Consider the following 101238-nt stretch of genomic DNA (forward strand, 5'->3'; position numbering starts at 1 on the left):
ATTAATAAACCATCATTAACAGCAGTATTAAACTCTAGTCATCATGAGTTCATATCGTCTTAACTTGTTTAAGATTTGAATAGTAGCTAGCAACATAGACATAAAGAATATTTGGATAGGTTTGAAGGGATGTTGGAAGGGTTATTGAGACAACTCATGAGCACTGATTAAAAAGCAGATGAAATTAATAAGAAAGTCAACATCTTGAGGGTTACAGAGCTAATGAAAATGGAGCATATGTTCTCTTCTTACATGCAAGAATCCAAGAACATGATTAAAGAAGCACAGAGAGAAAATGGGTAGACCCAATACAAAATAAAAATATTGCTGCCATGTGATTGGTAGCTTCAGTTACGTGAGTGAATTTTCATTTGATGCGTAATAAATATTGTATTGTGCATGGCATCGACCTATTATGATGCATGTTTAGTGCAAAATTTAATTTAAAATCCGATAACGTAAACATTCAGCATGATTGATTGATTGAGGATAATAATATAGGAACATCAATTGTCTGTTTTGTGCATTACACGCACGTCACAGGAGAAGAGAGGTTTAGAATAATGGGCTAAAAACGTTCCAGAGCCTTCTAAAACATATATAATTAACTCTTAATCAAAACATTAATTTGACCTGGCAGAGGGGAACGTCTAAACTCTAAAACCAATCTGGTTCTCTTTCTAGATATTCATTTTCCACCTCATAATAATAATAATAATAATAATAATAATAATAATAATAATAATAATAGTAATAGGAATATTACTATTTTAGTTCCCGTAATTTCAAGAGAAAGACCCGGGAAGTAATTTAGTGAGACAAGACAACACATTCAAGGTCTTTAACAATCACTCCTCTTCAGAAAACTAATTCACAAGAAATATTTAGCTTCCCAAAATTTGAAATTGTAAGTTTTGTTTCTGGTTTATCTTTTAAAATATAATACTTTCAGAAATGTTTCTAGAGAATATATGTTTATAATTTGTCATAAAAACATTACAAAGAAGGACAAACATTAATCTTTGAATTATAGAAAACTTCATAAATATTCCTTAAAGTACTTTTAAATGATGAAACTAAAGTAGGTACTTCCAAAAAATCTAAGTTTTCAGAATTATAACTTCCGTATAAGAGAATAACCGATACCGAACGCCGTGTAAATGTGCCTTGGCTATAACTTCTTGCATGCCAAAAATTTCAAACGCCCCTTTTTCATTCGGAAAAGATTAACTGAAACGTAGTTTTAGATTCGTGCTTGCCGATTACGGAATGAAAGAGGAGTGTTAGGTCAAGTTTTTGAGGAGCAGCAAAAAATCCTCGATAAGTTTTTGGAGTCCAGAAGTTTCCCTAGTTTCTCCATTGGTCGATCATATTGCACTGTAATGTAGTTCAAGAAAAGTTCATCAACGGAGAAATGCCGTGGTTTAATTTACTCCAAATTGAACTGTCACAGAGCAGAAAATCCACATACAACAAACATGCGAATGAAACCATTTTTAAGGGTTTTATTTACAGCAACGCCACTGTAAATTTTGACGTCTCAGCACAATATTACACACAAACATGAAGATGATGTTGGTCACACGTCATGGAGTGAACCAGTAACAGCTTGAGTTGTGAACACAAACTCAGAAAAAGAGATCACATTATGGTGCAACGGCTCTTTTCTTCAGTTGGCTGTGAGTTCACTTGCTGGAACCTGCTGGACTCAGATGGGTTGTATGTGAATTCCGAAGTATCAAGTCCATACTGAATAACCACAGTACTAGTGTTAGACAGAAAAACCAAATACATCACCATAATCATCTAACAGATCTAATAATAATGTGTGCGCGAGAATATGTATTTTTCAATTATATATTCCAAGAACAAACGATAATAGACAGTTGAGAATCTAAAAACATAACTCGACAGGACGATGCTATTTCAATGTTTCAATATTCTTATGAAAATGGAATAATAATACAAACAGGAAACTCAATAAAACTAAAATGGCAATCACATTCATAAACAAGAACAAGCTATCATCTACATCTATATATATGTGAGTGTGAGTGTGTGTGTGTGTGTTAGATAAAGTCAAAGTCAGAGATAAAGATTTCACCTTCTCCCGCATCCGTGTACTCCATGCATCATTTCTGCTTGGACGTTGGTCAATAGTCCCAGCAACTGGTAACCCTGTTACTGGGGCTGGTGCTGGTCTGTTGAGTAATGGCTGCCTTGGATTAATGAACTCCTCATCACTATCATAACTTGCAGGCTTATTTACAGCCCTAACAATAAGGGCTAACAAGAAAAGTAGGGCCTGTAATTTAATACACATTCCTTTAGATAATACATAAAGAAATTCCTACCCAACTTTATGTCCCGCAAACATAACAACGGGCACATTGCCCCACACACATGTATAAAGCTTTCATTACTATGGACCCCTCCTTTTCCTTCTAGTGCTATGTAAATGGGGATTCGATGAGATATTCAATCAGGTACTCAAGTACACTTGGAAAGTAAAACTAATATTATATTATATCTATACAAACAATGTATGGTTTCTCAAAGGCCTTTATCTGAGTTACAAATTTGTTAGCTGACTTATTAGATAGCTTGTTGGACCATAGACTAGTTAGTTAGATGTACCTAGTAGTCTTAAGTTCATAACCTAAGTCGTCAATTGTTGACTTGCGTAAGAAGTTTTAACTCATTTGTGAACAAAGTTTTACAATTGTGAGAAAAATTCTCTCTGGTTTTAAGAACAACACTTAATTCTTATCTTTGAATTTTCTAGTTCGAAGGGACTAGTTTTCCTGAACTAATCAATCACTATGGATAATAGCATTGATCTCCATTTCTAGATTTCATTCCACTTTTTAACTTTTCTTTTTCTACAATTTTCTTCAAATTTCATCATAAAATATAACGTGAGAGGCTGAATTTGATTCATCAAATGGGCTTTACATGATGGATCATATTCAACATCTCACATTCAGCATCCTCATCAAGAGTTAAATTATTCTCCATCGATTATGGGCCCAAGCTAAATAAAATCCTGTATAAAATGGATGGCTTGGAATCCTAGAAACAATTATCTGCCTTCCGTGGGTACAGGCATAAAGACAAAAGACTGCAAACAATACGGCTTTCTTTCAAATGCCAATCATACAACTTCTTGCTTACCTCAAAGATAACAATTCCAAGAGCAACCCATCTCACAATATTCCAATTCTCACTCAGAAATTCATATATCGCATCAAAATCTCCAGTTTTGTCTGTTGGGATTTCCTGAATGAAATATAATTATAAATGACAAATACAACTTTAATATCTGTCACAAATTACCTGACTATTTACTTACTTCTTTCCAGTTTTTGTCGAAGAATATAAAGGCTGCACATCCCAGCTCTACCAAGATCAATAATACCACCAGAATTGAATACTGTGTTGAATTAAGAAACTCAACAACAGATCCTTAGATTAGCACAGACCAATGCATTTAACTGTACATATACACCGGGAGAGAGGAGCAGACACTTAAAGTAATGTTTTCTTTGCATGAGTGGAAATTTAAGAGATCATGGAATATTTTTATAATATAGCATGAGATGCTGTAAAAGGATACACAGCTCAGGCAGCATCCATTCCGTGTTGCAGCTCCAATACAACCAAAACAAGAAATGAGAAAGAGAACTACTCCAGTACCAATAAATAAAAGAATAAACCTGCCGAACATGAAATGAAGAATTAGAGTGAGATTCGTCTTTGTCAACTTCAAAAGTAATTATGTGTTGTGTGAGTGTACTAACTGTACTATAAGCTTAAAATGGAACAGTTTCTTATATAGATGTAACATATCATATCAGTCACGACTGAAGAATGAACAAAAAGTAAAGCATTGGGATCACAGAGCTCCATAAACATACAATAATAATAATGGTTGAAGAAAACCAATGAACAAATACTATATGTGGTATTCTATGGTTGATTTTCTTTTTATCGAACAAAAACAATTAGTCAGTAAACATTCTTTCTTAATCAATGGCAAGAATAATCAACGGTGGACCAATCACACCAACAAATGAAGATGCTTAGCCTTAAATTTTACTTTCTTAAACTCTAATTATTTCATAACCACAACTCCGATTGACCAAACATTCCAAAAGTTCCACCTTGCATCTCACTAAACATGACCAAAATCAAACATAACTATATAGCAGCACAAACCTAAAACTAGAGGCTGTACCCAGGAATATAATTATGAGGTTGATTCTAACTCCAAAGCGCTGTTATCTTCAGCGTAAAGTACTGAATGCATTTGACCCATAATTTTTCAGAGCAACTCAGAATTGTTTCTTAACATGACTATGCATTTCATACAATACTGATTACTACATTGTTACGAGCCATTAAAGTAAATTTCCCCCAACACGGGGGAAAAAGCTTTGTCAGAACCCACGGCAAATTAGAAAACAGATAGCAAAAATGCAACCAAAAGTGAAACCTTTAGCAAGTCAAGAATCAACATATTTGGATATGCCCCAAAACAAAAAAAGTGGCGAGAGTGCAGAACTCATACCAAGCACTGGGCAGGTTATCAAAAAAATCGTCGGATAGAGAGACAGTCATAAGCACGGGCCGACCAAGTTGAATCAGGGCAGAATCATCACTGACAGGAGAAGTCGTCAGAGTGTCGCCATCTGAAGCTTTAGAGAATTCAACAAAAAGATAGATTCCATAGCCCACTATGGCAAGACCAGTGAGGCTCAATATGAAGTTCAAAAGCTTCAAAAGGCACTCCCAGCATCCCCTACATGCCATCCTCTACCTATAACGGTACTTCAATCCCTCCACCGCAGTTCACAAAAAGAGAACAACAATGCCCTATATATATTTTCAGCAGACAGGCACTTCCCTACAGTATCAAGTAACAAATAAATAAAAACTATCACATCAACTATACCACCTTCAGTTCAATTACAATTTTAAGAAATATGATAGCTTCAACTTGTCTGTTTACTCTTTACTGTCAAAAACTAATAACAACAATGATTTAAGCTCTGTTTGGAAAAAAGTTGAGAACGAGTTTTCTGGAATTCTGATTCACGTTCCTGAATTTAAAAGCACAAAATGAAGGAAGAATTTGTTACTTTGGAGTTAAAAGTACTTCTGGAAGTCCCGAACCGATGTTCACAATCCTCTGATGTACAAAAGACATAATCTCTCAAACAAAAAGAGAAGCCGTATACGTAAATTATACAAATAATAAATGCAAATTTCTATCCCTAATTCCTTTTATATGTAAAAAAAAAAAAAGTGTTGCTGTGTTCAGCCCTATTCGCAGTGAAGTGTAACTGAGAAAATTAACAAGACCTTCGGCAATTCAGTAACTAAAACTACACAAATTAGGAGAAGTGAAGAATGAGTCTAAGGTGCAAGAACTTACAGAATAAATCGACGATTTCGAGTTGCAAGTTGCGAAGCGTGCTTTCCAAATTGAAGTTAGAAGGAGACTCAGAGAAGAAAACAGTGATAAAGACACAGAAAAAGGCGACAAATCACAAATTGCCACTCTGGCATAGGCAGGATCGTCTACAGCGTCCATAAAAATGTACACGATCTCCACCTTTCATTTTACAGCAAAATAATTAATAAATAGTCGTTAAAAATTATGAACCATTAGATCACTATGAACCACCAGTCTCCCTTGGTACTTGTTTGTTATTTGGGATAAAATAAGAAGATTAAAACTCTGTTTTCTAAAATTAATAAAGCGACAAAATAATTTCTAGAACTTTGTATTATAATTGTATTAATTATTGAAATTCTAGAAGTTGGTTAAGAAAATTAAAGTTTAAATTTTAAATTTTGCCTAACTTTCAAATATTCACAGAATATGTAAAAAAATATATTTAGCAAATTTGACTTTAAACTAAAATATTAAACCTGACAGGTTGGTGTGGTGGTGGTTAGGCCAATCGGGGAAGAGTGTTAGTTTTCACTTTGTGCGAACCTGTGACGCCGATTCTCATAAATAAATGATATTAGTATTTGACTTAGTGGATTTTAAAAAATTACAGGAAAATAAAACTTTACAGATTAAAATTATGCACGTTTTAATTCTAAATTGCATTTAATCTCTTAAAAAATTCTAAAAATGTTTAAGGTATTTCAACTATTGGCTTTTATCTTTTCACAATTACCAAACCGACAATGTCATTTTAATTGTTCATTTGTATATAAAAATACACCATACATTTTATTAATGCGCTTCTTAATTGTACTCACAATTTGCCAAATGTGTGATTATATTTACTTGAAAATTATTTAAGTTATGATGATAAATACATTTATGAAATATTTTTTATTTTAAACATGTTACTTTACTCATTTAATTATATTAAATTGTTTATACATCTTTAAACACGCAAAGTTAATAGTTTTTTACAAGACACCGTAGATCTTAGATATTTAATAAATAAATTTATATAAGTTATACAATTTTAAATTTAAAATAAACATATCATCATTAACAATAGCTTTTATAGAAAAACAAGCCGTGTTAATTAGGTTGTAGGAATCAAATTAAGTCAATAAGAACGTTTTCTCTGTTTGGTTTCAGAATGAAATAAAGAAAAAAAAATCAAATAGAAAGAAGGGAAATAAAAGATAAATAAGAAAGAAAGAAAATGCTTTATATGGATGAAAAGAAATGAGAAATAAAATACTCACAAGAATTTGTCTCCACTTATATGAATGAATAGAAAAAATACAAGTAAATTATATAAAACTATTTTTATATTAATTAAAATTATTTTCTTTATTCTTTTCTACAAAATATTATTCATTATTATCATTATTTAATTTTTTACACTGCAAAAAATATTATTAATTTTTAACCAACATTCATAAGCATTATCCATCCACCAACGCTCCTTCATAAATTTCCATCAAAACAATCAGAAAATACTGAAAACCACTCTTAATTTTTTTCCTCCCAAATAAATCAAAACAAAGATGGGGTTAGGGCAAGTGATGAGCAGAGACCACTAATATGAGCATCTAATGGCTTCACTACTCCACCTAATCTTTATGAACACAAGCAATGCCACTGTAAATTTCGATGTCTCAGCACAACATAACACACTAACATGAAAATGATCTTGGCCATGTCATGGAGTGATGTGAACAAAAAACTCAGCAAAAAAAGATCACATTATAGTGCAGCGGCTCTTTTCTTCAGTTGTCTGTGGGTTTACTTGCTGGAACCTGCTCGACTCAGATGGATTGTATGTAAATTCCGAAGTATCAAGCCCATACTGAATCACAACAGTAACGATGTTAGACATTAAATAACACATGCAGTGATAATAGAGTGGGTGCTACTCTGCGTTATGAATAATAATAATAATAATAATAATAATAATAATAGTAATTCTACACTGATCTTTTTTGAAACATGTTCTATGCTAGAAGGTGTCCTGTTTTGAACCATGTGTGACATCGGAAAAAAATTAGATGATTTCACCTATAGCTAAACCTTCAAGACAAGAATTAGACAGAATGACCTACATTAGAAACTCCATAAAGTGTCTCATGAAAATTAGACACAATGTTATTCAATGATTAAATATTATACTGAAAATTGAATGACATTTTAATCTAGAAATTCATTCTACTTAAAATGCTCAGCAAATTCGTATTGCAGAGGAGACTATCACATATATGGACAGTCAAAACTAGAAGTTAGCTGAAGTTCACGTCATCGTTTAAATAAAATTGTGCATTTATCTTTTAATCTTGATGAGTCTAATTAGACCTTATAATCAAGTATTCCAACCTAAATAACTTCTTTATATATGGGACCGTGTTTGCACGTGTGTGCCCATATATGTATGTAAAAACATCCTGTGCAAAGATCATATCTATTGGCTTAGTTAAGATCTCAAACGAGGACCTAGAACAAGAGCCAAATATGCGTGATTGTATGAGAAAATGTTTGGTAACCATGACGGTAAAAATCCCGGTTTGCACCAGACAAATCTCAAGTATGTTACTATCCAGCACAGACCATGAGCACTCAAGTGTATACGAATACCATTTAAAACATAAAGACAATAAAATGCATAACAATATTAGCAAAAAGAAAAGAGATTGCACCTTCTCCCTCATCCTCGCACTCCATGCATCATTTCTGCTCGAACGTTGGTCAATTGTCCCAGAAGCTGGTACTCCTATTGCCGGGCTTGGTGCTTGTCTATTGAGCAATGGCTGCCGCACTTGCTGCCTTGGATTAATGAACTCCTCATCACTGTCATAATCTGCTGGTCTATTTGCAGCCCTGACAATAAGGGCTAACAGGAAAAGAAAGGCCTGCAAAATTTTAGGATAAGAACCCTAACCGAAATTTATCTTCCAGAAAAATAGTAATGGGCACATTACATCAAACACACATATATATAAAGCTTACATTACTATAAGCTACCCCCTCCGCTTCTGGTGGTAGATAAGTGGGCATTCGATGAAACATTTTCAATAAGGTACTCAAGTAAATTTGAGATATAAAAGTAATATTACATTATATCACAACAGAAAAATGCAGGTGTCTCAGTGGCACATCATTTAAAAAAACTCCTGAATTTCAAAGTTGATCGCTACCTTGCATTTCAACGTTCTCAGTCCTTGATATTTTCTCACGTTATCTCTTCCAGGTTTCTCTTTTTCATTGAAACATCTAATATAGCACAACTACAACTACTTTTCGTTTCTTTTGGGTCAAGAAATTAAGTCCCCAAGTATACTTCTCTAATTCTATTTCTCATCAATAAAGAAGCATGACAAAAAAGTTGGCTAATGAGTACTGGGCCAGACCTTAAAAGCCCAGTTTTCCAAGAAATGGGAAATAGGGGGCAGGCGAATCCTATTGTTGATGATGATAGACGTGTGATTACCATGAAATTATTAGCAGCAACGTGGCAATAATCAATTCATTTCCCATATCTTCTGGTATCTAGATGTTTCTATATAAAAAAAAAAAAGTGTTTTTCTGCATCAACTTTTCAAGCATTCTCAAACTGTTATTTTCCCAATCAAAAATAGGTGCTGTACAAAATGGATAGCTTGATTATAATCCTGGAGACTATTATCTGTGGTCTGTGGGTACAAGCACAGAATCACATGACAGCAAAACAATATGGTTTTCCCTCAAATGTCAATCACACAACTTCTTGCTTACCTAAAAGATAACCATATTATTACTTGCTTACCTCAAAGATAACAATTCCAAGAGCAACCCATTTCACAATATGCCAATTCTCACTCAGAAATTCATATATCGCATCAAAATCTCCAGTTTTGTCTGTCGGAATTTCCTGAATAAAATATATTATAAGATGACAAATACATTTTTAACTTCAGATTACAAATTACCAGAGACAATTTAACTTACTTCTTTCCAGTTTTTGTCAAAGAACATAAAGCCTGCGCATCCCAGCTCTATCAAGATCAATAATACCACCAAAATGGAATACTTTGTTCGGTTAAGTAAATCAATAACAAATCCTTTGATTAGGAAATCAAACACCCTCGGAGAGAAGAGCAGAAACATAAAGTCATGATTTTGTTTTTTGTATATAGAGAAAATTTATGAGACCATGACATAATTTTTACAGTAGCATGAGACATTGGAATAGGATACACAGCTCAGGCAGCACCCATTCCGTGTTGCAGCTCCAATACATCCAAAACAAGAAATAAGAAAGAGAACTACTCCAGTACCAATAAATAAGTAAATAAACCTGCAAACATGATATAAAGAATTAGTGAGATATCTCTTCAACTTCAAAATTAGTTTTATGTGTTATGTATGTGTGTACTAACTGTATTATGACCAGAAAGAGATATTTTATTATATATATGTAAAATATTTAAATATCCTTACAGAAGAAAAAGGAAAAATTAAATGCGATATTTTATTGGTGATTTTCTTTTTCTAACACAAATACGTAAGTTGGTAAAAAAACACTACAAAAAAAAAAGTTAATTCAAATTCATATTCTGTTCACCAATCTAGAAAGCGCATAAAGAATAATCAATGGTGGACCAATTACACCACAGAATGAAGCTTCAACAATTTCAGATTCAAAAGTCCACCTCGTAAATCTCACTAAATGTGCTCAAAATCAAATATAATGATATAGCAGTACACACCTAAAACTAGAGGTGACGCCCTAGAAATCTAATTCAGAAGTTGATTCCAACTCTAAAGCCCTATCATCTATGGCATGTCGTACCAAAAGCATTTGACGCATAATTTTTTTAAAGCAATTTAGAATTGTTTTTTAACTTAACGATGCAATTCATTCAATACTGGTTATTACATGGTCAAATGTCACTAAAGAAGTTTCCCCCCAACCCCTGACATGAATGAAATCTGTAGCAAAACTAGATAACAGATAACAAATTGAGGCAACAAAGTATAACAAAAAACAATAACTTTATTGAGTCGAGAACAAACATAAATAAAGGTATTTGGCCGAAAAAGTAGCAAGAAGAGAGCAACAAACACACATACCAAGCCCTGGGCAAGTTATCAAAAAAGCTGTTAGATAATGACACAGCCATGATTATGGGCCGGCCAAGTTGAAGCAGAGCAGAATCATCACTGACAGGAGAAATTTCCGGAGTGTCATCATTTGAAGCTTTAGAGAATTCAACAAAAAGATAGATTCCATAGCCCACTATGGCCAGACCAGTGAGGCTCAATATGAAGTTCAATAGCTTCAAAAGGCACTCCCAGCATCCCCTACATGCCATTCTCTACCTATAACTGTACTTTAGTCCCTCCTCAACCACAATTCAAAAAGGGAATCAATGCCCTATATAAATTTTCTGCAGAAACACAGACATTTCTCTACAGTATCAGTTAAGAAATAAATATAATTATTGCACAAACTATAACAGCAGCAGTTCAATTAGAATTTTAAGAGATACGCGAACTTCACCTTGTCCATTATACTTGCTCTCTCAAAAAGACAGAAACTAACAACAATAACTTAAGCTATGTTAGGATAAAATTGTGAACATGATTTTGGGAATTCTAATACACGTTCCTGAATTCCAGAGCAGGAAGAAACTGTTACTTTGAAGGTAAAAGTATATTTGAGCTCCCGAGCTGATGTTCACAACTTCAATTACTAAGAGCTTAAAACTAAATTTTGTGTTGCAAAGCAATACTTTCTCCCCTTTTCATTATGTGCATTGGAATTCAGAGACGCAACGAATTCTGCACAAATATTTTTTCAGTTTTATCCAAACATAGACCTAATCGATTGATTCCCAAAAACATAAAAGCATTTCTAAATAAGGGAAGCGATAATAAATGCAAAATTATATTCCAAATTCCGTTTTAAAAAAAAAGGTGATGTTGCTTAGAATGTAATTGAGCCCCATTCGCATTAATTTGCAACTAATGAAATTAATAAGAACTTCAGCGATTCATTAAACGAGAAATAAACAAAGAAAGAAACGACGAGAAGAGATGAGAGGGTCTAAGCTACAAGAACTTACGGAGGAAACCGACGATTTTGAATTGCAAATTGCGCAGGTTAGCTTTCCAAAATTGAAATTGAAATCATCAGCCACAGAGAAGAAAAGAGAAAAAAAAAAAGACAGAAAAAGTGACAAAGCACAAAATGCCACTCTGGCAATGGCAGATAATCATCTACAGCATCCATAAAATTGTACACGATCCCTACCTTTAATTTATGAACAAAAATAATTAATAAATAGTGTGAAAAAATTCAGACCATTGGATTCGTTTAAACGGCGGATTCGCTTCACCTGGTGGTTGTTCAACCATACCCCAAATTGCGGTGCGTTAAATGACATGTTTGCCCTTCTGTTCGTCCTCCAAGTCCTACTCTCTAGTACACTGTTGCAACAATTCCAAATTTAACATTTTAACGTTTTTAAATTACTTATTTTATTTTGGATAATCATTTTTAGATGACTATTAATTCACGTGCACTTAAAATCGTTCATTTTTACTAAATAATATTTCTAGTATTTCCCATGGCCTGTAATGAATACTAACAATGATTCAATTAATAGTGACTTAGTCAGCATTTATGATTATTTTTGTTTTAGCTGGATTTGAAAGTCACTTTTGCATACTATAGAAGCCTATCAACTCCTAAACTTAAAGTTATTCATCATTTAAATCAATTATGTATGTTTTGTTAATTTTAAGGGTTTAAGTTGAGCTTTTTGCTGGTAGTTTTTACCTACCTTTTTACACTATTGGGGTTCTTTAGTATTAAAACCCTTTAAAAGTGGGGATAGTGTTGAAAAGCCTTTAACACACGTGTAAGAACATAATACATTAAATGCCATAATTGTGTGTATTCTTACAACTTGATTGTGCTTTTAGAAACTCAAACCTGATTTCATTATGACCTAACAAATTATGTGCTTTTTTAGCCTCTATCAAAGGACTAAAAGCTTGGCATTTTTATAAAATGAAGTGGTTAAAAAACTAAAGAAAGAATAAATATATATTTAAGCTTGGATTTTGTATGTAATTATCTTAATTACAATATTTTGACTACTCCATATGCAACACCCATCAATTATCTTCAACATTTAGAGGAAAATATTTCATATTTATAATAATTCCATTTGATTTGAGCGAGATTTTTTTTTTATAATCCATATCTCTGGTCTTTAAACATATTGTGAAGATGAAATTTTGGTGGATAATAATACTCAAAAAATTAGCATACATATATGTGGAGCAACCAAGCACATAGAGTTGAGGGTATGTTGTGGACAATAGGAGTTATTTGGATTTGTAGAGATACACAGTAACGGAGTAACTTGTGTGTAGAATACTTCATTGTTCTCCTGGGACTTAATGTGTACTGAATTTACCTTCATAAAGTCCACATACATCACCATTAAAGTTGCTAAAAAGTATTCATGTTTTTTCTTTTATTTGAGATGATTTTAGTCTCGTTGGTCATTCTCCAACCAAAAGAGTGAGCAAATAGTTTTTATTTTTGTGTGTCTCTGTTGCTTAATCAACGAGAAGTGCGGAGTGTTCCCACTACTTGAAGAAAGAAGGGAGAAATATTTTGGTGAGACAACAGAGCCACCTAATCCATGAACACAAGTAACACCACTGTAAATTTTGATGTCTCAGCACAATATTCCACACTAACATGAAGACTACGTATAAAAAAAACATGAATATATGATGTTGGTCATGTCATGGTATGATCCAGCACAGCACGAGTTCTGAACATAAACTCAAAAGAAATCACATTATGGTGCAACGGCTCTTTTCTTCAGTTGGCTGTGGGTTTACTTGCTGGAACCTGCTCGACTCAGATGGGTTGTACGTAAATTCCGAAGTATCGAGTCCATACTGAAAAACAACAGTAATAATGTTAGGACAGTAAAACCACACACAGCACCTAATCACCTGACAGAGCTAACAAGAAAGTTAGAAACGGAAAGACTAACTGAATAATAAATCTAAAAACACTGATTGCTAACGGACAGAGTTTATTGAATTATGCCCAATGCAAAAAAGGTGTCCTGTTTTGTGTGACATTAGAAAGAATATTAGATGTAATTTAGGTTTAGCCAATCCTTCAAGACAATGAATTCAACAGAATGATCCAGATTGAAAACTTTAGAGTCTATAATGAACTTCTATAACAAATCCAATTCAATATTCTTCCGAAAATGGAATAATAATCAGTAAAGTCATTAAATTTAAAACGATCAACAAATACGTAGACCAGAAGTTAGGTGATGACCACGTAACCACTTATGTAAATACTGTCCAATCACACATTGCCTTCATCTATCATAAAAAATACTGTCCAGTCACCGGTTAATCAGTGCCACAAGGCTCACTTTCTATGTGTCCAGAATGCTCTATAATTTCTTACAATAATCAACTATTCTCACCTAACTACTCCTTTATGTGTGTGTGCCTGTATGTATAAATAAACATTCTTTGTAAAGATTCTATCTATTGGCTTAGTTTAGACCTTAACCAAGGAAGGCATAAGTCAAAGCCAAATATATGTGTTTGTATCTCGAAAACATTAAATAACCACAAGGCTAAAAAAGCTGCATAGCACCGGACACACACAGCACAGGTGTCGTACTGTGCACCAATCCAGGAGCACTCAAGTTTGTACACATAACTGTCAGGACAAAAGGCCTCCAAAAACTGCTTAACAGTATTAGATAAATTCAATTTAGGAGAAAAAGATTGCACCTTCTCCCTCATCCGTGCGCTCCATGCATCACTTCTGCTTGAACGCGGGTCAATTGTCCCAGTAACTGGTACCCCTGTTGTTGGGCCCGCTGTTGGTCTGTTGAGCAATGGCTGCCGCACTTGCTGTCTTGGATTAATAAATTCCTCATCACTATCATAATCTGCTGGCCGATTTGCAGCCCTAACAATGAGGGCTAACAGGAAAAGAAGGACCTGAAATGTCATACACATTTCTTAGATAAATATATGATGAATCTTATCCAATTTTTTATGTCGACAATGTTAGAGACCCAAAAGGTATAAGAATAAACAGGGAAAATGATATATATATATATATATATATATATATATATATATATATATATATATATAATATTACTGTATTCTCCTCCTTTGCATCATCATAGACCATTAAGGTGACCATATTGGTATCACTGCAATCTCTCTCTTCTTCCTCCACGAGCATCACTCACAACTGCCTATTCAGGCATTAATGGTAAGGTCCACCAAAGGTGTAGCATAACAATGGATACATTACATCATAGACATGTATAAAACTTTCACTAGTATAGGCACATCCCTCTTCTTTTGGTGCTAGGTAAGTGGGGATATGATAAGACTTTTTCCATAAGGTACTCAAATACATTTGAGAAATAGAACTAATATTATATTATATCTCAAGACAAAGTAAGGCTTCTCACCACACAAGAACATTGTTTCCGAAATTCCTAAATTTCAAACTTGATTGTTACTAAGCTAGCATATTTCAAACTTCTTTGTCCTTGACCTTTTCTCAATTTGTCTCTTTTGGGCTTCACTTTCTAAACTAAATATTTAATACCAATTATTATTAAACGGTACTTTTATTATCTTGGTTCAAGAAATGAAGTCCACTGGTATACCCCTATAATGTCATTTCTTAACAATCAAGAAGCATCACAAAAAAGTTGGCTAACAAGTCGCTGGATCTTAAAATCTAGTATCCAAGCAAGGGGAGGTAGGGGCAGGGCAATCCTAATCTCGGTGATGTCTCGCATTTTACTACCATGAATCTATTAGCAGGATGGTGGTAATAATTGATTCATCTTCCTTGCTTCTATGTATCTAGATGTTTCTATCAATAAAAAGCAGTGTATTCTCCTTATCAAGAATTCAATCATTCTCAATCTGTTATTGGCTCAATCATACAATGGATAACTTGCTTATAATCCTAGAAACTATTATCTGTGGCCCATTAGGACAAGCACAAAGATACAAGACGGCAAAACAATAGAGGAATGTCAATCATACAACTTCTTGCTTACCTGAAAGATGCCAATTCCGAGGGCAACCCATCTCACAATATTCCAATTGTCACTAAGAAATCCATATATTTCATCAAAATCTCCTGTTTTATCTTTCGGAATTTCCTGAATAGAACATATTATAAATGAGAAATGCATCTTTAATTTCAGATTAGAAGTTACCCGACAATTTTACTTACTTCTTTCCAGTTTTTGTCAAAGAATATAAAGGCTGCACATCCCAGCTCTATCAAGATCAACAATGCCACCAAAATTGAATACTTTGTTCACTTAAGGAAATTAATAACAAATCCTTTGATTGGTACAGGCTAATGCATGTACATATGTACACACAAATACACTAGGAGAGAAGAGCAAAAGCTTAAAATCGTGTTTTCTTTGTATATTAGTGGAAATCTATTATATCATGAAATATTTTTAACCGTAGCATAAGACATTCTAATAGGATACACAGCTCAGGCAGCATCCATTCCTTGTTGCAGCTCCAATACATCCAAAACAAGAAATAAGAAAGAGAACTACTCCCACACCAATAAATAAGAAAATAAACCTGCAGAATATCAAATAAAGAATTAGTGTGAGATTGTTCTTTGTCAATTTCAAAAAAAAAAACATATTTGTTGTGTGTATACTAACTGTACTACGAAACAAAAAATGGAGCAGTTTATAATATAAATAAATGTAAAATGTAAAATATCAGTGATTACTCAAGAATGAATAAAATAAGAGAACAACAGGACAAAATACCTTTGGTATTTTATTGGTCATTTTCTTTTTCTCACATAAATACATTGTTCAGTAAAAAAACACTACACCAGAAAAAATATTAGTCAATTCAAATTTGCATTCTGTGCACCATTCTAGAAAGTGCATAAAGTTGATTATAAGTTTTTTTTCTTGATCAGTGACGAGAATAATCAATTATGGACTAATTACATAATTGGATGAAGGTCCAACAATGTTTTAACCATGAGGCCATGATTTATCGGCCACAAAAGTTCACCTTGAAAATCAATCTAAACGTACTCAAAATAAAACATAATGATATAGCAGTACACAACTAAAACTAGGGGCTGCACTAGAATGAAATTGAGAGGTTGGTCCTAACTTGGAAGCCCTGTCATCTCTGGCATAGTGCTGAATGCATTTGATCCAATGTTTTTCCATAGCAAATGGGTTTTTAACTCAACACTGCAATTCATTCAATACTTATTATTACATGGTTACGATCATTAAATCAAACTCCCACCCTGGAAAAAAAAAACCCATCATCATGAATGTAATCTATGGCCAAACTACATAACAGATAGCAGATTGATGCAGCAAGTTGTATCCAAAACAAAACCTTCAGCATGTCAAGAATAAACGTAAGTCAATGTATATGCCCCAAAAGTGGCGAGAAGAGGGTAGCACACATACCAAGCCCTAGGCAAGTTATCAAGAAAGCTGTCTGATAGAGACACGGCCATAAGCATGGGGCGGCCTAGTTGAATCAGAGCAGAATCATCACTGACAGGAGAAATATCTGGACTGTTATCATCTGAAGCTTTAGAGAATTCAACAAAAAGATAGATTCCATAGCCCACTATGGCAAGACCAGTGAGGCTCAATATGAAGTTCAAAAGCTTCAAAAGGCACTCCCAGCATCCCCTACATGCCATCCTCTACCTATAACGGTACTTCAGGACCTGTGCCCTATATATATTTTCTGCAGAAACATATAGCCACTTCCCGATAGTATCAGATAAGAAATAAAATAAAACTACCACATCAATTATAACGCCTGCAGTTCAATTAAAATTTTAAGAGCTAACTTAAACTGATATTCACAACTTAATGCATGTTTGAATTTCAGTAAGGAGAGGTTAAAAGTACTTTTACTTCCGAAGGTATAATTTCTACCTTCTTCGTTCAGAGTATTGAAATTCAGAATTATCAACTGAAATTCGCAAAATTATTTTTTCAACCTTCATCCAAAACATAGTCTTAATAGTTAATTTGCAAAAGACAGAAAAACATTTCCAAAACGAAAAAGGAAGCGATATGCCCCAATTATATAAAGAAGAAACGCAATTTTATCCCTAATTCCCTTTGCTATAAAAATGGTGATATTTTGCTCAGGTTGCAATCGAACCCTATTCGCATCAAAGTACAACTACAAAAATTAACAAGGGAGAACTTCTGCGATTGCTTAAACGAGAAATAAACTACGAGAAGAGATGAGAGGGTATAAGCTGCGAGAACTTACAGAAGAAATGGACGATTATGAATTGCGAAATCCGAATTCAAATTAAGTTATTCACAGGGAAGAGAAGAGATGAGAAAAGAAGACGGAAAAAAAATCACAGAACACAAAATGCCACTCTGGCATTGGCTGGATCCTCTGCAGCGTCCATAAAATTGTAGAAGATCTCTGCCTTTAATTTTACGTAGACAATAATTAAGAAATTCCTGTAAAGATATTAACCGTTGGATCCTTTTGATTCGCTTTGGGTTTCGTTATTATGCAACCAACACCCGAAATTGCGGGTGTGGACATCTATTTAAATGACATGTTTGCCCTTCTACTTCTACACTATGGATGGATCACTATAAACAGAGTTTTAATTTTATAATCAAAATAATTAAAAATAAAAGTCTTTTGTAAACATAGAAAAAGCCTGTCTTTCATAATTTTAAGAATTTCGTTTAAAAGAAAAATAATAATTATATGTTTCTTATATTTTATGGAACTCTTCATAACGATCTTTTCCGATTTACACTATTGTCTATGACAAAAAAAGGATGCACGTGGTCTATTTTTAAAAATATTCTTTTAATTTGAATAAGCACATTCTATTAGAAACATTATTTTAATTTGAATAAGCACATTCTTTTAATGCTGAAACCAGCACGTGTTCCACCATTCCTTTTCACTCCTCACAGTTCTTTTATAGGTTTAGTTTCATCGTTATTAAAATAAAATATTCATTTCTTTTATAGTTTAAAGTCCAGTTTAAGGGTCTAAAGATAGATTTGAGAAAGAGTGTGAAGATGAATTTGTATGAATTTGAGTGGATAAATATGTGTTTCTTTTAATGGATTTAAAGGATAAAATGAGTGGATTTGGAAATAAATTGTATGAAAGTTAGTAAGAGATTTTAACGATGTGATAGATAAAATAATTTATAAAAATAGATAAAATTAGAAAGTTACCAAAATACCCTTAATGAAAAAAGAAAATGATTTTATAATTTGATGTTATAAAAATAATTTGAAATAATTAATATGAATTAAAAAAATAAAATTATATGAAATTTAAAAATATTATTAATTATTATATATATATATATATATATTAATTATTACTATATATATATATATATAATATATTATGAAATAAATTAGATAAAATTACTAAATTTTAAAAATAATTATTTAATAAATTTTAATTACAAATTATAAAAGATTATATTACATTAAATTATTATTTTTATAATAATAATTATTATTTAAAAGTTTAATTAATAATTTATATTATTACTATTAATTATTATATATATTAATTTTATTATTTATTATTATATTTAATTACTATATATCATTTATTATATATATATATATATATTTATTTATTTATATATATATATATATATTGATAATAACTATTATTATTATACATATATTAGTAATTATTATAAATATATATTATTAATTTTAATAATTATTATATATATATATTATTTTATATATATATATATATAATAATAATAATAATAATATATAATTATTAAATAGTATATTTATATAAATATATGAAGTACTTTAAGAAAAGAATATTTATTATTATAAATATTTGATGTATTATGAAAAAAATAGAAAATATAAGATGATGAGAGAGCAAGGTTAAATTTGTAAAAAATTCTTATACTATTGCAAATCTTTGCATTTTATGAAGATGAAAATTTGATCTGATTCCGCAAATCCGTCTGCTTATTCGCTCTTAAATCATTAAAAAGAAACGCAACCAATTTTGTTATCCGTCTGTGCAAATCAATAGATCGTTAACATCCACTTAAACGAACATGCATAAGTCAGTAAGATATTGAGATATTGTAAGTTATTATTGTTTCTCGTAAAAAAAGACAAAGAATTCTCCAATGAGACCTTAACTTATAATTTATGACGCATAAAACTTCAATTTAGATGTACAGGTATTTATGATCGTGAAGGAATAAAATATCTAATTTATAAATAAATCGTATTTTTATAATAATTATAATTTATAATTTTTATGTTAATATATATATATATATATATATATATATATGATTTTAATTTAGATATAAACAATAGCAATAATATATTTAATTTATTTTTAAAAATTATTGTATATTTTTAACATACATATCTCACATATCATATCATATTATTTCACATATCATATTATATTATTTTCGATTATTTTCAAAATAAACATATCTTATTATTGGAAATATTTCAAGTGTGAGTCAAAAGTCTCACTTTGAATATAATAACAAAGTTAATCATTATATAAGAATAAAAACCTATAACATCATTGCCTTAAGGTTTTTGGATAAAAGTAATGTCAAAACATTATATGTGTTAGATCAATGTTATATATATAACCACAATCTCTCAAATAACTATAACCCATATGATTGATTGTATAAAAAGGCCACCAGCAGAGTGGCTAACCACATAATAAACAAAGTTAAACACTATATAAAAATAAAAGCCCATAACACCATTGACTTAAGGTTTTTAGGTACAAGTGGTATCAAATACCTTATATTAAGATTTTGAGATAAAAATGATGTCAAATGTACCAATGTTATATATATATATATATATATATATATATATATATATAATATAAAATCATAATCTCTCAATAATTATAACCACATATAAAAAAAATAAACCCAACACATATGCGTGTCCTGTCCAATATAGATATCGTATTTGTGTATTATAACTTATAAAGTTTGGTTCAAGTCCTCTAAAATTACTCAGAAAATAAAATTTCATGTCATATTTAAAACATTTATGTATTATTGGTTATATCAAAATAAACCTCTTTTAAAGAAAGTGATGAGTTTATGCAGCTTAATTTGGAATTGTTTCCGAAAGGTTAAAATGAAAAACTGAGCAAAAAACCAGAAGGATGGCCCCAGCCAAAATTGAGCTGCACAAACTGAATTCTATGAACTAAAAGCTGAAATAGCTGACTGAACAAATTGAATTGGGAAAGAACAAGTTAGCATCCACCAAAGCCTGGACTCATCTTTATTCACAACATTATCCTAACTACCGTTTTCCATTATTATTACTATTATTATTATACACCTCAACTAGGCCCATCTCAACAGCACCAAGACACCCCAAATCCTGATATGAAATTCTACATGGACCCCAAAATGGTCACTTTCAACCCCCCAAAATCATCATCAACTATTTTGAGCCTCAGCATTTTGTGCAAAGCTTCAACAAATGGAGCCATAAACTGCTGAGTGCTGTTTTTGAATATTTTAGTTTTTGTGTTTTGGCAAGTGGGATGAATAGGATCAATGCATTGTCCATTTGAGCTGCATTATGGTGTTGTATGACCAGACCTGACATCACACACCATATCAGCAGCTTAATAAGAGACAGCATGTGTACGGTGGGGACCACAGGTGGTCCTTGTGGTCCCAACTTCCAGCCATATCTACCACTGTGGTTGCAACCTGAAGGGAATTTTGAGAAACAAAATAACTACAAGACTCAACAGGGAGTTGATATGTGAGTGGTTGGGCAGCCCCATCATCATCATCATCATCAAAGCCACTACTCTGTGGGACCCAGTGGTGGGGTCAATGGTACACGTCAGCAGGGTTTTGGAGCAGAAGAACCCTTGTTGCCAAGAGGGATGCTAGATATGCCTTGTTTGGAGAGCTCAGCCAACACACTATCTGTGGAAGGTGCTTTGAGTCCTAAGGGCAATGGTAGCCATGGCTTGTTAATTGCTTCTTTCACAACCTTGTCTACCACCTCCTCTGCCTGCATGCATGCATGCATGCATGGAACAACACACTGTATCAGGAACATTTCATTGTACGTTCACAACTCAAAACATCAGACAAGTGAGCAGCAACCATGTCATTGAGCACTAGAACAACATTGGTCCAAATCAAATCCAATACATGCATGATCAGACACAGTTTTTTTTTCAACTAGAGATGACTTTGTGGGAGGAAAGTATTGCATTACCGGATGATGCTCAAAGGAACTACGTGGCATGATGAATCTATAATCCACTGGTTTAGGAGTCTGCAATCCAGGTATATTCTGCAGTTTCATGAGAATATCTCATTAGCATCACTTTGACAGATAATTTAACTACTATAAAGGGTAAAATATTAAGCACATGTGGCTATATTACATAAACAAGTAGCACTGAAATGGAGTCAAATTAAGTGATTGAAGCTTACTTGATTGAAGTGAAAACCAGGAGCTTGAGGAGGTGGAAACAATGGGCATCCCCAAGCATCCACATGCATCTGAAACATCAAGTCACCAAATATCACACTGCATAACATACCACAAAAGCATATTTGATGATATGAAATAACATATATTCTGCTTTTATTCCAAATAAAAAGATTACCCCTGGATAAGGCTTCCAGTTCCAACTTTCTGTAGGATGCCACAAGGGGTATGCAGGAGGCCCCCAAATCTGCACACCAGCTGTTTGACTTCCTGGTTGTCCCCACATAGGATATATAGGACCTGGAGAAAGGGTTTGAGTAGAATGATAGGGAGGGTAGGCCATGATTGGTCTTTGCAGATAAAAGCTCCTCTGCATTGCATCTCTTTGATTATGCCATTTTCGATCTTCTTCCCCAGGTGCACTCTGTCTCTTGTGCATTCTATATTTCTGTTCAACATAAAGTTGTTACTTGATCTTACCACATGCTTTTTCTTTACTACCAGAAAGATTTTGAATGTAAAATAGTCATTTTTTGTTGCAGCATTGGGATAGAAACCATTGCCAGAAGTAAAATAAGAACCTGAAGATGGCTTGCCACATTGTGCCTTGTCAAACCTTCCACTTTCATTATCTCCAATATTCTAGATGGAATGGCTTGATCAATACCTAGTTGTTCAACAGCCTTTACAAATTTTTTATGCAGCTCGGGCGTCCAGTCTACCTGAATCCAAAATCATGTACAATAACTGTTTTCAGATAATCATACAAGGATATCATTTGCACAACCTTAAAAAGTGTTACGAAGAAAAATAAGGTTAAGCAACAAACAACACAAGATTTACTAAGACTCTCTCCGACAACAAATCCAAGTGTTTCAAGTGAAATATCCGTTCATGGACAAGATGTAGTTGAAATATTTAACAAGTTCAATAACTGGTATTTTCGAGTTCAATAATTACTATTGATATGTAGATCAGCAGTTACAAATCCAAGCTCCACAATTTTGTGCTAAACAGGCCAACACATTCTACTTAAAACAGTACACAAGGAATAGAGGTGATGATAAGAGCCACGCCATGCAATTCTATCAAGCTATTTCAGTAGGAAATCTCATTGGAAGTGTACCTTCTAAGATTGACAGCCATGGAGCAGTTAATATTTGACAATGTCTGGTATAATGTTTTCTTTAATAATTTAAAGCATGCAGTTAAAAACATAGACAGGTTAAACAAAATTTTGAAATAATTTGTAGTTACATGTGCCAAGCTAGTGCCATTGATATAAACTACATGAGCAAGTGTAAGAAAATGTTAAAGGGCAAGAATGAAGAGCAGAGTATTATTGGTGTTAATGTTAATGATTCAGCTTACTTTCATCTTCTTCCTGTTAGCTTTAATCTCACATGAATCATTAAGAACTTCCATCTTTTTTGGAGATGTATGACCATCTGCATTGCTGAGAAACTTTTCATTATGTAGATTCAGTGAAACAGCTCTCTCGCCCTTGGAACCATTGGCAAAATCCTCTTCCTCCTTAATCAGAGTCTCCTCAGGTTCAGTTGGTTGAGGAGAACTTTCAGCATTCAAATTTTCACATGAAGTTTCGACTGATTTGCATTCCCCATCATGTTCTCCACTTTCTTTTTCTGTTGAAAAATTAGTCTGCTCATGGCAATCTCCATCATCCAATGACCGTGTTCCATGTTTCAATTGTGGGGTTGAAGGAGCCGGATATTTATCACAAACAGATTGCTCATTGTTATCATCATCAAACCTGGACACATTCTCTAAATCAATCGACATTGTCCTTTTATGAGTTTTATCTTGTTCATCATTGCCTGTTTGAAGCTGCAGCACTGATTCTACAGATTCTTTCACAGGTTTTAGTGATTCAGACAGACCATTCGCCCCAGAATTAAAGGCCTGCATGAAATTCAACTGCATTAAAAACTACATCATTCATTTTATTGTCACAAAGATGTCATCGTAATGTTGCCAATACCGACAAACCTTGTGAACAACATGCTGCCAAATATTTTTGAGCTTGTCCTCAGAGAGTGGTTTATTGAGAAACTCAACGGCACCAAGCTTCAAAAGAAGAAAATATATCACAGATCAAAGCGGTACGCATCAACAATCATGAGTGTACAATATAATCAAATATTAATCCACATATACTTTACTAAGGATAAATAAACCAAAATCTTACCGCAATGCACTTCATCGTGGTGTTCAGGCACTGGTTCTTTGAAACCACTGCATTGAAAATTGTAAGTAATAAGTATCACTGGTTAGAAAATTTATAACAAGCACAAGATAGCCCTAAAGAAAACTTTGTTCTCATATTTCCCATGTCATGCTTCCTTGTAGATCCTTCATCCATTAAATTGTTAAAAGCATGAAAAAAAGTAGTCATTTTATAAAACCAAAGCAAGCAACAATCACAACACAAACAAAAGAGGAAATAGAGATTACATAAAAAGAAAATACAAGTACTACTAATTTCTATTACTCTAATAAGTGACAATTAAAATAGGTTTTGCAAGAAACAATAATTTTCGTTCTTTTAGGAATTAAATTTGAGTTGACCTGCAGACTAGACAGTTGACTGTAAACACCATGATAATGAAATTGTTGATGATAAAAAATACAAGAAATTAATTCAGGCTTGCATTTGTGCTTACTAATGGTAGGCAAGTCCTTTGCATTTTCAAGAAATTTGAAACCTCCAAGGCTGCTGCTTGTACTCACCTACAATTCAAATTGATGCCGGTGGTTACAGGTCACCACATAACAATGTAAAAAAGATCAATTACAAGTTTAAGATGTAGACATTGCAAAAGTGAGATAAACAGTGCCAAGATATTATTAGAGAAAAATGTACAAGGTGATAAAATGTTCATCTATTATCTGCATTTCACAAGGTGATAAATTATGTTTTGAATCACCTAACCTTATGCAAGAGAACTACCAACTTTTCCATATTCACCTCATTATAAACTAGCACACTAGACAGCATCCTTCTTTTGTTTACTTTTTGTTCAAATTTCAAAACTATAGCATAGTGATTTATCGCTTATACTGAAACTAAAAGTTTATTACCTCCACTATGGCAACATGGAAGCCTTGAGGACTAGTTGAGATTGCTGACAAAGCTTCATTCTCGTCATAGAAGGTAGAAACTGCACAGAAATTCTGAGGTTTACTTAACAAATTGAAGGAATAACAATAATGTACAGGAGACAAGGAAGGGTGTGGTAGTGGATGAAAAGAATGGTTTGAATTTAATTATATGCCAGTCAAAGTATAATTAGGTTGGTGTCAACTGATTCATATTCTCAGAAATTAGAAGCCCATCAAAATCCAAATGCACCACCAAAAATAGAATAGATTCATTAGTCCATAAAGTCAGATAACAGAGCATTCCTTTATCCAAAATACCTTTAGAATTTGGACCACTTCCAGCTTTCAAAACGCTTAGGAGCATATAGCCTAAAGCGCAAATGAAAACTTTTGCACCTTAATAAACCATCTAGAGCAGTACCACATATGCTAACAGCAAGCATAAAAAAAGAAGGGCAAAATCTAGACACATTTCAAACCTTCAATGAAATAAAATCCCATTCCACAATTTCCCAAAGAACCAAATAAGGGTTATCTCTAAAGCAGTGCCACTTTACAAGATGCCATTCTATACAAAATGGGGGACCAACTTTACCCACTAATTAAGGAAAGTGAGATTAGCTATGCCAAAGTTTCAAGAAGATGAGAAGTGAAACATACCAAAAAACAAAAAATAAAGGGATCCAAAAAGTCTCACCATTATACTCCATGGCCTCAAGTTGTTCTCCTATCTCAGCAGCAGAACTTCTATCTCCGTCAAGTACAAGAACCCTGAGTCCCTTTGGAAAATCTTTCCATCCTTGTAAATCATTGGCAGTGCAAACCATAACTGGTTTGGCACCATCACTCGGCTCCCTACTGATGTAATAGATCAATGTTGACTTCGAACATAGAATCCCTTCTGCAAGATCCATGAGATCACAAGCTTGAATTTGTTTCACAGAGCACAGAGAAGCAAAGAAAAAAGAGAAGCAAAAACTCCACACAAGCTTGAATTTGCTCAAATGGTAAAAAGCTTTCAAAATGTGGAATGCTAACAACACATCTAAACTAAAGTCAGAAGTAAAACCATATCAGAGAGTTCAGTTTGAGAATCACAAGCTCTGATCGCTCGTGAAACAACTCTTAATTAAAAAAACAGAAGATTCGTACTCATTCTCCAGCACATTTCCTCCAGAAAAGAAAGAAAATAAAAAGATTTACTTCATACCATAAACTGTAAAGATCTCATTTGCAAATGAAATGAAACCTTCACAGAACAGCAAACGGACAAAGACACAGGCAAGATCTCCAACTATCATAGCAGAACATGACAAGAAACCGGGCCAGACAGCAACACAAAACCGTGAACCAACCCAGAAAAGAAGTAAACAAAACAACCTAAAGTGGAAAACATGCCATGCCATGCACATATTATAATCTAAAAAGGCAAAGAGAAAGAAAAACAAAACCAAACCAAACCAAACCAAAACAGCTGAATTCTCCAATAATGAACACATGAACCAAGGGAGAATCAACATGCACAGTGAAAGTGGTTCTTTTCCAAGGCTTTTCCTTTTTTTTTCTACTACCTTGGCTGAAAGGAAAATGCCCCACCAACTCCTCTATCCAAAGTTGTGTTCTTTCTCCTCCTATTTCATCGAAGACAAAGAAAGCAAATAGAAAGAGGACAAGTTGAGGGAAGAGAAGAGAAGTGAGTAAGGAGGTTTAACTACGGTCGTTGAAGGGTGTCTGTGTGAATACTGAACAGTTGCCATCGATCCTTAACAACCACATAATATGCAGAAAAAAAGTCCATCAACTATTCTGCCACAATTTCAAGGCTCGTATTCCAAATCTACCCTCAATTTTTTTGCCACTTCTTACGTCAAAATCTTACCTTCAATTTTCTATAATTTGAGTTCCAAATAAATACATTGTCTTCCACTGTGTAAAGTTTGAAACTTTTTTTACTTTACCATGGATCTCAGTGTTTTTATTTATCTCAGAAGCAAAAACACTGTGTTCCTGTACCATGATTTTTTGTCTGTTTACTTCTTTCTTTCTGTCTTGAACCATTATGACATAATCATAATCATACATTTCTTCATTTTCTTGTTTCAGCTATTGGTGCAACAGATTTTACTGACAGATAAAAATCGTTGAAAATTCTACTTAAATTGAATGATCATTTTTTTTCTTGCGGTTTCAATACATATTTACCTTAAAACATAAAAAGAAATACCAAACTATGGTATAAGTTCATAAATCGATAAATAAAGCACTTTCAGGATACACTGCAATTGGTATGTACCACAGTTTATCATTATTAATGTGCACCTACAATTAGAAATTGCTGAAAAATATACGAAAGGGCAATGTTCCTTATCTGGTAACAATGCTAAACAGGGAGGTGGATAAGAATGTTAATTTTTCTGGCACTGACAAAAGAGCTTTTAAGTCAAATGGTATCAAAATTTATTGCATAGAGAAAAACAACACATAGATTACTCTAAGTTAAAAATCTTGGTAGATATGTTAACCAAATGACAATACGGTAAAATGTCAAATTTCATAGGTTATGGATAGAAAGAAAAAAAAAAAACTCAAAAATGCAAAATGTAGAAGTCAAGTTTTGTCCATAAAAATTAGTTGTTGTTTAATTCTGAATCTATCATCTTCCTTTGTGAAACTTCAAAGTTAGGTGAATTTAGTATGCAAGTTTCTTATTAAGTTATTGATTTGCATTAAAGATATGTTTTTCATTTTCTTTTATTTGACATTTTTTTCCAAATTTTTATGCAAAACTAATCCACAATTATTACGAAAATAAGTTAACTCAATAATATTTAAGTAAAATGTTTTCTAGTCCATATATGGAAATGGCATTTAGTTGTAAAAAATATTAATTCAAATAAAATATTGAAGGCTTTTTATTTTCAATTGAAGTACAACATCTATAATGTACACCGTTTCAGGTAATATCGATGAAGAACTTTTGAACAAATTCAAAATTATATATTTTTGTTCACATAATATATATATATATATATATATATATATATATATATATATATATTAGTTGAAAGATAATTATGTTGGATGTAAGATCATTTGATTTGATTTTTTTATTTTTTGGGTTAAAAGTCCAAAAGGGTACTATTAATTATGAGGATTACACAACATTTAATTTGCAATCACATTGATCTAAAGTGTGTTGATTACCAACTCCAAAAAGGTGCAAAAGAGAATATTTTTGCCTGCGCAAAGTGTCTCCTAAAAGACAATAATAGCTAATTACTTTTTACTAAATCAATGAAACAATAATTGCAAAAACAAAATTGACATGACTTTTGACCTTCCTTAATAGTGTTTTGCTATCATTTTTGTCCATGTGATTCATGCATGATGTACAATTTTAGAGTGAGTTTCCTTTGCAAAAATACCACCAAACATGTAAGAAATTTTGAAGTTGGTACAATAAGATAAGTTTTTTGGATTAATAATTCATATAATATTTTAAATAATAAAGTTTGATAACTTATTTTTCTAGGGTATATTTATCATTTTTAAAATTTGTAATTGTGTCTTTTTTTTCTCTAAGAATATAACAATTTAAATTGTTCTAACCAGTTAAGGTAAGAAAACTGAATGTGTTTTCTCAATTTGACTAAATAAAACAAAATTGCTAGTGTTTAAGAAAAAAGAAATGCACCATTAAAAGATTAAAAAATAGTAAGAAAATAAAGCAACTTAAATTTAGGAGAACCAAAAGTAAATAAGCAATTATAAAGAATAAAGATGCATGCATATATTTAAATTGGAAATTGGATGTTTGAACAATACAAATATATATATAATTCATGCTATAAAAAATGATACATCCAAATCGATTATTTCTAGTCATCGAATCAATTTGTGTCCTTTTGTATATTTCTTTTCATACCATTATATCATAACATTGGTAAAATCTTTAGTTAGATATGGTTTGAGTATTATTTAGTATTTAGGGTATATATCTATCCATCTTTTTCAATAATTAAGAAGTGGGGTAAGTAAATATAAAATCTTTTATGGAATATTTTATGTAAATTGCTGTGTTTACAATCTTGGTAATGAAATTTTAGAAAAAGGACATTTTAGTAATTGAATAATTGGTACTTGCTAAGTTGCTTAAACATGTGTATGAAGTTAGATTGTTAATTACATTGTAAGGTAGTTGTAGGTAGTAATCAAATGCACTGGATTCCACTCCACTTATTATTATAGCAACCACTCACAACTTTTTAATTGTATTGTAAATCAAGTTTTATAAAACAAAATATTGTAGCAATGTTAGTTTAAATATTTTAATATTAAACTCGTTTAATTAAATTAACTGAAATCCCATTTAACATTTTTTAATATCTCTAACTCAATGAAGTATTTTAAAATCAATGTTCAAAACTGGTTTGAATTCTTGGAAGTCTCACATTGACTAGAGATAAAACAATTTTATAATATATAAGTGAGGTGCAAACTAGAGCTGTCAAAATAGGTGGAAATCCGCAATCCAACCAGGCTCATCACGAGTTCGGGTTGGGTTGAAATTTTTTTACAAATTTTAATACAGGTTGATTTTTGACCCGGCTCATCAAGAACTCGGTTCAACCGGGTTGAACACATGGTGAGTCGGATTGACTCACCAACCCGCAGATAAAGGGTCACACAAGTATTTTTTGTTAAGTTGGACTTTGAATTTGAATCATGTTAGGTTGTCTTTTTTTAGCCAAAACATAGATAATTTGTATTTTTGTGAGTTGGTTTCTATTTGGATTGTATTAAAGTTTATTTAGATTTTAATTAGAATTATAATTTAGTTTTGACTCAAAAAAAATTGTATTTTTTTAATTAAGTGAGCCCATGAGCCAACCCGTTTAACCCACCAACCTGCGGTGGGTCGGGTTGGAAGTTTTTTGGCTCACTAATAAATGAGTCGGGTTAGGTTGACTCACTAAGTGATCAACTCGTAGTGGTCGAGCCAGATGGGACCGAATTACCCGTTTTGACAGCTCTAATACAAATCTCACCTTATAAGTCGATTTTATGGAATTGAATTGGGCTTAAAGCCTTCTTCTATCATTAACATTTTTTTTTAACTTTGTGTGTGAATTATTATATCATGACAAATATTGTCATTTTTTTTTTTCGTTGTGTGAAGTAACATTTGATTGTACGATAATTTTTTGGTGAGAGTTGAGAAAAGTTGCAACGTGTTCATGATTCATGTTACAAAGTCATGACAATTTAGTCACATGCACTTGTCAGTGTCACAACTACCTACAAGAAAACCAGAAGAAAAAAGATTCATAAATGGTGAAAAATTACTTAGGGTATTTCAAAATATGTTACTTCTGGTGAACAGTTTTCTGAATTCTCAAAATATATACTTTTGAAGACAATACCATGACAGCAAAAACACTTTGTTAGAAAGTGTTTTATTCAGCAAACAAAACCATCGCCCACAGTTTGTAAGGGTGCATGAAAACAAAGTGCTTGGATTGTTCTGTAGTCGTTGGTTTTCTTTTTATCTTGTAGGTAGTGGAAGTCCTACAAAACTAAATCATACCTTAGATCTTTGTCTCCACATCCTCTTCTCACTCTTCAACATTGTCAATGCCTCAATCATTTTCACTGTTTTCAAATCCCAGATGTTCAAGGAGCATTTGCAAGACACCCACAATTCAAAATAATGCCTAATTAAGGTACTTGTCCTATCACATATATTTGGTTCGATGTCAACAATGACGGATTTAAGACTCTAAGTCAGTGGAAACGATATACTTAGGAGTCAAAATACAATCATACAAGACATTAGACATTGACATTATTTTCAATTTAAAACTTTAAAACAATCAGTTTATGTGTCTTAATCTTTATAATGTTTTTCTTTTTTATTTTTATCTAATGTGGGATTCTGTCACACATGTAAATTCCTAACAATATACACGTAGGTCTGTCGGTGTTATCAGTGACGCGGATTGAAGACTCTAAATTAGTAGGACAATATGTTGAGGAATAAAAAATATAATCACATAAGATATTAATATCATTTTTAACTTATAATTTTAAGATAATAAATTTATGAGTCTTAGTCGATGAGTGAATTATACCGTGTGTGAACGTGTTATGCTTAATCACATATTCAACTTGTGTAATTGAGTAAAAGAACCTTTTTTGTTTGGTTGATTTTACTGTCACATCATTACCTTCCTGCTTTTCATTGTGCTCATAATTTCCATCTTCTTTTTGCCACTTTGCTTGAGAACCACATTTCATTTGTCATTTCCAACCTCAGATTTTTTTTAATCTTGTGTTTGGTTCCAAATTTGTTTGTTTCTATTAGGAAATAATCGCACGGATCAAACCTTTCATTATTGGCACAATACTCATCATGTCGATGATGTTAGAAAAATCATATAAAATCAGTCTAGTTTGGGTATTGAATTGATGATTCATAACAGATACAATTAAGATGTTTCTGTGAATGGAAGTGATACAAGTATAACACATAATATGCATAGTATGATTTTGAACCCTTAAAGTTAGATTCAATATCCAGTGGAAATGAAATGGTCACGACATAAAACATTTTTAACTTTTTATTACAGTTTTTTTAGAAATAATAGTAAATCATTTTTTATCAAGAGAAAGAAATACCAAAATAAAAATTTCATTTAATTAATTTACTTTCATCCACGGCACTGATAAAATGATGAAAGAAGTGCCAAAAGTCAATACATGATCACTTGTATCTAATCTAATAATAAATAATAACTAGCCAAATTACACTTTAGCATTAGAACTTGTGAAGTTTTTATTACTATTGAACATTTTTATTTTTTATTTAATGTGGGATTTTCATGAGTTGTTTGCTTTATATTTTATTATCTTATCTCTTAGTTGCTATATATGGCATTAATGATTTTTGTTGCTGATTTAATTTGCAGAACATATTTTTATGTATAATGTTGAAAGACACCTTAATTTTGGGACTATTCAAAATAGTTAAATTTGAAAGTGACAGTAATAAAGAGCTCAAAGAAAAAACGTGACCGGAGAGTGGTAGTAGTGTGAATGGACTTAATGAATCAAAAGGTTGAGGTGCGTGGCAAAATTAATAAACACAAAAAGGAAAAGCAAAAGAAAAAAAAATCGCCCACCGTGGGGCTCGAACCCACGACCACAAGGTTAAGAGCCTTGCGCTCTACCAACTGAGCTAGACGGGCTTATGTTTATTTTATTTGTAGTCTTTTATTCGTTCTAGCTTAACCTTTCACAATTTATTATATTATACTCAAAAACCGTTTGCTTAAATTCTTTAAGAAACTTTTGCGTCAGTCATTAGTATTGTAAAGAAGCATACCAATTCTTTGTTGAAAAAATAGGCTTGGCTTAAAAAAAATTATACTTTATTTAATTTAATATACACGTTTCATTACATAAGTATACTTAATGCAACACTTCTTTAATATTACTCTATAATATTTAAACAATAACAAACGAAAGAAAAGTGAAAGGTGTTTAAAATACCCAGTTAACATTTTTTGGTAGAATAGTAAAACGTGTAGAAGAATAATGTAGTTAATAGTAGACTGTTTTATTGGTGTTGTACAAATATTATAGTATTTTTAATCTCTTTTTTGAAACTAACCGTGGTTAAAAATTAAGAGAGAAAACCTCTTTGAATTACTAGTTGATTACAGAGAAACAAATATAAGAATAAGAGTGGAAAGGAGGGTACAAATATTCCAAGGTTATCTCATTTTTAATGATAGAAGACTTAAAATTATTAAGTTAGAGTAGCCTGAAAGGAGTGCAAAATTTGTTAAAAGTATAATAACAAAACATCTTAAATAGTATTGATTGTATTTCTGTAATAAGTTAAATAAAAAAAATATATGTAGATAATAAAATGAATGATTGGGCTTATATAAATTTAATGAGTCCGTGATGTACATCTAAGTTACACTAATTTTAATGTTTTAAGATACATAAAAAAAAATACTTTAAAATATCAAAATCAGAGTAACTTGAATGACAGAAAAACCATTAAAGAAGCCAAATTCAAAATTAAGACGCAGATGGTATATGCAATCTCTAGTCACATAGTAGCAGATTCATATGCCTTAACCCTACAACAATATCATATCATCCCTCTAGTTATATGCTTTAATATATTGAATTGTCTTTCCAAAAAAAAAAAACAAAAATGCGTTCTAAAATCTAGTTAGCATAGCTACATTAGTAGTTTGTTAGCCGTCAACTGGATATATAAAGGAGTTTGAAGGACTCCATGTTCCTACCTAAGCTATAAGCACGTTTCATAATAAGCATGCATGAATCAACACTTGTTTTGGTAAATGCTTGATAAGAAATGCAGGTCACACTAACAACCGATGCGGCATATATTGCCCTCTGCTGCTGTAAACATAGACAAGATAAGCTTTACCCAGCTTTCTTTGTATGAAGAAGGTAACACAAGACTTCAGGGAAAACTCGAGTTTAGGCCATCATAATTTACTACAAGGGAAAGTACTAGTCACTGTTACGAGGTGTCTTCAAATCAAAAGAGTGGTTCCACAGGCTCTACAACAAATCAATTTTACTTCATCAGGAAACAAGCATGATTCTGAGTCAGATATTAGTAAGACAACCACTGACCTGTTTTCACTTCAGAGTGTTGCTGGTGATTCAGATCCATGCTTTCGTTGACCCTTGTTTTGCTTGCGTCTCTTCTTCTTTTCATCTTTGAGACGCTCAAAGAGCCTTCAACTGTAGAATATGAGGTAAAAAAAAGTATAAACCACTTGAAATACTTGATACAAGGAACAAGAATGTTGGCTGAAAAGCTTGACTGGCAGCAATTCATCAGAATTTTATCAGTTTATAAATTGTTTGCGTTACTGAACGGAATATATTTCATGATATTGCCAGCACACCCGTGTACCTTGCCATTCCCATACCACTTTTGATTCACCCTTCACCAACTTTGGATAGCAATCTATTCGCGAATCTTCTTGAACCAATTCTTCTACCTGTGATCCCAACAAAGTTATTACAAGATCAATCATTCGTTTAGTTAATTTAAAAACCCATTGACATTTAACTTTAATTACAGGACAAAAGTGATTTCATCAACAGCACTCTCAAAAATAGTTGGGGTGAAAGATTCATCAATCAGTAAGTCGGATGAAAGAAAAAAAGAAAGGATAACAAATTTTGCTGATTTACAAGGACATGTCCTAAGAAAGTATGATTTGTTTTTATGAAATCTTCAAGAATGGCATATATACAAAGTCATTTAAAATTCATCTTATGTTACAAATCAATAGGCATCTGAATTGTATCAAATCGTAAGGTTTGAATCGTGAGTAATAAGATTCTAATAAATTATGATGCAGTCAGCTAATCCAGACAAAATGGATTAGCTTGTTCTGCTTGGGTATTACTTTAAAATAGGGTAATCAAGTGGAATGGCTTTCAAGATAGCTCCGAACTACCTTTCTCCATAATAAAGGGTTCTTCCGTTCTCTTGGCAAAAGCAGGTGATCACGTAACCTAGAAGCAACAAACCAGGGTTCACATTCACCATTTGCATTCTTTGACGTCAATGCATTCTCTTCAAGTATTTCGCAGACCTAAAACATCAGTAACAAAGAAATTTTAAACTGATATAGAATTAGAATAATGATGCAATTAGTCATTCAGTCAAAAAAACCTGTGCACAACAGATATAGATGTAATTGTAGTTAACGGGAGCCAAGAGTCACATTTTTTATATATTTATTTGAAAAACACATTCAATTGATTTAACCATCTGAGTATCAGTCTACTGCATTGATCAGAACCTCAGTTTATCCAAACTCCTCTACAAAAACTAGGGAGTATGAATATTTCGGCACTCATCTTTACCTACAGAACTATAATATATCAAATTGGGGCATTTGAACCTTATGATCGCTGTACACAGAACTACCTTCTAAACATATGTATTATTTTATGAACTCAACTAACATAAGCATTCTATCACATATATTTGTGAGCTGTGTGTGTATGAATGTATATGTATACTCACTCTTAATCAAAGGCATCACCAATCGTTACTTAAAATCACACTTGATGAACTAACGGGTGAAATAATCAATGAAACATGTAATAATCCCTTTTTTGTGTGTCCCACTATACCTTATCATAAAGCTCTTCAACTCTTCTTGACATGGATAGTTTCCGTTGAACACTCCAGAACAAAGCTGTGCATCCAACAAGCTGTTAAATCTCAACACAATCAACATGTTTACTTATGCATGCAGAAATATATGCATTAAAGTATGTCTTTAGGAAATCGATACCATGGCACAAATGGGCAAAACAACTAAAATATGCTGGGAGATCCACTGACGAATACAGCAAGTATATGGCTTGTAATGCACTGCCTGCAGATCTGGACACTTAAACTCCTTCATCCTGTATGAGACATAACCCGTATGTGACATCCTAAGCAGAAGTTTTAACATATAAGGAAATACGCAACTAACAGCCACTGTTGACTTGATTAAAATGGAACGGAGATGATATACCCATGAGAGTTGTTCAATCTCGTCTCCAATAATTTCTCCATTGTTTCAACTGCCCTTTGTTTTGTATAATTATGAAGAGCGTTGTCCACTTTGACATTTTCCACGGGCTCAAAATAATTCCACAAAACATCCTCACGAACCTGAGATGATACAAAAGGGAAGTTGAAATCAGAAGCATTAAGAACAGCTCGAACAGTAATGTATACAGCCAAACATAAATAAATACAAGTAAACTGCAAAATCAAAAGGTTAAAATAAAAATGAGATAACAAACCCAAATTGGTCCGGTTCCACTGCACAAAAATTGAGCATATCCCTCACACAGGTGATGTTCCACTCTCTCCACCTGTGGTCAAGGGCCAATCAGAAAGATATAAACAAAATGCAAAAGAACAAGGAAAAATATAATAGACTGTATATAGTTCCATGAAACAGTAAGCCACTACTTAAATCAAAATAAAGAGACATACAATCTTTCGAGCCGATTCGCTAATATCTCCATCCTCTAGACACAAGTTCCCATGTCTTTGGTAACCCTGAAGACATTCCAACTTTCCATCGTTGCATTCTCCATTACTGGGACAAGGTTCACAAACATCTGAAACAATTCCCGGTTAGTAGAAACCTCACGAGATCCATATAGCTTGCAAAATCCTACACATTGAGACTACAAAATTTGATTGATAATACAAGGCCCCAGAGAATGAACTCCCAAAAAAATAATTAGAGGTAATATGAAGCAGACAAACATTGATGAAAGCTTGAATTAGAAAGTAATCTGCATCCTACCAAAAATAAATAAAAGAACAAAACAATGTATAACAACAAGAATCAAATTCACATAACAACTGAACACCCATGCGAAAAACGGAAATCAGACGAATATGTTCATTATTGTTAGCAACAACTATCAACTGCACTATCCTTATAGTATTCAGCCCTGAGAAGAAGGCTGTCCTACTCTAATTTTCCTTTTCCTTTTTAGCGGCATTCATTCCCTCTCTCTAATACGCATTCTTCTTTATCAGAGAAAAGAAAAACCGCACAATTCAAATAAACAAAATAGGGAAAAAGAAATAAAATAAAATCATCCAGAAAATACACGAAGACAAGGCATGTGTAAATTCATCATTCAGTAGCACAGGAAATCTACAAAATCAGAGTTAAATTCAACCACCAAAAACCAGTGGCTTGTTGAATTGCAACGTTAGTTGAAGAAGATGAACAAAACATAAGGTCCAACATTAAATTAACCACCAAATGAATAACTCAACACACAGAACAGAATCATATGAAATGCATGAAAACCACGGCACATAAAAAAAAATGAAAGAGAGAGAGAGAGAGAGGGAGAAACCGGGAGAGTAATCGGGGGAGTCAAAATTTGTGTCGCAAAAGGGTTTGGAAGGGGGATGAAGGAGAGAAGTAAATAGTAGATTGCAGGTCCATGCAACTAGCGACGCGAGTGCGAGCACGAGAACCAATCTCGGTAAGTCGTGTTTGGATGGTAACAAATTCTGAGGGGGGTCTCTTCCCATCAACGATTTCGCATCAATTCCTAAACTATCTGGAATCGAATCAGACAAACACTCCCTTCGCCGATTCTGCTTCATATTTTCAAACACATCATAACTCAAAAGAAAACTTTCTACTCCTTCTTCACTCTTTCTTTCCACAAGGAAAACAAAAAAAAAAAAAACTCCTAAAATATTGAGTGTTAAACCTTAAATACTGTATTAGTCTTAATCTAAACTTTAGTATACACAAATGTTTTCGTTCTCATATTAACAAAAGTATCAAATTTCAAATAGTTATTTACGATAATTACAATGGTAGTAATAAAATAATTCGTTCAAACTTAATAAGTGTTCTAAAAGACTAATTTTAAAAATTACTTATTTAAAAAGTAAATGAGATTTTTGTCTTAAAAATTATAAACTGTTTAACTTTAACGTAAACATATATATATATATATATATATATAATAAATTTACTAAATTATATTTTTTAAAATTAAAATAGTCATTTCGACTCAATATTTTTATATAACATTTACTTGTACACAAATATATCTCAAACAATTAAGAGAAGTAAGCCTAATGTAGTTTATTGCTGTTAAAATAATAAGATTTTTTTTTTTCGTGTGTAAGTCTCTAAAAATGAGAAATACAGGACAAAAGTTTTAAAATTAAGGAGAATGTCCCTTTATTTATTGTTTTAGTTAGGTTAAATGTATTTTATTATATTTTTATTCAAGTGGTTAAATGTTTGATATTTCTTGCGTGATCTTAAATGTGAATTAAATTATATTAAGAGAGACTAATTTCTTACAATAGCACGCTGGAAATGATTATTTTGTTTTTTAAATTTTATTATGTTTTCTTATATGTAAGTATTTTAAAGATTTTAGTTAAATTATACATAAATCATTAACATATATATTTTTTTCTTATGTATTGTCTTCTTCACTTTATTGTCTTTTTCAAGTTTATGATTAGCATGACATTTTTTTTCTCTCACAAACATATGATTAGTAAGATTTACTACTCTATGTTGTTAAATCACGGGTTGTCATGTTTTCACATTGTTCCAAATAACATTTCATTAATAGTTTAAAAGTGATGGATTATAATATTCAGATGATGAGTCTGAAATATATTTGTATTTATTATGAAAATAAAAGTATATATCTTTATTACATAATTGTATTATCCAAAAATTCAAGTTTATGGTCATGTTATTCTATATTACTTTAAATTTTCCAAGTAAATGAGCCTAACGTAATTAGTTGAATTGGTACATGAGTTGTTATAAATTTATTTGCATCTATTATATACCTAGGGAAAAAAGGAAATGTAACAATTTATTTTAAAATACTTTCAATTGTATTAATACAAAAAGTATTCATATCACATGTAAAAGTAGATTCTCTCTTCTTTTCTTCTATTAAACTTTCGAGTAGAATTATTATCTCATTTGAAATTATAACTTGGGTCAAGTTTTTTTCTTTTTTAAGTGTGATGGTCTTTGAAAAACTACTACAAGAATTAGTTAGAGGTTAAGGCAAACTATTTTACAAACTACTAAATTATTTGGTATAAGTAAATAAAGTTTAGAAAACTATATATGTTACCACATTAATATTTTGGTTTCATCAACAATAATATAATACTTGGAAATTTGTAAGAAAACATGTTTAGTTAAATATTTTGATTTTTCTTAAATATCAATAACTATACCAAACTCTTTAAAAGCTTATTAAACTTTTAACAATTAATTTTGTTAATGATAAATACTATTATATACAAAGAATTCAGTGTTTCAGTGTGCATTTTTTTTTCATTTTTTTTAAAACCAAAATAATTATTTTAACAATTTAACCTTTTAGTGGCTGTTTTGTTTTTTAATTTAGGCTTAAATACCTTTTTGTCCTCATTTTCGTAGTGTTTGTTGCGAATGATCTTTATTTTCACAGAATGTTTAAAATGTTCTTCATTTCTACCGAATGTTTAAAATGGTCTTCATTTTCGCAATTGCAATTCATGTTTTATTTGGTCCTTTTCTTAACGCTGTTTAAATCATTAACGGAGTACTGTACATGTAGCACGATCTGTATTAGGATGTATTACGTGTACTGGTACAGGTGGCTTAATTAGATATTTGGGGATAAATAAGTGAGTTAGGATTTTGGTAGGGAATGTTTGGACAGTTGATGAGTTTTGGCGATCTTGTTCCTCCATTTCTAATTGGTATTGCTGCAATCTTCTTCTTCCTGCAATCCCATTATGAATTTAACTTATTCCAGACTTACATACCTATATAATGGGATTGCAGGAAGAAGAAGATTACAGCAATACCAATTGGGAATGGAGGAACAAGATTGTCAAAACTCACCAACTGCCCAAACATTTCCTACCAAAACCCTATCTCACTTATTTATCCTCAAATATCTAATTAAGCCACCTGTACAGTACACATAACACATCCTAATACACCATTATAAACATTCGATATAAGAATGAGGATGAGGACCATTTTAAACATTATGTGAGAATGAGGATCATCCACAACAAACCCCCAAATGAAAATGAGGACAAAAAGATATTTAAGCCTTTAATTTAATTATTTTAATTATTTTTTTTCTATTATGATTGGACCGTTGATTCCTACATACCCGAGATGGTGTGGGTTTCTGGTAGTTTCAAAATGCAAAATTAAAATCCGATTAAGATTGAGGTTCAGCGACAGCGTTCCAGGACACAATCGAAATCACAGGTACCAATTTTCTTTGCAATTCTTGCGTCAATTTAAACTTTGTCCGTGTTTGTTTCGGACCCTATCTACCCACACTATTCGTTGCTCTAATCGAATTTTTCCATCTCATATCGTATATTATCAGGAAAATTACCATTTTTTTAACACTTAATCTTTGGGACGAGCTTTTTGTTCTTGATTTTTGTCCAATTCATTTGCTCGTTCGATTAAATTTATCATTTCTTTTTATGACATGGCGAGAGTTTCTGCTGGGTTTTTAGTTGTTGATGTCTGTGGTTTACTGGAGTATTGTATGAATGTGTAGTAAATACATTTATTCCCTTACTTCATCCGATTAATCAAATTGGGGATAGTGGTGTTTTGAATTGTTTTGAATTGATTATGGAAACACTGCCATGATGGCAACTGGAAACATATGCAATATTGTGTACGCTTTAGTTCGAGCCTTTTAGGTCAATTGATCATTTTATTTTAGGTCTGAATTTCTAAGATATGGTTAGGATTGTAAAAGTATGTCGAAAGGGTATTGGATTTTTAAATAGGGGGTGATCTCTTGGGATATAGATTGTGGTAGAATAAATTGTGTTTCTTATACAAATTGGGATTGCAACATGTGAATTTATTGTGATGCTGTAAAGACAAACTCTTGAGTGTGTGTTTGGTGAAAGTTTAAAAATTGATTACGGTTAAAACTGATTTTGATGTGAAGTAGTTTATGTTTGGATGCTTTTATTCTATAAACCAGCTTGAAGTAAAACTCTGTCAACACAAAAAGCTAGTAGTATTTCAATGGATTTTGAATGTTTGAAAGCGAATTCATACATGCGCTGAATATAGATTGTCACTTTTTGTTTAACTCCATCTCATTTATCATGTATTGATTGAAGTTGCTCATTCATTAATACTTTGTTTTGATCTAATGCTCTTGTAGCCTGGTGCTAATGATTTATTTTTTCTTTCCCTATAACATGAGGAGGTGACTTGGAGATGTCAGACATACCAGGATATTTGCGTACCTGTTTGAACACAGGGAAGCTTCTTTCATTGGCAATATTGGTCTCTGGGGGAATCGTCTTGCAAATTTTGGTTAGTATTACCTTTTCAATTTTTATTTATACGTGCAGAAATAGACTTATTGATAAAAATGCCACTTTTACTTATGTTTGTGATTTGTGTTTTGTGTCAGGCATGTGTCTTGTATAATAATTGGTGGCCGATGCTAAGTGGTGAGATAAAAAAGCAAATTTGAAATTTGATTTCACTGTAGTATATGTTCATTCTTTTTACTGATTGAATTTGTTATGTGACCATGGTTGTTTTTTCTTGCAGTGTTAACATATGTGCTTCTACCAATGCCTTTGCTGTTCTTTGCGGGGTCTAATGACTCTATATTCTCGGAATCTGATAATAGGTGAACTCTTGTGTTTGAGTAAAATTAATCATTAAACTTTTATTGTACAACTTGTTAACTGATTGAAGTTGATTAGAATTTTTTATCCAAAAAGAAACTCAAGATGGTGGATTAATCATTTAATTTTTTGTTTTGTGAATGATGAAGCAGCTGGGTGAATTTTACCAAGTTCTTGACCGGAGCCTCAACCGTGGGAGGCATTGCCATTCCAAGCATATTGAAGCATGCAGGGGTTATTGGTTGGGGAGCCTTTGCAATGGAACTTTCTTCCTACTTCGTCTTTGGAATGACTGTAATATGTTACCTTTGGATGAGTGATGAAGATGAATACAGTATCCTCTGATACCAGATTTGCTTCATCATTGTAAAAATGAATTTGTTCCTTTCATGCGCTATTGCTTTCTCGCATCTGTGACTTTCACTACAGTATATTTGCTTTCAACCATGATTTGTTGACTCCCCCAATGAGTGTTTATTGTCTGTTAAGAAATGAGACTGCTTTGGTCTATTTTCTTATTGTGTTAACTATGTGTGGTTTTCATTATAGAACAGTGATACTTTAATCCACTTTTTTTGACTCACTTTTAATTTACTACTTCAATTACTATTAAATCATCACATCACTAAAAAGAATCAAAATAAATGATCTAACGGTAATTATAATACTACGTTAAAAAATAGGTAAAAAAAGATGAGTTCAAATATCATTTTTCTTTCGATATATTACTTCGTAAAAGTTATTTTTCTAAGATACTCTCAAAATCATTTCTGAACGTAAATAAGTTCTTATCTTTACATTCTTAGTCATTTCCATCAAAATATAGAGGAAAAGAGATTCGCAGCGCTTACAATATCCGCATTTCAATTTACATCGAATTCTCGTAACCTTAAACAAAACCGAAATATGCAATATCATTCAAAATCGTGTTTGTGATTACAAATACAACGTCGATGACATTCGTATTAACGTTTGCTTATCATATAATTTTAGTCTGTCAGTCTCCAGAAGTCGTTGGCGAATGGTAATATTCAACAAGCACAAAAGCAGTGTTTCAAACGCAGCAGAAAATGAGTAAATTAAAATTTAGTGAATGAATCACTGCATAACAAGTTCTGAGGAAACTGGTGTCTATGAACGCCATGACCTATCAGAGGAACGTGGTCACTGCAATATCCTCCCACAAAAAGCATCTTCCACATAACACGACCTAACTCCATTGGGACTTTTTGATTACAAAAATGGGGACGAATAATTCACGAACCTCAGAACATAACATGCATCCATCATCAATGTTACCAAATTGACAAAACGAAAAGAAAAGAGAGATAAAATGGGGAGAATTTCGCTTAAAGTAACTCGAACGTGTTTTTAGAGCAAAAAATAGATAAAATTGAATCCATGGCACAAGTAGAAGATAGAGATGAAATCAGAAAACTACGCGAAACTGAGGCGCGTTGGACTGAATCGCCGGGAGGATCTCCCAGCGGCAGGGCTCGAGGTCTTCGGATACGGGGCAGTAGCCGGCGAGTGTGACCTTGTCGTTGGAAGCGGCGACGGAGCCGAACTCGAAAACCGACAGGGTGGCGTTGGGTGGTCGGGGAACCTCAACGGCGCCGTTCATGCCTGGGGCCTCAGCGAGGGGTTTTGTTGTGTCTGCGGCGTTGGATTTGGAAATTGAGGAGGATGGTTTTGGTTGGGAATTGTCTTGGGGTTTATTCTCCTTCCGCCACCACAGTAAACCCATGCTTTGTTTTTGGCTAAGGTTGTCTTCTTTTCCTCTTCTGCTGTCTTATGTTATGCCTTCTCTTGCTCTCGCAACCTTACTAGGGATTGCACCGTTTCATTATGTAACGCATACGTCTCCTTTTACCTCACTCAAATTACTTAATTGTCCTTTCATTAACATTCTGCTGAGCAATCTTAAAAATATAAATTATTTTTGGGTTAAATAATTTTTTGTTCCGTAAAAATTGGAATTAGTCTCTGTTTAAAATTTTGATCCAATTTAGTTTCTTAACTTTAAAATTGTGTGAATTTAGTCATTTTAAACGAATTTTGTTAAGTTTATTTGGCGTTTCAAATGTGTTTTATTATAATTTTTTAACTAACATTTAAGCAAAAATATGTCAAACAGTGTAAACAACTCAAATGCTATCCTAAAATGTATTTGAAACCTTAACCAAACTTAATAAAATTTGCTTAAAATGACAAAATTCATTCAGTTTTAAAGTTGGAAAACTAAATTGGACCAATGTTTCAAAAATGAATTAATTTCAATTTTTACTAAAAGTTGAGGGACTAAAAACATATTTAATCATTTATTATTATTAGATATTTTCTTAAGATGTTCTTTTGTGTTAAGCTCATATGAAACATGGACCTAAGGCTAACTAGGGACAAACTAATTCAAATTTTTGGGTTGAATTTATCGCTACATATTTATGTTATACCACAATTTGAAGTGTATTTATTTTCTTGATTTTGTTTGTGTTTTTTAGGCTTAATTAGACTTTTCGTCCTCTACTTTATATGCGAGGTTCATTTTGGTCCTCTTTTTTTTTCGGGGTTCAATTTAGTCCCCCAATTTGTTAAAACAGTTTAAAATGGCCCCTTCCGTTAGTTTTACTTAAACGGCGTCAGAATAGTGCCATTGTGTCTATTTGGAACAGGGACGTGGCAAGTTCTGAGAACCTTGTCATCAATGTGGTGTAATGAGGTGGCAAAGAAGGTTATTTATGGAGATAGAAGTGTTCATTTGCCCTAATTTAGTTGTCTTCTTCGTCGTGCTGAAGTTCAGCTTCATTTGGCAAGCATCTGCCCTAATTGCGAGTGATGTCTAGGGGCCATTCTTCTTCATCTTGCTCTTGTAACTCGTGGGGTATGCAAAATCCAAGGTTATCTAATCATGGTGGTGGTGTTTTGTCTCACGGTGGAGCGCCCATATGCAACTGTGGAGAAGTTGCCGTGTTACGAACAGCTCGAACTACTAAAAATGGTGGAAAGCAATTTTGGGGTTGTCCTAATTACAAGGTTAGATCCATCACCCTTTTTCTGTGATTCGATGATCAATAATTGTTTGCAACTAACATGAAGGTTGTTTCGTGTTGTGGATGTTGTCAATAACAGAGGGGAAGTGAAGCTTTCATTGGTTGTAATTACTTTAAATGGTGTTCGGAAGATGCTGCTGATGAAAGGGATAACACTATTATAAGGCAAATAAGGAAGATATTTATTCTGGAAAAAGAACTTAAGGGATCCAGAATGTTTGTTAATGTTTTACTAGGGATAGTGGGTTTATTAGTTGTAGTGAACATCATTGTGTTGTCACGATTGATGAAAAGTGTGTGATTAAATCTGTATCCGGTGGTGTTGAAATCTGTATTGGGTGTATCAGTTTGTGTATTGGGGGTATCAGTTAGTGTTTTTCTTTTTACTGTGTTGAAATATGTAATTGGAAAGCTCAATTGTTGTATGACTTAGTTAATTAATGAAAAATTGCTGTTAAAGAAATCTGAGTTTGGTATCCTACTTACAAGCATTACAAACATTCAATAACGACAATTCAATAACGACAATTTTTCAATCATAAGCCAATATTATAGAAACACATAATTGTACTTGCTGTTACAACACAAAAGACATCCAATAGTGTTTTGGACTTTTGAACTTACAATGTAAAACATGTAAATTAAAAGTGGACAAAACATACTTGTCTTAGAAATCTAAAAGCTGCATAATATTCTTGACTTAGAAATGTAAAAGCTGCATAATACATCAAAGCTCCAAAACAAATCGTGCAGCATACAAAAAAGCATAAGTAATCCTCATGGCTTCCACACACGTCCTCTCCTATGCTGCAGTTTCTGCCTTCTATTGGGTATGGTTGGACGAGGAATTGGAAGGTGGCATGGGTGTGGGTGCTGTGATGACTGTGGTGGCTGCTGTGATGACTGAGTTGGTTCAGTCATAAGTGTTGGTGGTGGCTGTTGTGATGACTGAGTTGGTTGAGTCATAGGTGTTGGTGGTGGTGGCTGAGTTGGTGGTGTTGGTTCAGTTGGTGGTGTTGGCTGACTTCCTGCTGCTGTTGCAGTTGGTGGTGTTGTTTCAGTTGATGGTGTTGGCTGAGTCGATGGTGTTGGCTGACTTGGTGGTGCTGGTTGAGGTTGTTGGGGACAAATTTTTCGATTATGACCAACTTCTTTGCATATGCTACATTTTTTAGTCATGCCATGTTTTGTAATCTGCTTCCCATTCTTGTTCATCTCCCAAGCTTCAAGTCTTCTTTTCTTTTTGGGTCTTCCAGGTAGAATTCGTTTAGGAGGGGGCAATACATCTGGAAATTCTGTTTCAGTCCACATTTGCTGCCCATTACAAGGGTATATGATGGAATTGTAGGTCTCTTCATAGGTTGAGATTCTGAACCAATGAAGGAGAAAATCTTCTTCACTTAAGTTCAAAAACTTAATTGCAGCCACTGCATGACAGCAAGGTATCCCTGTTAGACTCCACTTCCTGCAGGTGCAATGCTTGCTGTCTATGTTCACCACAAATTTCTCCCCAGTAAATGATTTGTGCCTAACCTCAAACATCTGATTTGCTGACCAGCTGTGTATGACAATTCAATACAGGTTTAAATCAGAAATGAGGCAATGGTGGCTAAATCAAAATGAGTGTGCAACAAATTAAATGTACCTGGGAATCCAATTCGTGGAATTTTTTGTTTCAATGTCCAATCTTGTCTTGATTCTTGGACATATTGAGTTTTTGAATGATTTTGCCTTTGATCGATTCTCAGCCCATCTTTGCATCATATAAAGACGTATTTCCTCCATCATGGACACTATTGGCTTGCTCCTTGCTTGTACAATTACGCTGTTGAATGCCTCGCTCATGTTATTGACGAGTGTGTCACACAAAGGTCTGGGGATGAACCTTGACTTTGACCAATACCTGTAGAAGTGCCACACAGAAATCATTAATGCTTCACAATTAGTTTCAGCATAGTTGAGTAAAGTTACCTAGGGGGTATTCCTAACAGATGTTTGAAAGCATCGTTGTTAACTTCTTTCATCCTCTTCATGACTTTCTCCCATTGTTGTGGATATGTGCTGTGAGCTGCTTCCCACATTAAAGCTTTCAGATTCTTTCCCGGGAATTTCTTCCTGAAGTTTGCATATAAATGCCTCATGCAGAACCTTTGGTCAGCCCCAGGCAAAAGAGATTGAATGGCTGGTAACAAACCCTGCATAATACAATTAAATCAATTAAGGCAGACCACCAATTATATCAGCAGTAAATGGACATAACAAAACTGTGCAAAAATAGTATCCATACCTTTTGCTGGTCTGACATGAATGTGTAGGCTGCACAGATATCTGGTCCCCCAAGATCATCAATTAACAACTCCAAAAACCATGTCCATGTGTCCTTATTTTCCACTTCAACCACGGCACAGGCAATTGGTAGCATTTGGTCATTGGCATCCCTTCCAACAGCAGTAAGAAGTTCACCCCCATACTTATGTTTCAGAAAACATCCATCTAAACCAATGAAAGGGCAACATGAAATCATACTATCTTTACAAGCCTTTAAACACATGTAGAACCTGCTGAAATATTTTTCGCCTTCATTTCCTTCCACTTTGACCTTTGCTGTAGAACCAGGATTAGAACGAAGAATCTCATGTGCATAATCATAGATTCTACTAAACTGTTCTACAAATGACCCATCAACTTGCTCAACAGCTAGTGTTTTTGCTCTACGAGCCATGGACTTTGTCACAGCAATATTCCACTTCCTAGTAACTTTATTGCGAATATCAATGGCCCTCAAACTTGGGTTGTCTCTTAATGTGTTTTCCAACCTACCACTTAACCACTTAGCATTAAGCATTTTCACATTGAATTCTCTGCTGCACTTGTGCTTGTCATTAATTCTCCTTAACTGCCATATGTGTGTTTCAGCCATATAAGCACAATATGCAAACCAAGAACACTTCCCTTTCCCACCCAAACATATCACTCTACATCTACGTTTATCATTTTTTTGAAGTTTAAGCCTTCTTCCAGATTGCACTCCATATGTCCTTATTGCCTCTATAAATGCCTCTTTATCTGGAAAATATGTTCCAACTTCCCACTGGTATTGGGCCATACTTTTGGGCATTTTAAAGGTCCCAAAGTTTGCCTTATTGGGTGCGACTTGCCAATGAGTCATCACTGCTTGGATCATCGCTGTACATTTCATCTGATTCCCACCCATCATCAAATAACCCCCTATCTCGCATATCAACATGGTCACTGCAATCAAATTCTAAATCATCATCCTCACTATCTTCTTCCCCATTTCCTTCCCATAAATTGTCCTCATAATGGACACTAACATCAACTAGATCAGATCCAGTTTCATCTTCATCACCTTCAGCTTCATCACCTTCACCTACTCCATCACCTCCAGCTTCATCACCTTCTGCACCAACTCCAGTTTCGTTATTTACACCTACTCCATCACCTCCAGCTTCATCACCTTCTGCACCAACTCCAGTTTCGTTATTTACACCTACTCCATCACCTCCAGCTTCATCACCTTCTGCACCAACTCCAGTTTCCTTATCTACACCTACTCCATCATCTCCAGCTTCATCACCTTCAACTTCTGCATCAACTCCCGTTTCCTTATCTACACCTAGTCCATCAGCTCCAGTTTCATCACCTTCAACTACTACATCAACTCCAGTTTCCTCAAATTCAGTTTGTGGCTCCACCCTAATGTTATGGTGACTATCTGCGTCATCTTCCAATTCATATTCCATATCCTGTTGCATTTCAGCTTCACAAATTGAGTGATTAACATACATATGAACCTGCCCATTCCTTCTAGCAATTCTAACCATTTGCATTGCACCCATGTCATCATTCAAAATTTTCAAGTTGTTCTCCAATACCTCTGAGCTACTAACATTATACCACAAATCTTTAATGTTTACATAACCCATTTCCCTAAGTATTCCCATTATTTCAAAAAAGCTCCACCTATCTGGGTCACACGCCAACGTGGACGTTAACCCATTACTATAACTCCACCTACCTTCATTCCTTTCAAAGTATCCCCCATGGTGGACCACCACCTCAAATCTATCGTCACACATCCCAAACCTATAAAAAATACATATTCCAAGTTACTCGACGCACAACCAATGCCCACATATACAATACATATTACATCCCATACCCCAAAAAAGTTAAAACGGGACCACAACCCACTAACCACAAACAAACGGGACCACCACAAAGCAACGGGACCACAAGTCACACACCATTACAAACACACACAGACAGAATAACACAAAATAATACCAACGCCGACAAAGACAACACTATATAAGTAAAACAGGACATTCAATCCATAAAAAAACCAGAAAACTTACCTTCGATTTCGTCCCACTACGAACACAGCGACGAACCTTTGTCGCACCGAAGGAGACCGCGAACCCTAATACATTGATTCAATGATTTTCGCTTCCTCCTCGAACCCTAATTTGTTCAATACTAATCCCCAAATTCTTCCTCGAATATATATATAACTTTCCTCTTTGCACCAGATTTTCGCCTCTTCCACGAACCCTAATTTCGCTTCTTCAATTTACCACTGACTTTAATTTCTCTTTCTGAACTGTCCACATAAGCTGATTTCCCTACGTGACACATCATGTAAAATTGCCACAGTATCACATCAGATCACTCTGCCGTTAATTTTTTTAACGTTGTTAACACACAGGACTGAATTGAACCTCCTACACAAACTAAGGGACTAAATTGAACCCCGAAAAAAAAAGAGGACCAAAATGAACCTCGGATATAAAGTAGAGGATGAAAAGTCTAATTAAGCCTGTTTTTTAATATGTTATGAGAGGTAATCTCTATAACCTAAATATATTTTAAACATGACTTTATATTAATAAAAATAAAGTATGTATTTGGAAATAATGGTTTTTAATTTCTTTTAAAACCATGCTTCAAATACACTATTTTAATATTTGTTTTTTGTAGAATATAACAATTTCTATTTTTTTATAGCAGTTTTAATGATAAAATTTTATTTATTTTTCATAATGACATATTTAAAATTTAAAATGATTGATTATGTTGAAACAAATTTTATACCGGTTGATCAATTAGTGTTATTATTATTTGTTTTCTATCTTTGCATTTTATACTAAATTTTTTATTTTTTATTTACTAAGCTTGTGGAGAATTTTGAAAATCCTGCTTTGTTACTTTGTTTGAAAAAAAAAGGAGAGATTTGTTTTTAGACAGTGGTGAAGTAAGCATGAAAACCCAATGGTTTCTGGGCCATGCTGCGTCACCATTCATCAACCTTGGTGCGGATTTTGACATGTTCATTTCGCAGTGTGCGTTATGTCTATGATGGCACCAACCATTCCCAATGCGAATGCGACGAGCCTCTGCTCCTCCACTACCTATCCAATGGCTGCCACCACGAAGCGCGAAACCTCCTTCAAAATTCCTCCGGCGGTGACCTTCACGCGCGCGTGGTTCGCTGGACCAAGCTACTCTCCAACTTCTCCCGCCACGGTTACGTGGCCGAAGCTCGCACACTGTTCGACATTATGCCTCACAGAAACCTCGTCACTAGCAATGCCATGTTGACTGCGTACATCCGCTCCGGCATGCTCGAGGAGGCTTCCCGGTTCTTCGAGACCATGCTGGAGAAGAACGTTGTTTCTTGGACTGCCATGCTGTGTGGGTTTTCAGACGCGGGGAGGATCGACGATGCGAGGAAGGTGTTCGATGTAATGCCTGAGAGGAATGTTGTTTCGTGGAACGCGATGGTGGTGGCGTTGCTTAGGAGTGGGGATTTGGAGGATGCGAGGATGGTTTTTGAGGAGACTCCTTGCAAGAATGTGGTTTCGTGGAATGCTATGATTGCGGGGTATGTTGAGAGTGGTAGAATGGACGAGGCTAGAGAATTGTTTGAGAAGATGGAGTTTAGGAATGTGATTACTTGGACTAGCATGATATCTGGTTATTGCCGTGAGGGGGATGTTGAAGGTGCTTGGTGTTTGTTCCGGGCTATGCCGGAGAAAAATATTGTTTCTTGGACTGCTATGATTGGTGGGTTTGCTTGGAATGGCTTGTATGAAAAGGCATTGCTGCTTTTTATTGAGATGGTGAGAGTTTCTGATGCCCAACCCAACGGAGAGACCTTTGTTTCTCTTGTTTATGCATGTGGTGGTTTGGGTTTCTGTTGCCTTGGCAAGCAGGTGCATGCTCAGTTGATTGTTAACAGCTGGCGGATTGATGATTATGATGGTAGGTTGCATAGAGGTCTTGTTAGGATGTACTCTGGGCTTGGTATGATGGATTCTGCTCGCAATGTGTTTGAAGGTAATCTGAAAGACTCTGATGATCAGTGTTTCAATTCCATGATAAATGGTTATGTTCGGGCCGGTCAGTTGGCAAGAGCTCAAGAGTTGTTTGACATGGTACCCACTCGGAACAAGGTTGCGTCCACTTGCATGATTGCTGGCTATCTTAGCGTTGGGCGAGTACTGGAGGCTTGGAATTTGTTTAATGACATGCCTGATAGGGATTCCATTGCGTGGACTGAGATGATTTACGGGTATGTGCAGAATGAGCTTATTGCTGAAGCCTTCTGCTTATTTTCTGAGATGATGGATCATGGTGTTTCTCCTATGAGTTCTACATATGCTGTTCTATTCGGAGCTATGGGTTCAGTTGCATATCTAGATCAGGGGCGGCAATTACATGGTATGCAGTTCAAGACTGTGAATGAAGATGATTTGATTCTTGAGAACTCTCTAATTGCAATGTATGCAAAATGTGGGGAGATAGATGATGCATATAGGGTATTCTCTAACATGACTTGCCGGGACAAAATTTCTTGGAACACCATGATCATGGGTCTTTCAGATCATGGCAGGGCCAGTGAAGCTATAAAAGTGTATGAAACTATGCTTGAACTTGGAATTTACCCAGATGGCCTTACATTCCTGGGTGTCCTGACAGCATGTGCTCATGCGGGTCTTGTTGACAAGGGGCGGGAGTTTTTTATTGCCATGGTCAATGCTTTTGCTATTCAACCTAGTTTAGAGCATTGCATCAGTATTATCAATCTTCTGGGTCGAGCAGGAAAGGTGAAGGATGCAGAGGAGTTTGTTTTGAAGCTTCCTGTTGAACCAAATCATGCCGTTTGGGGGGCTCTGATTGGAGTGTGTGGGTTGAATAAAACTGATACAGATGTTGCTACGCATGCAGCCAAACGATTGTTTGAATTGGATCCTTTAAATGCGCCTGGCCATGTGGCCCTTTGTAACATATATGCCGCAAATGATAGGCACACCGAGGAGATGAGATTAAGAAAAGAAATGAGGTTGAAGGGTGTGAGGAAGGCACCCGGATGTAGTTGGATACTGGTGAAGGGGACAGTTCATATTTTCTTCTCGGACGATAAATTGCATGCGTGTCTTTAAGAGATGTTATTTGCTATTATCTGGATAGTGCCCCTGGCTTCCACTATCATAGAATTTTGAGAATGTAAAATATTTGTAGCCTTATCCTCGTCGAGGATGATAGGATTCAGCGATAGGATAGTTTAACGTAAAAAGTTAGGCATTCAAGACTTATTATTTAATTATGCTATGATAGGTAAAACGCCACCACAGCCTATTTCAGAGTCCCCACTTTCCAATATTTTCCTTGGATCCTTGTTAGAGACTATTGTAGCATAGAACTCTAGCAATAATCTCAGTTCTTTCTCTAATTTCCTATATATAGGAAACAACCTAGAAACTGTCTAATCCAAGAAACTGTCTAATTTTGTAGCTCAAATGTGCCCGATTATCACCTTAGAAATGAAACAAACAATGGGGGAATATATTAAATCTATTCTAAAACAGTGCAAAGATCAATGAAATGGATTTAAAACATTAAAAACAGAAAGGGTTCAATGCAGCATAATTTTTTACAGGAACCTGTATTTGTACCATTCCATACCAGTCTGCAAATTTTCAAATGACATTAGTGCAGTGCAGGGAACACAATCAGGACAGAAAATAAAAGTGTAAAAGCTGTGCCTATAATATACTAAGCATTTCAAGACAGGTATTATGTAAAAGGAAAATGATTTTTTGACTACTAAATTTTGACAACTTACTCTTATAGTCTTAGGTGACATCTTCTAAGTGGTTTTCCATTTTTTCATTTTCTTATTCTCAATATTTCAAAACCACTTAGAAGATGACACTTTATGTTGTAAGAGAAAGTTGTCAAAATTTAGTAGTCAAAATATCATTGTCCTATGTAAAAACGTTATATAGAAATTATGTACTGGACTCAACATTATAATATGATCTAAACCGTAGTGTTAGATTGTCCTCAGCTCCATGATAAAATTTTATACAGGAATGCGGAAAAATTTAACCAATTATTAATTACAACATATAACTTAATATATCCACATCCAAATTATCCATCTTTAAGCAACTCCCAGTCAGAATTACTCAAGGACTGAGACTACCCTTGACTGTAACAACTTATGGTTTATCTAGTACTTCAATAACTTTAATAACAAAAAGATTATTCATTAAAAAAATACATTATCAACTTCTTGTATTCATCTAAAGACCTACCGAGATTCGTTATTCTGGACAACCAAAGTGGACAGCAGAATTAATCCCAATAAAACACCTTTTATTGTCTAATAACATGGCTGTCTAGCCAACCATAACCACATTCTTCCTAGATTAAATAATAACTGATACATGTAGAAACAACATTTTATTGCCACATACAAAACATAACCTTCCCGCACATAAATTATAATTGCCTTTTATTTTTTCTGACATGAAGGCTCATCAGAATTTGGCCCATCAAGCTCCTTGCTGAATGTTTTTATCCAGAATTTCCAATTTCTCGGCACCAGGCTTGTCAAGTTCTTCTAAAGCTGCCCACAACTTTGGATCCTCATAATCCTTAATCAGAAAATCAGGTTTTGCTTTCATCAGTAAATCCTCTGGGTTTCGTATAGCTATGCCAATAACAGGCATCCCAGCAGCCACTCCAGCAGTAATTCCTGAAAACGAATCCTATTACAGAAAAATAGAAAGCATGTCAAAAGCAAGTCTAGAACAAGTTCTTCTTTAGTAAGACACACAAAAATGCAGACCTCAAATACAAATGTGTGATCCTTCGATGCCTTCAGAACTTCAAGAGCTTTCAAGTAGGGGTCGGGATGAGGTTTACCACGTTCACATTCATCACCAATAATAAGAACATCAAAGAAGTCCGAGAGACCAAGTTTTGAGATCATGAGTTCTGCATTTACTCTTGGAGAATTGGTAACTGCAGCTCTCTTCAGACCACGCTTTTCAACCCATGCCGTCACTTTTTCAAGGCCTTTCACAGGCTTCAGTTGCTCTCTCGCCAATCTGGATAGTCCATAAGAGAATTATCTTCTGAAGCTTCAAATGAATCACATGGAGAAAGAGTATACACATTTTTTTTATAGGCAATGTTAATTGTTAGTATTTGTTAGTAGGAAAAGTTGAATCCAAAAACTCTCCCACCTTCATTTTCAAACTCACAAAACCAATTTTATATCTTCAAATAATTAGCGAAGGAGTTAAACCTACGACCTCTCTCACCCTTTCTTCTAACTTTACCACTAATTAACTTTGTAGCTCCTGAAGGGTGTACACATAGCTAGATAGATATAGAGAGAGAGCAGGGTTTACCTCTGGAACATGGCTTCCTTATCTTCTACAAACTTCAAACCTTGTTCCGGATCATCAGGAAAGGGAACTGAGGCAGCATCGATGTTGTTCTTGCCAGAAAATTTTTCAACAAAAAATTCCTCCGTTATAGGAACACCTCCATTAAAACCAATCTGACAGCCACCAAGGTTCGTGTTAGTTCACTAATAGCAATTGATCTTGTGCTTGGTGATGGTGGTTTGCAAATACCACAAAAGGAATATTGCAACAAAATAACTAAAAGTTATTTTCTAAATGTTTTCCATTGAGACTTTTATACTAAGAAAAGAAGCAGTACCTTCAGGAGCATTTCACGCAAAGCTTCGTAGTGGAGTGGATCAGAATCACAGAGTGTTCCATCTACATCGAAGAGCACAGCTTCAAGTGGAGCAAGTCCAGTGAGAGAACTCATGCTGCTGCTACAACATGAAGGTAATAATGACAGACAAGTTCAGCAAATGATCAGAAATTGGCTGTGTGCTAAATTTTCTTTTCTATCACAAAGCAAACCACAAACTAACTATTCCAAAGCTTGGACTTTTGCATACAGCCACCTGAATGGCTTATATATATTTGACATGCCCCCTCATGCTTGATCCCTTTTGACTTAGAACATAGAAAATATATTGCAGACCCCCCTTTTTTTGAAATTTAGCTTCTATTTGGAAGAATAATGATAACAAGTATCCAACATTAAACCAAATGGTTATAATAGCTCCGATATTTCAAAGCTTAAATTAATGAGTGAAAGCACATAATGGATTTTATATTTTACAGTGCAGAGCACATCTCATTTACATGTATGCAGGTTCCTCTGCAGAGCTGGCCGGTTAAACCAGATGACAGCAATGTGAAAATGAGGACAAAGAATTTGACATATCATAAATCTTTAGAGTGCAAAATCCAACTTCATCTTCCCTTCTCCTACATGATTTTAATCTCAACAGAAAATATAATAAAATATAATAAAAATCCACAATTTTGCTTGAAAACAAAAAGGGTGTGGATAGTGGAGTCCACAGAATAAGAAAGGGTCATATAACCTCAGTTCTCAAGGTGTTGGAAAAAGTAGATAAAGGTTCAATGTCTAATGAACACCACATCAATGAAGGTTTGTTAAAGTGTTACCAATGGAAGAGATTAATAGATTAAATGCGGAATAAATTGATGGGACAAGATTGAATTAGAGAAGCTATTGTATTATCACACAAAAATTCACCCAGTACAAAAAATGAACCAAGACTTGCTTTTGTGCCCACATTTATTCAATAGTTACTAAACTATTACAGGTACTAAACCATGAAACAATTTATTATAATTTAAAAAGACACTAAGTAATAACAAAAACGCGTCAAACAGAAACAAACTTCTCAAACTGAAACAAGGTTTGTGAATAATGGGTGGTACTACAACATGCATGAAAACGAACACACATGAAGAAAACAACGGTGTCCTTGGAATTCGAAATGAATCCTAGCTGTTAGAACAACACGAACTACGTTGCAAGTGATGGAAGGAAGCACCTTGGGAGGCAATGCAAAGAAGAAGGCTTGGTGAAGGTTTGTGTGAGACTTGTTTTGGTGCAGGCAAGGTGAAGTTTTGTAGATGGAAAAAATTTTACCAGCGAAGGTGAAACGTAATTAGGGAAGCATGGGATTATCAAGTACAAACAGGTCATGGATAACGAAATCCAAAGGTGTGTGGTATGCAGAAAAAGAAAAGATTGTTACTTCGCGATAAGAAGCATGGTACATGTCGACTCTGCCAAAGACCGTCAGAGGTAAACACTGTAGTATGTTGTTTCACGTCTTTCAAAAGGTAGAGATAGATCACTTAATTTATTTTTTTCTTACAATATGTCATGAAACTGTGTCGGTGAAATTATTCTCTCGAATCAATTAAATAACAGAACTTATCTTCAGCTTATCTCTCATCAATAAATATAATCTTTCAAATAAGAATGAGCAATCAAGTCCAGTTCTAAAGTAAATAAAATAAAAAGTATTTCTTAATATTATAAACTATCAATCAATTTATTTCGATAGTAAATAATAAGATAACAAATTGATGTCTAATTGTAAATGTTGATTGTACTGTTTTTTTATCTCAACTTATATGTTTATATCTATCATTTTGTTTATTATGATAACGTAGGTTAAGAATCAGATCTATCAATTTATTATGATTCAAGAAAGATTGTGTCAAGGTAAAGAATATCTCTAAATTAGCTTTTGAAAATAATTTGTATATTTTAATTTCTTTTAACTCCTTCCATCCGAAATTAAAAATAAAGGGTGAGATGGAAATTCTTATAAAAATTGAAGAAATTTTTAAATCAGAATCGCGAAATGAACTAGTGTTTTATATCCAAATTCACAATAGATTTATAATGTAATTACACTGTTTTTTTTTAGATGAAGACAGATGCAAGATAATATTCAATAATGACAAAATTCAATTAAAAAATATAAACTTTTTGAATTTTTAAAAGAATAAATTTTTTAATAAAAATATCTAAATTTACAATAAACTAATATTTATTCTTCATCTTACTGTAATTATGAATTATTTGAAGGATTTGATTATGTTGAGCAAAAACTACGGTACACTTTAGCACTACAATGTCCTTGGCTTGACCCACGGGTTCATAGCTAGCTAGCAATGAAATTATTGCTAAGAAAGAGAAATAAATTCTGCCAGTTTCACTAGTAATTCAAACTGAAGGAGCACTGCTAGCCTTGTCAAGTTCTTCCAAAGCAGCCCACAATTTTGGATCATCATAATCCTTAATCAGAAATGCAGGTTTTGCTTCCATCAAAAGATTTTCTGGGTTTCTAGTAGCCAATCCAACAACAGGCATCCCAGCTGCAACTCCAGCTTTGATCCCAGAAAAAGAATCCTACCAGAAAAAATAAGATAAAACAATGAGTCAAGAGCATATCCAGACAATTTATTCTTCAACAAGGCATTAGAAAAGTGCAGACCTCAAATACAAATGAGTGATCCCTTGATGCCTTCAGAGCTTCAAGACCTTTAAGGTAGGGGTCTGGATGAGGCTTGGCATGTTCACATTCACTACCGATAATAACAGCATCAAAGAAATCTGAGAGGCCAAGTAAGGATATCATGAGCTCTGCATTTGCTCTTGGAGCATTGGTAACTGCAGCTCTCTTCAACCCACGAGCTTCGATCCATTTCCTCACTTTATCAAGGCCATTCAAAGGCTTCAGTTGATCAGCTGCCAATCTGGACAATCCATCAGAGAATCATGAATTATCTTCTAAAGCTTCAAATGGACCACATGGGGGAATGGTGGAGAGAGGAATGTAACAGAAAGTAAGCATTTCTTACCTCCGGAACATGGCTTCCTTATCATCCACAAACTTTAAACCTCGTGGCAGATCATCAGGAAAGAGAGACCGTGCTATATCATCATTGTGTTTGCCAGCAACAATCTCAATAAAGAATTCCTCGGTTATGGGAGCACCACCATTGAAACCAATCTGACAACCACAGAAGATTCTATTAGTTTTCTAATAGCTATAGATCATGGGCTTAGTTATGCTGATTTGTAAAGAATGAAAGGAATATTGAAAAAAAAAAAAAACTCTTTTTTCAATACTTTGAACTTAAAAAACTTTTCTACTAAGAAAAGACACACGACCTGTTGAAGCATTTCACTGAAGGCAAGGTAGTGGAGAGGATCGGAATCACAGAGAGTTCCATCTATATCAAAGAGCACTGCTTCAAGAGGAGCAAGTTTGGTGAGAGAACTCTGGCTGCTGGCACAACAAGATAGTAATAATCAGTGACAAGTACAGCCAAGAATATAATCATATACTAAAATTTCTACTGTAAAGTATGACAAATACCCAGTAACCAACTACACCAAAAGCATAAGCTATTGGGTGTGGCGTATAACTGGTTTATATATCTAACGTGTTCCTGCAAGAGTCCTTTTGAATTAAAATATAGATAATACACAGATGTCCTTCCATTCTGTAGAAACTTAACTTCTATTTAGAAGAATCAAGATAACAAAACTCGAGTTTTGGAACTAGGACACAATTATAGAGGCTTTAATGCCAAGATATTAAACGTTTTTTATGTCTTAACAATACAAAATATATCTCATTTATAAGTATCCAAGCCCCTCAACAGCTGGTCAGTTAAACAAGAAAACAATATTGTAATGACTAAGAAATCGACAAATCACACGCCATGCATTCAATGGTTTGGGTATTGGATTTGGATGTTAATTCACATAGCTGCAGCAGTAAAGGCAATGTTGAAACCGATGCAATAGACAATACAGCAACTGATAATTGGATATTTCTTTGACAACAAACTTAAGATACAATAGGATATGCATCAAACAACTTGGACTTTGTCAATTTAATAACCTGTGACCTTTTCACCTGAGATGGGTATCCACCATCCACACAGTCACATGAATAACTAACAAACAAGGCCACCAATTCAGCGCAGACAGAGGTACCTTAGCACCACCTAATATCAGAAGACTACTTGGGGCAGTTGGCACGTGTATGATAAATCCAAGATTCATGTTCTTCACTCAAAAGGCTCAAAATTAATCGGAGAAAAGACTCTTGTTGTAACTTTCAAGTTGAGAAAGGTAAATCTAACAGGAAATCTAATATGGAGGCAATTCAATCTCCTACTCTCCCCTTCCTTCTCCATTAATCTTGATCTCAACCAAAAAAAAAAAAAAAAAAACAAATCCATCCACCCATCCATTCATAAAATACTCTTTATTTGTAAGAAACGATTGATCCATGTGAAACACCACTGAAGTTCGAATAACAAATACTTGTGACAGAATGATGAGTGACCCAAAAACCAAAGGCTAGGTTTCTGAAACGTGCCATTGGCATACAGAAACATAGAAAATGGAAAAATTTTATCAACCATTGCAGATATTGCAGATACGTGTAAAGAAAAGGTAGAAAACCTAGTGTCCCTGAGAATTGAAATTGCTCAGTATTATAAAAAAAATGGATACCTACCTTGAATTGCAATTCTCTGAAGAAGCAGTCATTGTTACTGAATGCAGAGAAAGAAGAGGAGTAGAGAGAGAACAGAAAGAGTTACGTGAACAATTTCAATGGCAATAGCATGTTAATGGAGTCCAATGGAATCTGCATAAAAGCATAAAAAAAATAGTAAATATGGGATATGCCATATGCTATACCTGACAGTGTACTTTTTAAAATAGCTGATAATACTTACTTAATCACTTTTCATAATTTTTTATACACTTAATCACTTTTCATAATTTTTTATACAATGACTTCCAAACCATAAACTTATTACTTTTTACAATAATTATCTTAAATAAAAGTATGTTGATAATAATATTTAGTAAACAATATAAAAATTTACACACTTAATGTCAATAAATTAAAAATCATAATAAATGCATTTTAAAATAATATTTACACATAAATGAGTTAAATACGTTATTTTTTCTCTCAAATTATTGTAATAAAATATAAATTTTATCAAATTTACATAAAATATTATTTTTAATGAAATAAATTTGAAGATAATTTTATAATAAGAAATATTTTATGCCTAATTTTTAGAAAATGAAGGAAGGAAGATAATTTTTTATAATAAGTGCTTTGAAGAAAAAAAATTTGATGAAAACCCCAATTTCTGGGAAAGCGAAGAAAAAATTTGCTTCGTCTTGTTGTTGGAGTCAAAAGTGAGTGGCTAAGCTTTTATTTAGGCATGGAACTAATTTTGTGAGGTCAATGATAGCCTGTCAGTTTCATGCGTCACATGCCCCTGTTATGTTTTATATTTTATTATGTAATAAATAAATATACTTTTAATGTGTTTTATGCTTAACTAAGAAATATAACTTTTAATGTAGCATGGTCTTTTATCCCGCTACCATAGGGTGTACATGAAATCTATGAGGGTAGGTGTAAAAAGAAATGAACAAATTTCTGCAAAATTCCATGTCCACTCTTATTAGTGGAGAAGTTCTCAAATGGCCCAAAACAAAACCACTGATGAAACTTGAATAATACAAATTAATGTTAATAATATATATATATATATATATATATATTTGTTTTCTATAAAGATCTATAAATATATTTCGTATATTAACAAAAAAATTTCAATTAACCAAAGTTAATTTATTCATCTTGAATTTTAGAGAACTTACTTTAAATCATAGTATCCTCTCGATTTCTTTTTCATTTAAATATTTATCATATAATTACTTTAACATTATTTCCCTTTTAGTATAATTTATTTAATATTTAAAATGGTATTATTAAGTTAAAATGTTATACTACTAAATTAAGATGCATATCTTAACAAAAGACAAAAATTGATCATAATAGTCATGGAGGTGGGTCAACAATATTATGGCACTAATCTTTGTGTGCCCACAGTTTATAAATAATACTATTATTTTTTACTTCACATTTTCTGTTTCTCTTCGTCACATCACAACCTATTTACTTTCATACCTTCTCTGTTATAAGTGAGCCTGCAACTGCTTCTTCTGCATTGATGCTTCCTGTATTAGGAATTTAAGTCTCCCGTTAAAAATAAAAAATAGAACATTATATAAAGATAAAGAATCATAAATTCAATGTCTTAAAATTTTGAATTAACAGTAATATTAATATTTTATGTAAATGAATTCAGGTCTCGTTAATACTGTAACTGTCCAGTGAAACCCCTCTCTATTACATCTTATTCTTTTCTTCAATGCCTTGTTCCTAACACCCAAGGTAATACACCTTGAAACATATTATCAAAACTTAATATTGTTCATCGCCAACCCAAGTGAGAACTGAAGAAGATACCTACATTAATTGTATCAAAGTGCAGAAGAACCTAACTTTTTCTCCTATATTACTTCACATAGCACATTCAGAATGAACAATTGAGTCTTTGGTTATATCCAACTGTTAGGTGCTCAAAGGTCAACCACCTCTCATAGTCAAACGTCTCTTCCTTTTTGGCTAACACCTTTGAATATAGCATCAGAGTTGCTTAAAAGCATTTTCCTGTCAAATTTTAAAATAAGCCATCAGAATCATCATCTTTTGTTAGTGTCCATACCAAGATTTCACCTTAAGAAAGCATTTCTATTTGTCAACTAAAAATAAATAAACATAAAGCATGGCAGTTTTGAAAGGTCACAACACAAGGTGGTTTTTCAACATCATATACTCGAGTATATGTATCTTGTAGTCTAATTAAGTAGGTAGCTGAGAAACAATTGCGTTTCGCATTCAGATTTCAGAGTGTGAATTTTTTTCTTAGCATTCTGTATAGTCAAAGTTGGTAAATTGACCAAATTCTGTATAAATAGTAGAATTGTGGTTTGTTCCATGCATCACCTGAGTGTTCTTAATTAATCTCCATTTGTGAACTTGTTTCTTTCACTTTCACGCATGGCGCTTTATCTTTTCTGTACTTTTCTTGTTACCAACTTGATTTTCATGCAAACTCTGGCTGATACTTCGTGCACCGATTGTTTCACTCATTCTCGAGCAGCATATTATCCAAATTCTGAAGAACAAGGAACAGATGGTATGAAGTGAAACTGATGTGACAATGCTGAAAAATCAAACTAAAAGTGTTACCTAAAATGTTCTTGTGAAATTCATTGCAGCCGGTGCATGCGGGTTTGGTTCCTTTGGTGCCACGATCAATGGCGGGGATGTATCTGCTGCATCTTCTCTTTACCGAAATGGTGTTGGTTGTGGCGCCTGTTACCAGGTGAGTTACCATTAAAAAATGTGTGTCTAGTTTATGATTTCTATGCCTTAAACTTGTACGCATGATCTTGAAAAGTGAAACTGATATGTTGTGTAAATAATGAACAGGTGAGGTGTACGAACAGTGGCTATTGCTCAAACAATGGTGTGACTGCAGTCATAACTGACCAAGGTTCAAGTGATAACACAGATTTCATTCTCAGCAAACATGCATTTAGCAGAATGGCTCAAACCACTGATGCAGCTGCTTCTCTACTAGCCATTGGCGTGGTTGATATTGAATATAGACGGTAACATGACTAAAACTCTTTTTTCAATATTTTTCTACTTAACTGGGTATTCTATATATCTTTCTCTGTCTCTGCAGTGTTTCATGCAGCTACCCAGATAAAAATATAACGATCAAGATAGACGAGAGCAGCAACAACCCTTATTATTTGGCTTTTGTTATTTGGTATCAACAAGGAAGGAGAGACATAACTGCTGTGCAGCTCTGTGAGGTACTATCTATCTCCCAATGAACTCCATTTGTGATATGTGAAATGTGAATACTAATTTTTCTTTTCAGATAATTTTCGTTAGTAGGTAAAGTGTGAATACTAGAGATAATATTTCTCATCTGCGAAGGATATTCATACGTCTCTTAGAAATCTAAGTATGAGTCTAAGTTTCATATTGAGTAAAAATGAGAAAGTTGAGGTTTGTGATTAAGAATAGTGTCCGTTTCTTACCTGTGAGTTGGACGTATATTTGACTAGTGTTGTATCTCTCCGTAATCCTCTCTCTAAATACACTATGTAGGATCATAATTGTTTGTGATAGGTAAATAACGATCATATCTCATGCAGACTCAAAACTTTGAGTGTAAATTACTTGACCGAAGCCATGGAGCTGTGTGGACTAGTACCTCTCCACCAAGTGGACCTTTGTCTTTGAGAATGTTGTTTAGTGATGAAGAAGAGGGAGAAGAAACTTGGGTTGTTCCAGCAAATAACATACCCGGAGATTGGAAAGCTGGAGAAACATACGATTCAGGGGTACAAGTGAACCAATAGAGAATCTGACAAAACTAATTCATATTATGTAATCAGAAAAATATCATATCATGTTTAGATGATTTATTGTCCCCTCCTTTATGAATTTTGACGTTGTTTTTTCTCTTAATAAGTAGTGATGGCATACTTTGTGTATCATATACTATACAAATCACCCCTTTCCATTGTATTGAAACAATTAAATAAAGGTTTTGATCTGAATACCTTAAGTCGTCAAGAGTTTCAAATATCGGAAGCTCAAGTAAATAACAAGAGCAATGCTTTAATAAATAATGATTGTGGAGTGAATATATGTAATATGCTATAATTGATTAGATATTAGGTTATTTAATTCACGATGAAAAACAAAAGTGGATTTTCTAATGTTTGTAATTCAAATAAAAATAATAATTATGAATTGCTAACCAAACAACCAAACCTAGATTTCCGAACAAATATGTAAAATCATGATAGCAAAATGAAGGTTGCTATACGTAGTTTATGGAAGGAGAAACGACTATGAGAGAAGACCCAAATTATTCTAAGAAATAGACGTTATTTCTAATAATAATAAATTTATAAATCTTCTTTTACATCTTCGTAAATAACGACAGCAACAAATAAGATTCTAAACAACTGTGTATCCCTGTCACCACAGGCAACAGACAGAAGAAAACACAAAGGTTTTGTGAGGAAAAAGGTTAGTCTTTTCTTTAATTTTTTTAATTGATTGATTCTTTAAATTTAAAAATAAAAACATGTAAGTTTAGTCTTTTCTTTAGTATTATGGCAGTGAAAAATTTTCAATCATAAGTTTAAACGTTAAATATTAATTCAATTGTTTTTGTAAGTAAAAGTCTGATTCATATATTTGAAATTACAGCAATTAAAAACACATTTTTCCTTAAATTTATTGTTTTGGGTTTGGGTTATTGGTAATGACAGAGGCATTTTCTCTGTTACTCTACGATCTTAACTACTGGAGCAAGCTACAAATTAGTAAGTTACGCTCCAACAAGAGAATTAATGCCATGAAATTAACAAAATTAACAATTCATTTTTATTTCCGTCCCTAAGCTTATGTTAATTTTCAAAAAATATATATATCAATCTGCCAATCTGTAAGTCCCACATCGAATAGTTACTTACGATTATCGTGCTTTATATAGGATATCTGGCCTTTGAAAACTGTGTTCGTTAAAAGGAGAGATGGTTGGCATCTCCCCTGACAGGGACGGGAACAGCCTTCGGGCTTTCCTATACACATCCGGTTAAGGCTACCCACCTTTCGGTGGATCTATAACCCAATTTTTTTTTTCTTCATAGATTCGTTCCACTCTCATTAGTGTACAAGTGAAAGAAGTTTTTTTTTTTTTTTCCTTCCACTGACATTGACATTTTCTTTATGGCTTTACCTCTCTTGGCATTACTAATGGTTCAAATAATTGATAACTTCATCCTCAGCTCCTGATGTTGAGATTCATGGCAACCATGTTTCTATTTCAGTGGAAGATAGTGTTCCAATTGCAGGTACTGCAGCAGTGATGTTTTGAAAGAAGGCTCCAACAGAGATTTTATATGTCAATAAACAAAATTCAAAACCAAAGTGACTTCCGACAACATGCTGCAGCTGTTAGACAAGGTTAATTTTAGTTCTGTCTCTTCACAATGTTTCTGTTAATTGACACAGCTAACTCCAGATTCTAAACATGTCATGTTCTAAAGGTTTTAGGAGTGTTTTTATTCTCTCACTTTATCATATACTCAGACAAAACCAGAAGAGGAATTATGCTTCCTGGGAAGTGGAAAATGAGTATTTTTCTTTTGTCCAAAATAAAGATGTTTTGGTCCCATATCACTATGATCAGAAGCACAAAATAAAAGTTAATAAATGAAGGGAAGCACCATAAAAGACATACTTGTCTTCCTTTTTGTGTGTACATCTAAAATATTAATAAAATTAAGTTCATATATATTCATCAATTTAATAGTTGAGTTTTTATTATAATTAAATATGAAAAACAATGAATAACAAACTAAACCCCTCAAAGATTTGTTTTTAATCAAGTCGAAGATACACAAGTGACTATGGACTATAAAATTCTGTTCCAACTAATATACTTGCGTATTAAATTGGAGCAATTTAATATCAAATAATCAAATTTACATTTTCAGACATTTCTTTGGTAGTTTAACCAAAGAGCTGGAATCCCTGTGACAACTCCGGTGGAGCCATTACCGGCCACCGGCACCCCAGTCACCGCCGCAAACGGCATAGAATTGGAACTACAAGAAGAACGTTCCGGCACTTTCACCCTCACCGAAATATTTATAACCCCGTTTCTCCTAACGTTACCGTCCCACAACCTATAGCTCAAGAAATGCAGCTGATTTTCTGGCACATACCCTCCGATGAAATCAGAAACCGGTATTCGTGCAACACCAACACTGTTAGACCCCGTCAACGACGACGACGACGACGTTTTGGACCTCACCTCGACGGTTATGAACCTTGCATGCAACGGCACGTTCACCACAACCTTCTCATTCCACGAAGGGTAGCTTCCACCCTCGGAATCCACTTTCGTGACGGCACCTCCATCGCTGCTTGCGTCGGAGTGAACCGTCACAAATGTGTTTCCTCTTACGGGTTTTTTATTCATTTGGAGATTCTCTGCGGATAAAACTGTTAGTTCCACTGTTCTTGACATCGTGATTTATGACGATTAAAAAAGAATGTATGTACAAGATTTGTGTGTGATGCGCTGAAATTTTGGGCTGAAGAGAAGGAAGAAGAAGAGTTAAATATTATGAGGTTTGGGAAACGTGAGAGAAAGAAGAGAGAAAGAAAGAGGTTGCTTCTTTTTAATGGTGAAGCACTTTCCTGTGGCTTTGAATATGAGCCGTTATTACAACATACGTGGTTTTGAAAGTTGACGGAGTAAGGAACGTGTGTGTTACGAGGAAGTTTCAGTCCTGTTGGAAAGAATTTTCAATCCTTTTATACAATTATAATATTACACGTTCAACACTGCTTTATTCCCTGTATTTAACATATTTATATAAAGAATAAATAAAAGTGTATTAAAGAAAAATTATAACGACCAAGACTTTATTGAAATCTATTAATTGATATTTTAATGTAAACAACTGGGTGTATGATTATGTAATTTCCGTATTATGATTTTTATTGATTATGGTACTCTCAAATAAAAGAAAACATTTTTTTATGTATTATAGTGAAGAAAATTTGTATAGTTCGTTGTACTCATATACTACTTGTTTTTAGTGATTTTTTTTTTAGTTGGAATATTTTTGCGAAAAGTCGAAAACACCCTTGAGAATGAAATGTTTGATTTGTCTCTTTGTTGAGTAAATTCCAAGAGTTTTATGATTTGATTAAAACAAGGGTTTTCTGCAGACCAAGTCAACTACTGACTTTGTTGACAACAATAAATTGAGGAAGAAACAAGTGGAGAGACACCGGGAAGGTTAGTAGTTTTTGGAATTTGGAGAATGCTGCCGCACGTGTTCTTCTTAGGAAAAAATAATGTTTTTTTATTATTATAATTTCTCTTTTAAACCGTATTTTGTTTTTTATATTTTTCAAATGGATGAGTTGTTCTTTAAATTTAAAAGTCAAGACATGTAAATTTAGTATTTTCTTTAAACATAAATGATAAATGATAAGCTTAAATATAAAAAGATTAAATTCAATTACTTTAAAAATAAATGTTTTATTCATATATTTTAAATTACATATTTTCCCTTAATTTATTGTTCTGGGTTTGGGCATTTAGTAACGCAGCTGGAACAAGAGAATTAATGTCATTAAATTTGGGTTTTTTTCCGGTTCCGATTTTCAAAATAATAATTTATCCTACGTAAAAGTAATTTTTGGACTCTCTATTTTGGAATTTTTTAGAACATGCTTTCTAGAATATAATTTTCAGAAGAGGATATCTAGAATAGGAGATCTGAAGTTAAAACAATTAGTTTTGTACTACTCTTCTATTATAGATTTTTCTTAGTTTTGATTTATAAATTTGAAAACGTTATTGTTTTAAATGTATCGGCAAATGATTTTTATCCTACTCTTTTGGAGCTTAATTGATTGATTTATGTTGTAGATTTTCACTTTTCACCTTAAAAATTTTAATGTTCTCTTTTTTATTACTGTGTTGTTTTCCTCGTCAAGAGATACCTCAAGTTCTCCTTCAAAGCATAAATTCATTATATTTTTCTTTTTATTAAATTCATTCTATTTTTCTCATTTTATTATTTATTTAAATTGGATCCACCAATCAGGAATTTAAAAAGTTGTGCAAGTGCATATTTGAGGAATTTGTCCATTTTGTGCTCCAAATATTAATGAGATAATTTTCTTTTACTAAAACTAAAAATTATAATAAAAAGAACATAATATTATTAAACATTCAAGTTGGATTAAAAAATTATAAAAATAAATTATAATTATACAAATATCAAATAACAATTGAATAAATGTCAAATAATTATGAAAAATTATTAAATGTACGTATTAAAGTTTAAAAATTAAGAATAAAATAAGTTAATATAAACTTATTAAATTATCTAATAAATTAAATACATTTCAATAATATAAAACGGGGTATGAAGACAACAATACACATGGATACATATTTATCTCATTCTATATAAATTTAAAAAATCAAATATTACGTATATACATATTCGGTCAACGGAAACTTCTCGATAATATTAATACACGTTCGAAAAATACTCAAAAATAAATTTATTTGTCATCTCTAAAAAAATGAAAATTCATCTTTAGAACTACTTTTACATTTTCTAGTTCTCCTTATATTTTGATTGGATGACTTGTTTTGATACTCAAATAATCTCATTTGAGACTCGAGATAAAAAACAATTTAAACGTATCTTCGTCTCTTAATCATCCTAAACACCTTCTACGAACAAATATTAAGACGAAACTCATAATTTCAAAGCAAATAATACCTAAAATGCAATAATTAATCCTAACTTTGCATTGCTAAGGGTATAAAACTAAAAAGGAGAAAGGGTCCGATTGCTCGGACCGAGGGGCCTCATCATATCATGTATGAATCACATTTTCTGACTTCATGTATGAATCACATTTTCCAACTTCTTGACTTACAATTTCAAGAATTCTTGAAAAAAACAAGAAAGACTTTCCATTACAAGCAAGAGTAGTTTTCAATAGTTATCTAAGCAACCAATATTTGATCTAGGCAGAGTTTATATGACGTTTCAGCATTGACAAGCATTTTAAGGCCAGCTTTAAGATCTGGTATGCCATCCCCCAAAACAGCACATACAGGAAAGATGGGAACACCCTGTACCCTTTTCTTTAACTCGTTGTATACTTCATCTGCACCCTCCTCGTCAATCTTATTTGCAACAATCAAGGATGGCCGATTGGACAAACCGTCCTGATGGTACTCTAGCTCTAGAATTAACTCTCTGAGCTGTTCCCATGGCGGAATTCCCTTCCTTCCATTTAAAGCAGCAGCCAAGTCTACCACATAAGCAAGAACCTTTGTGCGCTCTATGTGGCGCAGAAATGCATGCCCGAGTCCACGATTTTGGTGTGCACCTTTTATAAGCCCGGGAATATCAGCCACGGTTATTGAGAGATCATCGTAGTTTAGATTCCCCAAATTTGGCCTAAGAGTAGTAAACGCATAGTCACCAACAGCAGGCTTAGCCCTTGATATTGCCCCGAGTAAAGTGCTTTTACCAGCATTAGGCATTCCAACAAAGCTTACATGAGCAATACTCTTCAGTTCTAATATAAGAACCGTCTCAACACCAGGTGAACCTGCAAGCAGATAGGAGTGGATACTGTTAGGATCCCGAAGATTAGCTATGTGTTGACAAGCCTCTGCCTTCATAACCATAGATTTCCTTGAATCTTTGGAACTAGACACATTGCCCAGACCGCCCTCTCCACCACGAGCAATGACAATTTGTTGACCTTCTTCTGTTAACTCAGCAACATTGTATATTATCTCTTGGTTCTCTTCAATATCCTCTGTACAAAATTCAGGAGCTCCATTAGAGGTGGAGAGTTGAGAGAATGCATCTGTTGATGCAACATCTCTTGATTTGTCACATTTCTTAGCATTTGTTTCTTCAGCTTGTGTTGAGGAACAGCCAATAGAATGTGTTGCTTTTACTTCCCCTAGTGTATCACTGGAGGTAGAACCATAGCCAGTGTCAGGAGAATCATCAACAAGTGCCCCAGGAATATCCCAAGGGTCTACATCAGTCGAGGATTGAGTTTTGACAACGGACGGAATATCGCCATTGACAAGATGAAGTACAGTGCCAATGGGTACTCGGGCAACCTGTTAAATAAAGCATACGATTTTGGAATGAACTTAAAGTTCTGTATTGCGAACAAGGCTAAATAAGAGAAAATAAAACTATGAAATTGTTTTAAAAGCCAAAATGACAGGTAAAACATCAATTACCTTATCAGCACCCCTGCTACCTATCAACTTTTTTGATGACCCAGGTCCTCCTTTCTCGGCTATCTATGAGAAACAATTAATGTCACCAATCTTTTAAGACAGGAAAAGTTTCATCATTTCAAAAAACATTTTGACAGAAGATACGAACGCATACCAGATGACGCTGCAAACCACTGAAGTCCCAAACTCTGGGAGAGCATTCCAGAATCACATCACCGCCTCTCCCCCCATTGCCACCTACGTCAAAAAGAAATCAAAGTAGCACTGTCATCAGCTCCATTGCACACCATCCACATTTCTTAAATTGCGGTTTGCAACTGCTATTACAGCTACAATATTACAGTTTTGTTGAAGGTATCTACTACCTAATTGCAACCACAACTGCAGTTGCATTGGAACGCAATTTCTGCAATCACAACGCAACTAAATCTGTGAATCAAAACCTTGGCTATAAATCATAATAAAGAGACATACACACCATCGGGTCTTCCCTTGCGCAAGCTGGAGCAACCACTACCTCCATCACCTGCTTTTGCAAATATCTTACACTGGTCTATCATTCGTCTCTCCTACAAAACCACCCATACCCCAAAGAAGTGGTCAAAAACTTAAAATAAATGACAGCATGTCCTTTTCATGTGCAAAAAAAAGTTGAGGATCAACCTGCAAAGGAGCAAGCTTAGACTTCTTCTGAGAAGTATCGGAGTAACGAGCATAAGGTGTAATAGACCATCTAGATATACACCTTCGAGTCAAAGCTTCCATTTGTTTAATGCATTTTGCTTGAAAGAGAAACATCATATGCGCAAACTAGTAACTTGCAAGAGCGAACCAGGTTGGTCCTCTATGTGTGGAAGTTTGGCACCTTCAAAAACTGTGCAAAGCTAATGCAAGATTAATGTTAGACTGAGACAGTGGTCTTCAGTGAAGAAAATTAGTTCAATTAATTAACTTTATGGGATTTCTGGTTGCGGAATTTTCTCAAACAGATTTCGCGCATGACAGAGTGTTATACAATCTTGTGCCACTACTAACAACATGACGATTTTATTTTAGAAATGTAAAATTTGAGGTGAGAGGTATCACCTAACCTTGGTTAATTCAGCATGATGAAGTGCAGAAGCAGAACCTTCGATTTGAAACTTTGCTCGAGACGTTGGCATGCAAAGAAGGGTAAATGAAATGACACGAAAATGAAAATGAGATTCTGGGAAGGAGAGAAAATTAGTGGGGTGTGTGGATCCTCTCAGGACCTTACTGTACATCTCCATTTCCTTTCACCTCAGACTGACACGTGGATATCCAGAAATGAACGGCTCAAATTTAAATTGCAAAACCAGTTGCAGTTTTAATTATTCGATAGAACATAAACTTCTTGTAGTTTATAAATGGGGTTTTTGAAACCCTGATTTCAAACCAAAATAACACACTTTAGTATTAAGTGCAGTATCATCATCAGAACACTAATTAATATAGTGTGTGTATATATAATATTATACATAATTTAGATGTATGAAAAACAAAGAAATGCACATATATTAACTAGTAGTAAATAAATAGTATAATATTTTAAAAACAAATAAATACTAAATTATACTTTTAATAATATTTTTATTATAATTTATGACGTTATATTAAACAACTTTTTCCTTTTGTAAAGCTATGCTGTTTCTTTATCGTTTTTTCGTTTTGATATTTTAGTTGTTGAAATAATTATTTATATTTTACGTGATAGTTTTTCTTTATATGTCACTAAAAGTTTGATTTTAGTCCTACAATATATTAGTTTCATATAAACTAAATCTTACAAATTTAAGGGAAAATTAAGAATTGGAATAAGTTTTATGAATTTTAAAAGTTTAAAAACTTGATTTGAACAACAAAAACTAAACATTTTATTTTTAATTATACATAAGTAAAAAACATGATAAACTCCAGGATGTTAACAAATGAATTTTAAATTTAATTTAACTTCACAAAATTAAATTATAAAGTCAAATACTGTAAATTTGTAACATCCCAATTTTAGCAGCTTACAACTAATAAAAATAGAGAGTTTCATCATAGTTCCAAAACAGATAATTCAGGATACACAATATATTAATACAGTCTTACAAAAGGTATGACTATAAAAATATATCACTTATACACTTAAACTAAACTAATAAACTCTGTACTACTGACCACTGCTAAAGCTCCCACTGGAAACCTCCTCTTCAACACTAACACGATGGCTCTTTATCCTCCAGAAGTGCCTTTGACACTGCAACCACATCTACTCCCACCGAATAGGTGATCATCGCAAAAGGAAAAACATACAACACGAGACAGACACACAACAAGCAAGGGTAAGCTAATTTGATTAAAAGAATCATACAGTTCAATTATAAACAGAAATCATGCAATCTTTGTCATTTTCACTAGAATCACATAGACCACCACAACCACAACGCAGATATATTACTCTAGACTCGATATCCGGATTATGTAAGCGACATTGGATCTCTGGGTGGCTTGCACCTGTGACGGTTCCCAAACTCTGCAGAGTTGGACACACGGAGTTATCACCCGACCGCTCACAGGGTAAGTCCCCTTCGCGTCTAAGACTTGATCAAGTCCAAAGACTAGGACCTCCTGCTACTCCTCACGACATAATCCATTCTGCTCTATATGAGCTTGAATGATTATTGGAGTTTCAGAATACCAACCCATACGGAGTCCTTATGTCCTTACATACGCTAAAACATTCCTCTTAGAATTTCCCTTGAAATCCTAATTCAACCACATCTTCTCGTAATTTGTATTCGTCCAATTTAATCATACGATACATCAATGGTAGCATTCCAACCATACAAGGCCTAAGTTGCACAAGGATACATAAAAACATACATTTCCACCAAAGAAAACAAAATTAGAGCACTACTACTATATTAGCTCTCGCTCAGGCTAAAAAGTCTAGCCTAGGCGATAGGTCATCTCGCTCAGGCGAGCCAGTCTCGCCTAGGCGAGACACTAACAGTGGCAAAAAGAGAAAACCTGGGCGAACTCTCGCTCAGGCTAGGCTGGTTCGCCTAGGCGAGACCGTCTCTCGCTCAGGCGACCCCAGCTCGCCTAGGCGAGACTTCGCGCAGGAACAAAAGTGCGTCTCCTGGTGTTTTCGCTCAGGCGAGCGTCACTCGCCTAGGCGAAAATACCAGGTCACGAACCTGTTCCCACATGCAGTGGATCAGTTTGCCTCAAGCACAAAGCAATTATTCACCAAATCATGCAATTCAAACACTAATTCATCTATCAAACACATAATTCAAGCTCATCTACTAATTTTCTATTCAAATTAAGAAGAGTGGTTAGCTTCCCTTACCTGTTATCATGTTTAGACAGCTTTATAAACGTCAACGCCTTAAAAACGTCAACACCTCTAACTCCACAGAATGCTCTATCTACACATAGAAACATCACAAGAACGATCAGGACATACCGTTATGATCACTGATCAACAGAGACTCATACTGATGATTAAAATGTCGCATGCAAGCGGAAGAGGGCTTGCATGCAACAGAAAACAGAAAAAGACTAAAAAGAGAGCGGAAATTCAACTTACGCGAACGGAGAAACTGATCGGTCCAATTTGAAGAGCTTGCCGAGAGGATCAATCCTACGGTCTCGGTTCTTCAATCAGATGACCAGAGAGACAGAACCTCTAGAGAGAAGTCAGAGAACTCTAGAAAAGTGGTTTCTAGAGAGATAGTGTGTTTTAAAATAATGAAACTCGTTTATAACAATTCTATTTATACTAAAACCTTTTAATATTAAAATAATCGAGTCTCACTATTTTTAAACCACTATCACTCTTAAAACGCCATTTTATAGGGTCTTACAAAATTAACCTTATATTTTAATACTTTCAACGATGGAAAGCTTTTCAAAATGTAAAAAGTCACACAATTAACATATTTGTTTATGTAATATGCATGTTACCAAACTTCATTGTAGTAGTTATCTCATTTAAGATTATTTAACTCAGATGGTTTCTTTAATCACTATTGATTGCGTTGTGTTGCATCTACAAATGCATGTGTGGGCATCTCTGGATCTCTTTAAGCAATCATGAAGAAGAAAGTGAATTGTGAATGTTTACATTTCAGATTTCAAAAATGATAAAGTAACAATGAATAGCCAACAACTAAACAACCAAGTGTAACAGTATTAGTTGTTCTATCTGTCATCTGTAGTTTCTGTTATAAAATGGTGTAAAAAGTCTAAAACACAAATGAACCTTTACATTTGAAAAGAAGTAGAACAGAGCAAAAAGTTACAGAACTTCAAGATTAGGCACATTCAGCAAGCACATCCCCCTGAATCAGGTTGAGAGTCATGGCCACCAGAAGATCTCAGGTTCACGTCAACCATGTCATCTTGTTTTGTGGAAGATAGTGTTTCCATTCCAGGCAATGCAGCAGCAATTTTTCTGAACAGGGCCTAAGTATAGGTTTCACATGTCAATAACTCAAAACCAGTAAATAGGCAAAATCTCAAACACTTGGCCTGCAACACTCTACCCACAATATGAAATGTGGTTAATTTCATCTTACACAAATATTGCAAAAGTAGAAGAGGATTACCTTTATATTAAAACCAGCTTTGGCACTAGCTTCAATAAACATCACGTTTAGTTCACGAGACTTGGCTTCCCCTTCCTCTGTAGAGACTTGCCTAAAGACTCGTGCAAATTATATTGCTCATAAGTAAAAGGTGGCATCAGAAAATTTAAAACAACACTTTTACAAGACATCAAAACAACAACGTAAATCAAACATGCAACATCTCTTACCTCTTATCCACAAGATCAGTTTTGTTCCCAACAAGTACAATAATAACATCATTGCCTCTCTCACTGCGAACCTCTTCAATCCACTTTGATGTGTTTAGGAATGTCTGACGGCCTATTTCATAACAAAATCGAATAAAAATGTATCTGCTTTTATTATTATTGTTGTTGTTAAAAATCAGAAAAAAAAAAGAGAAAGGAATAGGTGAAGGGAAAAAACCCTAAATAAATTGCATACTTGCAACATCATAAGCAATGACAGCAACAGATGAGTCCCGAATGTAGCTTGGAATAAGACTTCTAAATCTTTCTTGACCAGCTGTATCCCTGTCATCATAAAAACAAGAAAGGCTTTGTGGGGAAGAAAATTAAAAACAGAATATTAAATGAAGGAATCCTTTAAGCAAGCTTCATGAACCTCACACTGATTAACCAATAACTAGCATTTTTTATTTTTTTTTACACTACTTCCCTTATTTTCGTTCCTGATAGAATTTCCAACATGCAACATCTTACCACAGCTGCAGTCGAACAGTTCGATCTTCAAGATACATAGTTTTTGATAAAAAATCAATACCAATCGTGGCCTGTTTGGAAAAAATAATAATAAGTACAAGCAAAAGAAAATCATAAAATCTATACTGTGCCAAATTTTCAAGCGCATTATGGTTATAACACAACTTTCTGATAACCTTACGTACAAGAACACAAAATTCCTTTAACACTTGCATTGCCCTATATGATCAACCATCACAAATTGAAACCCGTGATCCCCCAACCTGATCTATTAAACCTACATTTGAATACCTAAAACATATATGATATATTCAGATCAATGATGATGATGATGAAGAGGGTAATTGAAGGTAAAAGACATGGAAAGTTAAAAGTGGCTGAGAAAGTGGATCTGATTGATGACCTGATAAGTGTTGTCAAATTTGTCATACATGAAACGTGTGATGATGCTGGTTTTTCCCACAGACTGGTCACCCAAAAACACCAGTTTGTACTTTGCAAGAGCTGATACTGGCGCCATTTTCACAGCCCCTCATACAACACAACACAACACACCTTAACGATATGTCTCTCCTCATTCAGATTTCCTCCTTTCTCTCTCAACCATGCTCAACATATTTGTGTTACTGTAATTTAAACACAAATCTAATTTTTTTTCAATGCCTTCATAATAATAATAATAATTTCATTGCTTTCTCACATAAATCATCCACAGATAAAAAAAAAACTTAGACTTTACTTTAAATAGTTAATTTTGCAAAACTTTAAATAGTTAGTAGTTAAGCAACTATATATATCGAATTTTGTTTGGATTAATGCTGTGAAAAATAGACTATCAATAGTATAGTATTTGTTACCATAATGACAAGAGAAATTATATATCACCTTGAAATTTTAAGACTTTTGATAATCCAGCATTTTTAGATAGGACTTGTAAGTAGCATATATAAGTTCAGATGTTTAACTTCAGTGCATTTGTTTTGAAAAAAAAAAAAAAATCCACCAAAAACAAATACTGATTGAATTCAGTTAAACTGAATTGTTATGGTGTCTTTAGATTCAATCTGGTCAAAGTCTCCAAAAATAAAACAATCACTGCTTGCCAGAAAGAAAGAAAAAACATCTAATAATATTATATAAGGTTGGTTTTGTGTTAAAATTCTATTAACAACTAACTCTTGTTCATTAAAGAGAAAGTATTTGCACCAATGATTATTAAAGAAGAAAAATTAACGAAAATATTAGTTTTAAAAATAAAAATTAAAAAACTTTGAAGTTGTTGAGATGTTGTTTTTTATGTAAATAACTTTCATGAAAAATTTATAAAATTTCATTACTTCAATGCTGCTTTACGTTTGAATTGGTGGTAGGTTGTCGAGTGGAGAAGAATGAAGTCAAAATAAAAGTTATCCACTTATTCAATCTATAACATTAACAATGAAAAATAAAATGGAAAAAATATGACGCGTGACCGATTCTATTTTGTCTTCATCTTAACGAATATGCGTGTTATAGAACAAATCTTCTATATAATTAAGAACAAAAGTTAGATGAAAGTAAAGAAAATATATTCAATTATGTTTAATCTTTATTTCAAATGAATTATTTACTATATTTCCTACAATCCATCTCATTCTATTATATTTTACTTTATCTTTATCACTAATTAAAACATACTATCAAAAACAAATGACTGTCTTGCGGGTGTCTTTTAATTATTTTGAATATAATAATAATATTTTCAGACAAACATTTAACTTTTTAGATAAAAACCATAATTTACTATTTAGTTTTAAAAAAACATGTATAAATGCTTTTAGCACTAACAAACATTTTAGTTCTTATAAATTCAATATACATTTTTTAAAAATTCCAAAGTATTGTTATCATATTAAAAAAGTAAAACATAACCGAGAAAGGGAAGAAAATATGAGAAACCAGATCCTTCTATCAGTGGCAGGGCTTTTAGGTCAACTTATCGTTTCTAAATTTGGGATATGGCTGGGCTTGTAAGAACATGTAAAAGGAGCATTAGATTCCTAAATAGGGGATGATCTTTTTTACCGCTGCTTGACTTGCTTGTTATTGAGTTTGAGTTTGAATGTGAATAATGCCATGAAAACAAACTTTTGAAGGTGTGTTTGATGAAAGTTTACAAAATTGATTATGCTTAATCTCTGTCCTCGAGAATTTGGAAGTAAAGATAAAATTATTTTCTTATGCATCGATTACTGCACCAAATAATACAAAGAACTTATTTTCTTATTTTGCCACCGCAGTTTGGTATATTCAACAAACCAAACACAGCAGAAAATGAGTAAACTAAAATTTAGAGAATGAGTTACTGGCGGAATAAGTTATGACTTACGAGGACAACATAATAATAAGTTCTGATGAATCTGGTGTCTATGAAAGAAAGAATGACCCATCAGAGGAACATGGTCACTGCAATATCCTCCCAAAGAAAAAGCATCTTCGATAAATCATTTAAAAGCCTAATCCGTTTTTTTTTTCTACACATAGAAACAATTACCAATATCATCGATCCTAATGATCCTAAAGCCAGATTTGGGAAAAAGTTAGTATAACCCACACAGGACTAGCAGTGAACCAAGACAAGCATGTTATTCTGTGTGATTTCTTTCTCACGAGTAGGTAAGAGTAATTTGAACCTATGACATATGTATGATGGGACCCTAACTCCATTGGAATTTTTTTATTACAAACAGTTAACCCAAAATGAGAAGGGAGAATTCATGAATCTCAGAATATATGGCATTCATGCATCCATCAATGTTAGCAAATAAGACGAAAGGAAAAGAAAGATGGAAAAAGGTACAAGAGATAGGAGAATTTAGGTGATTTTATAGAAAAAAGTAGATAAAATTGAATCCCGTAAGCATAAGCAGAAGAAGTAGAAGAGAGAGATGAGATCAAAAAACTACGCGAAACTGAGGCGCGTTGGACTGAGTTGCTGGGAGGATCTCCCAGCGGCAGGGCTCGAAGTCTTCTGATACGGGGCAGTAGCCGGCTAGCGTGACCTTGTCGTTGGAGGCGGCGACGGAGCCGAACTCGAAAATCGACACGGCGGCGTTGGGTGGTCGGGGAACTTCGACGGCGCCGTTCATGCCTGTGGCCTCAGCGAGGAGTTTTGTTGTATCTGCGGCATTGGATTTGAGAATCGAGGAGGATGGGTTTGGTTGGGAATTTTCTTGGATTTGGGGTTTATTCCCCTTTCGCCACCATAGTAAACCCATGCTTTTGTTTTTGGCTAAAGTTGTCTTCTCTCTATGTGCTGTGTTATGTGTAATGTAATGCCTCCTCCGAACCTAACCTTTTTCTTTTATTAAATATTTTTTATTTTTTAATTGAAACGGTTTAATTTTTATTAGATGATGTATTTGTTATTTTTATTTACTTTATATATTTATATTTTATTTATTTTTATTAAGAATATGAAATTTCACGATTAATATAAAATATAAAATATCCTACATTTATCATTTATGAAATTATGTTATTAACACAAAATAATATTAATTGAAAATTTATAATATATATATATATATATATATATATATATAATTCGCTTCAACGATAAAAACGTAATCTGAAATGGTAGAAAAATATAAAATTGTTAAATATTAAATAAAAAATAAAATTTAATTTAATTTAAAATATAATAAAAGTAAAAAAATTATTTTTATAAATTTATATTTATTAATATTATTCTGATAAGATAATTCAAATTTATTCATATTTAATTATTTATCAAATAAACTATTTTAATTACTATACATAAAAAAATAATAATAGTAAGTAATAGTTAATAATTGAAAATATTACTCCATGTCAATCATTTTTAACCAAATATTGCTATACTCTTTCTAGCTAGATTCAATAAAGTTTTTTCTCGGTCATTATTGACAAAAAACTACAAAAAAATGTTTAATTATATTTTAAGTTTACGATAAGTTTGATAACTTTTTTAATTGAGTATTTAATAAATTTTTATCTTTTATCAAGTACTTAACCATTTAAAAATTTTTAATTGAATTTTTATTATTAACTTTTTATATTAATTTATTATTTTTAAAATTTTATTAATTATAATTTATAATTTTATTATTATATCATCATATTTATATGGTTATATTATTATATCGTCACGTCTTATGTATTTATATTGTCATATCTCTATATTGTCACATTATCACATGTTATATCGTTATAATGTATATTGTTATGATATAACGTTATATAATTGTATCGTTATATTGTCATATCGTCATATCGTTTATATCATCCTATCATCATATTATTGTATTGTTATACCATCATTTTTTTATATCGTCATATTTTATATTCTCTTACTATTATATCACATCCTTATGTCGTTATATTGTTATATCCTCATATATTCATATCATTATTATATCATCGTATGATAATATCATTATATTGTCATATTGTTAAATCTTCATCTTATTTTATTGTTATAGTGTGTTATCATTATATCGTCATATTATTATATTGTCATCACGTCTAGTTATATTGTCATATCATCGTATTATTATATTTATAAAATTATAAAATCATAAATTATAATTTATAAAATAATAAAATATATGTGATGATAATTACAAAGTGACAAAATAATAATTATGTTAATCACTTAACGTAAAAGAAATTAACAATGATCATTCGATTATAAATTTTAAATTGACTATAAATCGGTATTAATCAACATTTTTTTATTGGACTATTAAGTGCTATTATTAATTTTTTTGTCTAACTTTCTTTATTGATGCGATAAAAGAAAATTCTCCACTAAAATTATTTAAAACAATTTTAAATAAGATGGTGCAAAAGGTTTCTTCTATCAAAACTAAAAGTTAATGGTTGATTTTAGCTTAAGAAATAAGCTTTGGTTATTAAAAAAAAATTACCAGATTGAAGGATAGAAATTACAATAAAAAAAATTATGTAAGTCAACAATGCCTAAATCGAGATTTATTTAATAGTATTTTGATTTTAGCCCAATTAAATTTTAAGAGAAAAATATAAATGAAAAATATTTGTTTAAATTTCTATAATTTAAATTTATTGTTCTAAATTATGAAAATTTCAATGCTCAAACGAATTCATATTTATTCATTTAAATATAGCTTAATATGATTAAAAACAACTAACAACAATTAATAACATGTGTGGTTCCAAAGTTATCTCATTGATGGAACACATTGTACTTATGATCTAGATTAAATTCTATATTATTTATTCGTGAATATAAAAAAATAAAAAAAGAATATCACTTTACTTTGACAATTTTTATGACTTCGGGCAAATCTGAGAAGCAATCTGTAACTCTTCCGCCATGAACGACGAACAACAGTCTCTGCTTCTCAACTCTTCTTCTCGCTTCTCGCCTCCTCAGGGTTCGTTATTTCTTTCACGTATTCCATTTCTCTTCATAGCGACAGAACAATCTTTTTCTTTTATGTTGTTTTTTCCCACTTACGTTTGGTCGTGTCAGGAGTGAAGCTATCGTACGGCACCGCCGGCTTCAGGGCCGATGCGTCGCTTCTCCCATCGACGGTCTACAGAGTGGGAATCCTCGCAGCCCTTAGATCGCTCAAGACCGGTTCCATCATCGGTCTCATGATCACTGCCTCACACAACAAAGTTTCTGATAATGGAGTCAAAATCGCTGACCCTAACGGTGGAATGCTCTCGCAGCATTGGGAACCCTTCGCCGACGCTCTCGCCAATGCCCCTTCTCCCCAACATCTTCTTGTGGTTAGTAATGGCTCAAATTATTTATTCCCACATTACCATTTTTTATAAATTGTGTTCGGTGAATGTGGTTATGTTCGTGTGTATGTATCACCTGCAGTTGATAAATGAATTCGTGGCGAAAGAAGGGATCTTGATGGATGGGGTCAGCCATGCCGAAGTGCTTTTGGGGAGAGACACTAGGCCTAGTGGAGATGCTTTGCTTGAAGCAGCTAGACAGGTATGTACAAGGTTTTAAATTGCAGTTTCACGGGGACAAGTGCGGCCGATGCAGTTTTCGTGGACATGATAAAATCCTTGACGATGTTGCTGAAAGCATGCTCATAGATTGTTTTTTAAAACCTTGGGCGTGCAAGAGTCATCATGGTTTTAAGAAACTGTCTGCAACTGAGATTTCGGCCGCAATGTTAAGGTTTTTGAATTACCTGCAATTGCCATCGTGGCTGGATTTTGTTTGCAATTTTCCACTATGTCAATAACACAATTGGGGGTACAAGAATCATAAATGATGGGATTTTGTACCAGATTTTATTTTATTTGGCTGATTTTACTTGCATATACTTGGATGAAAATGAAGGGGGTCACTTCAATTGTCGGAGCTGTTGCGACGGACATGGGGGTCTTGACAACTCCACAATTGCACTGGATGGTTCGGGCCCGAAATAAGGGTGTGCAAGCTTCAGAGCAGGATTACTTTGAACAGCTTTCAAGCTCATTCAGGTCAGACCAATGCAGACATTGCTATGGTAGTAAATGGACATTGCTTCATGTTGTTCCATTATTTTGTTGATGTTTAAGTCATTGCTGAACACATCCTTCTAGGATTGTCGTGTGATTGAATCAGGTGCTTGGAGGATTTGATCCCAGCTGAAAAAAGTAAGCTTGATGGGGTGAACAATAAAGTGGTTGTGGATGGATCCAATGGAGTCGGTGGAGTAAAACTTAAAGTTTTAAGGAGTTTGTTGAATGCTTTGGTTGTTGAGGTTCGGAACAGCAGTGAAGATGGAGGTGTACTGAATGACGGAGTGGGTGCTGATTATGTGCAGAAAGAGAAGGTTGTTCCTCACGGCTTTGATTCTAAAGATGCAGGGATAAGGTTAGTCTGCTCATCATCTTGTCCTAGAAATGAAGTTCATGCAAAACATGCTGTTTGAAATTACTAGTATGTGTCCGAGTAATTCTCCAATAGTTTGTGGTTATCTTTATAGCAAAAGCAGTTGAAATGTTTAATCATTCTGCATAATTACTGCAAGTAATTCCAATGGTAATAGTAGAAATGGAGGATTTGTCATCCATTGAAACTTAGAAATCTGTAACCATGAATTGATAGTTGTTAGCACAATCTTGAGATAATTTCACTTTTAAAAATAATGAGCAAAAATCATTCAACCTAAAAGGATTATGTTTATGGCCTGCATGTCATCTTTCTTTCATATAATTTGTGATAGAGGGTGTCTGTGATGTGGATGTTTTCAGGAAAGTTGCAGGAAGTTCTTATTTGATGCTGGATAACATAGATCTACCATTTGATTCAATAGATGCATTCTTCTAGTGCTGCTATGTTGGTGTTATTTATTAAGGTCTTTACTAATGGAGCTAGTTCTAGTTTGTAGGTGCGCTAGTTTGGATGGAGATGCTGATCGGCTTGTTTATTTTATTGTACCACCTGAAAGCAGTGGTAGAATTGATCTTGTTGATGGGGACAAGATACTATCCCTGTTTGCCATATTTATTAGGGAGCAACTGAGCTTTCTTAATGAGAATGAAGGCATAAAAAATTCCCACCAGGCTCGTCTTGGTGTTGTACAGACTGCCTATGCAAATGGGGCATCTACTAATTATCTTAAACAGTTAGGACTAGAAGTTAATTTTACTCCAACTGGAGTTAAATACCTACATGAAAAAGCTGCTGAATTTGATATTGGTATCTACTTTGAGGCAAATGGCCATGGAACTGTCTTATTTTCAGAATCCTTCGTGGGGTGGTTAGAGGCCAGAACTAAGGAGATTTCTTCAGGATCCAAAGGTTTGTTCGGTGGTTTGTGATTATTCTCACTTTATTTGCAAGATTGAAGTGCTGAAAGAAATAGAAATCTTTTGATTGTTTATTTGAGGTTCAGAAGGGGAAAAGGCTGCTTTGAGGTTATTGGCAGTCAGTAAGTTGATCAACCAAGCTGTTGGAGATGCTTTGAGTGGATTGCTCTTGGTCGAAGTCATTTTACAGCACATGGGATGGTCCATACATAGATGGAATGAACTTTATCACGATTTACCGAGCAGGCAGCTCAAGGTTAACCTTTATAATTTATCTTTTCTGAAGCTGGAGATTTTTGCACTGCTATCAGAACTTGAATCTTTTTTTCTTTTTTTAAAGTATCAGAAGTTTAATTTGGATCACACACACGCACATACATATATGCTCCTGATATTCTCCTATTTAGGATAATAATTTTTACATAGTGAAGTTAATATAATTGAAATGTTAATCATAATTTCAATTATGTTAATTTAAACGTTCAAACTCAGTTTGCTTGAAAGTCTTTGTTTTAACATGGATCAGGTTCGATTCACACTATTTACCATCTTCTTTCTCAATCGCTTACATTTGCAATGCAGTGACTATGCTTTAAACCCGAAACTTCACATTTCACCTTGGTTGTGAAGTTTCTGTTTAATTTTTGGTAATGTTATATGTGATTATCACTCTACTGTCACTATATTAGCATAGAAATTGTGAAATGAATGCTTGCTTTGGCCGTTATCTCTCAGGTTAAAGTTGCCGACAGAAATGCTGTGATTACAGCAAATGCAGAAACTGTGGTTGTTAGCCCCCCTGGTTTACAAGAAGCCATCAATGCGGAAACTGGTATCTTTTTTGGCTTTTCTTTTTCCTTTTCAATTTCTTGACATGACATGTGTGTTTGAATTACATATGTTTTACCAACTTTGACATTGATGAAAAGAAAGATGTAGAAATGTGTCATGACATATTTGTTTGAAATAAAGCTCCTCTACCCTCACATTTGCACTTTCATCCCTTGAAGCCTTTCAGGGAGAAGATTAAGATGTAGAATTTGAGTATGCTAATATTGCAGATTGGTTCTTTTCTTATCTGGGTTTACAGGGAAGTACCACCAAGGTCGATGCTTTGTGCGACCATCTGGTACTGAGGATGTTGTTCGTGTATATGCTGAGGCATCCACGCAGGAAGCAGCTGATACACTATCCAACTCTGTGGCTAAGCTTGTGGACCAATTCTTGGGACTCGGCAGCTCCTAACACCACAGCAACTCCTTTCCCTTCCATGTCTTCCTTTTATTTTTCATTTCATATTACATCAAATGTACCCTTTAGCTTTTAAGGTTGTCTAACCATGGATTTCTGTTACTTCTGCATATTAACATCTCTGTCATGGTGGTTTACATCTTATTGAAAAACTAATTAATAAAGTTATGTATTATGTGGTGACTATCTTTTATTCCATACGTGACTTGAGTTTCTTTTAATAAAGTTTCTGCAAACAATTCCTTAATAATGTAGAAAAATTTGTTAACAGATTAAATGTGTAGATGTATGAATTACTAAGTAATGACTTAGAATTTATAATATAATAATTCTTTTTTCTGTTTGGGGACATGATTTATACTTTTCAAAGTTTCATTTTAAATTAATTTGACTCAATGGGAAAGAAAATAAAATTTGATTAAATAGTATTTTTAACTAAGAATAAGAATTGTGCTCAATTATTTTTAATATAATTAAATTGGTATAATTTTAGGAAAAAGTACATTACACTTTAATATTATTAGGGCATTATTTGTTGTTGTTCGATAAAGAAGATGAAAAATTCTTTAGTAAAACAAGAGGTAACAAAATTGTTAAGTTTGGGGGGAAAGAAAAGGCAAATTTGTTTAAAATTAGTTTTATCTTTAATATTCACTGTATAATAAACCACCAAGTAACTTGTGGAGCTAGTAAAAAAATTCGCCCACCGTGGGGCTCGAACCCACGACCACAAGGTTAAGAGCCTTGCGCTCTACCAACTGAGCTAGACGGGCTTTTATTTTTATTATCTATATTTCGGATTTAGTTTTATAACTCTTGGTCAAGCATTAATTCCTGGAATGTGAAAAATCTGAATGAAATATTATACTCAAAAACCATTGTTTGCTTAAATTCTTTACTTTGCGAATTTTGCATGCCATTAGTATTGTTGTAAAGAAGCACACTAGTTCTTATGCTGAAAAAACAAGCTTAGCTTAAAATTAATTATATTTTAGTTACTTTAAAATACACGTTTCATTACATACGTATTCTCAATCCAGTACTTCTTTAATATTACTTTAAAACAATAATAAAACTTTAAGTTTTGTTTTGTTGTTTTGAAAAATGACAAAAAGTGTAGAAGAATAATGTAGTTAATAGAAAATTGTCTTATTAGTGATGTATAACAAAAGAGTGAAGGCAATGACAATGTTTTATAACAAAAAAGAACTAATACATGCCCACAACAAAATCATCTCAAGTAACTGGCTCAGACTTTGTAAGGTTTACATTGCATGAAAATACAAATTGCATGAAGATTACATATAAAACTAGAACCGACAGAAGAAAAAAATTAGATGATGTATTTAATATTTTATTAAAGACCGATTTGTCAATATTTGAACGAATAACTATGAATTGATTTTTTTTCATTCATCAACAAAATGATATTTTTTAAATAACATATAATATAAATTTTAAAATTTAGATTTATTAAAACAATTTTCTAAATATATTATACTAAAAAACTACCATTAAATATGAAAAACCACCTTCATTCAACCGTTACAAAATTAAGAAAGTAATATTAAAAATTATGTTATATCATCTTTTACAAAATATAAAAGTTTTATCTAATAGTCAATTGTCATCTGTAGAGCATATGGTCCATCAAGTAACTTACACTTTTAATTTATGTAAAATGCAACAATGTGTTACTATTAGTTAATCAAGTTTGATGTGAAACGCGATGTTATGTTATTAGTCCGCCAAGTTTGAATAACGAATAATGAACAACAAATATGCAACAATGTATTACTAGTAAGCTAAGTTTGAATAATGAATGATGATCAACAAATACGTTGGTCCAGTGTATCAAACCAAATCAAAAAATTAAAATTTTAAACTTATGACATTAAAAGTTTAATATATTATTGACAGCATCGCCAACTATCAACAGAAATTTCTAGTCATAATTTATATTTAAACTATGTTAATTTAACTTTCATCTATCTTATTGCCAACAGAATCTTTCCAAACAACCTTATCTTACCAAGAGAAAAATTTATACTGTAAGCTGCTTGCATGATAAAAAAAATTATAAATTGTATTCAAGTTAATCCAAAATTAAATACAAACTTAAGGCAAACCAAATAAAAAAGTTAATTTTTAAACTTATCACACCATTTATAAAGTACAACGAATAAAATCCAATTTTGGGTTGGGGAGCTTAACTACTTTAATACATTATAGCAAACATATCCAATTAACAACAATAATTCTTTTGGACAGAACTTATATCCAACCCCTACCCTGCACTGCTTATATATATTCTTTCATCTTTTTTCATATAATGCTGTAGAAAACTAGAGAAAAAACCTGCATAAAATCAAAAACACAACAAAAGGTGGACAACACATGACAAACTACAATTAACATGCACATCCACTTGACTGGGGTTGAGATTGTGCGTTGCCAGTTGTAGACTTCAAGTTTACATCGACCATGTCTTCTTGCTTGGCAGAGGATAGTGTTTCCATTCCTGGTAATGCTGCAGCAATTTTTCGAAAGAGGGCCTGTAGATGTCCCGTAACATAATGCAAGTTAGAAACAGGAAAAATCACAATTTAAAACAAAACTTTCAAATGCAAGAAACTTAAGGCAAATGATTAGGATTTAGGACTGAAGAATAACAAGTAAAAGTTCATGATATGTAAGGAAGTTAAAGTAGATCTCTCAGAAATAGTGTTCAAACACAAGCATTTAAAGTTCAATCATATAGCATGATTCATTTCACTGTGGCCAGAAACAAAGCATTTAATAAGAATGTATGCAAAAGAAAAAAGATGGGTGTTAGATAGGTTACTTTTATATTAAACCCAGCCTTTGCGCTAGTTTCAATGAACATGACATTGAGCTCGCGTGCTTTTGCTTCCCCTTCCTCTATAGAGACTTGTCTGCAGACTCACAAAATTGGTAAAACAAAACAAAGTAAATTTCAGAGTGTAACACTAGCCAGTATCCAGAACTATACAGCAAGAACATGCAATTCCCATGAAACCTCTTTAAGGTCAACTTAACTCATGCCAGCTAAAGTCTGGAAAATTGAACTCTTCTGTCCATCCAAAACTACCTAGACAAAGCTGATCACTAATGTCAAGGGTGATCTTCTATGGTAGGTTAACTTGCATGCATAAGACTTTTAACTGATAAGCAACCCCTTAATTCCTTGGTGTGATCTATAATATAGGCCAACAACTGCTACAAGTGTTTAACCAAGAGCAGAGCAAGAGATGGGTTGTCTACACACTGGGATATACGTTGTAAGAATTCCAACAAACTACTAGAGAAAGCAAAGGGACTAATTGTAACCATTCCTACATCTAATTCCCACATTATGTGATCTTACTGTTCCATACCAATAATTTATTTCCTTCCTACAACTTCATGTTTGCAGTGGTAAACACTTAATTTGAATATAAAATGGGTGACAGATAATATTTTGGATGAAAAGAGGATATGGAAACAGATGGGTGACAAAATATTATATTGGATGCAAATGAAGGATAAAAGGAAGGATCCGAGACAAAAGTACACCACTGTAACCAGTTTGATAATACCCAGAGAGATTCTGATTACATATTTACTGTTTAATAATTCTTGGTAAAATGATTTTCAGTCTAAGAAAAGTTGGTAACAAGTGGTTGGTTTAAGTCAATATATGTGATTTGTCAAATAGTTCCTATCCTTAGACTCATTCCAACATTCTTCTCTTCTTTACTACTCATTACCTTTTTTCAACAAGATCAGTTTTGTTCCCAACAAGAACAATAATGACATCACTGCCTCTCTCTGTTCGCACCTCTTCAATCCACTTGGCTGTATTTAGGAAAGTCTGTCGGCCTGTACAGCAAAAATATCAAATTTATTAGAAAATGTTCCAGACAAAGCTCTTAACAGAAATTTAAGTCAACCCCTTATTCAAATCATGTAAAGAGATTTGGATGCAATGGTTTGCTATAGAAGGTTACGGGACTAGTGCATAATCACTATATCATTATGCTACTTTCGTGGTTCCACGAGAAAAGGCATAGCACCCTGCTATCACAGCACATAATATTTAAAATAATGTGAAGCTCATAATAAGTTTACAATCAAAGTCAAAGTGCTTCAGTGTGTTAACAATAAAAAACAACTTCAATGATACCAAATATTTTTAAGAGGCAAAAGTTGTGTAAGATGGCATAAAATAGCGGCAAAAGTAAAAGATGAAAAGAAAGGAAATCCCAGATAACATACTTGCAACATCATATACAATAACAGCTACGGATGAGTCCCTAATGTAGCTTGGAATAAGACTTCTAAACCTTTCCTGGCCAGCTGTATCCCTGCCAGAACACATGAAAAAGATGAACATTTGGAATACAGCAAAAACAAATTCACATAAACTAAAACCAACGCTACACGTCCAATACCATTACAAATATATTTTCAACCAATAAAAAACTTGAATACTGAGGAAACACTAACATAGTGCAAATGCTAGAAGCATGAAGTATGTATAGAAATTTAAAGTTTAGAATAGAATTTATCCAGCTAAAAAAATATTTATTTCTGTAAATATAAATATAGTGAAAGCTTAAAAACAACAATGGTTCAAAAAAACAAAATGTAAAATACAAAAGGATATAAGATACGAAGTTTAAAACTCAGCACATGATATGAATCATTGAAGTCAAAGTATCAAGATTTCACCTGTATAAATCCAGTAATCTAAAAAGACAAGTAAACCCTGCATTAATCATTTATAAATTCCAGGGAAAGAAAAAACTGCGGGCTGACTATTTAACCTACCCAAAAATTTGAAACACAAATCCTTTTTCTCCTATTTGGGATTGAACAAAATTAAACTTAGTTCACGTCAGCACAAGCAAAATGCAATCATTGAGACCGACTAGAAAGTGAACCCTCACATTCAGGCAAAATACAATTAAAATGTCATTATATACTTTCTTTCGTCCTATCATCGCATGTCGTTAGAATAAAATGGTAGGAAACTATCCCACCCAGGCTTTCCAACCTATTCCAATCCTTTCCTTTCCTAAACACCCTTTCATTTCCTGACCATTTTATATATGAGATGCTACTCCAAATCTTACCACAACTGCAATCGAACTGTTCGATCTTCAAGATACATTGTTTTCGATAGAAAATCAATACCAATTGTAGCCTGCACGAAGAAAAAAAAGTTCAAAATAAAATTCAACAAAAGTATGATAGTATGATCAAGCTACGAAATGAAAGTACACACAACGATAGTAGCTGCATGGCTATCATGTTTAGAAAGAAACTAAAGCTTGAAGTGAACGGATTATTAATCAAACATATAGTTGATTTGAAACACAACTATGCATACACTATATGAAGATGCAAAATGTGATTCTCAAGAAAAAATTAGGCACAAGTCAATAATATAGCCATAATTATCAAATGAAGCAATCAAATATATACTTAGCAGCCATAGTTAGTGAGTCAAGGCCTATTTGGATACAAGTTGGTAATGTTTTTAATAGTTCCTCTACTGGAAATATAAACCTTTCTTCGATAGAAGAGATCTCAAAAGTTCTTCTAGATTTGTATTCAGAGATATTCTTAGTAAATAGGTTGTTTGTTTATTCTCATTAGGTTTGAATAATTTCTCAGCATGTTCAAGCTCGTATTTATCAAAAAGTAGTCCAAAATCTAAAAGGCAGAGGGGAACATACGAAAAGTCAAAGTGCACAAGCTGAATCAACAGTAGGATTTATAATCAAATCTAGATCATTTATTTGAATTCTTCCTTGTTCTTTTAAATAAAATAATAGTAATAATAATAATATGATAATCGTTCAGCACAACAGTTTACTAGATAAATTAAACTGCACGGAAAGGCAAATCAAATTCAAAAGCAAAGATAAATCTGAATCGAACAAAGTTAGGAGCCTAGGATTAGTTTTACTAGTATACATAAAAAACAACAAATCAAATGAAACAGCAAACAGCGAAGGTTTAGAAGTGGTTTTAGCCTTGACGAACTAAGTAAGGAGTTTCTTATGCGGTTTTGGATTGGATCTGAGGGTTTAGAGACAAACCTGGTAGGTGTTATCGAATTTATCGTACATGAAGCGAGTGATGATGCTGGTTTTGCCCACGGATTGGTCACCCAAGAACACCAACTTGTACTTAGCTAAAGCTGAAACAGGCGCCATTGCAAAATCGAAAACGAAAGCAAAAAGAAGAATCGGAAGAAGCCGAGAAAAACCCCGGAGGTTCGTCGGGGTTGATCTCGGACTAGAGGAAAAGGAACAAACAATAAGACGCGGAGAGAGTTGGCTATTGCTGTGAAAATGTTATTTAATGGGATCGCATGAGATGAAGGACGGAACCCCAAAATTTAAATAAAATAAATTTCAACCCCGGCTTGGCAATTTTTTTAAAATAAAATAAAAGAAATTGCATCTACTTTATTAATTTTAGCCTCCTAGATTAAATAATAATAAAAATAATGCGCTTGTTTGTTTTGAAAACTCAGTTGGATCACCTTTGTTGACAAATAAGATAACTATATATTTTGCAGAATTAAGATAACTCGATAGAAAGAAAAGTTATTTAAAAAAAATAACTATATATTTAATTTTTCAGTTTTTCAAAATTTATAAATTTCAATTCTCTTTCAAGAAATTTCAGCTGATGGTAAAATATTCAGCTACTTATACAAAAAACAATGGTCAGACGCGTAACAGAGTTTCCGTTTACTTTACTGTTACTGATAATGTGTCAACATTTCTTCTTATTAATTGAATGATATATGAACGATAACTAAATTTGTTAAGTATTAAAAAATTGATAAATTGATATTTAATTAAATTTTATATGAATTAAAATTATGTGTCGGTAAAACAAAAGTAAATTTAAACATTCTGACAAGTTAAGGAAAAACATGTACGGTTAGGTCAAATTCTCGTTTGGAATCACAAAGAACCTTTTATTTTTACTTCTCTTTAAAGAGAAAGGAAAACATTTTGTTAAAATTGTTTTAAGTTCACTTTTAAATTGTTCTACTAATTCAGAAAATCAAATATCAAAATATTTGTTTTTCACCGAAATTATTTATGGAAGCAAATTGTAGAAAATAAAATTCCAAAGTTATTCAAAAAACTAATGGTGCACTTTTATAGCAAATTGATCTGATGTACTATTTTTTTCCCATGTATGTTTAGTTGACTTTTGCCATTTTCCATGACTTGCGGTGTAACATATTATTTAAATAATAATATAATTAAATAAAATCTTACACCGAATAATATAGAGAGTAAGTTGCAGAGTATAAAGTCATTCAAGGTACTTTAAAGGAAATACTAAAGCTCACTACAATGCCTACGACCCAAAAGGAGTAAGAGATAGCCAGTATTCGAAATAAAGCCTTAGGGACAATACAATACACGGGCATTCGCCCTAAAGAAAAACCCAAAGAGACATGAAGTCCAGCATAGAGTAGATTGTGCAGCGGAAACATCCCTTCTCTATTGACCTCGAGCACCTCTCACATCTACTCCCATCAATAAAATTGATGATCATCGCAACGGTACAAGAACAACATACAAGGCAATCAAACAAGCAAAAGGGTAACTTAGAGCCAAAAAGATTTTATCATGCAATCAGATATACTTTCACAGTCCAATATACATACATCATCCAGGCATGTTATGACCTCCCAATCAATACACTAAGACTCGACTCGACTCATCCGGATACATATAATTTGGTCGGATTCAGCGGATGCTCGCACTTGTGTGGATACATCTGCTCACCCCCGAGCTATGTGTTACAAGTGTTACAATGAATCAATTCCCTCACACAAAGTTAACCCTTAATGAATTTCAGACATCTGCTACTCTCACCACATAAGTCAGTCCGCTCTAAGTGAAACTAACTGACTCCTTAGAGTGTCAGGATGCAATCCTTACCTTGAATCCTTACCAAATTATGTAGATGGGGCACCACTATGGACATCCACTAGCAGGGGCCATAGAATTACGTCCCGACCACTGAAGCACGACCTTGAAATCTCACCTAGAAATTTCAAGGAATTACGCATTGATCACAGACCAATCATGTTCAGTCAATCAAGTAATGTTTACCCTACACAATATCTCATGCCAAGCTTTACAACCCATTCTCATTCATAACCAAATGTTGAATCCATACCAACTCATCCTTCCCAAACAGTGAATATATATTTGTATTTCATATCAATACCATGTCTCCTTGATACCAACCATCTCATTTAAATCACATGCCAAGTTCATATCAAACACATCATCCACAATCCATGAATCACATCACTCATGCATAATCATTTATCGCATGCTTTTAATATAACAATTAGATTCAAGCCAGTAATAACCATTCAAGATCAGAGAAACAACTAAACTACAACAATCTTGCGATAAAAACTGCTCTCACTACAGAGCTCTGATTCAACATTGGATCGGTCAAAGTCAAAAGCTATGTGTTAAAATATCAGCTCGATCCAACGGTTAACGAAGTAGTAAATTTCATTTTATGAAAAGTGTGCAGTGCTGTCAACAACACAAATTTAGTGACCTTGCGATATGCTCTCACTACAGAGCTCCAATTCAAGATCCGACCGGTCAAAGTCAATAATTATATGTTAAGGATCAGCTGTTAAAATTTCAGCTCGATCCAACAGTTAACGTAGTAAAAATCTTCATTTTACGTACAGTGAAAAAAAAAATTAGCGTCACATCAATCAATCATACCTGCACGCCATATATTTTTATTCATCAGCTATTTTGCCCTTAGAAATGTTTTTCCATCAAATCTAAGAATTTAGGTCGCCACGTTTTCATTTCAAGAAATCTGAATTTTCATATAATAAATAAATTAAATATATTCTGAATGAAACAAAATAAAATTCCAAAAGTAGTTGCAGGGTGAAACAATATAGTAATCATTCTTGCAACCCATCATGTTTCAGCTGTCACGAATGATTCCAACCAGAATTTGTCTTTAAATAGTTTTCAATGAATTCTTAAAACTTATCACAAGCACAAAATGTTTCCTCTTAGAAAACTTTTCTCACAGTTCTTCCACATTATTTTTAATGATGTGTTGGTAGAACAATCCACCCTCTATCTACTCAACGAATATTTCCCAAAAAAAGTGTAAGTTTTCTCAACCACTAAGTTTTGGGTCTTTAGCTAGAAAAACAACGAAGAGATATAACATTATGAATATGAATTTAATTTATGTATAAAAAATTAATATTACTTTTAATTCAAAATTTTAAAATAATAAATTTATAAATTTTTATTCTTATTTTTATATAATATAAGATTCAGATTCCCATGTGTTTCATCATAAAAGAATTATGTGAATGACATTATAATGTTTTAAAGGATATATTAATATAATCTACGAGTAACATCATATAACTGTATTTCGTATTCTCCCCATCGTTTACATGTCAACTAATTTTGATAACATTTTTACGGTATAACATTTCAAAATAAACTGTTTTTATCTCTTTAACTTCTAACTTTTTAAAAAGTAAAAATATACTAAATGCAATTTTTTCTTCCACTTAAAACAGGTATTTTTTCCTTAAAACGAACCTAAACAAACCCACCCAACATAAGCTCAAAGTTGAAAAGTTAACCCTTATGGGAATTATCACGGTGTTTTGTAGAGGAAAATCAGCACAAATTATTCCCTAAACCATTTATAAAGCACTCACTTAATACTAGAAGCTACCATAAGAAGTTTAGTGCCAAATTCCTCACAGTGCTGACACGAGTGGACAACCAAAAAGCTACGTGTCATTACACCGCAACGTGTCATTACAAGATTACAGCATAATGTAATGTATAGAAATCAAACACTACTCCGTGCATTCAACATATGCGTATGCTACGTTTTTCGAAGAAGAAGATCAAAACCGAGTCTTACACAGAGAAGAAGCTACCATGTCTGCAGCGCAGGTTGATCCTCACGACAAGATGAGAGCGAGGGATGTCAACAAAGTTGCGCGAGGAGAGCAAGCTCCAAGACCCGCTCATGAATACGGCACCGTTTCTCCTCCTCCACCTCCTTCTTCAACCCACACTATCGACGATACCAAGAACAAGAACAAGGTAAAACCTATGCGCATTTCTTCTTTAACTTTTTCACAAAAATTTGAAAAACAAAAACTCGGACAATATAAACATTTTTTTCTTCAATTTTTTGAGTTGGGTTCTTTTACTGTGCAAAAACAGGGGGAAAAGTCAGGGATAGCAGAAAACGGTGCCGAATTAACAGAGAGCAATGATTATAAAACTTGTTATGTAAAATATGTGGAGTATCACAGGTAAGTCAAAATGTTTTTGTATGGCCATAGAATCATAATTCAGAAAGAACCATTTTGTCATAAATGCAAACTATATTCAGATATCTAATTCAGCAGTTTGTGTGGTTTAATCAGATGCGTTCAACAAAAAGGCGAAAAGGCACCCGAATGCCAGAAACTAGGCACGTATTTTAGGTCCTTCTGTCCAACTGAATGGGTGAGTTCTTCTGAGCAATAATTTGAAATCCAAAACTTTAATGATTAATGGAAATAGTTTTGGTTTGATCATGATCGTTGTGGTGAGAATCTCTGGTGTGGATCATCAACTTTTTCTTTTTGTTGTTTTGCAGATAACAGAATGGGATAAAGAGAGAGAAGAGGGAAACTAGCCATGAACATATCTCTCTCTTTTGTTAGGGAAAAAGTTGCTACTTCACCTTTGGCAAATAAGTGAAATAACAATGCATCTTCGTTCTGTATTATGTGTTTTTGGTTCCTCTTCTCTCAGTATAATATGTCAGTACAGTAATACACTGATACCAAACTACACTAATTTATGTTTTTAAATTTAAGATAAAATTATCTTATATCTTAGGCTTTATATCTTACAAATGTTTAGGGTCACCCCAGAAATTTTAACCCTTTCTAATTTTATATGACCTCCTAAAAAATGTTGGTGAATCTGAGAATCTGTGTCCACAGTGTAGTAGAAAATCATCTGATACTTTTTAAGTGCAATAGGGAAATTGTTACATCTTGTTAAATGGTGTGTTTGACTATTATTAAAGTATGATAATTTAAGAAAACAAATTACATAAATGCAAAATAAAATCACCATTAAATATGAATATTTAATTTACTTGAACCCAATGTGATATATAAGACGACTTAATCAATCATATATGTACTTCGCTTCTATATATAAAGTATTAGGGTATGACGTGGTTTAATAGTTTTAATAGTTTTAATTAGATAAAAGAAAATGATAACATGATTATCTTTATCTATAACAATACATTCTTGTATCTATATTTCAATATTTTTTAATTTTATCTTTAATTATTATTTTAAAAATTAATTATTTTATAAATTTTTTAAATTTTTTCTTTTAATAATTATTTTACTTTTGACATAAATATTATTATTTTAATTCGATTTTTTATAGAAATTAAAAGTTAAAAATATAAACAAAATTAAAAATTAAAAAACATAAACAAAATTAAAAAATACAAAACACTTATACGTGATAGTTTCTGTATTTTTGCTAGTAAGACATAATAATACAAATGTGCAAATAAAAATCATAATATATTGAAGAAATAAATTAAAATGTGTATTTTTGCTAGTAAGACATAATAATACAAATGTGCAAATAAATAAAAATCACAATATATTGAAGATATAAATTAAAATGTACAAAAATGATTTGTATTGTTGTGTGTTGTGATGAGTAAGTTGCAATTTTTAGAATTTATTATCAAAATGTAAAAGAATATGAGCAACAAATCGTAACTGTATTGTATTATAAAAATATTGATCAGATTAAAACAGTTTACCATTATTTAAATTTTAGTTTTAATACATATAAGAACATATACTTTAGTATTTTTGTAACTTATTGTAATTTTTAATTTTATATATATATATATATATATATTATGTTATATATTTTAATATAATATTGTCTAGTAGTAGTATTTAAATGAACTATTCTACACGTGAATCAAATATTTATGTTTTATGTTTAAGTTTAATTTTGACAAGTTGTCTGTTAGTCTTTAATTTAAACTCTTGAAAATATTTATACAAAAAATTTAAATTTAAATTTGATTATATATTTATTATTTTGATATTAATATTTATGTTTGATAGAGATTCTTAAAAATATTGAGTGACAACAAATTTTCACTTATTCATTTCTCATCTCCTATCTCTTATTTCTTATCTCTTATCTCTTATCTCTTATTTCTTATCTCTTATTTCTTATCTTTTATTTCTTATCTCACATCTCTTATCTCACATCTCTTATCTCTTATCTCCTATCTCTTATCTCTTATCTCTTATCTCTTATCTCTTATCTCTTATCTCTTATCTCTTATCTCTTATCTTTTATCTCTTATCTCTTATCTCTTATCTCTTATCTCTTATCTCTTATCTCTTATCTCTTGTCTCTTGTCTACCTTTTACCTGTTATCTCCTATCTCTTGTCTCTTATCTCTTATCTCTTATCTCTTATCTCTTATCTCTTATCTCTTATCTCTTGTCTCTTGTCTACCTTTTACCTGTTATCTCCTATCTCTTGTCTCTTATCTCTTATCTCTTATCTCTTATCTCTTATCTCTTATCTCTTATCTCTTATCTCTTATCTCTTATCTCTTATCTCTTATCTCTTATCTCTTATCTCTTATCTCTTATCTCTTATCTCTTATCTCTTATCTCTTATCTCTTATCTCTTATCTCTTATCTCTTATCTCTTATCTCTTATCTCTTATCTCTTATCTCTTATCTCTTATCTCTTATCTCTTATTCTTTCTTATCTCTTATCTCTTATCTCTTATAACTTATCTCTTATCTCTCTCTTATTTCTTATTTCTTAATTCTTATCTCCTATCTCTTATCTCTTATCTCTTATCTCTTATATCTTATATCTTACCTCTTATAATTTATCTAATATCTCTTATCTCCTATCTCATATCTCATATCTCACTTCTCACGTCCCACGTCTCACGTCTTAAATCTCATTTCTCTTATTTCTTATTTGATATCTTATATCTCTTATATCTTATCTTTTATTCTCCTATATATTATCTTTTATTCTCTCATCTCTCATCCCTTATCTCATATCTCTTATCTCTTATATTTTATCTTATCTCTTATCTCTTATCTCTTATCTCTTATCTCTTATCTCTTATCTCTTATCTCTTATCTCTTATCTCTTATCTCTTATCTCTTATCTCTTATCTCTTATCTCTTATCTCTTATCTCTTATCTCTTATATCTTATCTCTTATTTTTTACCTCTTATCTCTGATCTCTTATCTTTTATCTCTTATATATGATCTGTTAATTCTTATCTCTTATCTCTTATCTCTTATCTCATATCCTTTATCTAATATATCTTATCTTTTATAACTTATATCTTATAACTTATAACTTATCTCTTATCTCTTATTTCTTATCTCTCATCTCTTATATCTTATATCTTATATCTTATCTCTTATAATTTATCTAATATCTCTTATCTTTTATCTCTTATCATTTATCTAATATCTCTTATCTCTTTTCTCTTTTCTTTTCTTTATCTCTTATCTCTTATCTCTTATCTCTTATCTCATATCTCATATCTTACATCTCACGTCTCACGTTTCACGTCTCACGTCTCATGTTCCACGTCTTATATCTCATTTCTCATATTTCTTATTTTATATCTCATATCTCATATCTCATATCTCTTATATCTTATCTTTTATTCTCTTATTTTCTTATCTCTTATCTCTTATCTCTTATCTCTTATCTCTTATCTCTTATCTCTTATGTCTTATGTTTTATCTCTTATCTCTTATCTCTTATCTCTTATCTCTTATCTCTTATCTCTTATGTCTTATGTCTTATGTCTTATGTCTTATCTCTTATCTCTTATTTCTTATCTCTTATCTCTTATCTCTTATCTCTTATCTCTTATCTCTTATCTCTTATCTCTTATCTCTTATCTCTTATCTCTTATCTCTTATCTCTTATCTCTTATCTCTTATCTCTTATCTCTTATCTCTTATCTCTTATCTCTTATCTCTTATCTCTTATGTCTTATGTCTTATGTCTTATCTCTTATCTCTTATCTCTTATTTCTTATCTCTTATCTCTTATCTCTTATCTCTTATCTCTTATATCTTATCTTTTATTCTCTTATATTTTATCTCGTATCTCTTATCTCTTATCTCTTATCTCTTATCTCTTATCTCTTTCTCTTTTCTCTTATCTCTTATCTCTTATCTCTTATCTCTTATCTCTTATCTCTTATCTCTTATCCTTTATCTAATATCTCTTATCTTTTATAACTTATCTCTTATAACTTATCTCTTATCTCTCTTATTTCTTATTTTTTAACTCCTATCTTTTATCTCTTATCTCTTATCTCTTATCTCTTATATCTTATCTCTTATCATTTATCTAATATCTCTTATCTTTTATCTCTTATCTCCTATCTCATATCTCATATCTCATATCACGTCTCATGTTTTACATCTCATTTCTCTTATTTTTTATTCGATATCTCATATCTCTTGTATCTTATCTTTTATTTTCCTATATATTATCTTTTATTCTCTCATCCCTTATCTCTTATCTCTTATCTCTTATCTCTTATCTCTTATTTTTAATTTTTTACCTCTTATCTCTTGTCTCTTATCATTTATCTCATATCTCTTATATCTTATCTTTTATTCTCTTATATTTTATCTCTTATCTCTTATCTCTTATCTCTTTTCTCTTTTCTCTTTTCTCTTTTCTCTTTTCTCTTTTCTCTTATCTCTTATCTTTTATCTCTTATCTCTTATCTCTTATCTCTTATCTCTTATCTCTTATCTCTTATCTCTTATCTCTTATCTCTTATCTCTTATCTCTTATCTCTTATCTCTTATCTCTTATCTCTTATCTCTTATCTCTTATCTCTTATCTCTTATCTTTTATTCTCTTATATTTTATCTCTTTTCTCTTATCTCTTTTCTCTTATCTCTTATCCTTTATCTAATATCTCTTGTCTTTTATAACTTATCTCTTATAACTTATCTCTTATCTCTCTTATTTCTTATTTCTTATTTCTTATCTCCTATCTCTTATCTCTTATCTCTTATCTCTTATCATTTATTTCACGTCTCACGTCTTACATCTCATTTCTCTTATTTCTTATTTGATATCTCATATCTCTTATATCTTATCTTTTATTCTCCTATATATCATCTTTTATTCTCTCATCCCTTATCTCTCATCCCTTATCTCTTATCTTTTATCTTTTATCTCTTATCTCTTATCTCTTATTTCTTATCTTTTCTTTATCTCGTATCTCATATCTCACATCTCACATCTCACATCTCACGTCTCACGTCTTACATCTCATTTCTTTTATTTCTTATTTGATATCTCATATCTCTTATATCTTATCTTTTATTCTCTTATATATTATCTTTTATTCTCTCATCCCTTATCCCTTATCTCTTATCTCTTATCTCTTATATTTTATCTTTTATCTCTTATCTCTTATCTTTTATCTCTTATCTCTTATCTCTTATCTCTTATCTCTTATTTCTTATCTCTTATCTCTTAGTTCTTATCTCATATATCTTATTTCATATCTTTTATATTTTATCTCTTATCTCTCATCTCTTATATTTTTATCTCTTATCGCTTATCTTTTATCTCATATCTCACATCTCACGTCTTACGTCTCATGTCTAACATCTCACGTCGAACGTCTCACGTCGAACGTCCCACGTCGAACGTCGAACGTCCCACGTCTCATGTCTTACATCTCGTTTCTCATATTTCTTATTTGTTATTTCATATCTCATATCTCTTATATCTTATTTTTTATTCTCTTATATCTTATGTTTTATCTTTTATCTTTTATCTTTTATCTCTTATATCATATCTTTTAGCTCGTCCGCTCCGTCTATAGTCATTGGGCTCACCCGGCCCGTCGGGCTCGTCGACCTAGTTCATCGAGCCCATTTATGGACTGGACCAATTTGACAATTCTACCTAAGAGTCTAGAGTGTGAGGTTGAGTAAGAAGAATTTCAAATTCTATCTATTTTGAGGGTATTTGAATTTTACTAATGTGGCAAATTGAAATACTTCATAAAAAAGGGTACATTTAAGATACTTTCTAATTTCTCTATCCAAACAAAACATTTCATTACAAAGAAATTTAAATTCTTACAAAAATGATTTGCTTCGTTAAAATACTTTATCCAAACATACCTCTAATGTATTTATCTTTCTTTTCCATAGTTTTTACTCCAATATTTAAAGTTCTAAATACTCTTATAAAATTTTAGATGATCCTTCTAATAACATGAAATAGTTGATATTTATTTTTATATCTTTTAATTTACGTCTCTTAAAAAAGTTCTTTAAATTTATTTTATAAAACGAAAATCACACATAATAAATTTTACGTATAATTCAGAATATTTATATTATAATAATCACTTACGTATATTTCAAAGAAAATAAATAATAAACCATTTCAAAAATATATTTTGACAGTTCTGTTATAATTTTTGAGGATCATACGACATTTAATCCTAAATAATTAAATATTTGTCAACAAAAATCAAATATCAATGATATTTTTATGTAATGTTTTTTCAGTTACGTTATCAAACATGTGAATTATTAATTTTAAAATGCAAAAAGATCGGATTATTCAATTAAAATTTGATAAAAACTTAAATTTTAAATTACATAAAATATTAAATATCCTTAAAACCTTAGATACTCCTAAAATATTTTAAATGATCATTATAAGAATCATAAAATTTTAAATATTTATTTTTTACCTTCTTTTTTATTTCTTAAAAAATTTCTTTAAATCTATCATACATAACAAAAATCACACACATAATAAATCTTATATTTTTTAATAAATCTATTTAAGAAATAACCATCTTATATATAATTTACTTATATTATAATAACTACTTTATTTATTTTTGAAAAAAATATATTATAATAACTACTTATATATCTTTTAAACAAAATAAATAATTAACCATTTTAAAAAAATATTTTTATTTTATTATCACTTTTGAGGATCTTACAAAATCTAACCCTCAATAATTAAATCCATGTCAACAACCAACATTAAATACCAATGAAATTTTTA

The 101238-nt window shown here is 32.8% G+C and overlaps 21 protein-coding genes and 3 non-coding genes across 46 annotated transcripts; 6 read left to right on the forward strand and 18 right to left on the reverse strand.

The window, feature by feature from the left end:
* Positions 1–1399: 1399 nt before the first annotated feature.
* LOC114173651 (tobamovirus multiplication protein 2A-like) lies at positions 1400–17972 on the reverse strand. 4 transcript variants are annotated; one of them, XM_028058157.1, is made up of 8 exons: positions 17837–17972; positions 17257–17296; positions 4571–4819; positions 3617–3716; positions 3353–3433; positions 3175–3279; positions 2105–2305; positions 1400–1749 (listed from the first exon to the last, which is right to left on the reverse strand). In XM_028058157.1, exons 3-8 carry the CDS (start codon positions 4810–4812, stop codon positions 1642–1644), a joined length of 837 nt encoding a protein of 278 aa, XP_027913958.1. In that variant the 5' UTR covers positions 4813–4819; positions 17257–17296; positions 17837–17972; the 3' UTR covers positions 1400–1641. The 4 variants fall into 4 exon arrangements, with proteins under 4 accessions (XP_027913958.1, XP_027913956.1, XP_027913955.1 ...); XM_028058155.1 differs by lacking the exons at positions 17257–17296; positions 17837–17972 and adding exons at positions 5142–5191; positions 5438–5531 and having other exon boundaries at positions 4571–4906; XM_028058154.1 differs by lacking the exons at positions 17257–17296; positions 17837–17972 and adding an exon at positions 5438–5633 and having other exon boundaries at positions 4571–4906.
* LOC114173650 (tobamovirus multiplication protein 2A-like) lies at positions 6907–11728 on the reverse strand. Its single transcript, XM_028058153.1, has 7 exons — positions 11560–11728; positions 10565–10881; positions 9689–9788; positions 9440–9520; positions 9258–9362; positions 8152–8364; positions 6907–7310 (listed from the first exon to the last, which is right to left on the reverse strand). The coding sequence occupies exons 2-7, from the start codon at positions 10804–10806 to the stop codon at positions 7203–7205; spliced, it is 849 nt and encodes a 282-aa protein (XP_027913954.1). The 5' UTR covers positions 10807–10881; positions 11560–11728; the 3' UTR covers positions 6907–7202.
* LOC114173649 (tobamovirus multiplication protein 2A-like) lies at positions 13141–17982 on the reverse strand. 2 transcript variants are annotated; one of them, XM_028058151.1, is made up of 7 exons: positions 17837–17982; positions 17008–17296; positions 16039–16138; positions 15768–15848; positions 15589–15693; positions 14285–14497; positions 13141–13417 (listed from the first exon to the last, which is right to left on the reverse strand). In XM_028058151.1, exons 2-7 carry the CDS (start codon positions 17247–17249, stop codon positions 13310–13312), a joined length of 849 nt encoding a protein of 282 aa, XP_027913952.1. In that variant the 5' UTR covers positions 17250–17296; positions 17837–17982; the 3' UTR covers positions 13141–13309. The 2 variants fall into 2 exon arrangements, with proteins under 2 accessions (XP_027913952.1, XP_027913953.1); XM_028058152.1 differs by having other exon boundaries at positions 17008–17315; positions 17837–17950.
* A 2808-nt stretch (positions 17983–20790) lies between these two features.
* Positions 20791–26976, reverse strand: LOC114173738 (two-component response regulator-like APRR2). 6 transcript variants are annotated; one of them, XM_028058316.1, is made up of 12 exons: positions 26393–26632; positions 25880–26083; positions 25162–25241; positions 24744–24810; positions 24269–24315; positions 24070–24147; positions 23431–23982; positions 22641–22781; positions 22238–22507; positions 22062–22130; positions 21841–21918; positions 20791–21630 (listed from the first exon to the last, which is right to left on the reverse strand). In XM_028058316.1, exons 1-12 carry the CDS (start codon positions 26592–26594, stop codon positions 21457–21459), a joined length of 1962 nt encoding a protein of 653 aa, XP_027914117.1. In that variant the 5' UTR covers positions 26595–26632; the 3' UTR covers positions 20791–21456. The 6 variants fall into 6 exon arrangements, with proteins under 6 accessions (XP_027914117.1, XP_027914116.1, XP_027914119.1 ...); XM_028058315.1 differs by having other exon boundaries at positions 20791–21663; XM_028058318.1 differs by lacking the exon at positions 26393–26632 and adding an exon at positions 26754–26976 and having other exon boundaries at positions 21334–21663.
* Positions 26977–32356: 5380 nt separating this feature from the next.
* Positions 32357–32429, reverse strand: TRNAK-CUU. Its single transcript has one exon. It is a non-coding gene; the product is annotated as a tRNA-Lys (tRNA).
* Positions 32430–33266: 837 nt separating this feature from the next.
* LOC114169735 lies at positions 33267–37470 on the reverse strand. Its single transcript, XM_028055009.1, has 10 exons — positions 37138–37470; positions 36251–36378; positions 36055–36126; positions 35781–35920; positions 35553–35667; positions 35389–35469; positions 34704–34841; positions 34151–34238; positions 33865–33975; positions 33267–33789 (listed from the first exon to the last, which is right to left on the reverse strand). The coding sequence occupies exons 1-10, from the start codon at positions 37391–37393 to the stop codon at positions 33767–33769; spliced, it is 1152 nt and encodes a 383-aa protein (XP_027910810.1). The 5' UTR covers positions 37394–37470; the 3' UTR covers positions 33267–33766.
* Positions 37471–39947: 2477 nt separating this feature from the next.
* Positions 39948–41991, forward strand: LOC114174146 (vacuolar protein sorting-associated protein 55 homolog). 4 transcript variants are annotated; one of them, XM_028058918.1, is made up of 5 exons: positions 39948–40055; positions 41032–41141; positions 41242–41281; positions 41385–41466; positions 41617–41991. In XM_028058918.1, exons 2-5 carry the CDS (start codon positions 41043–41045, stop codon positions 41807–41809), a joined length of 414 nt encoding a protein of 137 aa, XP_027914719.1. In that variant the 5' UTR covers positions 39948–40055; positions 41032–41042; the 3' UTR covers positions 41810–41991. The 4 variants fall into 4 exon arrangements, with proteins under 4 accessions (XP_027914719.1, XP_027914718.1, XP_027914721.1 ...); XM_028058917.1 differs by having other exon boundaries at positions 39957–40055; positions 40987–41141; XM_028058920.1 differs by having other exon boundaries at positions 39961–40055; positions 41029–41141.
* Positions 41992–42514: 523 nt separating this feature from the next.
* LOC114173037 lies at positions 42515–43300 on the reverse strand. The gene has a single exon (XM_028057233.1). It carries the CDS (start codon positions 43209–43211, stop codon positions 42894–42896), a length of 318 nt encoding a protein of 105 aa, XP_027913034.1. The 5' UTR covers positions 43212–43300; the 3' UTR covers positions 42515–42893.
* Positions 43301–45093: 1793 nt separating this feature from the next.
* LOC114173176 lies at positions 45094–46693 on the reverse strand. The gene is made up of 3 exons (XM_028057426.1): positions 46486–46693; positions 46160–46417; positions 45094–46072 (listed from the first exon to the last, which is right to left on the reverse strand). Exons 1-3 carry the CDS (start codon positions 46653–46655, stop codon positions 45292–45294), a joined length of 1209 nt encoding a protein of 402 aa, XP_027913227.1. The 5' UTR covers positions 46656–46693; the 3' UTR covers positions 45094–45291.
* Positions 46694–46753: 60 nt separating this feature from the next.
* Positions 46754–47620, reverse strand: LOC114174629. Its single transcript, XM_028059458.1, has one exon. The coding sequence runs from the start codon at positions 47618–47620 to the stop codon at positions 46754–46756; it is 867 nt and encodes a 288-aa protein (XP_027915259.1).
* Positions 47262–49190, reverse strand: LOC114173177 (sarcoplasmic reticulum histidine-rich calcium-binding protein-like). The gene is made up of 2 exons (XM_028057427.1): positions 48894–49190; positions 47262–48621 (listed from the first exon to the last, which is right to left on the reverse strand). The coding sequence occupies exon 2, from the start codon at positions 48612–48614 to the stop codon at positions 47655–47657; it is 960 nt and encodes a 319-aa protein (XP_027913228.1). The 5' UTR covers positions 48615–48621; positions 48894–49190; the 3' UTR covers positions 47262–47654.
* A 546-nt stretch (positions 49191–49736) lies between these two features.
* On the forward strand, positions 49737–52176 carry LOC114173064 (pentatricopeptide repeat-containing protein At1g32415, mitochondrial). The gene has a single exon (XM_028057281.1). It carries the CDS (start codon positions 49821–49823, stop codon positions 51978–51980), a length of 2160 nt encoding a protein of 719 aa, XP_027913082.1. The 5' UTR covers positions 49737–49820; the 3' UTR covers positions 51981–52176.
* Positions 52177–52936: 760 nt separating this feature from the next.
* Positions 52937–56079, reverse strand: LOC114172651 (haloacid dehalogenase-like hydrolase domain-containing protein Sgpp). Of its 6 annotated transcripts, none has more exons than XM_028056995.1 (5): positions 55991–56079; positions 54559–54676; positions 54243–54394; positions 53675–53936; positions 52937–53594 (listed from the first exon to the last, which is right to left on the reverse strand). In XM_028056995.1, exons 1-5 carry the CDS (start codon positions 56005–56007, stop codon positions 53379–53381), a joined length of 765 nt encoding a protein of 254 aa, XP_027912796.1. In that variant the 5' UTR covers positions 56008–56079; the 3' UTR covers positions 52937–53378. The 6 variants fall into 6 exon arrangements, with proteins under 6 accessions (XP_027912796.1, XP_027912790.1, XP_027912793.1 ...); XM_028056989.1 differs by having other exon boundaries at positions 55784–56032; XM_028056992.1 differs by having other exon boundaries at positions 54559–54679; positions 55991–56022.
* Positions 56080–56809: 730 nt separating this feature from the next.
* LOC114172095 (haloacid dehalogenase-like hydrolase domain-containing protein Sgpp) lies at positions 56810–59483 on the reverse strand. Of its 2 annotated transcripts, none has more exons than XM_028056798.1 (5): positions 59288–59483; positions 57925–58039; positions 57612–57763; positions 57245–57506; positions 56810–57159 (listed from the first exon to the last, which is right to left on the reverse strand). In XM_028056798.1, exons 1-5 carry the CDS (start codon positions 59317–59319, stop codon positions 56974–56976), a joined length of 747 nt encoding a protein of 248 aa, XP_027912599.1. In that variant the 5' UTR covers positions 59320–59483; the 3' UTR covers positions 56810–56973. The 2 variants fall into 2 exon arrangements, with proteins under 2 accessions (XP_027912599.1, XP_027912597.1); XM_028056796.1 differs by having other exon boundaries at positions 57925–58042; positions 59288–59459.
* Positions 59484–61666: 2183 nt separating this feature from the next.
* LOC114166415 (expansin-like B1) lies at positions 61667–63238 on the forward strand. The gene is made up of 5 exons (XM_028051151.1): positions 61667–61844; positions 61927–62033; positions 62141–62322; positions 62400–62532; positions 62881–63238. The coding sequence occupies exons 1-5, from the start codon at positions 61706–61708 to the stop codon at positions 63085–63087; spliced, it is 768 nt and encodes a 255-aa protein (XP_027906952.1). The 5' UTR covers positions 61667–61705; the 3' UTR covers positions 63088–63238.
* A 1018-nt stretch (positions 63239–64256) lies between these two features.
* On the forward strand, positions 64257–64381 carry LOC114174774. Its single transcript, XR_003602736.1, has one exon. It is a non-coding gene; the product is annotated as a U6atac minor spliceosomal RNA (small nuclear RNA).
* Positions 64382–65074: 693 nt separating this feature from the next.
* Positions 65075–65907, reverse strand: LOC114173189 (BON1-associated protein 2-like). Its single transcript, XM_028057445.1, has one exon. It carries the CDS (start codon positions 65775–65777, stop codon positions 65238–65240), a length of 540 nt encoding a protein of 179 aa, XP_027913246.1. The 5' UTR covers positions 65778–65907; the 3' UTR covers positions 65075–65237.
* Positions 65908–68161: 2254 nt separating this feature from the next.
* Positions 68162–70792, reverse strand: LOC114172388 (probable GTP-binding protein OBGM, mitochondrial). Of its 4 annotated transcripts, none has more exons than XM_028056878.1 (6): positions 70655–70792; positions 70227–70447; positions 70042–70132; positions 69718–69800; positions 69564–69626; positions 68162–69437 (listed from the first exon to the last, which is right to left on the reverse strand). In XM_028056878.1, the coding sequence occupies exons 2-6, from the start codon at positions 70362–70364 to the stop codon at positions 68295–68297; spliced, it is 1518 nt and encodes a 505-aa protein (XP_027912679.1). In that variant the 5' UTR covers positions 70365–70447; positions 70655–70792; the 3' UTR covers positions 68162–68294. The 4 variants fall into 4 exon arrangements, with proteins under 4 accessions (XP_027912679.1, XP_027912684.1, XP_027912694.1 ...); XM_028056883.1 differs by having other exon boundaries at positions 70227–70437; positions 70655–70786; XM_028056893.1 differs by having other exon boundaries at positions 70227–70437; positions 70650–70786.
* Positions 70793–73721: 2929 nt separating this feature from the next.
* Positions 73722–75563, reverse strand: LOC114174250 (ras-related protein RABH1b-like). Its single transcript, XM_028059049.1, has 6 exons — positions 75311–75563; positions 74908–74978; positions 74630–74718; positions 74395–74506; positions 74186–74276; positions 73722–74042 (listed from the first exon to the last, which is right to left on the reverse strand). Exons 1-6 carry the CDS (start codon positions 75425–75427, stop codon positions 73902–73904), a joined length of 621 nt encoding a protein of 206 aa, XP_027914850.1. The 5' UTR covers positions 75428–75563; the 3' UTR covers positions 73722–73901.
* Positions 75564–77587: 2024 nt separating this feature from the next.
* LOC114174039 lies at positions 77588–78222 on the reverse strand. The gene has a single exon (XM_028058779.1). The coding sequence runs from the start codon at positions 78162–78164 to the stop codon at positions 77841–77843; it is 324 nt and encodes a 107-aa protein (XP_027914580.1). The 5' UTR covers positions 78165–78222; the 3' UTR covers positions 77588–77840.
* Positions 78223–80205: 1983 nt separating this feature from the next.
* Positions 80206–84188, forward strand: LOC114170518 (phosphoacetylglucosamine mutase). Of its 2 annotated transcripts, none has more exons than XM_028056017.1 (9): positions 80206–80345; positions 80444–80706; positions 80804–80923; positions 81281–81423; positions 81548–81799; positions 82317–82729; positions 82818–82993; positions 83473–83569; positions 83828–84188. In XM_028056017.1, the coding sequence occupies exons 1-9, from the start codon at positions 80285–80287 to the stop codon at positions 83980–83982; spliced, it is 1680 nt and encodes a 559-aa protein (XP_027911818.1). In that variant the 5' UTR covers positions 80206–80284; the 3' UTR covers positions 83983–84188. The 2 variants fall into 2 exon arrangements, with proteins under 2 accessions (XP_027911818.1, XP_027911824.1); XM_028056023.1 differs by having other exon boundaries at positions 82824–82993.
* A 500-nt stretch (positions 84189–84688) lies between these two features.
* Positions 84689–84761, reverse strand: TRNAK-CUU. Its single transcript has one exon. It is a non-coding gene; the product is annotated as a tRNA-Lys (tRNA).
* Positions 84762–86121: 1360 nt separating this feature from the next.
* On the reverse strand, positions 86122–90384 carry LOC114170535 (ras-related protein RABH1b). The gene is made up of 6 exons (XM_028056033.1): positions 90099–90384; positions 89127–89197; positions 88267–88355; positions 87759–87870; positions 86834–86924; positions 86122–86543 (listed from the first exon to the last, which is right to left on the reverse strand). The coding sequence occupies exons 1-6, from the start codon at positions 90213–90215 to the stop codon at positions 86400–86402; spliced, it is 624 nt and encodes a 207-aa protein (XP_027911834.1). The 5' UTR covers positions 90216–90384; the 3' UTR covers positions 86122–86399.
* A 3524-nt stretch (positions 90385–93908) lies between these two features.
* On the forward strand, positions 93909–95038 carry LOC114174208 (putative cytochrome c oxidase subunit 6b-like). The gene is made up of 4 exons (XM_028058997.1): positions 93909–94163; positions 94287–94378; positions 94493–94574; positions 94708–95038. The coding sequence occupies exons 1-4, from the start codon at positions 93996–93998 to the stop codon at positions 94744–94746; spliced, it is 381 nt and encodes a 126-aa protein (XP_027914798.1). The 5' UTR covers positions 93909–93995; the 3' UTR covers positions 94747–95038.
* Positions 95039–101238: the final 6200 nt, after the last annotated feature.

The sequence above is a fragment of the Vigna unguiculata genome, chromosome 2 (genome assembly GCF_004118075.2).
Source record: "Vigna unguiculata cultivar IT97K-499-35 chromosome 2, ASM411807v1, whole genome shotgun sequence".
Lineage (NCBI taxonomy): Eukaryota > Viridiplantae > Streptophyta > Magnoliopsida > Fabales > Fabaceae > Vigna > Vigna unguiculata.

Excerpts from the sequence above, each read along its gene's own strand:
- LOC114173651 (XM_028058157.1), bottom strand. The coding sequence starts at position 4,812 with ATGGCATGTAGGGGATGCTGGGAGTGCCTTTTGAAGCTTTTGAACTTC. Across the intron at positions 3,280-3,352 it reads TCGACAAAAACTGGAAAGAA|GAAATCCCAACAGACAAAAC; the intron begins GTAAGTAAATAG and ends TATTTCATTCAG. Across the intron at positions 2,306-3,174 it reads TTGGAATTGTTATCTTTGAG|GCCCTACTTTTCTTGTTAGC; the intron begins GTAAGCAAGAAG and ends ATTAAATTACAG.
- LOC114173650 (XM_028058153.1), bottom strand. The coding sequence starts at position 10,806 with ATGGCATGTAGGGGATGCTGGGAGTGCCTTTTGAAGCTATTGAACTTC. Across the intron at positions 9,363-9,439 it reads TTGACAAAAACTGGAAAGAA|GAAATTCCGACAGACAAAAC; the intron begins GTAAGTTAAATT and ends TATTTTATTCAG. Across the intron at positions 7,311-8,151 it reads GTGCGAGGATGAGGGAGAAG|TATGGGCTTGATACTTCGGA; the intron begins GTGCAATCTCTT and ends GTTGTGATTCAG.
- LOC114173649 (XM_028058151.1), bottom strand. The coding sequence starts at position 17,249 with ATGGCATGTAGGGGATGCTGGGAGTGCCTTTTGAAGCTTTTGAACTTC. Across the intron at positions 14,498-15,588 it reads TCGGAATTGGCATCTTTCAG|GTCCTTCTTTTCCTGTTAGC; the intron begins GTAAGCAAGAAG and ends ATGACATTTCAG. Across the intron at positions 13,418-14,284 it reads GCGCACGGATGAGGGAGAAG|TATGGACTCGATACTTCGGA; the intron begins GTGCAATCTTTT and ends GTTGTTTTTCAG.
- LOC114173738 (XM_028058315.1), bottom strand. The coding sequence starts at position 26,594 with ATGTGCATGGCATGGCATGTTTTCCACTTTAGGTTGTTTTGTTTACTT. Across the intron at positions 24,316-24,743 it reads AAAGGACTTGCCTACCATTA|TGGTTTCAAAGAACCAGTGC; the intron begins GTAAGCACAAAT and ends TTTTCAATGCAG. Across the intron at positions 21,919-22,061 it reads CTGGTTTTCACTTCAATCAA|AATATACCTGGATTGCAGAC; the intron begins GTAAGCTTCAAT and ends ATGAAACTGCAG.
- LOC114169735 (XM_028055009.1), bottom strand. The coding sequence starts at position 37,393 with ATGAAGCAGAATCGGCGAAGGGAGTGTTTGTCTGATTCGATTCCAGAT. Across the intron at positions 35,470-35,552 it reads TTTTGCCCATTTGTGCCATG|CTTGTTGGATGCACAGCTTT; the intron begins GTATCGATTTCC and ends GAGATTTAACAG. Across the intron at positions 33,976-34,150 it reads AGTGGTATGGGAATGGCAAG|TTGAAGGCTCTTTGAGCGTC; the intron begins GTACACGGGTGT and ends CATATTCTACAG.
- LOC114174146 (XM_028058918.1), top strand. The coding sequence starts at position 41,043 with ATGTCAGACATACCAGGATATTTGCGTACCTGTTTGAACACAGGGAAG. Across the intron at positions 41,142-41,241 it reads GAATCGTCTTGCAAATTTTG|GCATGTGTCTTGTATAATAA; the intron begins GTTAGTATTACC and ends GTTTTGTGTCAG. Across the intron at positions 41,467-41,616 it reads TTCTCGGAATCTGATAATAG|CTGGGTGAATTTTACCAAGT; the intron begins GTGAACTCTTGT and ends ATGATGAAGCAG.
- LOC114173037 (XM_028057233.1), bottom strand. The coding sequence starts at position 43,211 with ATGGGTTTACTGTGGTGGCGGAAGGAGAATAAACCCCAAGACAATTCC.
- LOC114173176 (XM_028057426.1), bottom strand. The coding sequence starts at position 46,655 with ATGAGGCATTTATATGCAAACTTCAGGAAGAAATTCCCGGGAAAGAAT. Across the intron at positions 46,418-46,485 it reads CTGTTAGGAATACCCCCTAG|GTATTGGTCAAAGTCAAGGT; the intron begins GTAACTTTACTC and ends GCACTTCTACAG. Across the intron at positions 46,073-46,159 it reads TCCACGAATTGGATTCCCAG|CTGGTCAGCAAATCAGATGT; the intron begins GTACATTTAATT and ends TGTCATACACAG.
- LOC114174629 (XM_028059458.1), bottom strand. The coding sequence starts at position 47,620 with ATGGCCCAATACCAGTGGGAAGTTGGAACATATTTTCCAGATAAAGAG.
- LOC114173177 (XM_028057427.1), bottom strand. The coding sequence starts at position 48,614 with ATGTGTGACGATAGATTTGAGGTGGTGGTCCACCATGGGGGATACTTT.
- LOC114173064 (XM_028057281.1), top strand. The coding sequence starts at position 49,821 with ATGCTGCGTCACCATTCATCAACCTTGGTGCGGATTTTGACATGTTCA.
- LOC114172651 (XM_028056985.1), bottom strand. The coding sequence starts at position 55,938 with ATGACCTGTTTGTACTTGATAATCCCATGCTTCCCTAATTACGTTTCA. Across the intron at positions 54,680-55,783 it reads TCTTTGCATTGCCTCCCAAG|CAGCAGCATGAGTTCTCTCA; the intron begins GTGCTTCCTTCC and ends TTCATGTTGTAG. Across the intron at positions 54,395-54,558 it reads TGCGTGAAATGCTCCTGAAG|ATTGGTTTTAATGGAGGTGT; the intron begins GTACTGCTTCTT and ends GGTGGCTGTCAG.
- LOC114172095 (XM_028056796.1), bottom strand. The coding sequence starts at position 59,319 with ATGACTGCTTCTTCAGAGAATTGCAATTCAAG. Across the intron at positions 58,043-59,287 it reads TCAGAGAATTGCAATTCAAG|CAGCCAGAGTTCTCTCACCA; the intron begins GTAGGTATCCAT and ends TTGTTGTGCCAG. Across the intron at positions 57,507-57,611 it reads AAGGAAGCCATGTTCCGGAG|ATTGGCAGCTGATCAACTGA; the intron begins GTAAGAAATGCT and ends TGGATTGTCCAG.
- LOC114166415 (XM_028051151.1), top strand. The coding sequence starts at position 61,706 with ATGGCGCTTTATCTTTTCTGTACTTTTCTTGTTACCAACTTGATTTTC. Across the intron at positions 61,845-61,926 it reads TGAAGAACAAGGAACAGATG|CCGGTGCATGCGGGTTTGGT; the intron begins GTATGAAGTGAA and ends AATTCATTGCAG. Across the intron at positions 62,034-62,140 it reads GTTGTGGCGCCTGTTACCAG|GTGAGGTGTACGAACAGTGG; the intron begins GTGAGTTACCAT and ends AATAATGAACAG.
- LOC114173189 (XM_028057445.1), bottom strand. The coding sequence starts at position 65,777 with ATGTCAAGAACAGTGGAACTAACAGTTTTATCCGCAGAGAATCTCCAA.
- LOC114172388 (XM_028056878.1), bottom strand. The coding sequence starts at position 70,364 with ATGATGTTTCTCTTTCAAGCAAAATGCATTAAACAAATGGAAGCTTTG. Across the intron at positions 69,801-70,041 it reads GCGCAAGGGAAGACCCGATG|GTGGCAATGGGGGGAGAGGC; the intron begins GTGTGTATGTCT and ends TTTTTGACGTAG. Across the intron at positions 69,438-69,563 it reads GTAGCAGGGGTGCTGATAAG|GTTGCCCGAGTACCCATTGG; the intron begins GTAATTGATGTT and ends TTTATTTAACAG.
- LOC114174250 (XM_028059049.1), bottom strand. The coding sequence starts at position 75,427 with ATGGCGCCAGTATCAGCTCTTGCAAAGTACAAACTGGTGTTTTTGGGT. Across the intron at positions 74,719-74,907 it reads ACTGTTCGACTGCAGCTGTG|GGATACAGCTGGTCAAGAAA; the intron begins GTAAGATGTTGC and ends TTATGATGACAG. Across the intron at positions 74,507-74,629 it reads CATTGCTTATGATGTTGCAA|GCCGTCAGACATTCCTAAAC; the intron begins GTATGCAATTTA and ends GTTATGAAATAG.
- LOC114174039 (XM_028058779.1), bottom strand. The coding sequence starts at position 78,164 with ATGGGTTTACTATGGTGGCGAAAGGGGAATAAACCCCAAATCCAAGAA.
- LOC114170518 (XM_028056017.1), top strand. The coding sequence starts at position 80,285 with ATGAACGACGAACAACAGTCTCTGCTTCTCAACTCTTCTTCTCGCTTC. Across the intron at positions 80,707-80,803 it reads CTCCCCAACATCTTCTTGTG|TTGATAAATGAATTCGTGGC; the intron begins GTTAGTAATGGC and ends TATCACCTGCAG. Across the intron at positions 80,924-81,280 it reads TGCTTGAAGCAGCTAGACAG|GGGGTCACTTCAATTGTCGG; the intron begins GTATGTACAAGG and ends ATGAAAATGAAG.
- LOC114170535 (XM_028056033.1), bottom strand. The coding sequence starts at position 90,215 with ATGGCGCCTGTTTCAGCTTTAGCTAAGTACAAGTTGGTGTTCTTGGGT. Across the intron at positions 89,198-90,098 it reads AATTCGATAACACCTACCAG|GCTACAATTGGTATTGATTT; the intron begins GTTTGTCTCTAA and ends TTCTTCGTGCAG. Across the intron at positions 88,356-89,126 it reads ACAGTTCGATTGCAGTTGTG|GGATACAGCTGGCCAGGAAA; the intron begins GTAAGATTTGGA and ends GTGTTCTGGCAG.
- LOC114174208 (XM_028058997.1), top strand. The coding sequence starts at position 93,996 with ATGTCTGCAGCGCAGGTTGATCCTCACGACAAGATGAGAGCGAGGGAT. Across the intron at positions 94,164-94,286 it reads ATACCAAGAACAAGAACAAG|GGGGAAAAGTCAGGGATAGC; the intron begins GTAAAACCTATG and ends GTGCAAAAACAG. Across the intron at positions 94,575-94,707 it reads CCTTCTGTCCAACTGAATGG|ATAACAGAATGGGATAAAGA; the intron begins GTGAGTTCTTCT and ends GTTGTTTTGCAG.